This window comes from Mirounga leonina, unplaced genomic scaffold, assembly GCF_011800145.1.
Source record: "Mirounga leonina isolate KUSES-001 unplaced genomic scaffold, KU_Mleo_1.0 Mir_114, whole genome shotgun sequence".
NCBI lineage: Eukaryota > Metazoa > Chordata > Mammalia > Carnivora > Phocidae > Mirounga > Mirounga leonina.
In genome coordinates this window covers 25754744-25898922 of record NW_023270265.1, presented here as the reverse complement: position 1 = coordinate 25898922, position 144179 = coordinate 25754744, and the positions used below count along the sequence as shown (strand labels likewise).

The 144179-nt window shown below is 41.3% G+C and overlaps 4 protein-coding genes and 1 pseudogene across 12 annotated transcripts in view; 2 read left to right on the top strand and 3 right to left on the bottom strand.

Annotated features, from left to right (window-relative positions):
• DNMBP (dynamin binding protein) overlaps positions 1-4786 on the top strand; it is a 120448-nt gene extending 115662 nt beyond the window's left edge. For 5 of the 6 annotated variants that reach the window (XM_035026978.1, XM_035026970.1, XM_035026987.1 and 2 more), the window contains 2 exons: positions 459-1006; positions 2995-4637. In XM_035026978.1, the coding sequence (XP_034882869.1) occupies positions 459-1006; positions 2995-3180 (734 nt within the window). In that variant the 3' untranslated portion in view covers positions 3181-4637. Of the gene's footprint in view, positions 1-458; positions 1007-2994 lie in introns of all 6 variants that reach the window. The other variant, XM_035026996.1, reaches the window with a different exon arrangement.
• An 18236-nt stretch (positions 4787-23022) lies between these two features.
• Positions 23023-83075, bottom strand: ABCC2 (ATP binding cassette subfamily C member 2). The gene is made up of 32 exons (XM_035027134.1): positions 82929-83075; positions 81138-81311; positions 68070-68195; positions 65857-65991; positions 65536-65643; positions 65043-65098; positions 63603-63837; positions 61136-61290; positions 60135-60312; positions 56751-57005; positions 55477-55542; positions 53362-53499; positions 52666-52812; positions 50962-51049; positions 50183-50249; positions 48208-48334; positions 45988-46164; positions 44856-45023; positions 42013-42193; positions 37060-37183; positions 36635-36770; positions 35718-35937; positions 35423-35577; positions 34074-34229; positions 32419-32618; positions 30921-31047; positions 28954-29055; positions 28379-28522; positions 27332-27490; positions 26160-26326; positions 24166-24360; positions 23023-23512 (listed from the first exon to the last, which is right to left on the bottom strand). Exons 1-32 carry the CDS (start codon positions 82959-82961, stop codon positions 23383-23385), a joined length of 4629 nt encoding a protein of 1542 aa, XP_034883025.1. The 5' UTR covers positions 82962-83075; the 3' UTR covers positions 23023-23382.
• Positions 66889-68329, bottom strand: LOC118024900 (annotated as a pseudogene). Its single transcript, XR_004683222.1, has one exon. The product of XR_004683222.1 is annotated as a transmembrane protein 147-like (transcript).
• Positions 83076-99508: 16433 nt separating the features above from the next.
• CUTC (cutC copper transporter) lies at positions 99509-124823 on the bottom strand. 2 transcript variants are annotated; one of them, XM_035027101.1, is made up of 9 exons: positions 124611-124822; positions 121578-121649; positions 118859-118918; positions 114049-114258; positions 113310-113345; positions 110722-110855; positions 102757-102784; positions 100790-100895; positions 99509-100008 (listed from the first exon to the last, which is right to left on the bottom strand). In XM_035027101.1, the coding sequence occupies exons 1-9, from the start codon at positions 124669-124671 to the stop codon at positions 99894-99896; spliced, it is 822 nt and encodes a 273-aa protein (XP_034882992.1). In that variant the 5' UTR covers positions 124672-124822; the 3' UTR covers positions 99509-99893. The 2 variants fall into 2 exon arrangements, with proteins under 2 accessions (XP_034882992.1, XP_034883002.1); XM_035027111.1 differs by lacking the exons at positions 102757-102784; positions 110722-110855 and having other exon boundaries at positions 124611-124823.
• A 28-nt stretch (positions 124824-124851) lies between these two features.
• Positions 124852-138470, top strand: LOC118024866 (cytochrome c oxidase assembly protein COX15 homolog). 2 transcript variants are annotated; one of them, XM_035027070.1, is made up of 9 exons: positions 124852-125064; positions 126264-126454; positions 128128-128250; positions 128731-128917; positions 130774-130941; positions 133380-133461; positions 135229-135383; positions 136914-137027; positions 138030-138470. In XM_035027070.1, the coding sequence occupies exons 1-9, from the start codon at positions 124975-124977 to the stop codon at positions 138159-138161; spliced, it is 1242 nt and encodes a 413-aa protein (XP_034882961.1). In that variant the 5' UTR covers positions 124852-124974; the 3' UTR covers positions 138162-138470. The 2 variants fall into 2 exon arrangements, with proteins under 2 accessions (XP_034882961.1, XP_034882969.1); XM_035027078.1 differs by having other exon boundaries at positions 124856-125133.
• Positions 138471-144179: the final 5709 nt, after the last annotated feature.

Sequence of the window (144179 nt, the reverse complement as noted above, 5' to 3'; positions counted from 1 at the left end):
TTCAAGTGCTCTGGATGGCAAAAGGGCCAGCGGCCATCTCTGAGGGGCAGAATCCCTTTTTCCATCCTCAGTGTATCTGAACACATCCTTAGTTAAGTCTCTCCTAGCCTTTGTTTCCATGATGCAGATATCCTGTTAAATTTTCTTCACATGCTCATTCTCAAACCCAGGGCCATTTTTTTACTGTCCCCTTGACTCTCCGCAGGGGCTCGCGTCCCTCACGTGTTAGGCGGTCAGTTAGGCCAGGCGATTAGGTGCTGCCAGGTAGCCACAGAGTTGCGTCTGCACCCACCCACGGTGTCCCCTGGGATTGAGGGTCTCATCTTTTTTGTCCCTAGGCATCTTGTTTTGTGTCTCTCACTACTGACCTAGCTTTTCAACCATAGTTTTTTCTCTGTTGACTCCGCCCGCCATCCCTTCCATTAAAAGCCCTTCGTGTTGATTTTTCCGCCCCGTAGTCAGCACAGGCTTTGTGTACAGCTCCTTCCTGAAGCCCTACAATGCCCGCCGCAGCCAGTCCGACGCCTTCCTTGGCAGCCACTCCTCCACCGAGTCGGAGCCCGGCGGCTCCTCTCCCGGGTTCCCACAGCAGAACTGCAGCAGCACCTTGACCTTCAATCCCAGCAGCATGGCTGTGTCCTTCAGCTCAGGGTCTTGTCAGAAACAGCCTCAAGATGCCACTTCATTGAAGGAACCGGACCAAGAAACTGCCAGTGCATCCTTAAACTTGGGTTGTTCGGAGAGCAGTCCTTCCAGATGCCCCACAGACCCAGATTCCAGCTCCCAGCCCAGGTCATGGGATTTTCCGGAGGCATCCAGAGACATTCACCAGCCCGCCCCTGCCCTCAGGAGCTCCAGAAACTCGAGGCATCCAGAAACGGTTGGTCACTCCCTACCAGGGCGAAATGGGCAGGGAAAAGACCTCATGAAAGGGTGCACGAGAACGACCCAGTGTTTGGAAGACAAAAATGAAGAACCAGAAAGCAGGGAGGCAGAAGGCAACCAGGTAAGTGCTCCCTGGTCTCGAGTGTTGGGTGGTAGGTGTAGGAGTGGGGGAGTCCGAGGCACGAGTCCAGTCCCAGGGCCTGGGTGGTGATCGGGACTGAGCTCACGGACAAGTCTTAGAAAGCCCACATGGAAACTCGCTCTAAGAGTGAGCACCTCCAGGGCGCCTGGGTGGCTCAGTCGTTAAGCGTCTGCCTTCAGCTCAGGTCGTGATCCCAGCGTCCTGGGATCGAGCCCCACATCCGGCTCCCTGCTCAGCGGGAAGCCTGCTTCTCCCTCTCCTGCTCCCCCTGCTTGTGTTCCCGCTCTCGCAATCTCTCTCTCTCTGTCAAATAAATAAAAAAAATCTTAAAAAAAAAAAAGAGTGAGCACCTCCACACCTTCTGGACACTTTCTTTTTTTTTTTTTTAAAGATTATTTATTTATTTATTTATTAGAGAGTGAGCAGGAGAGAAACAGCATGAGAGGGGAGAGGGTCAGAGGGAGAAGCAGGCTCCCCGCTGAGCCGGGAGCCCGATGTGGGACTCGATCCCAGGACCCTGGGATCATGACCTGAGCTGAAGGCAGTCGCTTAACCAACTGAGCCACCCAGGCGCCCTTCTGGGCACTTTCTTTGGCTGACACCTTGCAGGCTATTTCTGGGCCCTTCTGCAGTGTCACTGGGCATTTACAAGGTGTTATATTGGCCTTTTCCACTCTGCCAGCTCATAATTCCTCATTGTATAAAGTCTGCCGTTTATCCCATCTATTTAGTTTTTTATTTATTTATTTATTTTTATTTTATATTTTTTCCCCCTGGACTTTAGAAATAACATTCTGACTCTGTTTCAGTTTTTCTATTCTTTTTATAATGGCCTATTTTTGTCTTATGAATTTGAATATAGCTTTTGTATCTTGAGCATATTAAACCTACCTATTTTAAAGTCACTTTCACATTCACGGCTCAGGAACCCTTGGTTCACCCACTTGTTCCCTTTGCTCCCTCTTGCAGCAGGGAGTTTCCATGGGTGTCTTATACCGTCTGTCTGTGAGCTCATCTCCAGCAGGGTTGCCTTTGAGAGACTCAGACATGTCCTGGGTTGTGCAGGTATTTGCCTCTGCCAAGCTCGGGATTCCAAAAGGCCAGTTTTCACACGAGCTTCTCAGCTCAGTCTCTGTGCCACATTCCTCAGAGCTACAGATGAGCATAGGGCATGCCTGTTCCTCTGGTGATTCTGTTACTACCCACTGCCCAGGACAGACATCCAAGTTCTGCTCCCATCAGTGGACACTTTTTCTAGACATGTGGAAGGAGAAGATGGCTCTTTTTTCAATTCTGATTTTGTTTAAAAAGCTCACTTCTAGCTTCATTGACTCCTCCAAGTCCTAAGAGTTTGTTTTCATCCTTGTGCCCCCATGGGCCTCATGGCTTCCCCTCCCAATCACTGAACATGACCCGTCTGCCATATTGACTGAAGGTTCCTTCTTCCACTTTTTAAGGCAACTCTGAAAAGAGTAAAAGGATATGAATTTTGGTTTTCTTTGAATCTGCCCTGTTCATTATGGTAGCCACCAACCCTATGTAGCTATTTAAGTTAGTTAAAATTAAATAAAATTTGGGGCGCCTGGGTGGCTCAGTCGTTAAGCGTCTGCCTTCGGCTCAGGTCATGATCCCAGCGTCCTGGGATCAAGCCCCGCATCGGGCTCCCTGTTCCGCGGGAAGCCTGCTTCTCGCTCTCCTACTCCCCCTGCTTGTGTTCCCTCTCTCGCTGTGTCTCTCTCTGTCAAAAAATAAATAAAATCTTAAAAAAAAATTAAATAAAAGTTAAAGTTAAGTGCCTCATTCTTCCTGGCCATACTTCAAGTGCTTGATAGCCACATGTGGCTAGAGGCTGCCATATTGGGTAGCGCAGGCATAGAACATTCCTATCACCATATAGGAAGTTCTGCTGGACAGTATTGCTCCAAGCAGTTTCCTGTTTCCCAACTCACTTTCTCTCCCTCCCACAGGTCTATTTTGCTGTCTATACCTTCAAGGCACGGAACCCAAATGAGCTGAGTGTGTTAGCCAATCAGAGACTCAAGATCCTGGAGTTTAAAGATGTTACGGGAAATACAGAGTGGTGGTTAGCCGAAGTTAATGGGAAGAAAGGCTATGTTCCATCCAATTATATCCGCAAAACTGAATATACCTGAGCCTATTCCCTCTCCCGTTTAACCTTGCTGCCTTCACTTCCTTCTGCTGAAGGGTTCTGGTGGCCCTCCAAGAGGGCACCTGCTCCTGGGACACCGGCCCCGTCTGCATTGTTTAACCAACCACGGCACGGCACAGGGCACAGGATGAGTCTTGTTTCCTGACATTGGGTTGTCAACTTTGATGCTCACTAGACTTTCTAGAATTTTAAATGGACCCTGGGGCTTGTGAATGATTCTGTGACCATGAGAAGAAAGGCAAGTCTTGGGTCAGCCTTTGGAAATGAGAAATTTCCAATGGGAAGACCAGTATCGGATATATGCTGGAAGCTGTGCTCCAGCATGAGAAGATGTTGGCGTGGGTTGTACCATACTGAGTTTGGGGCAGTCCCATGCTCCACGAAACTGACTTGGATGAAGAGAATTTTCTGGGAGCCCTTTTAGACTGCGCCTCTGCACGTGGCAAGAAGTTTGTTGAGAATGTACCAAATCTGGTGTTTTAACGCTTCAGTGTTTGGCACACATTCACACATACACACCCACCCCTAATTTCTAAAAGTCCCTAAAACACTATCATCTGTAATCTTATTTATTTCAAATACTGCATTTCCAGATCGGCTAGGCAAAATTCAATAGCGTTCTCTTTTTTAAAAGTGTTCAGGGTCTTTACTTCCCTTCAGTCTTTCTATGAATGGGTCTCTTCCCTTTGAGGTTTACAACCTTCTGCCCCTTTCTAACAGTCACCTCTGCTTTATCGAGTCCGTGTGTGATGTCTTCTGGCCCTTCACCTGCAACCCAATAACTGATAGCTTTTCCTAGGAGAACAAGATCAGAGCTCCAGCCACCCCATGGAAAGAGCTCGCCCTACAGTAAGCTGAAACCAATCTGGCCTGGTGGAAGATGGGATGCCTTTCTCCTTCATCCACACTACTGTCCACAGATGCAGAAAGCATAATGCTCGTGTATTGTGTGAGTGAGAAGCAGTCCCAGAGGTAGCTTATCCAAGACTTGGAAATCAGCATTTTCTGTTTCACCACTAACCTCCATGCTTCAGGGACCGTAGTCTAAGCCAAACAGATCCTAAAGTGCCTGCTCGTCCCTCCCTCTTGCCTCAGGAAGATCTTCGCTAATCCTTACACAAAGAATCTCCCCCTGAAAATTCTATTTAAGCAGGGCTCTTATTCTTAAGGTCTTCCCCAGATATGAAGCCTACCTTGGAATAGAAAACTATGAATTTTGCCTTAAGAAAGTGAATTAAGAACACCTTACAGCCCCTGCTCCTTCAAGTGCACCTTTGGTCTTAAAATCCGGATGAGCGGGGAGACACCTGTGGGACCCCTTAGCCCTGTGTGTCTGCGGGTTGGTCAAAAGGCAGCAACGCGAGTCTCCTGTGAACAGTGTTTATATTTAGAGATGTTTATATTTAAGTAGTTATTTTATAAATAAAGGCATTTCTAAGGGCCATGAGTATGTTTTCTTGATTTCCGTCCACGTGTTTAGCTTGAACCTTATCGGATTTCTGAGGGTACCTTTTGGACAATTCAAAAACGATGGTAAGAAAATAGGGGAGGCTAACTGAAGATATTCAAGTCAAAAATTCATTTTGTCAAATATAATTTCAACAGAATGACTGTCCCCTCAAAAGATGCCTATGCTGCAGGTGGTTGCCTGTGTATCTTCAGCTGTTTTATACTATAAAAATCCTAGCACAACGGAAGAACTGAAGGCTCTAAACTGGAGTCCCTACAAGGTAAGTACTTTGCTGGTACCACAGAGGTGGAAACTGATGCCCTAGAGGTGAAGTAACAAGGCCTGGAGTAGCTGCTGGGTGGGGGTGAGATCGGGAGGGGGAGAAGTAGCAGGAGCCCTGGCCGTTGTGGGGAGGCGGGGGGGGGGGGGGGGGACTGTGAAGCAACTGCCTGATACTGTGAAGGGGGAGAAAACATGACAGAATAGGTGGACTCTGAGGAAAAGAAATTTATCGATCAGCCAGGCCAACTCTTATTTTATGGACGAGGACAATGGGATCTAGTGACATTGTGACTTCCTCGAGCCACACATCAAGTTTTTGATGGATCCTGAATTGAAACTTGGGTCTCGGGTTTTCTGGCTGAGTCTTTCCACCTTGTTCTGGAGCCAGACTGTCTGGCTTCAGACACTTACGAGCTTTGTGACTTGGGCAACTTACCCAACCTATTCTTCAGCTTCCTCATCTAGAGGAGATAGTCGTACCACCAGCACCATGGGTTGTTGTATGGATTGAATGAGTTAGTACGTGGAGAGTGCTAGAACACTGCCTGATGCAGAGTAATAAATTGGCGAGCCTTGAGGTCCAAGTCAAGGAATTTAGATTTGATGAGTCTGGTAATAAGAAACTGGTAGGTTCTTAAATGGATTGCCTGTTTTAGGAAAGCTAAATGTTAACAGGATGATTGAGAGGAAGGACAGATCAAAGGCAGGAAAATCTAATTAGTTGGAAAAAAGTTAACTGCTTTGGGCATCAGATTGCTTGAGAGTGGAAAAAAGCATCCTATAAATACTATGAAATTGAAGAAACGGGATCACTGGCAAAAGGGAGGTCACTGGGGTGGGAGCGGGTTTATGTTTTAAACACTAGATGTCTGCTTGTCTTGCACCTGCAAGTGTGGCCTTCAGCCCAGTGGCAAAACTATAACCTGGGAGCTGCTGGAAACGCAGGCCCCTCCCAGGCATCCCAGGGCTCAAGATCCTGATATGATTTGTGTGTACATCAAAGTTTGAGAACCATCTGTCAAGGCAATTTTTTTTTTTTTTAAAGATTTTATTTACTTGCTTGAGAGAGAGAGAGACGGAGAGGGAGAAGCAGACTCCCTGCTAAGCATGGAGCCGGATGTGGGACTCGATCCCAGGACCCTGAGATCATGACCCGAGCTGAAGAGGTGAACGTAGATGCTTAACTGAGCCACCCAGGTGCCCCCAAGGCAATTTTTTAAATGGAACTTTCTACTGTCAGAATTACAAAACCCATGGAAGGAAAGGGTATCAGATGTTTCAGACACAATAGAAGGAAATGTTATTGAAGAAAATTTCTAAATCCGATTTGTCTGGTTGCTTCATCTTGTGAATTTTCTCCCTTTCCTGCCTGGAAGTAGCTGTTCAGTTGTGCTTTTATCCAAGAGTCCTAGGAGAACGGAGCAGTGGTGGGGATAGCCATCTATAAAGTCTAGATTTCTGGCTTTCATCTCAAGATTATTGTGAGAACCAAATAAGATGACACATGTAAATTTTTGTGCAGTGTGAACTCTAGGAGTACATGGTTCTAATAAGGGTTGAATTTTGTGTCACCCTGTTTTAATTAGTTGCAAAGCTAGGACTCTGCTTATGTGGGTTTTGTTTCAGGATCAGGAATACAAACCGGCCCTAGAAGAACACAGTTGTTTCACGTGGAGAACCTTAGCCCAGAGGACCAAGAAACGTCAAGATGTATACACATCATTCTAAATCCTCTCTCTAGTTGCCACAGCTGGTACAACTGGGGATTTTAAGCTCTTCTGCCTATTAAGACATTGTACTGATGGAGTTTTTACTGTTACACTGTTTACTGTTTGTTGGGTACAGCAGAGCTCTTGCTTTATCTCACATAGCCCACTGGAATCTTCTTGCAGTTGTTACTGAAGATGATTAATAGTATTTTGCCTGTATCAAGAAGGGAGTGTTCAACAACAAATTGGGGGCCTTGCAAGTTACATAGGGCTATCTATTCCTTCATACCCCTCCGAGGTGACCCTCAAAGAGAAAGGAGCCAATTTAGTGTCTTCCCAGAGGTAAGTTCTGGTAGCGTGGTGGGAGGGAGCGAATGTTCTGGATAGGGCAATGGCGGGCTGTTCATTCAGGAAACGTTGATTGGGAGCAGGGAGACGCATGGGAATGCTCTGCAGACCTAGACCATGGTATAAGGCACTGCCTGTGTAGCGCTGTGCCTAGCTGTCCCTGAGACCCCGAGGTTCAGCTCCAAACCTTTCCCCTGGCAGCCACTCCTCAGGTTAGGATCGGGGATGCTGAGAGGGACTGCCGATCCATCCACAGCCTCCTCTTGTCATTGGAATTACCATGTCTCACTTTAACAAGGGACCTTCCTACAACCTCTCAGCGGAGATCAAGAAAAGATAACCTCCCGAAAATGATGAAGCTGAGTAAGACCTTCGCAGTTTGCTAGAAGGGATGACAGGCATGAGCATTGAAACCCATTTTCAGCAGGGCTAAAAGGATGGCATAGTCCTCTACAAATTCAAACAACAGGATTTATTGAAGATCATGAATTATTAAACCAACTTCAGTTGGAGAATATTGGCAATTCTGTCAGAGCTACTTGGACTTTGGGTAGTGTATGTTTCCCACTGTTGCTACAACAAACTACTACAATCTGTGGCCTAAAACAACACAAATTTATTATCTTACAATTCTGGAGGTCAAAAGTTCAAAATCAGCCTCACGGGGCTAGAGTCACCGTGTCAGGAGGGCTGGTTCCTGCTGGAGGCTCCAGGGGAGAATCTATTTCCTTGTCCTTTCCAGCTTCTAGAAGCTGCCTACATTGGCTTATGGCCCCTTTCTCCAGCATCAAAGCCAAAAGAATAGTGTCTCCCAATGTCTCCGTCATCACATCATCTTCATTCTAACTGTGACCCTCCTGCCTCTCTCGTGGGGATCCTTTTGATGACATTGGGCCCATGTGCATAAGGTCACCTCAATATCCTTAATCACATCCGCAAAGTCCCTTCTGCTATGTAAGGTAAATAAATCCTCATGGGTTTTGAGGGTTAGGACATGCATATCTTTGGGGACCATTATTCTATCTGCTGCAGGTATAAAGCCACGTGATATTTTTGAGGCAAATGATCTTTTTGAATGGAAACATGATCCAGTTTAAGCTACACTGGTGATTCTGGAATAGGGGTCAGCAGACCTTTCCTGTAAAAGGCCAGATGGTAAATATTCTAGACTTTGCAGGCCATACAGTCTGTCACAACTCCTCAGCTCTGCCATTGTAACCCCAAAGCAGGCATAGATAATAAACAAGTGAGCACGGCTGGGTTTCAGTAAGTCTTCATTTACAAAACAGCCAGCCAGAGTTGGCCCTTGAGCCATACCCCTACTCTTAAGTCTGGCTAAAACAAAAGGATTTGCGTCAACCATTAACATTGAAGTTAAGTATGCAGGAAAATGAGACCTTTTGATGAAGGAAAATGAAAAGCTAGCAAAAGCGTAATTGGTTTACAGATTGGAACTAATGTATCAGCCAGGCAGATATTTATGGGGCTAGGAGGTGTCTTTATGATACCAGGATGTAAACCATGACAAACCAGATCACAGTTTACCCGCAGCTGGGTGCTCACAAGAGAGCCAACAGGCAACGTTGTTAGCACCAGGTTTGGGAGAGAAATCTCTGTCTAGATGTACAATCAGTGGATAACTTGACAATCTCTACAGAAGGAATCTGTTTCCCAGAGAGGAGTGAGTGGCTGTGAGCTTAAGCAGCAGTGGCCCAAAGATTGCTGCTCCTACAGAGCCCGTCATTTGCAGCGGAAGCCAAGAAGAGGGTAAGTGGACCTGAAATCCGAGACCGTGGTTGTCGGGAAGAATAGAGGCTATCACAGGACCAAGGTGACTAACCAATAGGGTGGCCAAGGCCTTGATTGAAGAAAGGAGCTCGCATATTAGTTCATTTCTAAGTTCAGTAAAAACCAAACTAGTCTTTAGTAATTTTTCTTTTCTTCCTGAAACTTTATTTTTCTGCCCATTTTACCTAAAAGAAATCCTGCCTTTACATATACCCCTTTTTTACTTTTTGCAACTTCTTTCCTAAGTGGCTGCTTTTCCACTTGCAGCTGTTAAACACTACAGCATAATGTATAACTTGCCTATGAAGTAAAAAGGAATACCACGGAAATGGACTGCTTCTTATAGCCAATTCCTTTATGCATTTTTACAGTCTTTTACTCTCATATCTTCAAGCATCATAAAGCCTTTTATTTTTTAATTTTTATTCCGGTATAGTTAACATACAGTATTATTATAGTTTCAGGCGTAAACTGTAGTGATTCAACAGTTCTGTACATTTCCTCAGTGATCATCATGGCAAGTGTGCTCTTCATCTTCGTCTATTTCACCCCCCCCCCCCATCCATCTGCCTTCTGGGAACCAACCATCAGTTGGTTTTCTTAAGAATCTGTTTCTTGGTTTGCTTTGTTAATTTGGTTATTTTTACATATAAAGATTTTTAATTGACTGCGCATGAGCACAAGCAGGGGGGAGCGGCAGGAAGAGGGAGAAGCAGGCTCCCCACTGAGCAGGGAGCCCGACGTGGGGCTCCATCCCAGGACTCTGGGATCATGACCTGAGCCGAAGGCAGATGCTCAACCTATTGAGCCACCCAGGTGCCCCTGTTCAGTTGGTTCTTAAATTCCACATAAGAGTGAAATCATATGGTATTTGTCTTTCTCCGATTGACTTATTTCACTTAACGTTATATTCTCCAGCTCCATCCATGTTGTTGCAAATAGTAAGATTTCATTCTTTTTTATGGCTGGGATAATGTTCCATTGTGTATATACACCACATCTTCTTTATCCATTCACCAGTCGATGGACATTTGGGCTGCTTCCATAATTTGGCTATTGTAAAGCTGCAATAAACATAGGGGTGCACATATCCCTCTGAATTTGTGTTTTTGTATTTTTTGGATAAATACCCAGTAGTGGAATTTCCTGGATCATATGATAATTCTATTTTTAACTTTTTGAGGAGCCTCCATACTGTTTTTCACAGTGGCCGCACCAGTTTGCATTCCCACCAACAGTGCAAGAGGATTCCTTTTTCTCCACATCCTCACCATCACTTGTTTCTTGTTTTTGATTTTAGCCCTTCTGACAGGTGTGAGGTGATCTCATTGTGGTTTTGATTTACGTTCCCCTGATGATGATATTAAATATCTTTTCATGTGTCTGTTGACCATCTGTGTGTTGTCTTTGGAGAAATGTCTGTTCATGTCTTCTGCCGTTTTTAATTGGATTATTTGGGGTTTTTTGATGTTGAGTTGTATAAGTTCTTTATATATTTTGGATACTAATCTCTTATTGGATTTGTGATATGCAAATATCTTCTCCCATTCAGTAAGTTGTCTTTCAGTTTTGTTGACTGTTTCCTTTGCTGGGCAGAAGCTTGTTCTTCTGGCATAGTCCCAATAGTTTATAGTTTGCTTTTTTTCCTCTTGCCTCAGGAGACATATCTAGAAAAATGTTGCTGCAGCTGATGCCAGAGAAATTACTGCTTGTGTTCTCTTCTAGGATTTTTATGGTTTCAGGTCTCACATTTATGTCTTTAATTCATTTTGAGTTTATTTTTGTATATGTGTGAGAAAGTGGTCCAGTTTTCTCAACACCATTTGTTGAACAGACTTTTTCCCATTGTGTATTCTTCCTTTATTCAAGATTAATTGAGCATATAATCATGGATTTATTTCTGGGTTCTCTGTTCTGTTCTGTGGATCCTGTGTCTATTTTTGTGCCTGTACCATACTGTTTTGATTACTACAGCTTTGTAGTGTATCTTTTTAAAAATAAATCTTTATTTTTTTAAAGATTTTATTTATCAGTGAGAGAGCACACAAGCAGGGGGAGCGGCAGGTAGAGGGAGAAGCAGGCTCCCCAGTGAGCAGGGAGCCCGATGTGGGGCTCGATCCCAGGACTCTGGGATCATGACCTGAGCCGAAGGCAGACACTTAACCAACTGAGACACCTAGGCTTCCCTGTAGTATATCTTGAAATCTGGGACTGTGATACCTCCAGTTTTGTTCTTTTTCAAGACTGCTTTGGCTATTCCGGGTCTTTTGTGGTTCTATACAAATTTTAGGATTGTTTTTTCTAGTTCTGTGTAAAATGCTGTTGGTATTTTGATAGGGATTACATTAAATCTGTAGATTGCTTTTGGTAGTATGGACACTTTAACAATATGAGCATGGAATATCTTTCCATTTGTTTGTGTCATCTTCAATTTCTTTCACCAGTGTTTTGTAGTTTTCAGAGTACAGGTCTTTCACTTCCTTGGTTAAGTTTATTCCTGGGTATTTTATTATTTTTGAGGCAATTGTAAATGGGATTGGGGTCTTTTTGCATTTTTTCCCTTGTTTTGTTTTTTTAATTTTTTAATTTAAATTTAATTAACAGATAGTGTATTATTAGTTTCAGAGGTAGAGTTTAGTGATTCATCAGTTGCATATAACCAGTACTCATTACATCAGGTGCCCTCCCTAATGCCCATCACCCATTCCCCCACCCACCTCCTCTCCAGCAGCCCTCAGTTTGTTTCCTATAGTTAAAGAGTCCCTTATGGTTTGTCTCCCTCTCTGATTTTGTCTTATTTTTCCCTCCCTTCCTCTGTGCTCTTCTATTTTGTTTCTTAAATTCCACATATGAGTGAGATCATATGATAATTGGCTTTCTCTGACTTATTTCACTTAGCGTAATACCTTTAGTTCCATCCATGTCATTGCAAACAGTTAAGATTTTATTTTTTGGTGGCTAATATTCCATTATATATATATGTGCCACATCTTCTTTATCCATTCATCTGTCAATGGACATCTGGGCTCTTTCCACAGTTTGGCTATTGTGGACATTGCTGCTATAAATGTTGTGGGTGCAGGTGCCCCTTCAGATCACTATGTTTTTATCTTTTGGGTAAATACCTATTAGTGCAATTGCTTGGTCATAGGGTAGCTCTATTTTTAACTTTTTGAGGAACCTCCATACTGTTTTCCAGAGTGTCTGTACCAACTTGCATTCCCACCAGCAGTGTAAGAGGGTTCCCCTTTCTCCGCATCCTCACCAACATCTGTTGTTTTCTGACTTGTTAATTTTAGCCATTCTGACCCATGTGAGGTAGTATCTCATTGTGGTTTTGATTTGTATTTCTCTGATGCTGAGTGATGTTGAATGTTTTTTTCATGTGTCTGTTGGCTATTTGGATGTCTTCTTTGGAGAAATGTCTGTTCATGTCTTCTGCACATTTCTTGACTGGATTATTTGGTTTTTGGGTGTTAGATTGGATTGTTTCTCTTTTTGCTACTTCATTATTAGTGTATAGAAATGCAACGGATTTATGTATATTGATTTTGTATCCTTCAACCTTTCTGAATTCACTTATCAGTCCTAGAAGGGTGTGTGTGTGTGTGTGTGTGTATGTGTGAAGTCTTTAGGATTTTCTATATATAGTATCATGCCATCTGCAAGTAGTGAAAGTTTTCCTTCTTCCTTACTGATTTGGATGCCTTCTGTTTCTTTTTGTGATCTGTTGTTGTGCCTAGGACTTCCAGGACTATGTTGAATAAAAGTGGTGAGTAAACATACTTGTTTTGTTCCTGACCTTATGGGAAAAGCTCTCAGTTTCTCTCCATTGAGTATGTTTGCTGTGGGTTTTTCATATATTGCCTTTATTATGTTGAAGTATGTTCCCTCTAAACCTACTTTGTTGAGGGTTTTTATCGTGAATAGATGTACTTTGCCAAATGCTTTTTCTGCATCTATTAAAATGATCCTATGGTTTTTATCCTTTCTTTTGTTGATGGGATGTATCATGTTGATTGATTTGTGAATATTGAACCACCCTTGCATCCTGGAAATAAATCCCACTTGATCGTGGTGAACGATTTTTTCAATGTATTGTTGGATTTGGTTTGCTAACATTCTGTTCAAAATTTTTGCATCTACATTCATCAGAGATATTGGCCTGTAGCTCTTTTTTGTAGTAGCTTGTCTTTATCTGGTTTTGGTATCAGGGTAAAGCTGGCCTCTTAGAATGAATTTGGAAGCTTTCTTTCCTCTTCTGTTTTTTGGAATAGTTTGAGAAGAGTAGGTATTAACTCTTCTTTAAATGTTTGGTAAAATTCACTTGTGAAACCATCCGGTCCTGGACTTTTGTTTGTTGGGAGTTTATTACTGACTCAATTTCATTGCTGGTAATGGGTCTGTTCATATTTTCTCTTTCTTTCCTTATTCAATTTTGGGAGCTCATATGTTTCTAGGAATTTATCCAGCTCTTCTAGGTTGTTAATTTGCTGACATACAATTTTTTGTAATATTCTCTTATAATCCTTTATTTCTGTGGTGTTGGCTTTTTCTCCTCTTTCATTTATGATTTTTTTTTTTATGAGTCTGGCTAAAGGTTTATCAATTTTCTTGATTTTGGGCCATTGTTCTATTTTCACTTGTCTCCATGTATTTTATTTCCTCTTTGACTTCTTGGTTGAACCATTCATTGTTTAGTAGCATGTTATTTAATTTCCATGTATTTGTGCTCTTTCCAGATTTTTTCTTGTGGTTGATTTCTAGTTTCATAGTGTTGTGGTTAGAAAAGATGCACAGTATGACGTTGATCTTTTTGAATTTGTTGAGACTTGTTTTATGGCCCAATATGTGATTGTTTTGGAGAATGATCCATGTACACAGAATGTATATTCTGATGTTTTAGGATGGAATGTTCTCAATATATCTGTGAAATCCCTCTGGTCCTATGTGTCATTCAAAGCCACTATTTCCTTGGTGGTTTTCTGTTTGGGTGATCTGTCCATCTGTGCAAGTGTGGTGTTAAAGTCATGATCAATGTGCATTTGTGATTAAATGTGTTCTCATCCTATGACCTAAATGGAACAAATTTCTTCAGAGAGTATTTCAAAAGGCACTTATACAAAACTAGCCTGCAAAAACTTGAGGTTTGATTGGTGTGTTTATTCCTCCTCTTTGTGCCAATGTATCAACGTGGAGTTACTTTTCTTTCCCTATTGCTGCACTGTTAGCACACATTTTTCCCATTGTGCTTTTTATGAAGATTTTCTGAACATTGGAAAAAATGTACTTGCTATATTCTAGCCACTAGAGATCCAAAAAATATGAAACTGTTCTTGTTTTCAAGAGGTTCACAGCTTAGTGAGGGAGACCCAAACAGAAAATTATCTGACAAAGTGATATAGTAATAATAAATTAGCTGGGGAGTATTTTTAGTTGTAAACAACAGCCCCAATTCTGGTAAACTTAAGCAGAAAGGAAGTTTTCAAATGATAGCAGGTAGCTCACTGACTCTCTGGGAGAATAAGAAAGCCCTATTTGAAGTCTTTGAACCCAGGAATGATGCTCAGTATCACACAATATCACTGGCCCCCTGGTGCTAGAAACCCCACCAATGGAGAATAGCTGTGACTGTCACAGCTATCAGCAGATGTCCCTGCCTCTGTGTCCCCAGCATCTGAATCAAAGTCTGGTTCTGGTGTATCTGATTAAAGGAAAGACTTTTATAGGCAGAAGGAAATGGGACAAGGAAGTTGTACTAGCAATAAGCAGATTGGTTGTGACAAGGTCACCTTCCTTTAGGGGACACAGGGGCCTGTCAAGCAGATTACCTCAGTAGTGTTGACCAGGGAATTCCAGATTGACTGGTTTAAGATTCCATTCCTGGGAAAGGCTGAAACTATAAAGTAGGTATTAAGTCTCAGTTTGTTGGCATGAGGCTTAGCATAAGTGACCCCATTTTGGGCTTGTTATCTCTTTCTTTAACAGGAATTAGAAGAAATGTGATTGGACCAGATGTTTGGGAGCTCTGTTATACCATACTCTGGACTGCCACTGAATGAAGGGTTTAAACAGAAGAGTAACCTGGTCAGTTTTGCATATTTGATCACTCTAATAGCCATGGATGGATATATTTAAGAAAAACAACACAAGATGCAGAGATACCTATGCCCTTAGATGTTATGAGAACCTAAATTGTAGCAAAAGGGTTGGGGGTAAAGAAATAAAACCAGAAGGGCCTGGTGGTCTATGTGATCTGAGAAGAAAAAGTTAAGAGTGATGCCCAGGGTTTTCATTTTGTAGGACTGAGTGGACAATGAGGTCATCACTGGAGGTAAGAAGTAGAGGAAAAATCTTTTGAGTGGAAGGAGTAGAAGGGTCTGTCAAAGTAGGATGAGTTGAGTGTCAGACGCCTGAAGGATATCCAGGTAAGAATATCTGCAGGCAGTTGAATATATGAATGTCATAATTGGATGAGAGGAAGGGGCTAGAAATGAGAATCAGAGAAACTGGAAGGTCAAGGACCAAAACATAGGAATATCTTAATGCTTCAAGGGCAAGTGAAAGAAGGGGACCTTCAGGAAGGAAAGTAGGAAAGAGCAATCATATTATAAGTGGCCCAGAGTGGGGATTCAGTTATGCAGGGTCTGGGCCAACAAGATTTGAAATGGGAGGAGTCATCACCAAAGTTTTAGATCCAGGCTCGTTCTGGTTTCCACCACCATCACTGGATGTCTTAGTCATCACTTCTGAGAAAAGAATGACCTTTACCTTCTCTTTATTTGCATCAGTAGGAGTAGGTAGGTCAAAACCCCTCCGCTACTGAAGGAAAAAAAAATCAGCAAATTGGTTTCCAGTCCTGGCTCTGCCAGAAACACCCATGTTTTGACTTTGGATATTCTAACCTTCCTCAGGCATGTGCTTATCTGAAAAATAAGAGGTTCTATCCACAGGTTCTATCAGTTAGTTGGGTTAGTCAGGAGACAGAAACCATTCATTATTTTAACAGAACCATATAAAGAATTAAGTAGGCACTGAAGAAAGGGCCAAAGGAAAATAAGTATCAGAGAGCTAGCACCTGCCGGAAGCAACCGCCGCCCAGAAGGCACACTGCTCGAGTCTCTGAGGAGCACGATGACCCTGGTTCCAGGAGTACAGGACAAACTGAAATCCGAGCTGCTGCCTGTATGCTCGGGTGATGCTGCTGGGAGCAGAGCAAAACAGGACAAATCCCTTCCTCATCCAGCCTCGCAGCTATTGTACTCTTCCTACAGGAACTTTTGGTCTCGGAGCATCTCAACAGCTAAAATGATGAATAAAGGAAAATATAATTTCATCACTGAAATGGAAGTAAAGAATATACTGAACCCAAAGTAATGGGACACAAAAAACCCTGGAAGATAAGAAGAGTCAAAGCTTAGGGAGACTTCTGAAGCCTGAAGACTTTGACCTTTGTTGACATACAGGATGCCAAGGCAAGAGATAAAGCCAATGCCTGTCAAGATAAAGAGTGTAACAGGAGACCCTCCGATAAACCTGGACACGGAAGCTATATAAACCTTTATCTGCAGTATATAGGTAAATGAGGAATAAACCCCACCCTGCAGAAGGAGTCAACAAGGCAATGTGTCTATCTCCAACTTGACACCAAGTCAAGGGGAGGAATCTCCCTTCAGAATTTGTAAACCACAAGTTGGTTCTTGTGCCAGATTATGGTCTGAAACCCCTAGTGGAGAATTTAATTCAAATTGGTTCTGGGTAATGCCCCCAAGGGACAGGCAAAAGCTTTCCCAGGAGAACTCAGCTTTCAAAGAATACCCACAGATAAAATGCTAAGGAGAGTGAGCAGCTTATGGTCAAATTCACAAGGCACACAAGGAAATAAAACACCTTGAATACGAACCAGTGGAAACCTCAGTAGTAACCAGGGAAACATAAATTAAAACCTCAATGAGATAGCAATTCATACTCAACAGATTGACAAAAAGTGTAGTAAATTGGCATTACCTAGTATATGCATGTGAGCATGTGCATACCCCCCATTCCTTCCTTATAACCTAAAGAAACTCTTATACATGTATCTCATGTGTAATGTCCCTAGCAGTATTGTTCATAAAGGAGAAAAATCCCTAGAAATAACCCTACTGACCAACATTAAAATGGATATACTGTGGCATATCCACACATTGCCATACTGCAGAGGAGGAGAATGAACCAACCTCACTATGTGCATCAACATGGATGAATCTCAAATAATATTGAACAAAAGCCATATAAGAATACGTCAAAGGGGATGGAAAAGATGGCGGAGGAGTAGGGGACCCTATTTCAGCTGGTCCCCGGAATTGAGCTGGATATCTACCAGACCACTCTGAGCACCCACGACACCAACCTGAGATGTAAGAAGATCTGGATCTCTACAAGCAGAATATCGCAGGCGGTTGGTTTTGAGGTACGAAGTGGGGAGCCGTGATTCCGCGGGCAGATATCGGACGGTAAACGGCAGCGGGATGCCTGGCCGTGGGGATCCTACACCACAGGTGAGCGACAGCCTCGCGTGCTGCGGAAGGGCACAGACTTGCAGACTGGTAGCATCAGGGAAAGGACTTTAGGGCAGCCCCCAGGGTGGAAACCCAGAGCAGCGGGGTTGCGCCTGCGAACTGCAGCCCCTGGGGCAGAAACCCAGAGCAGCGGGGGTGCGCACGAACTGGGAGCGGCTGGCGATTTTAGAAGCACAAAGGGCAGAGACGTGCCCCGACCTGGAGGCAGGACTGGGAGCGCTGCAGAGGGGCGCACAACCCAGGACACTGCAGTTTATAGCAGCACGGACAGAAACGGAGACGGTGTGGCCTGGAGAGCTCACTGAAGAACAGACTGCGGTCTCTCTGCTCTGAGGCAGAGGGTTGGAAACGGTCTCTTCTGCTCTGACTCATGGAAGAGACGCGGAAAGCCGCCAGGGAAAGCCGCCAGAGAACAAAAGCCCCAAACACTGATTCCCGCTGAGCCCATCCCCCGCCACAGGGGCGCAGGGCAACTCCGCCCAAACAGGGTTGCCTGAGTAACAGCGGGGCAGGCCCCACCCCCAGAAGACAGGATGGGAGAACAAGAGGTCAGCAACCCGAAGGTCCCAAGAAAACAGGTGCATCTTGCTTGGGTTCTGGTCAATAATTTGGACTCTATACATTCCCTCAAACACCCATCAACAGAATGACTAGGAGGAGGAGCCCCTGAAATAGAAAAGACTCAGAGATTATGACTTATGCTGCAGATTTACAAATGGATGCAGATATAACCAAGATGTCGGAGATGGAATTCAGGCTAGCAATTGTGAAGACAATGGCTAGAATGGAGAAATCAATTAATGGCAACATAGAGTCTCTAAGGGCAGAAATAAAAGGTGAATTGGCAGAACTTAAAAATGCTGTCAGTGAGATCCAATCCAATCTAGATAATCTAACAGCTAGGGTAACTGAGACAGAAGAGTGAATAAGCAACCTGGAAGACAATATAATAGATAAAAAGGGAAAAGAGGAGGCCAGGGAAAAACAACTCAGAATCCATGAAAATAGAATCAGAGAAATAAGTGACACCATGAAGCTTTCCAATGTCAGAATAATTGGAATCCCGGAGGGAGTGGAGAGAGAGAGAGGACTAGAAGATGTATTTGAGCAAATCGTAGCTGAGAACTTCCCTAATCTGGGGAATGAAACAAACATTCGAGTCCTAGAGGCAGAGAGGATGCCTCCTAAGATTAAGGAAAACAGGCCAACACCCTGGCATGTAATAGTAAAACTTGCAAATCTTAGAACCAAGGAAACCATCTTAAGGGCAGTTAGGGGGAAGAGATTCCTTACGTACAGAGGGAGGAACATCAGAATAACGTCAGACCTATCCACAGAGACCTGGCAAGCCGGAAAGGCCTGGCAAGACATATTCAGGGTACTAAATGAGAAGAACATGCAGCCAAGAATACTTTATCCAGCAAGGCTTTCATTTAAAATGGATGGAGAGATGCAGAGCTTCCATGACTGGCAGAAGCTGAAAGAATATGTGACCACTAAGCCGGCTCTGCAAGAAATATTAAGGGGGGTTCTATAAAAGGAGAAAGACCCCAAGAGTGATATACAACAGAAATATACAGGGACAATCTATAAAAACAACGTCTTCACAGGCAACATGATGACAATTAATTCATATCTTTCAATAATCACTCTCAACGTGAATGGCCTAAATGCTCCCATAAAACGGCACAGGGTTGCAGATTGGATACAAAGACAGGACCCATCCATATGCTGTCTACAAGAGACTCATTTTGAACCTAAAGATACATCCAGACTGAAAGTGAAGGGATGGAGATCCATCTTCCATGCCAGTGGACCTCAAAAGAAAGCTGGGGTAGCAATTCTTATATCAGACAAATTAGATCTTAAACTAAAGTCTGTAATTAGAGACACAGAAGGACACTATATCATTCTTAAAGGGTCTATCCAACAAGAAGATCTAACAATTGTAAATATCTGTGCCCCCAACATGGGAGCAGCCATCTATATAAGCTAACTGTTAACCAAAATAAAGAGTCATATTGATAACAATACGTTAATTGTAGGAGACCTCAATACTCCACTCTCAGCAATGGACAGATCATCTAAGCAGAAAATCAACAAGGAAACAAGAGCTTTGAATGATACATTGGACCAGATGGACCTCATAGATATTTACAGAACATTCCACCCTAAAACAACAGAATACTCATTCTTCTCGAGCTCACATGGAACTTTCTCCAGAATAGACCATATTCTGGGTCACAAATCAGGTCTCAACCGATACCAAAAGACTGAGATTATTCCCTGCATATTCTCAGACCACAGTGCTCTAAAACTGGAACTCAATCACAAGAAAAAATTTGGCAGAAATCCAAACACTTGGAAGCTAAAGACCACTCTGCTCAAGAATGTTTGGGTCAACCAAGAAATCAAAGAAGAACTTAAACAATTCATGGAAATCAATGAGAGCGAAAACACATCGGTCCAAAACCTATGGGATACTGCAAAGGCGGTCCTAAGGGGGAAATACATAGCCATCCAAGCCTCACTCAAAAAAATAGAAAAATCCCGAATTCACCAACTAACTCTACACCTTAAAGAACTAGAGAAAAAGCAACAAACGATGCCTAAGCCACGCATTAGAAGAGAAATAATTAAAATTAGAGCAGAAATCAATGAATTAGAAACCAGAAACACAGTAGATCAGATCAATGAAACTGGAAGTTGGTTCTTTGAAAGAATTAATAAGATTGATAAACCACTGGCCAGACTTATCCAAAAGAAAAGAGAAAGGACCCAAATTAATAAAATTATGAATGAAAGGGGACAGATCACGACTAACACCAAGGAAATAGAAACAATTATTAGAAATTATTATCAACAACTCTATGCCAATAAACTGAGCAATCTGGATGAAATGGAGGCCTTCCTGGGAACCTATAAGCTGCCAAGACTGAAACAGGAAGAAATTGACAACCTGAATAGGCCAATAACCAGTAACGAGATTGAAGCAGTGATCAAAAACCTCCCCAAAAACAAGAGTCTGGGGCCTGATGGATTCCCTGGGGAATTCTACCAAACATTCAAAGAAGAAATAATACCTATTCTACTGAAGCTGTTTCAAAAAATAGAAACAGAAGGAAAACTTCCAAACTCATTCTATGAGGCCAGCATTACCTTAATCCCCAAACCAGGCAAAGACCCCATCAAAAAGGAGAATTTCAGACCGATATCCCTGATGAATATGGATTCCAAAATCCTCAACAAAATCCTAGCTAATAGGATCCAACAATACATTAAAAGGATCATCCACCACGACCAAGTGGGATTTATCCCCGAGATGCAAGGGTGGTTCAACATTTGCAAATCAATCAATGTGATAGAACGCATTAATAAGAGGAGGGAGAAGAACCATATGGTCCTCTCAATTGATGCAGAAAAAGCATTTGACAAAATACAACATCCTTTCCTGATTAAAGCTGTCCAGAGTATAGGGATAGAGGGAACATTCCTCAAGTTCATAAAATCCGTCTATGAAAAACCCACAGCGAATATCATCCTCAATGGGGAAAAGCTGAGAGCCTTTCCCTTAAGATCAGGAACACATCAAGAGTGCCCACTCTCACCATGGTTGTTCAACATAGTACTAGAAGTCCTAGCAACAGCAATCAGACAACAAAAAGAAATAAAAGGTATTCAAGTTGGCAAAGAAGAAGTCAAACTCTCTCTTTTTGCAGACAACATGATAGTCTATGTGGAAAACCCAAAAGACTCCACCCCCAAATTACTAGAACTCATCCAGCAATTCAGTAATGTGGCAGGATACAAAATCAATGCACAGAAATCAGTTGCTTTCTTATACACTAACAACGCAACTGTAGAAAGAGAAATTAGAGAAACGGTTCCATTTACAATAGCACAAACCATAAGATACCTCGGAATAAACCTAACCAAAGAGGTAAAGGACCTGTACTCTAGGAACTACAAAACACTCATGAAAGAAATTGAAGAAGACACAAAAAGATGAAAAATATTCCATGCTCATGGATCGGAAGAATAAACATTGTTAAAATGTCTATGCTACCCAGAGCAATCTATACCTTTAATGCCATCCTGATCAAAATTCCAATGACATTTTTCAAAGTGCTGGAACAAACAATCCTAAAATTTGTATGGAATCAGAAAAGACCCCGAATCGCCAAGGAAATATTGAAAAAGAAAAACAGAGCTGGGGGCATCACGTTGCCCGATTTCAAGCTATATTACAAAGCGGTGATCACCAAGACAGCATGTTACTGGCAGAAAAACAGACATACAGACCAATGGAACAGAATAGAGAACCCAGATATGGACCCTCAACTCTATGGTCAAATAATCTTTGACAAAGCACGAAAAAACATGCAATGGAAAAAAGACAGTCTCTTCAATAAATGGTGCTGGGAAAATTGGACGGCCACATGCGGAAGAATGAAACTCGACCATTCTCTAACACCATTCACAAAGATAAACTCAAAGTGGATGAAAGACCTCAATGTGAGACAGGAATCCATCAAAATCCTAGAGGAGAACATAGGCAGTAACCTCTTTGACATCGCCCACAGCAACTTCTTTCAAGACACATCTCCAAAAGCTAGTGAAACAAAAGCAAAAATGAACTTTTGGGACTTCATCAAGATAAAATGCTTCTGCACAGCAAAGGCAACAGTCAACAAAACAAAGAGGCAACCCACAAAATGGGAGAAGATATTTGCAAATGACACTACAGATAAAGGCTGGTATCCAAAATCTATAAAGAACTTCTCAAACTCAACACCCAAAAAACAAATAATCAAGTCAAAAAGTGGGCAGAAGATATGAAAAGACACTTCTCTGAAGAAGACATACAAATGGCGAACAGACACATGAAAAAATGTTCATCATCATTAGCCATCAGGGAAATCCAAATCAAAACCACACTGAGATACCACCTTACACCGGTTAGAATGGCAAAAATGGACAGGGAAAGAAACAACAAATGTGGGAAAGGATGTGGAGAAAGGCGAACTCTCTTACACTGTTGGTGGGAATGCAAGTTGGTACAGCCACTTTGGAAAACAGTGTGGAGGCTCCTCAAAAATTTAAAAATAGAGCTATCCTATGACCCAGCAATTGCACTCCTGGGTATTTACCCCAAAGACACAGATGTAGTGAAAAGAAGGGCCATATGCACCCCAATGTTCATAGCAGCAATGTCCGCAATAGCCAAACTGTGGAAAGAGCCGAGATGCCCTTCAACAGATGAATGGATAAAGAAGATGTGGTCCATATATACAATAGAATATTACTCAGCCATCAGAAAAGATGAATACCCAACTTTTACATCAACATGGATGGGACTGGAGGAGATTATGCTAAGTGAAATAAGTCAAGCAGAGAAAGTCAATTACCATATGGTTTCACTTATTTGTGGAACATAAGGAATAACATGGAGGACATTAGGAGAAGGAAAGGAAAAATGGGGGGGGGCGTTGGAGGGAGAGATGAACCATGAGAGACTATGGACCTGATAAACAAACAGGATTTTAGAGGGGAGGGGGGAGGGGGGATTGGTTAGCCCGGTGATGGGTATTAAGGAGGGCACGTACTGCATGGAGCACTGGGTGTTATACGAAAACAATGGATCGTGGATCACTACATCAAAAACTAGTGATGTATTGTATGGTGACTAACATAACATAATAAAATTAAAAAAAAAAAAAGAATACGTCAAGTAGGAGTCAGGCCATTTACATAAATTTAAAAAAGATACAACTTGTTTAAGGGTATATACCAAGCAGTAAAACTAAAATGAAAAGCAAGAGGATATGATTATCACCAAATTCAGGATAGTAGCTATCTCTGGGAAGGTACGTAGGAAGGAGGTATAATCAAAGTGGGATCATCAAAGCAGGATTGGTGGGGGTCTACTGTAGCTGGATATAATAGGATCCTTCTTTAAATGTACATTTTACACACTTCTGTGTGATATCTCTCACAAAAAATAAGCAGTGATCCTCACAGTCCTTTCCAACCCATGGAACCTACTGTCAGAATGATGTGCTGTTCACACTTTCAATGCCAGCTTCTTTGGCCATCAAATAAAAGGGGCCTGAACTTCTCAGCAGGTCTTGAGGGCTGCCATACTCTACAATCTTCCCATTGTCTAGGACCATTATCCTGAAACAAAGGAGAAAGAAAGGTCTTAGCAGCATCTTAAATCTGGGCCTTTATAAGAACAACCAGGACTAAGTCGTGGTATATTCATTCATGAAAGGCTACAAAGCAGTGAGAACGAATGGACTGCAGCTGTCTGCATTAACATGGGTGTGTTCCATATATAATGCTGAAGAATCAAGTAGTAGAATATACACAGTATAAGTCCATTTACATAAGTTTTTTTTTTTTTTTTTAAGATATACATTGTTTAAGGGAGCCTGTGGTCTCCAAACAGTTTCCAAGATTACTGACATTACCCCCATATTTAATGTACTGGGCCAGAGTTGGGAAGAAGCAGAAAACTTCTAGTCATGGTTCTGGGGCAGCTGCTGAGACCCAGTGTAGTTGAGAGGATCTGTGGCTGGGCCTCCACCTCCCCACACTCAGTTAATAATCATATACAATTGCCCATTTTACCCTCAGGTCCGTTCCCTTAACCCTGTTGGCTTTCATTAGTTTGGTGTATAATTGTGGACAAACTACTGGAACTCTCGGTTTCCTCCTCAGTAAAATGATGGTGGCTAGACCTTCAGTTGTGGGAGATCTTACGACGAATGCTATTCCTGTCGCTCAAGGGCTCAGTGGTGTCTGTCAAGCTCCGTCGCCACACTCACTTGTCACTGTCCATGATGGTGTGCAGCCTGTGAGCGATGGTGATGGTGGTGCAGTGGGAGAACTCCTTCTGGATGGTCGTCTGGATGAGGTGATCAGTCTCTAGATCCACGGCGGCCGTGGCCTCGTCCATGACCAGAATCTTGGATTTCCGAAGCAGAGCGCGGGCCAAGCACAGCAGCTGCCTCTGCCCTATGCTGCAGCCGAGGGAACAAGCTGAGCATTAGCCCCGATGGACCAAGGCCTAACGGGGTTATGTGCACACACGCACGTGCCCTGCTCACGTTCCAGATCCGACTTTTGAAAGCCCTACTCCGAAATTCCCCCAGAATTAACACCTAACAGAAGAGGCTAAGACGAGGTTTTCCAAACGCTCTCCTACCGCAGGTGCTTCATTTTAAAATTCCTATTTCTGGGCTCTGCTCTTCTCAAGCAGAATGGGGAGGAGGCTCAGGATGTATATTTTTAATAAGCACCCCAGGCAAGTTCCATGTTTAATGAGTTTGGAAAACCCTAGCCTGGGAACGGTTCTTTGCATCACTAGGTGATATCCCAGCACATCAACAGCAATTCCAAAGTAAGATGGAAGGCCACCAAGTTCACCGCAGCAGTATTTGACCTGACACCGTTAATATAGGGTGACACTGCATCAGAATGCCCCAGTGGCACTTCTTAGTGGCCTTAGCAAACCCATTCATTATTTTAATGTGTAATTCTAGTCTCAAGGCTAATTATTTTTTCAAGGCCTTCTGCCTTGATTAGAGACGTAGCTATCTAATGAACATGATGTCTTGGTGGGAGATGCAATGTATGTGGAATTCGAATATGCTTGTAAAATGCAAATCGCTTTAATTTGCTAAAAGCCAGTAATGAAGGCTGGACCTCTTACTTATATAAAGCAGCTTTGGGAAATGATGTGGAGGAAATATTTGGGAATTCGCTAATTGCTCTTTCCTGCTGTGGCCATTAGGTAACATATTAAACAGAGGGTGGCTAAAGTTCTGTAATTCTCCGTAAGAAAATTTCTGCAGGAGATGGGAAGTCACCCAAGATGAACTTCCAGTTTTCCTCTGTAGTGTCCACACAGAGACCAGGCAAAACTGTAGTTTGGTTGTACCTCACTCCTGCCTGGCCCTGGGGGGCTTTCTAGAACAGCCTGGGGCCCAGGTGCCAGTCTGGCTTTCAGCTGCTATCTCTCTCCACGTGACCCATCTCCCATCACTCACCAGAGAAATGGAAGCTTCAACACCTCCAACCCAGGTTTGAAATCAAGGCCCTGGTCATGCCATTTAGGTGTCCCCCAGCATGGACAGAGAAAGCGGGTAGGATTTGTTGTTTTCACAAACCAGACGTGTCAAGGCCCCCGTGTCACATCCTGCCAGAGGGGCCCACACAGCCCCTCACGGCTGCGTATTCGCTACGTGACGTTATTTTGTACACAATCAATACGTATTTGTGCTAAAGGGTCTTTTCCATAGGCCTAAAGACCCACTTACATCCTGCTTGTTCCTAGATCTGTTGCTGATGGAAAACAAACAGGATGGCATTCTATACCAAGGCTACACACTGAAGTCACCTGGGCCCCTGATTCAGTGGGTCTGGGGTAGGTACTGCCTGGGCTTTGGGATTTTTATATATTTCCCCAAGTGGTTCCAGTGTGTAGCCTAGTTAAGAATCCATGCTCTAGGTAGTGCTTCTCAAGCTGTAATGTACACACAAATCGCCTGGGAATCCTGCTAACGTGGAGATTCTGATGAGCAAGTCTAGAGTTAGAGTCTGCATTTATAACAAGTTCCCAAGGGAAGCCAGAGTTACTGGGCCTCCCTTCTGTTCTGAGCTTCCTCAGCTCAGGGTCCATGCCCTGCCTACCACTCAAAAGGCACCCAGGTCTGCAGGAATTCTATGATACCACGGACTACCTAGCACCAGGAACAAAGGGGTGCTTCCCCCCACCCCCTCCCACTGCCTGTGGGGGAAGTGGGTTATGAAATGTTACCTAAGGTTGTCACCAGCCTCTGTCACTTCGTGAGACAACCCAAGTTGCAGCCCAGACACAAAGGATTTGAGGTGAGCCAGCTCCAGGGCCTTCCAAATCTCCTCATCTGAGTGGTTGTTAAAAGGGTCTAGGTTCATCCTCAGGCTTCCAGAGAACAGGATGGGATCCTGCAAGTCAAGGGAGGAGGGGGGCTATTGAGGCTCATGACAAAAAAGGGTCTAGCAGTTTTTTGTGGCCAGGAGAAGGCAGATAGGACTGGCCTGAGATGCAAAGCTGGCTAGTTGTCAAGCTTTTGCCAAGTTTCCGCACTGAAGACTAGAGGGGCAGCCACAGGATTAAGAGGAGTTCTTGGTTTTGTTTTTCATTCTGAGATTCGTTTATGGATTTCCAAGTTTGCCTCAGCATATTTTAAGAAAGTAAGAGGAATGCTCCACACCCTCAAAAGAAACTCAGGCCATGGAAGTGAAGGGATCAGGGGTGGGCAGGGGAAGGGACAGTACAGTCATGGAAGAATTTATTAGGCTTTTGAAGAAGCTGGAGAAAAGATTACATCAAACTGAGTGAACACCAGACAAACCAAAACCACCCCCAGAGACTTGGCTATAAGAATAGAGGAGGAATGGTTCTAATTAGGACCCACATACGGCACCGCCCGCCCCCCACCCAAGGAGCCTCCAAGGCAGACCTTATTTGGTAGAGTCCAAAGAGGAAGCCAAAGGGAAGCCTTTTTTGCTGATGCACTAAGCGTTCAACTTGCTGGCAAAAACCTGCCGCAAATTCCCTCCGCTATCTTTTAACCGTATCAAATGGGGAGTATAAAGCTTAATGGTTTCAAGCTTCAGCAGCAAAATTGCTAATGTTGATTGCAAAGGTCTTGCTAACCCAGGATGGGCTATAGAAATGCTAAATAATCATCTGCTCTATTGGACTTCTGTTGTGTTGCTGCCACCTAGCGGTTAGACACTGGCAGTCACACAAGCATATCCCCACAAAATGCCAAAGTTATTTTTTAAGTTCTGGAAAGGATGTGTCTTAGGGAACTGGCTTAGGTGTCCCAGGTAGCCTGCAGAAATGACACTGATAACTGAATATACATCAAGAAGAAGATACATATGTTTCCTGCAGAAAAAGCTGTCCCCTGCCGCATGTACAGAGTAAGTTCTAGAGCTCACCTGGGGGATGATGGTCAGTTTCTCTCGGAGGTCATGGAGCCCAATGGAAGCAATATCTACTCCATCAATGATGATCTGGCCACCTGCAGCCTCTAGGATTCTGAAGAGGCCATTCGTCAAGGATGACTTCCCAGCTCCTGTCCTGCCGACCACACCAATCTGTAAATACAGTTCCTTTGCACATTAGTTCACCATGTACTTCTTTGGGGGGGGGGGGGAATGTAGCCTGGGGCATTCATAATCTCAGGTGGAAAGAGGAAGTGATTGACTACTTCATCTCTAAGATGTTCAACTGATTTTGGTTTTGGTGAGAAAAGTGCCCAGATGTCAGAAAAAGATGCCTTCTCATTCTACCTTCTCAATTGTTGGTTGATCAGAACTACAATGACTGTTGGAAATGGACACATCAGCAACTGTTGTTCTAATTATGACGACATTATAGTTTTAAAAAAAAATCTTTGTTTAGAAGTGAAGAAAAGGGAAGGATCAGGCCTCACATCAGTTGAGAACCTCATCAGCAGGACCTCAGCATCTTTACCCAGACTTTTTTTTTTTTTTTTTTTACACATTTCTACATTTTTACATCAGACCAAGTCCTCGGAGAACAGGAACCCCATAAGAAGGTGCAGGACTTTGTAGACCAGAGAACTAAGTCATTCCCTGCAGGAATCACCTCCACATTGCTGTTCTCACCAGTTCCTTCACTAGGCTGGGTGTTTCCGGACTTCCCCTCTACAGGTCATGGCCCTTACAGGAAATGAGCACCCATCAGCCAGAGGGGAAGATGCTGCTGCGCCCGGTGCCAGCAGGGAGACAGGAAGGGCTGAGCAGAAAACCCTTCCAGCCCCCGTCAGTCTGATCCCTTGTCAATATTCTGCCCCCTGGTGGTGGCACTGTGTCCCTGCACCTCCCCAGGGCCGAAGACTGCCCTGACCCTCTCATTCCATCCCGATGATGAAAGCCGAGTACAGCTGCTTTCCACCCCTGTGTCCAACTGTGTTCTGATCACAAGGACTCACGTTCAGGCCTTTCTTCCGCTCCACCTACCTTCTCCATGCTCCTGATGTCACAAGTGATCCCTCTCAATACAAGATCCAGCTCCGGCCGGTACCGCACTTGGTAATTGTTAAACCGGATCTCCCCTTTGCTGGGCCAACCTGGGGGGGGTCTCTTATCAGTCACCCAGGGTGCCTGGCAAAGAGACAGAAGAGAAGTGCTTTACATGGTGGCAACTCACTGAATAGTCCCCACAGGACTCATGTCACAGACTTCTGGATAGCAGTGTCCCAACCATCTGTGGGCATCTGCATCGACTAGAATGAATTAGACGAGTACTTCCAGAAGGTTCCTACCCTATTCAATTAAAGAAACTCCATTCCACGATGCTGCTCTGCGGACTTCCAGAATGAAGACACCTTTAACTTGGTGCATTCCAAGACCCGACCTCCCCCTAAACCATTTCCTATTCTTAAGTTTCAAGAAATTGGGTTAAATTAGAGCAAGGTAAACTTTAGGAGAACCTTTATGACTCCATGTGAAATCACTAGACAGGGTAAAGATGCTCTCTTGAAGGAAACATTTTCCTTTTGCCTTGTCCCCGGGTTCTTCTAATTCCTCCTTACCTCGTTTTCCACTTTTATGTACTCATTTATTCTTTCAACAGCCACAATGTTGGTCTCTATTTCTGACGTCATCCTCACTAGCCAGTTCAGGGTCTGTGTGATCTATAGAAAAACCAGAAGACTAAAGATCATCCCAGGCTCCGAAACCAACTCAATTGGTCAAACTGTAAGGTCAGTCCAGTGCCTACTTTGTACCTAGCACTACGCCAAGCTCTTGGAGAGGGCAAGGAAAAGTGTTAGTGACAATCCTCACCTCCTAGGGGGAGGCAATGAGACCAGTGTGATCTGGAAGACAATTAAGTGCGCAACTGTGTGATGCTCACATGAAAGACAACATGAGCTTGGAGGGGCTTGGGCTAACCCGGGGTTGGAGAAGCCGGCAGGTGGTAGAGTGGGACCAGAACTCCAATCTCCTGTCTGTAAACCTAATGTTCTTTGTGGAAGGAGTAGTGGGTGGCATTCTATAAATGGGGAAAGCATAAGAAGAGGCACAGGGTAGGAAAAGCCTTCCAAAAAGCTGCTTCCACTCTCTGCTCTCAACAAGAGCCCAACCCTCAGGGTGGAGCATTCACATGGACCCTCCTTTACCCCAATAAACTCCTACCTACAAAAATACGTCTAACCAGCAGTAAGAGGTTGTCAAAAGTCTGAGCCAGTCTAGAGCCTAGGGAATCTGTGGATTACTTAGAGGCAAGCTTCTTTCACACATAGACTTAGACCAGGGAGTTTTTGTTGAGCAAATGGTGGTTAAAAAGAGGGAGAGTACAGGATGTTGGAGAGAAGAGTAACCACTTTGTGTAGGTCGAACGAAATGAAATTGTTGATATTTGAATGTTTTTGTTTTCATTCAGTCTAACAGTTGTCTTTGCCCCATCTTCCTGAGGTCAATAAGCGTAAAAATGGGGGCGGGGGATGAAGGAGCAGTGGCACGAGGAGCTGACTAACTCTGGTGAACAACAGAGTCATTTTGGGTGCCCCACCATGATTGCCTTGGGCCTTATTAACTCCTAATGAACATAGCACCATACAGAACTCACTGGTAGTTATGTAAACCAATGTATTAGTTCCAAAGGTTATCATGAAAGATGGCCAAATGCCTCATTGAGCATCATTTACTGAATATTGATTGTAGTGCCAGCCACAATTTTGGACACTAGGAAATGTCTAACACGTACTGCCTCGTCATGCTAGGGATGCATTATATAGTTTTATTGGACTCTACCTTCTTTATTAGAATTAACTCTATTCTGTGATTTAAGAAAAACAAAAATAGAAGATATTCAAAAGACTTTCTGTTACTACTATATTATGGAAAAGAACTGGGGACGCCTGGCTGGCTCAGGTGGTGAAGCATGTGACTCTTGATCTCGGGGTCGTGCGTTTGAGCCCCACGTTGGGCACGGAGTCTACTTAAACTCATTTATTCTCTTGACTAGAAACAAGCAAAGAGGCAAAGAGAACTATCAGATTAAGTCACATTGAATTGCTTTCTTTTTTTTAAGATTTATTTGAGAGAGACAGTGAGTGAGTGAGAGAGAGAGTGTGTGTGCACACGAGTGTAGGGGGAGGGGCAGAGGGAGAGGGAGAGAGGATCCCAAGCCAACTCCACACTGAGCAGCACAGAGCCCAGCGCAGAGCTCTCTCTCACAACCCTGAAATCGCAACCTGAGCCGAAACCAAGAGTTGGACACTCAACCCACTATGCCACCCAGGCACCCCTCAGATTGCTTTCTTAACTCCCAAGGGCAACAGAATTTTTGTCCATTTTTCCAGATGACACTGGTACCTACTTAGCAAGGAACATGTCCATATGTTACACAATTAGTAAGAGACAGAGCCAGAGTTTGAACCTCAGTCTTACCTAGTCCCTCTGGATCTAGAAAGGAATCGAACACAACTTCTGTGGTATACTCTAGACTCAATTTAAGAATAAATGCATTAATTTAATTCCCAACCTTCAGACTCACATTAAGTGCATTGGACAGAACAAAGCCCACAGTGTCTCCACTTAGGGTATCTCTATAAATAACCATCATCAGGGATGAAAAGAAGACAATCAGGTTCCCAATCAGCTCCAGACGAACTGCAAGCCACCTGTAGGGCAACAGAACCAGACAGAAAAGGGTCACTGATACTCACCTCCTTACCTTAACCAGCAACCTAGGTGTTCATGGAACATTTTGAGAGGGATTGAGTTGGTTGGGCTGTGTTCTCACAAGATGCCTCAATTTGACTATACCATATGTTCCTAAAGTCTTTTAAATAAATTGCATTTTAAAAGGTACTAGAGAAGTTTGCTAAACTAAGGGAATCCTATGATTCAGTGTCTCCCATACTTGCCAAATCATAAGAATCATCTGAAGTAATTGTTAAAAATACAAAATTCATGCAAGAAAATTCCTAGACTCTTCCCCAGGAGATTGATTCAGGGAGCCTAGGGTGGAGTTCAGGAATTCACTTTTTCTTTCTTTTTTTTTTTTTTAAGTAAACTCTACCCCAGCATGGGGCTCAAACTCACAACCCCAAAACTGAGTGGCATGCTCTACCGACTGAGCCAGCCAGGCACCCCAGGAATCTGCATTTTTAAACAAATGTTCTAAGTGATTTCTTTTGATTAGGCAGGGCAAATAATGCCAGAGAATCCATTTGTAAGGTTAGAAAGTAAGCACCACATGAAGGTTCAATGTACCCTGATTTCATGATTTTATTTTTTAATTTTTAATTTTTTCATTCTTGGAAACTATCTAATAAAGTATCTTTACAATCAGAGTCCTGTCCTGACCTCTCCATGTTCCAGATAATACTGAGCATCATGAGTCTGCCTTTGACACTTTAAGAAAATGTGGAAGCCACTCAGGAATTTTCACTTCCTGAAAAAGACCTTCTTCGTTCAAGGACATATCACTTCTTGCCAATGTCTCATAATGTTGCAGAAATGAAGAATGCTCACCCTACCTGGGGATTCACCTCATAGGATATGAGCTTTCCATTTATGTCATCACTGGAGTGACGACTATGGAGTCTCTTCCCTCCACCCTCAGCTTCTTTCACCACCCTACGAAGAGTGTCCTGCCTATGGAGAATCTCACATCTGCTCTCAGGGATGCCAACCACGAATGCCCAGCTCACCCACCACTTGTTCTATACTTGGGATACCAAATGCTTATAGAGGTTATTTGACTTCCACCAGAACTCTCTGATATAGGTTGTGTTCTAGTCATTGTAAAAACAAAAAATGAGATTTTTCTTAGAAGGTCAAGGCATTTTACCTATAGCTTGGTAAATAGCATAGTAGGCACAGGGACCCAGTCTCTGACTCCAAAGCCCATACTTCTACTTACGTGACAGGCATGACTGGCCACAATGAAATTCACATCACTGGCTACACCTGCCCTCCCGTAGTTAATGTCAAACATGTAGAACCCCAAAGCGCATATTTGGGTAAATACCCTGGGGTAGCCTCACCTGTTAGAGGTAATCCAGGAGAAGACACATTTCTGGTTGGTGTCAATCCCCACCTCATTGTGTTTCAGAAATCGCTGCTGGTGCTCAAAGGCACGGATGACGGACAAACCTGACATAGTCTCACTGAAGTGAGAGTAGATTGGGGACCTGGTGACAGAGTCCAGACGTTTCAGCTGGCGGGAAGTGGCCACATAAAATATCTGGACCCCAAAAGTAAAGAGTCAGTCACATAATCATGTTGCATATGCAATACCTCTTCCTGGGTGGCCCTGACCCGGTGTCCTTCACCTTGATGGGCACAGCCCATATTTGAACAGGACAGAAGCCTCCAGCCTCACCTCTGGCTAGAGGAATGATGAGAGAGGCCCAAAGGAAGAGGTTGGTGGGGAACGGAAGACGATGAAAGTGAGACTATAACCACATGAGGAATTTTGTCAGCCTAATCCATATTCTCCCAAAAATCTGCATACATTGTCCAAGTGACAGTTTTTGTAGCAGCTAGAAAAATGGTCTCCAAATGGATTTTGTAAATTGCAGCTGGGACCTAAGGGCGTGGAAAGTGGAGATGGGCAGGAAATGGCCAAAGGTATCCTGAGGTTTAGATAAAAATTGAACAGAGTCAGGTAAGTGATCAAACTGTGTTGCAATGGTGTGTGAAGGTAGAGATAGTTCTGGAAATGTGTGGAGTATTGAGAGTCTAAGAACTAGAACTAAAAGTGTGCAGATGGACTTTGAGACACAAGGGTTGAAGGATGAGGTTCAGTGGTGCTACTAGATTCTGTGAAGATTTGTTGAAACCAGGGAAGAGCTGGGCATTTGAGAGTCAGAATTCAAAATGTTATAGCTGGAAGTTTCCTTAAATATCCTGATTCTTATTTGTTGGTTTGTTATTAACAGCCAAGAGGCTGTTATTGAGATAACAAGGTACCTGAGGAACTTAACACAAATACCAGGGGGTGTCACCTTACCATAGATGACAAGGCTGCCCTTGAATGCAAGAGTTTCAGAATTGTTTTCCCAAGGTGAACAGGTCATCCCAAAGAATCCTCTCCACAGCTTGCCTCCCCTCATCAGTTTTTAATAGGGGAATGGAGTCCCTTCCTCTTGCTCCAGTGTTTTTGTGAGGCTTGGCTTTCAAGCTACCTGTTCCCTCAAGAACATATTGACATTGAACCTGTCATCCATAGACATCCCAGTGAAACTAGAACTGCCCTGAGGTGAAAAGAGATCTAGCTCCTGCTGAGAGACATCTCCCAGCAGATAAGCTTAAGCCAATCAAGGAAGCAGCCATAGCATAAACCTTCTAGAAGCAACCAATGACCTACCCATTACGGGGGATCTTACAGAACTTCAAGATCGTCCAGAGCCAACCAAAAGGTCGTCTTGGATCCAAACATAAATCTGCCTCACATAAGCTTCCGGGGGGCAGCAGCTAAGGTGAGATTTGCTGTGAACCATATACCAAGTCTATTGGTGCTGACACTTGAGCTTTAGACAGTGGCCTATGGATCCTTGGTATATCAATAGAGGACTAAATGACAAAGATGCTGGAGAGGACTGAGTGACTAGCAATAGACAAAAGAGAAGATTCTCAGGAAAGAGCCTGGGCTTTTGTAAGTAGAGAGGAGAGGAGACCTAGCTATTTCCAAACCTACCTGAACAGACGCATAAATGAGGCCAAGAGGAATGATGACGACAATGAAGATTGGAGTGGCCGTGCAGATCATGACAAGGGTGCTGATTATTCCCAGGAAGCACAATATCCAGCTGCGCAAGGATAAGGGAAGGGTATCATCCACTGTGGAAATATCCTAGGAACACATAATTAGAAGAATGGTATACTAATGGATTCCTGTGCCATTTTCCATCCTGATTCCAGCAGAGAATTTGATTCTGGGTTCCCAGTGACTCCTTCATTTAATCATTTCATGACATTCATTTGCAATATACTGTTCTGCTCCTCCCAATAACCAATCTCATTTCTGTAATTTCTTCACCTTTCTAAATCCCTCCAAACAGATATGCAGGTACCCTTCACTTTTTCAATAGACTTGGTAAAGGTTTTCGCTCTTCTCAGGGAAATTCTCATTTGTCAAATTTATTAAACAATTCATACATTGTAAGCTAATAGGGCCTTACAGGTAAATCCTCCTATAACCAAGCCAATTCAATTAATCTAAGTGTACACGGGTCCTAATTCCATTGAGTACCTAAATAGAACCTGGCACATAACTAGCATTCAATCTGTATGAACGCTCCAGCCCCGTCAGTAAGCATTCTAGTGCTCCTATCAGGTGCTCAGTAAGTGCTGTTGAATAAATGAATGCGAAGAGCTCCAGGGTCTGCAGTACATGGACACCATGTTTTAGACCCTCATTAAAATTACAGGTGGCTCTCTTCCATAGTCCAGACCCAATTTATTCTTAAAGTAGCAAAGATAGAAGCAGGAATGGAGCAGAGACCAAGCCAAGGGTTATCCTGTTTTCTCTTTTATTCACCATCCTAGCCAGTGATGGTGCTTTTACTTGTGTTTTTCCTTCTGCAGAATAATCCTCATTTTGCTTCCACCACCAACCCCCTGCTCCACCATCTCCCTGGCTAAGTAAGTTCCTTCTAGGACTTAAGTTTCATGTTTTCTGACATTTCCCACCTTGTCACCCGGCTGAGCTAGTACTGCTGTTCTCTGTCACTGTTTTGTACTCCCAGAACACCACTATATACACATCATTGTTACTGGTTTTATTGTCTTCTATCATACTCCTTTATTTCCTCGGTTGTCTCCCTCACTAGATGGTGAGTTCCTTAAAGGGCCAGAGCTTTTCATCTCTGTGTCCCCAGGATCCTTGGGACCTCACACAAGTTATGCAATAAACATTTGCATGCTAAGTGGACCAAAGAACTCTAACTGCACGGTGGTGCCTAGGGGGACAGGAGAATTCTGTCCCTGTCAGAGTGGAAAGATCCTCAGCATAAAAACACATCATACAGCGATTTAGATACTTACACCAGAAAACCTGTTCACAATCCGGCCTGTGGGTGTTGTGTCAAAAAAACTCATGGGTGCTTGAAGGATATTGGTTAGCAGTTGCCTATGAAGGATGTTTGATGCGTGAGTGGAACCATAGGCATTCCAGAGATTTGCTATGATCACAAATGCACCTAGAAATGGAACCAGTCTAGTCAGCACAATGCACAGGACTTGTACCAAGGACACAATGGCATTTTTTCCCCCTGAGTCTAGGTAAAGTACATAGACCAGACAGATTCTCTAAGAGATGGCCATCAACCATCAGACGTACCTTGTACTAATCCCAGAGCTCCATAGACGCCAATTCGCAGGTCCCTCTGAGACGCTGGATAGTTAGTGCCATTAAAGGTTTTAGAGTCATTGGTCCAAGCACTGAGCCAGAGGTTGGATCCAATATAAGCCACAGAATTGATCACATAGGCAAAGATGATGAAGAATATCGAAAACCATCCTACTGCTTGTAGGTACTTCAGGTAGATGGAGAACTTCACCTGAAAAGCCCCCACCCTCAGTGTTAGAAATCCTAATGGCTTTTCGTGAGGAATTACCTAGAATATCAATCACAAGGGGGAGTGGAGTCCCCTGGAAAAGTGGATAGCAGCTAGCCAAACTTGGTATTCTGTGGTCTATTTCTGCATTGGGCCAGGGTAATATCGGTGCTGAAATATAGTGCAGGGGAAATAACATTACATTATTAATGAGCTTCTAGATGCAGTTAAGGGAGAAAGAGATAAAAACAGTGGGACAACAACACACACACAACAGAGTGGGATGGGGGTTATACTGCAGACCTTGGAATTTGTCTTCATTAATTTGGACTTAAGTTAAAACCAGGTTTAAGGTCTTAAGTTTTATTAATTTGAATCGTGTGCTCTCAGATTGATTAGTGTTCTCTGGCTCCCAGACTTGCATCTCAAAGCAGTTTTGTTGTTCTCTCCACCTATCAGAATTGAATTACTCATGAAATGTGCTATGAGGATATTCACGGGAAACCTGTCATTCTTGGAAATATGATTTGATAGAAAGCCCAAAGCCTCTACCAACATTTCAATGACAAATTTAATGATTTGCAAGGCACACGAGACCTATCCCTCCTGTAGGTATGTATTCAAGTCATCAAACTTTAAAATGTTCAGATCCCAAGCCTTATAGATCACCACAAATGGTACTTTTTATTGTGGTGCTCACCTTTCCAGTTTGTATGAATTCCTTCTTAATTAGTTTCTGTCCTTTCACTGGTTCTTCCTCCTCCTTCAGGGTGTTCACATTCCGAGTTTTCAAAGAGTTTCTTAGGGATTTCCGATGCCTGCTATTGGACCTAGAACTGAGAAATTGAGAGGGAGGAACACATTCTTGAGTGTGCAGGCACATCCTGGGGTCTTCTTGCAAGCACATGTCACAGTCACTCTCCTTACACTGAAGTGCATTTCAGAACAGATAGCTCTGGGGAAACACGCCACCCCACCCCTCCTCTCCTCTTCATTCAAAGAAACAAAGCAAGAGCTGGGAGTGTCCCGGGGTCCCCTCCCTCAGGAAAAGCCCACAGATAAAAAGAGAATAATCAAGTGGAAATAAGGAAGTGACAAAGGCTGCCAGTTGACGAAATGACCAACTTGCGACTGAGTATTTGATGAAGACTGTTCTCTCGTTTCATGGTTAAGGAGGCCACATCCTCAGGGATTTCCTCCACACTGGGCATCAGCCCACAGTCATCTTCTTCTTCAGTGTCCTCGTTGACTAGGGAGATACATCAAAGGTTAGGGAGATGGCGACATAGAGCTGCAAAGTTCTATGAACAAGGAGAATTCTTTTCTGATCTTGCTGGCCCCTGAGCAAGAGATCCCAGATGTACACACAGGCTGGTAATTTTGCTCCAGGAATATTACTGATTAGTACATCTTCTCATTGAGAAATACCAGGATAAAGGAGAGAGGAGTTTCTAGAAGAAGAGAAAATGGTCAAAAGGAGAGAAATATTCCCAGAAGCTTCTCAGTTTCTTTGCAGCAGGAAAAGAACTTTTTAAGGGTCATAGTAGATAAGCAGAAGAGTCCCAATTCTCAGAATTGACTAAAGAGGTGAGCGTAAATGAAAAATGTTCTTGAATTTCAAATAACTTTACAAAGTTTTATGAATTTAAAACATTGTTTATTTTTATTCCTTTTCCTTTTAGAGAGGGAGAGGGAGAGACAGAGAGAGAGAGGGAGGGAGAGAATTCCAAACAAGCCCCAGGCCCAGCATGGAGCCCAACATGGGATTCGATCCCACAACCCTGAGATCATGACCTGAGCTGAAATCGAGTCAGACGCTTAACTGACTGAGCCACCCAGGCGCCCCTGAATTTAAAACATTTTAAAAACATATGCTGCAATAAGAAATAAATTTTTAAAATTAAAAATAAAATGTAAAACAGCCTGGGCATCAGTGGCAATGGTAAAGACTTCTGGAAATTGGTAACTCCATAAAAGCAATGGCAAAATATTATTAAAATCAACTTTATAACTCTGAAATTAACCAGTCTTGCAACAATCCAAGGAACATTTATTTAAGAAAAATGGCTAAATCTCAGTAAGAACAATAAGTTTTGTGATAGTTTACCCCATTCCCATCCCCTCTTCCCTTAGATCTGCTGGAGCCTAGAATATTAATAACCTTACAAACATAGTAACTACAAAAGATCAGCAGCCTCCTAACTGCTGGAGGGAACAGAATGTGTTCAAAACTGTCCCAAAAGCCTCATCCCAGAACCAAATCCAAGTCTGTCTGCCCGATAAACAGCAAAGGCAATCACTGAGATATTGAGTATTCAGCAAGGAAAGGGTTTATGCAAGAGGAGGCCAAATGAGGAGATAGGAGGACAAACCTCAAATCTGCCTCCCCAAAGGAGGAGAGTCAGGGGAATTTAAAGGCAAATGAAAAAGGTCTGGGTAAAAAGTTGCAGTTGTGGTTACCAGTCCCATTAACCCTTTGGTTACCAGTTTCAATCCCTAGAGAACTGTCATTATTTGACCTGGCTGGCAGTTCTCTAGAAAACCACATTCACAGGGCTTGTCTTTATTGGCCCGGACTTGGAACTAGCTTAAATAATCAGCAGCAACTATTTAACATCACAGCTGCCTGAGGGATGATTACAGTTGGGGCAAATAAGAAGCTAAACAAAAACTTAAAAGGAAAAGCTGGGGAAGAAGATACCCTTAGGGAGCTTTGATATTTTTAATGTATTCCTAGCAATCTAGAGTGCCATACACATGGGTAGGGCTGTGCACATGCTTAAGAAAGAAGTGAAAAGGCCCTATTCTCTTACCCCTGGCTAACTTTCAGACTCTGGGCAAGAAGGAAACAAAAAGGTGAAGTAGAATCATGAACTGCCTGCTGGAGTGTTAAGGACATGCCTTCCCTCCCACCACATGCACATGCACACAAAGCCTTTCAGAAAAAGCTGAGTGACTTATTGATTCCAGGCCCTTAAGGAAATCTCTGTCCAATCATTAACTGACCAACCAAGCGGAGACTTCCGTGGCCACATATGACAAAGAATACAGATTTCCTAAGAACTAGTTCAGGAAACTAGACAGGAGGAACAACAACAAATCCTGGCAGGGGAAGGAGGGGAGAAAAATCTTATTTCCAGAGTTGCATTATTTAGAGTGACCAGTTTTCAACAAAAAATTGTGAGACCTACAAAGCAAGAAAGCATGGGACCATATACAGGAAGAAAAAAAAAAAAAAAGCAGTCATCTGGGAAGTAAATTGGAATTACCAGAGAAAGACTTCAAATTGACTATTATAAATATATTCAAAGAACAAAAGGAAACCATGTCAAAGATCTAGAGTATGAGTTCTCATCAAATAGAGAACATCAATAAAGAGATCAAATTTAAAAAAGAAAATAGAAATTCTAGAAAAGTACAATAACGAAAATGAAAAATCCACCAGAAAGGCTCAAGGGCAGATTTACTAAGGAGATTGAGCCTGTGACTTAATTCGATCGACCGTCTTGGCAGACATGCTGCTGGCTTGGATTGGAGGGGACAGAGACAGGACTAAATGAAGGGACCCTGCCAGACTTCTAGGATTCTACAGGCAGAAAATGCACCAATAGAGCTACCCAATTGTGAACATGGGCTATCCTCCAAGAAAAGGGAAACATGACCCCAGGGTTGGCTCCTCCTCAGTTCCAGAGGGTGGGCCCACTGCCCAGGGCTGGAGGGTGTGAAACCACTAGCCCAGGTTGAGCCTGAACAACAGACAGCATCGGCCAAACAAGATCATTATCAAACCTTAAAATCTGGTGGAATTTGCCCTGTGAGATTTTAGATTTGCTTGGGATTCATGACCCCTTTTTTCCTACTGATCTTTCCCTTTGGAATGGGAATGTCTATCCTAATGCTTGCGGGTCTTACTACTGAAGCAGTTATCTGATTTTGCAGCTTGACAGATGGAGAAGAACTCTGCCCCAAGACTCCAAGTCTAACTCACAACTGATTTGCGTGAGTTAGATGATGAAATGTGGGACCTTGAATTGACATTCAGATAAGATTCTGGACTTAGAGTTGATACTGGAATGATTAAGACATTGAGGATGTCGGGATGGTACGAATGTATTTTGTACATGAGAAAGATATGAATTTGGGTATGTCAGAGGACTGGTGTGATAGACTGAATTGTGTCCACCACCAAATTCATATGTTGAAATCCTAACCTCCATTTCCTCAGAATGTGACCTTATTTGGAAATAGCCTCATTGTAGATGTAATTAGTTAAGAGGAGGTCAGACTAGAGTAGGATGGGCCCCTAATGCATTATGTCTGATGTCCTTATACAAAGGGGAAATTTGGATGTAGATGCACACATGCAAACCACATGAAGATGAAGGCAGAGAACAATGTGATGTGTCTACAAGCCAAAAATGCCAAAGATTGCCAACAAAGCCCCAGAATCTAGGAGAGAAGCCTGGAACATGTCCTTCCCCATTACCTTCAGAAAGAACGAATCCTGCCAACACCGTGATTTTGGACTTCTAGCGTCCAGAACGGTGAGAAAATAAATGTCTATTGTTTAAGCCACTCAGTTTGTAGTGCTTTGCTATGGCAGCTAATTAAGAAACTAATACGGCAAACCAGTATTGATACAGGTCACCTTGCCCTCCTGTCCTTCCCTTCATTCTGCCATGTCATGGCCTATACCTTGAGTCCCAGAACCAACAACAGGAGCATGCCAGGCATTGCTCAGAAATAGATAATCAGTGTTTACCAGAACAAAGGCTGGATGAGCTGTTTTGCAAACTGACCTTTGTACATAAAGGACAGGATTCTTCAAAGGAGACATCCACCCATGGGGGTTTATAACAGAATCCAGAAATTCAGATCATGGCCAAAGGCGGCAGGGGTGGGGGTGGAGGGAAGGCTAGACTTAGCATAAGGAAACTGTTGGAGCAGGTCTTGGTGATGTGGTTGACTGAGCAATGACTCAGGGGAATTAAGCATCAGACACTGCCCTTTGGCTTGGGACATTTGGTCCCAAAGCAGGTGGCTTTTAGTTTTCTCCAGGCCAGTGCCTAGAGTACATAAGGACTGATGGAAAATTCTGGCCTCTTTCTTTCTGCTGGTTCATGGTGCCCCTGCCCCCGTTTCCTGGGATGGCTGCCAGTCACCCATAGCATCCTGTTCTTTGCTCCTGCCGTATCCCCAACACTTACAGACTTTCTGGTTTAGACTTCTCTTTCCATCTCTTGTGCTCCCCAGGGTGGTTTTGAACACATTTCCTGACTTCAACACCTGCATGAGTCCCCACTTGCAGGCTCTGTAGCTACTCCTTCTCCCAACTGACTTTTGGGATGCACCCTCCAGATCTTGCTTTCTCAGGCTTGATCTCCTGCTGGTGACTGCTACCCGAAGCAGATACCTAGAACTATGTACAGGACTACTGTTGGCAGATTCTTGGGAAGGTCCTCAGGGATCAGGGCCATTGCTGACTAGAACTAATTGATGACGCCAGTGATGGTGGTATTAGGGTCTGTTCCTGTGGTATACTGTGAGACCATGCAACTGCCATGATCTTTCCTGCTTTGAAACACCCAGTGGTTTTTGGTATATTGGTCAAGATGCCTTTGTTAGGGCTTATCAAGAATTTTGCAGTACCCTATCAGTACCAGCCTATAAAGCTGTCCAGGAAGTGGTTTTAGTGGATTCAGTGTAGGTGGGGTGGGATGTGTCATTTGAATCAATAGAAGCACAGCACCCCTAAAAAGGGGCCCCTGATGCCACTAGTGTTTTTTCCACAAGGGCTAATCACCCTAAATCTTTAGTCATGCCTTTCTAGTGTCCATCAACTGCATGTCAGAGACCATATGAGCAAGATGAGCCCCCAGTTTGGCTCAGACACAGAGTTTCTATGTCTGTGTTTCTTTACAGAGACATAATACAGAAAGAACAGATTTTGGATCTCTGGATAATTCACTTCCAAATCTAATCTACTGGATACTTAATAGTTCAGGAAGTAAATAGCAGTTTATCACTCCTACCCTTTCCATACCCAAGCTTTATTTTGTTCCAATCTTCCTTACATACCTGTGGCCTCTTCCACAGGACCAGTCTGTTTTGTGAATGTCTTCAGAATCTTAGCAAACGATCCTTTCTTGGCCAGCAGAGTGCTGTAGGATCCCTTCTCCAAGATGGTGCCATTCCCCAGAACCACGATCTCGTCCACTTGGGGAAGAAAGTGAATGCTATGCGTCACCAAGAGTCGAGTCTGAAAAAACAACAGTAAGTTGTACCACTGCCTTCCCACTGTGAGATTCTCTGTCCACAACCATCCTTGGCTCGCTCTTGAAAAGGAAAGGAAGTAACCTCCTTGGGTTAGCTAACTTCTCCTATGGGTAGCTAACTTCCAATTACCCAGAATGTCTACCACTTTCCTTGGCTTGCTCTTAAAAAAAAAGAGAGAAAAAGAAAAACAGTCATCTTAATTCACTGTAGAGCTGAATGTAGCCCTGACCATTTGACCTCTTTTACTTCCTCTTTCCTTCCCAGTACCTCATCCTAACACCAGACCCTGTGTGTAAGATGAGACTCCTTCCCTTGTGGATCTATTCAGTTATTTTCCTGTAGTGACATCGAGGTTTGTCCTACACACATTCTTCCAGCTTCCTGGGAGCTTAGGAATGTCACTTGAGATCAAAGCCTATCAATATAACCGATGCATACAAACCTAATAACTAGCTAACTAACTTCCCCTTCAAATAACCAGCTAACCAACTGAACTAACAAGAGCTGCTCAGATTCTTTCAGCACATTAGAGAAACTGTAGGGGCATCAAACTTTGTCTTCAGCTCAGGCCCTCCCTGGTGTGGGAGACTTGGCATCCCTTGTATTCCTGTGTATTTTTTAACCACACCAACCAATGAAGAAGGGACTCCAGTCGGAGAAAGACAAAGGCTCATGGATCAGAAATGCGGTTCAGACAAGGGTCATGGGGTTGAAAGGGCCTCTGGAGAGATAACCCAAGCCACCGCCTCTGCTCTCTACTTCATAGCCCCACAGAGAGTAGATCCCTCTTATCTGGAAGACCCAGGAAATGCTTACCCTCCCAGTCTCTGCTCAAAGCCAACTCTTCTGAGAGCCTTTCCTGAGTCCCCAGGTAAGACTTGGGTATCCCTCTGAAGCTTCTATTGTAGTTTGTATAGACTGCCATTAAAATAATTCTTGTATTACAATATTATTGTTTGCTTTTCTGTATATCTTCCCATTAGATTGTATGTTTACTTGAGGGCAGGGACCAGACCTTTTCATCTGTGCACGCCCAGGCTTTGCAACAAATCAGGCACAGAGTGGTATACAGTTCATGAATGAATGGAGCCAAGAGGGCTTACGGACAGGAGCCAGAACCAGGACTAGCAGGGAAGGTGAGTTCCTGTTGACTCACTGATCCAAGAGAGGCAAAGGCCCTCAGAAGGACAGCAGCCCACCTATCCTTTAACTGGTAGCGAGCAAAAAATCTTGAAAGAAACAGGCCAAACACAGATGGAGTTTTAATGACCAGTGCTGAGGGAGATGTTCTTGACAGCCCTCATCCTACACTTGCTGTTGGTGAGCAACACATTCAAACGCTCAAGGGGCTCTGTCAGCCCACTGTGTCTGGACAAATGTGCTAACCGGCCCTTGGTAAGGAAAGCTTAGTCTTCACCTACCACCGGCTCTTGTGACTTGTTCTGCCTGCCTTATCTGTGCTGTCTCTCAGGAGCATTGTGAGAACCAACGAGGCAACGCAATCAAAGTGCTCAGCACCGGCCTGGGACATAATGAATACTCAAGAAATGTTAGCTTTTTTTTTTTTTTTATGTTCAAGTTGAGTCATCCCTTCCAGGCATAAGCATTCCTACGTCCTGCAAGGGATCCAGGGAAGTGCCTTCTTAGAGCGTAGCTCTAATACCTGCAGGATGACCTCTGTCCCACCAGTGAGGTGAGTTGTTGGGCCCTCTCGGAGGTTTTTGGACACCAACCAGGTGTCCAACAATTCAATTCAATTCTGACACTGACTTCCTGGAATTAGCACAAACCCCACAGCTTACGGGCTCAGTCCCATGAGACTGACCGGACTTCAGATGCCAGTTGTAAGTCTTGGGCCACCCATACTTCTGACCAACTAGCTATAAAGCCCCTTCCTCGTGAACAATTACTTGCTAGAATGGCTCATAAGATCTCCAGAACACACTTGACTTATGTTTGTTGGCTTGCCGTAAAGGATACAACTCAAGAAGAGTCAAATGGAAGAAATGCACAGGGCAACGTATGGGGGGTATGGGCTGCACCTGTGGGGCTTCCCTGCTCTCACCACCTGTGCCATCCTCTTAGCACCTTCACGCCGTCACCAATCCAGAAGCCCTCTGAATCTCATTGTTCACAAATTTTTATAACCCTGTCTTCAGCCCCTCTCTCCCTCCCCAGAGGTCTGTAGGTGGGCTGAAAGTTCTAACCTGCCCATCACCTGAGCTTTCTCTCCAACAGCCCTGTACTGAGGCTATCAAGGGGCCACATCCTAAGTCACTCTTTAGGCTTATGAACAAAAACCACTCCTACTGTTACTCAGGAAATTCCAAGGGTTAGGAGGTCTGTACCAGGAACCAGGGACAAAGACCAAATATAGGTCTTATTACACCACAGGTCTCAAAGTGCCTTTTATCACAATTGATCATCCTAAGAGGCTCAATGTCAGAGCCACAGAATAAGGCTTAAATTAGCCAGTTCCAGCACAAGCCATGACCTCAAGATGGGAGGTTTCATGGGTCCTCTCCTGGGAGACCACGCCTCAGCAGCCTAGGAGGCAGGTAAATAAGGAAATTTGCTTCAGGATAGCAGCAGTCCTAGGAGATGTGTCTCCCCACCCCAAGGTCTTCTTTGCTTTAGTTTCTCACCTTGCCTTTCAATAGGCCCTTGGGACCTAAGATCTTATTGAAAATATGTTTTCCCACATGAGCATCCACGGCTGACAGGGGGTCATCCAGAACATAGATGTCTGAATTCTGATAGATAGCTCTGGCCAGGCTAATCCGTTGCTTCTGACCCCCACTGAGATTTATACCCTGAAGAAGAAAATAATTTCTATTAAGCACTACTCCATAGTTCAGCCTTCACAGAGACTATTTATTAAGGAGGGGAAAGGAAGAGATTTGCCTCAATAAGGTATCAAGGACTTTAAACTCTTACAAGTTCCTCTATATAAATAAATAACTTTGATTCAAATAAATTACTTCAGGCCCAATTATTAAATATATGTCCAAATTACCATTTTCTATTATATGATTTACTTATGATTTTTGTTTCCTGCCCCGTAGGAATATAGAGCTAGACCAGGGCAGATTTTCTCTATTTTACTCATGGATGTAACTCCAGCACTTAAAATAGTATGTGGCACATAGTAGGTCCTCAGTAAATGTATGTTGAATTAATGAACAAAATCATTCTAGAGCCGTATCTTCATTAGTCTGCTAATATCTGAAGATCCATGTCCCCCAGAGACTGCTCTATTCATTGTTAGTGATAGGGAAGAAAGTTGAAAACACCCTAAATATGTTACCAGTTACGCTGTGACCACATAATGGATACAGTAGAGTCATTAAAAATCTATTTGTAAGAGAGGCATTCAATAACCTGAGAAAATCATTCACACTAAATTTCTAAGTGTGTGAAGGAGATTATCGGGACCATTCTCTGGGCTTCACTCATATCCAGAGGTAGAGTCAGGACACCTAAGTTCTGGTCCTGCCTCTCTGCTCCTCCCCCTGTGAGGTCAGCCTTGGGCCAGGCACTGGTTAGTTAACCTCTCAGACCCTCATCAGCTTTCTTTTAGAGGACACAATTCTAGTAGTTGCTTCCAGCTACAAAATTTTAAGTTTCAAATATTGTGTAAACTCGTGTTTTCTGGTATTTGTTCCAACCCGACTACCCAAACTGGTAAGCTCTTCTACTCCCATCCTCTTCACCATCCTCACTTTTTTGTCTTCGCTATTTCTTCACCCTTTCAAGGTCCCTTGGGGTTCCAAGTACCTTCTCTCCAATCTCAGCCAGGTCTCCTCCAGGCAGCACTTCCAAGTCTTGGAGAAGGGCACAGGCTTCCAGAATCTGCTGGTATCTCTTTTCATCCAGCTCTGATCCAAAAAGGATGTTGTCCCTTATGGTGCCGTTCTGGATCCAGGATTGCTGCGGGACATAGGCTATGGTGCCCTAGATGGGAAGGATCAGAGCACATGACAGTTGTATCTCCAGAAAGGCAGGGTTGAAGGAGGCAATGGCAGGATGGGGAGGAAAAAACAGAACTTAGATTTGAAAAAATGAATGCTAGGCTAACTGAGCATCTGATATTTATAAATGTGCTTGTATTTATTGCACCAAACAGGGAGAAAGATTCGATATCCTATTCATCACTTAACCCCCCCCTTTTTTTATTTTTACTATCACTTTCTAGCCATGATCCTAAAAACTGGGGGATGAACGCACAAGTTGCTTCTAGAACAAGGTTTTAGTCAGACCCCAGTGAGTTTCCTAAGACCAACAGAGGGCTAACACTGACAGGGGAGATGACATAGATGACATTTTTAGGAAGAACCAAGAGATTTGAATTAGGGTGCCAGGCTGATGCGTGAAGCAGATCATATCCAAAGAGAGATGGAGCCTGACAAAGGCCTGTGTTTGAGAATGAGCTTACTTATGAGGTAGCAAGAAAAAGCTTCCTAATATACCTGAAACTACTGTAACATGGTGTGTCAACTATACTCAAACATTTTTTTGAAAAAGCTTCCCAAAAGAAGTTAGGAAACATGGGGCACCTGGTGGCTCAGTCGGTTAAACATCCGACTCGATTTCAGCTCAGGTCTTGATCTCAGGGTCATGAAATCAAGCCCTCCCCCACTTGCTCACATGCACTTTCTGTCAAATAAATAAATAAATCTTAAAAAAAAAAAGGAGTTAGGAAATAGATTTTAATCTGTAGAGTCTGTTCTGCTATACTGCATGTTTATTTAATGTAAACTAGCTCATAAGGGATTGGTAATCAGGGAATAATGTCAGTATAGTGTGGAAGAAGCATTAGTTCTTAATTTTCTAAGCATGTCAGTGTCAAGCAGAGGGGCAAGCTTTCTCATAATTAAGAAGAAATGCTTAGCAATATACGAAGTTCTTAAGGAAAAAAGCTAAAAAATCTATTGACATGCCCTTTTTTTTTTTTTTTTGATGCAAGTAGTGTCTGGTTAAATGATTCCAAGTACTTATAATTTCCCCTAAATTTAACTCTCTAGGGAAGCAGAGAGTGCTAATAAAGATACTATGAAAAGATTTATTCTCTGTTAAAAAAAAATCGATGAAGATGTCTACACCCTCTATCAAATTTCTGTATTGGAATCAAGTGCCCTCAAAGACCAAGCTCTCAAAGGAGGAGGAAGGTGGCCCAGGACTAACTGTGATGCTGAGTGTGATTTACAGTGCGGCTGTTTTAATTGCTGTTATTGTTATTGGTTTTGTTGGTACCTAGGTTACAAAATTATGGTTTTTTTAAAAGATTTTATTTATTTAGGAGAGAGAGCACATGAGCAGAGGGAGGAGCAGTGGGAGGAGCAGTGGGAGGAGCAGACTCCCTACTGAGCAGGGAGCCCAACTTGGGGCTTGATCCTGGGACTCTGGGACCATGACCTGAGCTGAAGGCAGACACTTACCCGACTGTGCCACCCAGGCACCCTGAAAGTTATGTAAGTTTTTAATGACACTTTAGAAACATAGATAAAGAATTGCCTAAGATTATTTATTTGACAGAGAGAGAGAGAGCACAAGCAGGGGGAGCTGCAGGCAGAGGCAGAGGGAGAAGCAGGCTTCCCGCCGAGCAGGGAGCCGGTCGTGGGGCTTGATCCCAGGACCCCAGGATCAGGACCTGAGCCGAAGGCAGACGCTTAACCAACTGAGCCACCCAGGCGCCTCTACTTTGAAGGAAGAGAGCTCTATATAAGTTTTCAAACTGAAGTATACATATGGGAATCACCTGTGAACCTCATTAAAAATGCAGATTTTTAGAATCTACCCCAGAGTCTGAGTCTACGTGTGGAGTGGGGCAAGAATCTACAGTTTACAAGTCTAACAAATGTCTCTAAGACTGCACCTACAGCAAAACAACAACAGTGGTTATCAGATTCTCCTCCTCAGAGCATTTTCCCAAACAAGAAAGCAGCACTAAGTGGCCCACATTTGAATGTCAGAACTCTTCTTGGCATCCTCTCTCACCTTGATGGTGATGTGCCCATGGACATTTTCCATTTCTCCCAGCATGGCTGACATCAAGGAGGACTTCCCAGAGCCCACAGTGCCTACCACAGCCACCAACTGGCCTGGCATAATGTCCAGGTTCACACTGAAAAAGAAGAGTATTTGAAGGAGATGAGGAGAGTTATTCAAGGGTAGTTCAGGCCACTTCTCAGACTATCCATGGGGAGTCTGGTATTAGGAAATTTTCCCTCAAGATTGGAAAATTTGTCTTGTATATAGAAGACTCTGAAGTGTTTAATACTTTTTTTTTTTAAGCTCTAAAGTGCTAGAGAGTAAATCCTAACTTACCCAACTATATAAGCTGTTTGTACCATTGTAGCTTTCAACTGGAAAAATTCTCTTAGCACCAACATGGTATCATTGAACAAGACCTTAATGGGAGTCTGGAGACCTGGGTTCGAGTCTCAACTCTGCTACTGCTAAGCTGTATGATCTTGGAAAGTCACTTCCTCTGGACTCTCATTTATGAGCTAATGGGGTTGGAATAGATCCGTGTTTCCCAAACTTGGCTATTCAATGAGAATAGCCATTCAGTGGGACACCTGCTGAAGGCACAGATTCCCTGCCCCGTCCCCTGGAGACCTGGCTGTGTCTGGCTGGGGAAGGGCACACACTGGGCGGGACTCCTAGAAACTCTGTGCCCACCCTATTTTTGAGTCCCTAGAATATTTGGAACATCAGGAACTTCTTCACGATCTTTCTGAACCTGCCCATTGCTAGTATAAGTCTAAAAGAAGTTCAGCTCAAAGTGGGAGCTCTGTCCAGTCTTCTCTCTGCAAAGGGAGGCTTTCAGGTTGGGAGGGTTCAGAGGAGGGGCTCCCGGCCTGATGCCTCCTGGGGCAGGTTCCAGAATCCATATCAAAGCCTGTAGGAGGAATAAGAGAGAAGTGTGGCAAGTCCTAAGTGTAACAGGGAGAAGATAAGGTATGCTGATCTTTTGGGTTGGGAAGAAAGATATGGCCTGCACAAGCTTCCTGGGGTATCATGTGTGCTTTGTTCAGTGGAGTTGGGTGTATGCTATGTATCTCACCCTGTATATACTATGTTTTCTCCTATCCAGACATCCCTATGATAAAGTTAAATTTATAAATTAGGCCCAGTAAGAGATTAACAATAACTAATAAGATGGAACAATTGGAACAATATACTGTCATAAAAGGTACGTGAATGTGGTCTTACTCTCTTGTGGTATTGCACTCACCCTTCTGATGATGATGCAAGAGGAGACAATGTCTATGTGAAGAGCTGAAGGGAGGTGAATGACGTAGGCATTGTGACCTAGCGTTAGGCTACTACTGACCTTCTGACTGTTGGTCAGGAGGAGGATCACCTCCTTCCAGACCAAGGTTGACTGCAAGTAACCGAAACCACGGAGAACAAAAGTGTGGATAAGGGAACTCCTGGGCAAGGAGCAGCATGGTAAGAAAGGGCTGGCTTAGGGCAAAGGAGGTGGGATGTGGAAATGGGTTATTTAGATGTCAAACCCCAGATCTCAAGTTGAATCTTAGAGGCAACTCCCATTGTTCATTTTGGGGAAAGAAGCCATATTCTTGATTACTATTCTTGAACGAATGAATAAACTGAAGTGGGTTTCAGATTCTTGTGTGTATCCTTTACCACACCAGAGCCCCAGGCCACTTGCCAGCGCTGCGCTCCCTCCATCCACAATCCAGAGCACGAAAGCTTCGTGGGCTCTTTTGCTGGAGGTGCACAGTCCCACAGGAAGATGGCTGGTGGCAGAGGCCGTGATGGGGAAAGAGGCTCCGGAGTTTTGCCGTCAGCTCGTTCCTCCAGGGGTTTAGCCTGCACTGATCTCTAACTGAACGTGGGCACATGGCCCATTTCCCATGTGCCCTATTATGTGGACTTCCCCAAGAACAGGACTGGCAAGAAGAATCCTGAAGAACAGCAGGATAGAAAGGAGGCAACTCACTCTCGGATGGTGGCTTCTGAGTCCTGGTCCCAGGTAAAGGAGGCCTCTGAGAATTGCACTGCTTTGTCTGTGGGGAAGAAGGCCCTCTCTTTTAGTCAGACAGACGTCCCCATGTGTCTGTCTGCCCCTTCTCAGCTCTCATGTGTCCCTCCTCACTTCCTTCCGCGGCTCCTGAGATCAGCTATCAGGTGCTGGCCCCTCCATTAACAGGAGGCAAAGGAAAGCTCCCAGGGTGAGACCAAAAGTGGCCTGCCAACAAAGGCCCTTTTGCTCAGATGTCCAAGCCTGTTAGGAACCCAGATTCCTGAGTTGCAGACACTCTGGGTCCACTCCCGGGTGCTCTGTTGCCTAGTGTCCTAGTAAAAATCCCACCTCCAGATAGAAATCTGGCCACTCCCTGGACTCCAGACACACAGCTCAGTCCAGTTTGTGGCTGCCCCCAGTCCTCAGATCTTCAGAACCTGCGTATGTTCTTCCCTCCAGCCTACCTTCCCCAATTCACATGCTTGGCTCCATCCTGACTTTTGCTTTCTAGATCTTTTGTAGGACTTCCTGCTTATCCCCAGGGTAGCTGGCCCAGCTTTGTTTAGCAATCTGGCTGAGCATGCTGTTCTAAATGAAAACATCATTTAAGTAAAAACAGTAAGCTTATTATGCAAATGTCGGTTCAAGGTAAACCCTCTAGCTCTCCCTGTCAATCAGTTGGCTGCCACTAAGCCCCTGAATAGCAAAGTGCCAGCGCTGTGAAGAAGCTTGGGGAGCAACTTCAGAACTCTTACCAAAATTGCAGTCAAGGCGGCAAATGGCGGAGGGGTCCAAGTCATCCCCTCCCAGGTACTGTTCTAGCCGGTCTCTGGAAACGCTGGCCTAGAGCGGGACGCAAAGGAGCCGAAGAGTAAAATATCCATCGGCAAACACAAGCAGGGAGAGGATTTTGACTTTGTCATCGGCCCTGGATGTGGAAGCCGAGCGTCAACTTGCCGGGCTGCCTGCAGCTGATTCACCATATACCACAGCCAGCACCTCTGGACGCCCACCAACGACTCAGCCACCCCGCAGCCTCGGGGGACAGAGGGCCATTAAGATGTTCTGTGTCAGCCCTTTAGAAAACTCGGGGCTCAACTCTGTTGCCATCTCTCCAGTCTTTGGACCCAGTTCCAGAAACTGTCTTCTGCCTTCTTCTAAGACAAAAGCCTAACTTCTGTCTGGTTTTGATAACTGGGCCCCTGGGGTGCTCTTCTGTAAATGACTGAGTCCATGCCTTGGGCTCATCCGGGGTCCTAACCGAGCCACGACTGGGACCCTTTATAGAGGAATTGGCCATGGCACCACAGTGACCTTACAAATGTCCACACGGGCCAGGTTTAAACTGCAGCTGACCTAAGCATTGGCAGAACACCCTGTGGTCTCCTGAAACAGGAGAACTTGGGAGGATTCCCGGGAGGACATTTCTCACTTGCCTCCCTATCCCCAGGGAGCCTGCCAGGAGACGGTTTCTCATTGCCACCTGGGTTCTAGTGAAGTCGCGGACTCTCTGCCCTGCCGCCTCCTCTGAGCACAGCTGCTGCGTGGGTCAGCGCCTCAGACAGGAGCGCCCCACTGCCCGTGGTGCGTGGTCAGCTGGCCCCTTTCGTGTCAGGGTCAAACTGTGAGACAGGGAATGCGGGGAGCGGACACCTCTGCTGATCTTGCTTTTGCGATCTACGTGAGAAACTATCTGAATCTAAAATGAGCCTGCTGTTTCTTCATCAGCCAAACTGGTAGGCCTTTCTTAACACCCTCCAGGACAGGGAGGTCTTAAACTCATCATTCTTATGGCCTGAGCGGTCTGAAGGCAGCCAGCCCTGGGGTCGATGCACATCGCCACACTCCATCTTCCTGGCCCCCTCACTCTGGTCTGCCACCTGCCCCGTGAACATCCTCCTGAGGTCTGGTACCTGGTCCATCTCACTGACTGTGCTCATTTTTCAGGACCCCAACACTCCCTCTGGCCCATCCGAGGCCTCCTGAACTCCAAACTCAGTTTCTGACAGCTCGAAGCTCAAGAACTGCATTCGGTTTTACCACCACATGGCTTCATGCAGAGAGAATATTTTCTTCCCCTTCGTGCCATATTTCCTGAATGCTGTATAAATACCCCAAAGCCTTGGATAAATGTGGGGGAAACTGGGCTGGGAAAACGGCTTAGGAATGTTCCAGGTATCAGGGCTTGTCATCATCCTCTCACTAAATGCTTTCACAACTGTTGTCTCCCTGTGAGGTAGAGGAGATTGGTATGATTATCCCCATTTTATACTCAGATAAACTAGGGCTCAGACAGCTTGTGATTTTAATAAGATCAAACTTGGTCTCCAGAGACCAAACATCTCTCTAATTGAAAGTTCACCCACAGAAGCTAGAAGTGAGCTATGATAGGCCAGTCATTTTGGAATGCAAGGCTTTTAACCAGAGATAATCAGTTAGCAGTGAGAGATCCTACCCACCTGGAGAATGGAGGAGATTACCATGGGAAGCATGCTCAGGGGAAAGCGCAGGATATTGAAGAGGGTGATGGAGGTGAAGGCCTTTTCTGCATCCAAAACATTATTGCTATCCACCAGAGCGTAAACTGAAAATGTGATCACAGACACCTGGAAAAGCAAGGTTATGAGGAATTCGTTCCTAAACAGGTCCAAGCAGCCTTATGCTTTCTCAGGAACAAAGTATATCAGAGTTGAAGGAGCCTTAGGGACGATTATCCCAACCTTCTTGTGTTACAGATGAGAAAACTGAGCCCAGAGAAGAGAAAATATCTTGCCTGGGGTCACAAGGTCGATTAACAGTATTGCTGGGACCATAGTTCGGGTCTCCCAGCTCCTATTTTGGTGTTCCTGCCCGCTCTAGACCCACACAGCCTCCTCAAGAAGAGAAGATACTCTCCTCTGCAAACCTTTGCTGGATACCACATTCATGTGGACTATCCTGGAGACTTGCTCTGGGCTGCCAGGCCACCAAACTGTACACCAGGGTGAAACTAGAGCTGGGGGCATAAGGTAGGAATAGCAGCTTCAGGAAGTTGAGGAGGGGGCAGAGCTCCCTGGATCTCAGGGTTAGGCCTACAGGCACTGGGCGGTCGGTCTATCAAGAACAGACCCTCCTCTTCAGGAAGCCCACCCAACCCATTGATTCCTGTTACTCACCAGGACTGGAGTTAAGTATAAGAGAAACACGATTACAGACTGCATCTGCCCAAAAGCCAGCAGGTTCTTGAGTTCTTTCTTCCGAAGTTCGTGAACTTGGTTTTTGAATGAAGGTTCCCAAGCAAAATATTTCAGGATCTAATAGGATAGAAAACAGCACAGCTCACACTGTTGTCCCACAAGGACACCAGGGAGGTCTCATCCACCCAGATTTTAGGCTATGTTCTCCAAACTGGGGGACGGAGGGTAGAAATCCAGATTATAAAGTATGATTATAGAAAGGTAGGTTGCATTTGTTGACAACCTGCTATGTACACAAACGATTTATACACATTATCTTACTCAATCCTTGTAACAACCTTAGTGTGATCAATTGTCCCAGTTTGCATGGGTCTAAGGGGTTGCTCAGGACATGGGGCTCTCAGAGTGCTAAGCCCAGAAAGTTCTGGGCAAACCAGGGAGAGTCCCCTACTTTTGTAGAATTATTGTATCAATTTTAGTGATAAGGAAACAGGCTGAAGAAGTTAGTTAACTTGCTCGAAGTTACCAAGCTAGCAAGTGTTAGAGCTGAGACTCCAAGCCAGGGCTAGCTTTTCATTTTACTACATTTAGCGGAAAGGCATATCAGAGAAAGATCAGGGAGTTAAAAGAGGCCTCTGCATCACAACACGTGTGGGGATGAGCACTGGGTATTATATGCAACAATGGACGGTTGAAGACTACATCAAAAACTAATGATGTATTGTATGTCAAACATAATAATAAAAAAGAGGCCTCTGTTTCATTTTCCAAAAGTTTAGGGTAATGCTTAAATCCTTAAATTCAAAACAACACAAATATTAAAAAGTAACTTCTTGGTGACCTTTGCAGGAGGAAATGCACTATTTTGAAAGCTGGCCAGTGGCGGGAAAGGAGTCAGCGTTTATGCTGCCGATCCTGTACAGACCTTATTTTAGGGCAACCAACTAGGTGACTGAGATACTTCTTCATTATAGAATTCCAGCTAATCAATGCCAAAGGAATAATAGAATTAAAATTTCACTCTTTTGCAACTCCTAGTAACAGATCAAGGCAACCAACTTTTTCATGACCGTTTTCAACCTTGGCTGCATATTAGAATCTCTTGGGGAGCTTTAGAAATATATATATGCCTAAGCCTCAACCCCAGAGAGTCTAATTTAAATGGTTTGAATTAGGGCTCAAGCCTCAGTGGGTTTTACAAACTTCCCAGGGGGTCAAAATGTGCTGCCCAGGGCCATAAATGACCGCTCTAGGTGAGAAAGAATGGCAGGAAGCCTAATAAGGGGTCAATCAGGCTGACCACACCTGGACCCCCTGCAGAGTACCACCTGAAAGTATCCTTCCTCCCGAGCCCCACTGAACAAACAAAACCAACAAAAAACTTATCTAATCAAGCCTCTAGATCTGATCACTAATTTGTAAGAAATACAGGAAATAAGACAACCTTGTTTCTCCAATAGGACAAAAAAAGATTAAAATTAAAAAAAAAACATCAACAAAGGGAGTCTATTATAGATTAAAAGCACTATCATATGCCATGTGTGGACATTTTTTGGATCCTTATTCCAATGAACTCATAGCAAACAAATGACATAGGAGGCAATTAGGAAAATTTAATGGTACCAAAAAATGACTATTTTTTTTTTTTAGGTGTGAAAATGGTATTGTGGTTATTTTAAAAAATAAAGTCTTTTAGAAACACATACAATGCATTTATGAATGAAATGACAAGATATCTGGGATCTGCTCTAAGTATCACCTAGCAGAGCATGAAGAGGGTACACAGATGAAACAAGTTAGATCATGCTGATAATTGTTAGACATGGGTGAGAAGTCCGTGGGGTTAATCAGATCATTCTCTCTACTTCTGTGTGCGTTTGACAGTTTCTACAGTAAAACATAAAAACAAAACAAACCATTGAAGGTAAATAATACAGAAATCAAGATTCGAAAGAGGGCCTGAAACAGCTAGGAGGAGAAGCCGGAGACCTGGATACTTGTGGGCAGATGAGTGAGGGGGGGGAGGTCCTGCAACGCGAACCCACTGCTGCTGCCATTTTACACGGAGGGCCATCCTCCCGCCGGGCTTCTCACCTTTATCCCACTGAGAATTTCATTCATGATCTTTAACCGTTTGTCTTTGTTCTTCATATTTTTTACCTGCCAGGACAAAGTAAAACAAAACACACTTCCTCGTGAGAGGGTCCAGATTTGGCACAAATGCTAGGTCGTGCTGGCGGCACTGTGGATGTCACTTGGTAGGAACTTGAGGTGCCGAGTGATGGGATGCGTCTCTCCCCCACCCTCCTCTTTGCCCAGGCTGCTCCTGTCAACCCCGTCTTCGTTCTGATCCTTAAAACGTGCCAAGTTCATTTCCACCCCCACAGGCTTGGCCTGGCTTGGCCTCTTCCCAGGGTGTACTTCCCGAGGCTCGCTCCTTCATAGTCTGGCTCCTGCTCTCGGAGTTGAGCTCAAAGGTACCCTCCTCACAAGGCTTCCCTGACCCTGTAATCTAAAACCACCACCCACTCACGTGCTGTCCTGTCACCCTATTTCATTTTCTTCATAGTACTTATCATGACCCGATAGTTTTCTTGTGTACTTCTGTTGACGGCTTGACTCCCCACCCCACGGAGAATGTAAGCTCCACAAGAGCAAAAGCATCCTCTAATTTGCTGCCATATTCCCAGAATAATATGTACAATAAATCTTTTAAAAAGAATTATTTGTAACTAAAGGAATGCAAAGTGAATGAGTGACTATATCACGTACACCATCAAGTCCTCCCACCCAACCTATGATTTCTGGCAGATCAAAGGACTGTCCACAGGGAGCCCTGCCCCCTGTAGTAGCAGGGCTGATTGCCAGGATTTAGGCTTAAAGTTTGGGTAACTCATGCATCTGCTCTGTATGATTGGTTTGTACTGCTATGATGGCGAAACAGGGCCAATCACCAGAACTCTAAGAACAGCCCTGGGGTACCCAGCTGCCTCAGTCAGTGAAGTGTGCAACTCTTGAACTCAGGGTTGTGGGTTTGAGCCCCACGTTGGGTGTAGACATTCCTTAATTTTTTTTTTTTTTTTAAAGACGCCCAGCAGAGCAGGGTAGAAGAGTTATGTGCAGGGTCCCTGGGTAGTTCTCCCCTCTCTAATTAGGCTCTGCCCTCTCATATGAATAAAGATGGAGTATATAAACCTGAAGAGTGGCCAAAAGATGAAAAGGGAAGATGGAGTAGGCCATGTTCATGTGGGATAGTGGAACATCTTCCATCAGCTTTGCCTGCCCAAACGCCCAAGAATTAGAGTAAGCCAAAGACTTTAGACTTTGAAGAAGGTGTGTATATCCCCAGGGTGACTCGGTTTCTTTACCTGAATAGCTCTACTCTTGGCAGCAAGTATCGCATTAACTGGAATTAGGAGTACCATCACCCCAACACCTGCCAAGATGGAGGGTCCCAGCTCTGCCCATAGGAAGTAGATAGATAAAGTAATCTGCAGAACATCTGACCACAGCAGATGAAAGTAGCTAGTCACATCCATGAGCTTCTGGGCATCCACAGACATCAGGTTCACTGTTTCTCCAATGGTATACTGCTTCCTGGCCTGGTTGGATAGGGTCAGCGCCTATAGATAAAGATTGGAATTGGGATTTATGGACAAGGCCAACGAAAATGGGGAATAAAAAGGAAACTCGGGAAGTGAGAACACAATAGAAGGATGGTCTCCATATGGACACAACTTTTCCCAGGGGCTCTGCCTTCTTGCCTCCAAATCTTACACACAGCATTCTCTCGTTCTTGACTACTTTTTCAGGTTATTCCCACTTCCTTGAACCCCTTGCCACCACCTCTCCAACACACACATTTCTTTGCTCAGAAAATTCCTATTTTTTTTTTTTAAGATTTTATTTATTTGACAGAGACACAGAGAGAGAGGGAACACAAGCAGGGGGAGTGGGAGAGGGAGAAGCAGGCTTCCCGCTGAGCAGGGAGCCCGACGCGGGGCTCGATCCCAGGACCCTGGGATCATGACCTGAGCCGAAGGCAGATGCTTAACGACTGAGCCACCCAGGCACCCCCAGAAAATTCCTATTCTTTAGTGTCAGTTTAGATGGAATTTATTCAAAGACTTCCCCAGACTCCCAAGTTTGGGTTAGATGCCAGGACCTCCTGTGTACTCCCAGAACATTCTGGGCTTACCTTGGTCATTGCATTCATCACACTGAACTGTAATTGTTTCATTTTTCTACTCCACCAGATGTAAACTCTGTGGGGACAAGGGCTACATCTGTTCATTTCACTACTGTATCACATGGCACACAGTAGGGCATCAGATACTGAAGGATGACAGGAAGGGAGAAATCACGTATTGATTCTGGCCCTTCAGACTTTGGGTATGGCAGTGTTATTTGGAGTCATGTTCTTATGAGGAAGCTGCAACCATTTCCAAGAAGGACAGAGGTCTCAGAATGAAGAGGAGAACTGCAGGTTCACACATTTGAAGCAAAACAATTTGTTTATTGTCAGGAATTTGCAGGCAATATCTAAATGCTGAATCATATAGCATGGGCTCCTGCTTTCATGTTAGATCAAAAGACTGATCTCCACAGGTCTGTCACTTACAACAATGCCTTGCACAAATGCACCCAGCCAAGGGACTTAGGGCCGGGGCACTGAAACCAGTTCACACCATGCTCACCAAACCACCACCTGGCATGGGCTACATCTTCCTGGAAGAAGGAGAGCCTTCTAATTCCCACAAAAGATAGTGTGCGGACTAGGGTTGGTCCTAGGGATCCACCTCCATCCTCTTCCTAGAAGCTCTACTGTCATCTTAATCCACCAAGACATGCTTCTTTGGAACATAACAGGATTCTTGGTTATACGGTAAAATGAGGGAAATTCCCCGAAATGTTAGGCCACTAAGGTTTTAGAGACATCAGTCCACTGCTATGTCTCCCTTTTGGTATGGGAGAGCAAAAACACCCCCTTCCCCAAAACAAACCAAAAAGCCAAAAAAATTACCCTTCAAGGTCATCATTTTTCTATTCTCAATAAAAATCTCAATACAGTAGAAAGGACATTAATTTAGTGCCAGGAGCCCTTATCTGAGGGCAAGACCTGGTTATGTGATTGTAGGTATTGAAATGACCTAAGCCTTACTTCTCTGTAAAATAGGGAGAATGCAGTTACTTCACAGGGCCATGAATTGATAATCGATATAAAAAAATGTTTCATAACATTTCATAAATGAAGCATTGTCTAAACATAGGAAATCAATTTTCAATTCTTGGTAGCGATATTTATTTGAATGAAAGTCTAATAGGGTTCCATTTTACAAATTCTTTATGGATTGTAACAGTTGTAAAACTTGGCATATATTAAGAATCAAAAATAGTGGGAATGAATCACCACAACTGTAAAAGTGTACATTCACAGAAATGGCTGATATAGCCTAGTTAGGGACCCTGTATCCTGCAAACAAGTAGAAATCCAGTATCTCCAAAAGAAATAAGGGGATTAAAAACCAGCCGCGGGGGGGGGGGGGGGCGGTGGTGGGGAGAGACAAATTCCAGTGTGAGGCTACTCAGGAGTTCAAAAGACTGGACCAGACTTCTGATCTAAAGACATTTTGGACTACCTGTCTGGGTCTCTGGACGAGTCAACATCTGCTCAGGGAAGACAATGACACATTAGTTTTAACAGACAAATGCAAAGGAGAAAACCAGGAACCATCATAGAGAAATCACTATGATGGAACACTCTAATGGTCCAAGAAAGGGAGGAAGAAAACGCAATTGGTGTTTAATGTTCTATTCTATAAAAAGTCCTAGCTCCTCGTGTATGAATTTTTTCCTCAGGCTTGTAGTCACTGACGGTAACTCCTCTATTCTCATTTCTTTTTATTTATTTTTTATTGAGATAGGATTGATTCTATTTTCAAGGGACAAAATGATATTTCACCTTGAATCTAGGACATAAGGAAAATACAGTGGCTCTGAGAAAGTTAAATGTTAAAAGCAAACATCAGAGGGAAGATTAGCAAAATCATCATATAGAAATGGGAAAGTTCCCAAGTCTGCAGAACTCAGTAACCAGAGAGCATGTGTTTACAAAGTGAAAAAATGAGTCAGGCAGTCAGGCAGAGAAGGGGTGGGCAGATGCTAAAGATCAGAAAAAGCAGTCTCTAGGCAAAAGTGGGTCTGGGGAGATGGAGCCCTGGCCCACAGAGCATTCTAGTCTATGGCAAAATTGTCACCGAGATGGATGCACGAAGTCTTACGAACCCAGTTTCATGTAGTATCCAGTTTAAATGTTGGTGGTTTTAAGAGTTTGCCATGGGTCAGCTTCGTTTCTGATCTTGCATTCTTTCCAATTTTAGTACATGTGCTGCCAAAGGGAGCACTCTAATCTTAGATTCTTTTCCAACGTGTTCTCACTTTGTCAAGAGAGGCAAGAAGAGAGGGACAGGTATGCAAGCCTTCAAGGCTGAAAGGCAGATCCAGGGCGGAGACCAGCTTGCCGGGTTTCCTCTGGAGTACATCCTCCCCTGCGTCCCTGAACACACACATGCCCTAGGCCTGTGAATCCACTTTTCCACAGTTTGCAAAGAAAAATCCAAAGGAGGCTATCTGGTTCGTCAGAATCAAGTGTTAAGATCAGTTATCACTTCCATCAAATCTTTCTCGGGCTTGGAATAAATGCTCGCATTTAAGGGGATTTTCTTCAGTGAGGTCTGACGCAAGCCACTCACCTTCCTATATATGGACGCCATGACGGTTGTCCGTACGGAGACACCCAGCCTGAAGCACATTTGAAAGTAGCACTGAAGGCAAAGAGACTGGATGAGGGCCACAACAAAGAAGAGGACTGAATAGAGATATGCGGTCCACACGTGTGCGTCTCGGTCATTTGTGAAGGAGATCAGCAATCTGCCCAAACAAAACCAAGTCATTGCTGCCCGTCAGGTCTCCAAGGACTCTTCACACTCTCCATGCACAGCCGGCTACCCTACCCCTGCCCTGTAGTTAACAAAAGTGACCAGAATTGTCCAAAGCTGTTGGAAGACCTGAACTCCACAGTTGTGTCAGTGCTCTTGCTTTTGCTTACAGGGCTGGCAGCAAGCAGCAAAAGGTTCGAGTTGATGACCCATGGCTGTGAGCCGGATAATGAATGAAATGCTCCCCACACATGCTGCTGCAGGGCTTTGGCCCTGCCTTCCCCCGCCCCCTGGTGAAAGAAGTTGTGTGGGAGAAGTGGATATGTTCTTGGACAAATCAAGCCTGAAAAGTAATTAAGACATGTATCCAATGCAAGTTAGAACTTCCCATAGAGGACAATTCATCCCAGAGATTCCAGCAGACTGTGAAGTCTTGTTATGATTAAGCTGAACCTCCCACCGAAGGCTGCGGCTGTAGAGATGGGGTTACAGACACCAGGTACGAGGCTCTCTTGCGTTGTGCTGCCCGCCTCTTGGGCATGGCTCCTCCCTTATCAGTTCTGTTTAACAAGAGCTCCTAACAAGTATCTGGCTTCCTGGGAGGGAAGGGATGTAGAAACGAGGGAAGACCTAGCATTTTAGATGCTGAAAATTGCCTTGTGCTTTTCATGAACACACGATAAGGTGGAAGAATATTATCAGCATTTTAAACAATGGGAATTGAATAATAAGCTCCTGCCTGCATATCCAAGGGGCCAGCAAGGAGGAGAGTGGCAGAGGAGGCCCTGAAGGGAGAGCCAAGGCCCAGGACTCACTTCAGCAGCTGAGGACTCAGAAACATGAGGAGGTCATGCACCAGCTTCAGGAGGAATGATTTCAAGAGCATGATGTAGAAAGTCTTGAAGAGAGTCTTGACCAACCAGGACTTGGGAAAGTCTTCTGTGGTCCCAGACTTCTTTTTAACTTCTTCCTAGGTATAAAACCAAACACCAACAGAGCTTACAGAGCCATGTGGTGTAAAACTTTGTCTTGCACTGCTCGGCTCCAGAGTGTTAAGCCCCCGAGTCCTGTTGCTTTCTTTGTACAGAGTTTGGTCTTCTCACTGCCTGGTCACCACCCACCCTTTCAGCTGCCATCACTGGTTCCTTTCCCCCACCCTGATACTCCTAATCTATTTTGGGTGAGAAAACCAGACCACTAAGCTGGTGAGAATACCACATCAAAACAAAACAAAACAAAGAATAGACCCTAAGTAGGGGGCCTGCAGGGTAATCCCAGAGACTGAAAGGCATGGACATGAGGATACGTATTTTTGATACTCAGAGCCTTTTTGTTTGTTTCTGCTTGTGGTTGTTGTGGGATGTTATGGGTTGAATTATGTGCCCCCAAAAGATGCTGAAACCCTTACCCCCAGTACCTCAGAATGTGCCTTTATTTGGAAATATGGTCTCTGCAGATGTAATCAAGCTGAGGCCCTTAGGGTGGGCCCTAGTCCAATAGGACTGGTGTCTTTATAAGAGAAGAGCCTCAGAGCCAGAGAGAAGATGGCCAGAGATTGGAGCGATGCCTCCACAAGCCAAAGAACAGCCCAACTAGAAGGCAAGAGAAGCAAGGAAGGTTTCTGCCCTCCGGGTTTTGGAAGGAGCGTGGCCCTGCTGATACTTTGATTTGGGGCTTCTGGCTTCCTACCTGTGAAACAGCACATTTGTTTCAAGCCCTGCCGCTAGCGGTCCTTTGTGAGGGCACAACTTCCACTGTCCCATCTGAGCATCCAGTACTGGGGCATTCCTGCTCCCTCACCAGCCTCTTCCTCTTCCTGTGATCTGGCCTCTTCATTACGTTCTCCAGGGGCCCATCAGGCCTCCAATTCAGCTTCTCAGCCTTAGTTTCCAGATTTTTCTACCAGTGACATCCTCTGGTAACTTTGTCACTGAGACCCCATCTGATCAGTCTCTCTTGCCCGGGCAACTGCCCCAGCCTGCCCCCCAGCTTCTACTCTTGCACCCCAACCATCTGTCCTCCTGGCGGCAGCCCAAACATGCTTTTAAAAGTACAAATCTGATCCCATTACTCTTCTGTTCAAAACCTTCCACTGGCTTCCCATCCTTCGTAAAATAAAACCCAGACTCCTTACCATGGTCCACAAGGGTCTACACAGCACGGTCCCTATCCACTGCCCTGAGCACCCCCTACTCAGCCTCTCTGTCCATGCCCCAGGACCTTCTTGCAGTTCTCTGAACAAACTGTGTTCCCTTAGCCTCACACCACTGCTCCCTTGGACGGGATTACACTGCCTTCTTTTTTTTTTTTAAGATTTTATTTATTTATTTGACAGAGAGAGAGAGATAGCGAGAGCAGGAACACAAGCAGGGGGAGTGGGAGAGGGAAAAGCAAGCTTCCCGTGGAGCAGGGAGCCAACGCAGGGCTCGATCCCAGGACCCTGGGATCATGAGCTGAGCCGAAGGCAGACGCTTAACAACTGAGCCACCCAGGCGCCCCTACACTGCCTTCTGATGGTCCCCCAGGTGGGCTCTTCTCAGAGTTTGGGTCTCTGCTCAAGTGACACCTCCTCTGAGTGACACCACTCTGAGTCTCTCCTATGACCCTAAAGGCACTTCACTGCAAAGACATTAACATGTTTTATACATTCTTAATAACATGTATTACTCTTAGAGAGTAACCTGTATTGGTTTATTATTTCCCAGCTCTCTAAAGAGGACTCTTTCAGGCTATTCCTTGTACCCAGTGCCCAGAATAGTCTGACACTTGGTACTTAATACTTTTGAGTGAATAAATAAGTAAATTAGCTGCTAGTGCTAAAGCCCACCAAAGTGCAACTTCTGGTAATGCTAAGGTACTATTTTTCTTTTTTTTTTTTTTCAGATTATTTGACAGAGAGAGAAAGAGAGGCAGAGGAAGAGGGAGAAGCAGGCTCCCCGCTGAGCAGGGAGCCCGATGCGGGACTCGATCCCAGGACCCTGGGATCATGACCTGAGCCGAAGGCAGATGCTGAATGGACTGAGCCACCCAGGTGCCCCCTATTTTTCTATTTTTAAAGATATGGAAAATTTCAAATATACCCCAAAAGAGAGAGAATAGCACATTCTACCCAAATGTATCCATCACTAAGGTATTATTAGTATTATAGCTACTACAAATAACATAAAATGCACTGCAGTGTATACAGGGCTATCAAAATATAAGGACAGAATCACTAGGACACGGATATCCTCATGCCTGAAACCTAGAGCACATTCACACAGACACTGATGGAAATGTTACCAGGACAATGATATCTTGGCTTTGACTCTGATTCTTGTTCAAGCCACGCAGCCCATCTCCAGAGGCCCTCCAGGCCTTCCTCCGCTGCCGTCCCTGGAGCGCCTTCCTGGCCTTCTGCAGCTCTCCTACCATATGTTTTTCAAACGTGCTGACCAGTGCCTTGGTTTTAATCTCTTCATCAACATCCCAGACATCTTCAAGTGTCAGAGGTTGCTTGTAGCCTTTCATAATGATGCTGGAACCAGAGCGATCAACAGGCTGAGACCCTACAGGCTGGGTCAGGGGCAGTCCCCTTGCTGCTTCTGTCAAAACCTGCCCCCCCGCCCCCCGCCTCAGTTCAGAGATGGAGGGACAAAGGATGGGAGGAGGCCCATTGCTCCATCTCCTGGCCCTTTACACTTGACAGAGGCGTGGGGAGGGCGGAAAACCGATGGGAGAGGTGATGGAATGTGGAATAAGACGAGAAGGGCAAGAGGAGCAGTGCGACTGAATTAAAAGCCAAAAGAGCATCACGTCCTCCTGCCCCTTCCTCCTCGAACACTGGCTGCCTCTCTGCATCGGCATCTCCCTGAGGGGCCTTCACGATGCCTTTAAGGAACTGAGCAGCCCTGGAGGCCTCCTCTATGCTCTCTCTCTAGATCAGGGCCCACCAACCTGGTGTTTGAGAACGTGGATACAAAATAAATTACATCTTTATTTTCACCAGCTTCTAACTGAAATCTAGCCTTTCCTTAGAACATGAATGGAGGCAACCAGACAGCTGGAAACAGGACTGCACGTTCCTCTGACACCAGGGGACACCACAGTGTTTTCATGGTACATGTACACTCAGGGCTACTTTGAGATTGTGGTCATTATTAGCCCTATCGCTCCTTCACTAGATCTCGTCATTTAACGTGTGTAAAGAAGCGCTTGGGTTACATCACAAATTTGTTTCTGTTTTTTTTTTTATTTAAGTGATTTTATTTCAATATATTTGGTTTCCTTTGTAACCTGTGTCTTTTTCTTTATGTGCTGAAATCATTATCTGAGAAGGGGTTCACAGGCAGTACCAGCTGCCAAGGGATCCATAGAACTGCAAAGGCCAAGAGAGCTTGCTGCAGATCCTTTGGTAGCCCAGGCCAGCTGGTGCATCTCTTACCCTTCGAATTGTGACACACTGCCTACCCCCAAACGTCCCTCTTCTTATCCTTCTGCCTTTTTCCTAACATCCTTCCTTTTCCCCATGGAACCCCCAGGCCACCAAGAGCAAAGCCCCCTCCACCCTCTCCTCCACATCTCAGTCTGAAATAAATAGATCTATTAAGTCAACATTCTCAGACTCCAAGTAGAGGAGAAATGGAGGCCTTGGGAAGCATTTTTTAAAATTAATAATTCCATCACTTTCAGAAGAATGAGGGGGTAGGGATAGGGACAACCCACACTCCAGGCATTTCTTACCTGTCATACCAACTAAATGTAATGCTACTCAGAAATGAGGCTGTGAATGATGGATTCTGCAAGACACACACACACACACACAAAATCAAAAAGTAAATCAGCTTGAAACAGGAACTTTGTGGGACTCTAAAATTGGAAACTGACTTTTTCTAGGTATGCTTTGCTAAAAAGTAGACATAAGACTGAAGTAGACTGAATGACATAGGTTTATCTGGAGACCCTAAAGTCACCAGGAAAAATAAGATTTTCTGGCATAGATAGGTGAATGAATTGTCCAGGCTGAAGATTGGCAGGTCAATGTAAAAGTATTTCCATACTCATAAAAGAGTATTTCTGTACGCTAGCCACTTTGGTTTCCTTAAGCCATAAATGGTCCACACGGCTATATTCTGGGCTAGTGGGACCCCCATGAGGCCTAGGCATCTCAAAGTTACATGTGTCAAAATACCATCCAATGAAATAATACATGAGATGGGCATATTTAGAATCTCACAGTTGATGAGGCATCTTTTTCTGAAAATGCTGAAAGGATCAGGATCAGGATCTGCAGTGCATAGCAGATGAAGAACAGGCAGGAATAGGCCAGGTTAGAACTGCTGCCCTATGGGGAGGAAAAACAACAACAAAAAACAAAGAAAATGAGCCTTTTTCCAAATTAAGTCTAAATGGCCCACATAGGTCAATGCTTGTGATTGAAGCCTATCATCAAATCCCCTAAACAAGTTCTATCCCAGAGTTCAACTGACTCTATGCCATTCACTCTTAGAAGTTGATCACCACTACCTTCTCAAGTCACCCTCTCTTTCCTCCTTACCTTTAAGAGTGTCCGGATCAGAGTCTGTAATTGGAAAATGCCACAGAGTATTGAGAGAATCCAGAATAGGGACAGGAACCAAGAATCCTTCTGCATGCACCATCGCCTGCTATGTTGGATCAACAAAACCAGGAGCTGGAGAGAAATTCACAAGTTCTGAAAAATACTGTCACCAAGGATGAGAGGCAAGAAAGAGGCCAGAGAGACAGGGAAAGAATGGTGGGTTAGAGGAGGAGATTGTTAGAACTAATCTGGCCAAGCAGAAAGCACACAAATGCCAAGTTGTAGACTTCCTCCCTGATACAATCCAACCTCTTCTTTTAGGGCATCCGTGCTCTTTCTGGGAATCCCTTCCCCACCCCATCTCCCCATCACACTTGGGTGGGGAGTTAGCCAAGGAGACAGAGGGTCACATTCTGCATTTAATGGAGTTACTTTGGGAGACAGAAAAGTCTTTTCAAGACCCAAGGAAGTTCATTTCAGGTGCTGCAGTAGTCCACCTGGGAGGCAGTTTCTGCTGGACAGGTGCAACTTGTCTATGTGATTTTCTAATAATATCAAACTAAGCAATAAAAAAAAAAGCTTGCCTTGTAACATCTCACTTAAATATAGTAAGTGTTCATTTCCTAGACTCAGTGCTGAGTTTGTAAACTACCATTCTGAAACAAAGCCATGATTAGTAGCATTTGTTCATTTCTGTGCTATAGATATTACTACCGTGGTAGATTTCAAGCCCCAACACACTGTCACTAAACACAGCATTGGGAAGAGATGCACACACAATGGCTGACCATTGCCCTATGGGGATATAGGCCCATAGATACCAGGCATTCTGATTTTTCAAGAAAGTTTAGATAATCCAAATAGTTATGTGGCACCTTCCTCTTTTAAAACGGTAGTAACTAATTCAGTTGTTTTTATTTATTTATTTATTTTTAATTCAGTTGTTTTTAAAACACTGTGCAGGCCTCCCCAAAAACCAAGCCTGCAGGAGAGATAGCAGCTTCTGTTATCGAGTTTATACAAACAACTCTAGACTCAGGGATCCATTGATGAGTCATTAGTCAATTTAAGAATAATATTTACGCATTTAGAAAATTCTTTTACATCAAGAAACTTGGCTTTCATGTGTGTATATGTATATTTACTTATTTATTTTTTACTTTCCAAATACTGTTTACTTCACTGAAGCCTGGAGGCAGGGAAAGGGTGTGTGAATGTTTGGGACACCAAGTCTAGGACTGCATGTTGACAACGGTGACATACAGGGCCATAGAGTGCTGTCCAGCTGCCCAGGGAACAGAGATGGACAAAGGTCTCCATGACAAAGGCCTCACAGATGCTAAGGAGCATCAGTAGGAGTACCGATGGCTGAAAAGTGAGGTATGGGTGGTAGCGTGTTATCATCCAGACCTGGGCAGATGAGATGATGTAATGGACCAGACTGATGTTGGAGTCCATGGTCTTCTGGATGTCCTTCCAGTCAAACTCCATGCCCTGGGCTCCAACTCAGATGGGATGCAGTGGGACATAATGAGCATGGCCATGGCCCAGCCTAGGGCAGTAACATGATCTTGTATTCCCCCTTGCATACATTCCAGGACATGACAAGGTTTAGGCCTAACAGGCCTGCCACATCCACGTTGACCTTCATGACACCCCAAAGAAGTCAGGGATGCCACCTTCCCAGGTGGGGAAAAACAAGGCCAGGAATAGCATCTTGCACAGCTGCATGAAGAGGTAGGTGACCCTGGCCTGCACGCACTTCCAGAAGGCATTGCACTCAGGCCACAGTGCTTGTAGGTGATGAAGTAGAGGAAGTAGGCCAGGGTGAACCATTCCAGAAGTGGCACAGGGTCATGGCACTGACCTCCTGGGCCTGCCAGAGCGTGGATCTCTGCCTTGGCTGGCCTGCCACTCACTCATGTATAATTATTAGGTGGAAAGATAGGAGGGCATAAGATACATATCTTAGGCATCAAAGTTAGTATTTACACTAGGGAGAAGGATCTATAAGTTAGTGCTCAAAAGAATATACAAAACTAAAATTTGATTCAACACCATTACAGCCAAGTTTTGCCTCATCATAGGCCCCTCAAAAAAGGTAGATGAAATTGACTTAATTTTATTCCAAAAGAGTACATTTCAACTAGATAACTATGAATAGGAAGAGGGAAGAGGATAAATAGGGCAGGAGTGGGGGTAGGACTTACCCATGTGCCCAGGTAAAGGCTTGGATTGGTGTATCTAATGGCAGGGACCGTGGCTTGTCCAGAGTCTTCTGTGAGTACAAGGGCCAGCTCTATGGCTGCTAGAATAAGAAGAAACCCAACAAGCACCTGAGAAGGAAAAAGACCACTGTTAAGAGGATATTATGCTTTAGAATAGAATGGTTCCTGATAACAGATGAAGTTCAATGTATGCTAGGATAGGTTTTTGAGGAATGTTGAGTGTGATGGTTTTAAACTGTGTTCACAAATTCTTTGATATTCCTCCCCTCAAAAAGTAGATCTTGGTACCCCTCCCCTTGAGTGCGAGCATTAACTTAGTGATTCAATTCTAAAGAATAGAATATGGTAGAGGGTCATAAAAAACAAGATGCCTGCCCCATTCTCTTTCTCAGATCACTCACTTCAGGAAAAGCTATCAGTGCCATCGTGAGGACACTCCAGTAGCTCTATGGAGAGATCCACTTGGTAAGTAACTGAGACCTCTTGCCAACAGCCATGTGAGTGAGTCATCTTAGAATTAGATGCTCTAGCTCCAGTCAAGCCTTCAGATGACCTTAGTCTCTGCTAGCATATCAGCTGCAAGGCCATGAGAAACCCTGAAGCAGAACCCAGGGAAGCAGCTCCCAAATTTCTGATCCATGGAAAATGTACGAAATGTGGTTTTTTTAATTGCTAAGTTTTGGAGTAATTTGTTATACAACAATAGGTAACTAATAAAAATAGATTGAAAAAGGGAGCCCCCTTACCCCAATTGGGATTTCCAGTTTCCTTGGTCATATTCCCATTTCCTTGGTTATTCCCAGACTCTTCCCCAGACAACGTTTGAAGTTAATGTTGCAAACAATTGTGACTATGTCACCCTAGGAGGACTCCAAGCCAATCAATATTTGTCCTATGAGTTCATAAGACATGCTACACATTGTATTATTCTAAAGCATCACCTCCACCCATCAGGATAAAAAATTACTACTTCCAGTGAGGAGGTCCACCAGAATCTTAGGCCTCAAAATGAGGATCTTTAGGACCATCTCCCTTACCCCCATCTCTTCAACTCCCATCCATCTATCCCTACTCATTCCCATGTCTCATTCATCCAGAATGGTTCAGGCAGAAATACTGGGCTGCTTGTAATGAAAACCAACCAGTGAGGGAGATGAATGCATCTGTAGTAGGACTAGTGTGGTTATTTAGCAAGGCATAAAGTCAAAGACATGTTGATAAAGAGAATGCGTTTCTCAAGCACACAATATACTATATTGTGCTTTCTTACATGACACTGAGGTTTTTTCTGGAAAAAAAATAACAGCTTTTGAAGTGGTAAGATATGTTTGCCTTTAGGTAAATTGGGCATAAAATAGAGCAAGGTGGAGCTAAAGCACCCAGTCAAGGAGGACTTGAGGAGAACAGGTGAAGAGACTACTAACCAGCTCCCTAGGCCAAGGAAAAAGAATAGGCCTTACCACAGGCTTCCATATATTAAGCTCTTACATATTGATTAGAAATATACTGAGCAATCCATATCAAAAAGAACAATTTACATTATAAGGAATTCCTACAAAGCATTTCAAGATGAAAACAAACAGGGCACCTGGGTGGCTCAGTCAGTTAAGCGACTGCCTTCAGCTCAGGTCGTGATCCCAGGGTCCTGGGATCAAGTCCCACGTCGGGCTCCCTGCTCTGCGGGGAGCCTGCTTCTCCCTCTCCCCCTCCCCCTGCTTGTGTTCCCTCTCTCGCTGTGTCTCTCTCTGTCAAATAAAGAAATAAAATCTTTAAAAAATAAAAAAAAGATGAAAACAAACAATCCAGTGCAAAAGGCATAGGATGGAAAATTTAAAGGAAAAAAACCCATGGCTTTTAAACATAGGAACAGATGCTTAACCTGATAATTAGTGCATTTTCAAATTATAATGATATACTATTTTTCACTTAACTGCTTAGCAAATACCAAAAAGTTTGATAAAAAGTTGGTGAGACTGAGGAAAAAACTCTATGGAGAATAATTTTCACCATTTACAAAAGTTTAATATACTCTTCACCATAACTTCGTTTGTAGGAATTTATGCTTGCCGACACAGGTAAAAAATTTGTTTACTGCGGCATTACCTATGATGACAGAAGGTTAAAACCACCTAAATTTGTTACGTAGGGCACATAAGTTATGGTACATCCAAATAACTGCATCACGAGTAGTCATTAGAAAGCAGATTTTTAGGTGCTAAAATGGAGGGATCTTCAAGACTTGGACACTAACGTAGGACTCTAAATTTGTGTAAAGAAAAGGAGGCATTTTTATAAACGTAGATTATCTCTGGAAGTATATACAAGGAACTAGTGTCAGTGGTTGCTAATTCAGATAAGAATGAGTGACTAGAATACCATGTACCTTTTGTACATTTTGAGTTGTAATCCTGATTTATTCAAAAGATTAAAGTTAACTATAGTGGAATACTACTCAGCCATCAAAAAAAAAAATAAAATCTTGCCATTTGCAATGATGTGGATGGAACTGGAGGGTATTATGCTAAGTGAAATAAGTCAATCAGAGAAAGGCAATTATCATATGATCTCACTCATATGTGGAATTTAAGAAACAAAACAGAGGATCATATGGGAAGAGAGGAAAAAAATAAAACCAGAGAGGGAGAAAAACCATAAGAAACTCTTAATCATAGGAAACAAACTGAGGGTTGCTGGAGGGGAGGGAGGTGGAGGGATGGGGTAACTGGATGATAGATCTTAAGGAGGGCGCTTGATGTAATGAGCACTCAGTATTATATAAGATTGATGAATCACTGACCTCTACCTCTGAAACTAATAATACATTATATGTCAATTAATTGAATTTAAATTTTAAAAAAGTATATTTGAAAAAAATGTTAAATACAGTAACATGCCCATTTTAAAAAATAAGCAAGTGATGTGGACAATTCATAAATATGCTCAACCAATTAAACATCAATTGCATTAGTACTTCTAGAAATGCAAAGTGAAACAATAGGATGCCGTTTTTACATATAAAAGAAAAACAGGTTAGACCCAGTGCTGGCAAGGGTGCAGAGACAAACTTTAACACACTTTTAGTGAGAATATAAATTGGCAAAAAGCTTCCTAAATTATAAATATTTTCTAATTTTTCAAAAGCCTAAACTGCTCACATTCTTTGATATAGTCATTCTACTCCTAGGAAGCCATTCTAAGGAAATACTCTGAATTTCAGGCAAATACTTATGCACTGAATGTTAACCAGAGTCTTAGTTTTAGTAGTAAAGTATTTATAAAACCTAAAATAACCCAAAACAGTGGTGGAGAGGTTTGTTGGGAGGAATTAATGCTGCAAAAGTTGTTAAAATAAGTTATGGTATTCTCATGTGATGATTATGTAGCTATTAGAAGGTGGAGGAGGGTCGGTAATGTATCCTCCAGACTGAGAAGGTGCTTTCATATGGAAAAACGATGCAAGCCACTCTATACCATTTACACAGTATTATTCAGTTAATTTACCGACAGGGGTAATCAGGTAGGTGGATGGATGTACAACAAAGGGCACTATGCAGCTATTTTCCACCCCAAATTCCCCCCGCTCATTTTCGCCAGCCACCCAGTCCTTAATCTCCAGCTTTCATAGAGCGAGGGGCATGCTGGTGAGGTCACAGGGTAGTTATCTAAAGTGGTACTACCTCTGCACCCAATGGCTCTCTACTGGTTATCTACAGTAGCCAGAGGGGAGAACAAATGGAGGGCCAAAGATGAGTCAGTGTTGTCTACACTCCTACATTCCATCCCCAACATCTTTATGGCCCACACAATACCTGCACAGCATACTTCACTATGACCCTAGAGCCAGATTGCAGGAGATGACTTGCATTCCTAGGTCACAGCAGCAATACAAACAGCAATGCAAGATCCCCCAGGCCCGCTAAACGGGTCCTTTCCTCAGACCCAACAGCTGAAGCGACTGTGAATTTCAACCCAAGAGGTAGCCCATGACAGGAAGCTATTTCCTGATGCAACAGGAGGGAACATCAGCAATGCTAAGCTCAAGAGACAAATGCTCTGTGGGCAATAGACATGGAAAATCTTATTTCAGCAATAACCTGGTAGATGTTTTGGCCCCATGAGCCAATACCACCCCTGCTTTTCATCATTCCTCATTCTGGAGAGATGGGGTGACAACCACCCTATCTTCTTCTTGCTGAAAATGGGTATAGATCAGAATTTGAAGAATGAAACAGCCTTGCATCCAATTAAAGATATTCCTTAGTAGTGAGTTGAACCCCCACCTTTCATAGAGCCATTATTTTGGAACTTTCATGGGTGGTTGTAGCATCTTATTCTGTATTTCACATCAGGGTCGATTAGGTCAGTTCAATTAAACAGTGAATGGGGTCATTTCAGGAGGCGGTCCTGCAGGTGGGCTTTCAAAGGCAGGTCCATAGTATGCAAGCAATCTGATAGATAAGTAGCCAGATATACAAGGAAACCAGAAGAATTCAGAATCCAGGCTAGTTTTATAGGTAAACAATAAACATTCAAGACAGTCAGAACTAGAATCTAATAGCCATAAAGATATGTTACTGAAACATTTTTTTTCCTCTCTAAAAATCACCCTCAAAGGCAGCCAAGTTAAGACTAAGTTGTTTATAAACCAAGCCCAGTTTTAACTTGGCCTATTTACGTAAGTGCAGCAAGAATAGTGACTGGCCATTTGAGTTCTTTTAAATTTGGTTTGTGGGAACTTTTTTTTTTTTTCCCCAAGATTTTATTTATTCATTTGAGAGAGAGAGAGAGGAAGGAAGGGAAAGGGAAAGAGAATCTGAAGCAGACTCCTCACTGAGTGCAGAGCCCAACAGGGGGCTTGATCCACAACGGCGAGAACATGACCTGAGCCAAAACCAAGAGTCAGACCTTTAAACTGACTGAGCCACCCAGGTGCCCCTGCTAGAACTTTTCATAAGGGATTTCAGATTGTGCCTTAAACAGCCTTTTGAGGCCAAGAGCCAAGCCAAATACTTGCTATTAACTCCCCTGCAATGCTTATAGATTTGGGTTACTTCCTCTCTTCCCCAAAATCTTGTGAACTTGCCAGGAATTGACCTTCCTTACTTATCTGGTAAGGCTCCCAGGAACCCTATATGGAAGGTACCAGGCTGATTTTTTTTTTTTTTTCTCCAACGGTCATTCATTGGCTCCATCAAGTCAACCTTAGTTCCTTCAAGCTGTCTGGTCACATCTGAGTCTATGCAGGTCTCTCTCAAATAGGACACTCCAGTCAAGGCCTTGGTAATACAACCAGTCATTCCAACAGTGTCGTGTTACAAGGAAAACATTCTTATTGAACTTCTACAAATAAGTATAATTGATTTCCCTTCAGACAGATTGTCCTGGTTTCACTTAAGTCAGCCACCAGAGCACCTACTGTAGCATTGGGTTGATTGATCATCGGGGCAAGGACAGATCCTAAGGTCCTGCATGATGCCCCAGGGGTCCTTTAGTCTCCCGGTATCCCACGGTCCTAACACCCAAGCTACCACCCCCTCTCGGCCCTTTTGCTTAAAGTGGCTCTTCAGCTCCACTAATTTAGTTGCAGAATATTCCCTCAGTCGCTGACTAGTGGGAATTTCCTCTCAGTCATCTCCGGTACATTGTATTGTTTTTTGAATGACTACAGTATGGACAATTTGGAAAAAACAAAAACCCCTTTGAAATGGTGGAAACGAAAACTGGTAACTCAGTGAAGTGGATGAATAGTCTTGCATTTTAAAAGCTTATGGAGGGGCGCCTGGGTGGCTCAGTCGTTAAGCGTCTGCCTTCAGCTCAGGTCACAATCCCAGGGTCCTGGGATTGAGCCCCGCATCGGCTCCCTGCTCCGTGGGGAATCTGCTTCTCAGTCTCTCTGTGCCCCTCCCCCCACTTGTGCTCCCTCTCTCATAAATAAAAATCTAAGAAAAAAAAAAAAAGAGATGAGGAAAGCTTGAAAACATTTTGCTATGTTAAATAAGTCAGGTGCTAAAGGCTACATAGTATATAATTCCATTATATGAAATGTTCTGAATAGGCAAACCCATAGACAGAAAGTAGATTAGCAGTTGCTCAGGATTAAGGGAGAAGGATGACAGGGGAGGGAATGGGTTGTTACTGCGTGATAGGTACTGAGTTTCTTTTTGGAGTAATGAAGCTATTCTGGAATTAGAGGTTATGGTCACACATTTTTGTGAGTCTACTAAAAACCACTGAAATGTACACTTTAAACAGGTGTGTTTTATGGTATGTAGACTATGTATCAGTAGAGCTATTTTTTTAAGTGGTATATAGGAGTGTCTGCTATCTTTATCTGCCTCTGGACAGACGTGAGGGTGTGATACCTGGAGCTGCTGCAGCCATCCTGCAATCATGTGTTAGCTTAATAACTGGCTTGACAGGCTGAGCCAATCAGAAAAAAGATGAAAATAATCAGCTATCTGCTGAGGTTGTTGAGCTTCTAAAGTAATAAGTTCTGGGGCTGCACTGCTTCTGGTCTTCTTGTTATGTAAGAGAATCAATTCTTTATTGTCTCACAGGTATGACTTGCAGGTGAGATCTTGCACTGACAGAAATCTATTCTTTGTGGTCAGCCCCAGCTGCGAGTAAGACTGGAAAAAAAGGACCGAAATCAGAGTCTTAATTGAAGTTCAGAGTAAACTCGTCTTCATTCAGCAGGCATGCAGTAAGGGTGGAGAAGTCCCGAAGCTCTTGGGAGAAGCCAGAAGCTCCCACAGTTGTCCAGGACTCAGAGCTCAAAGGCAGTCCTCCCCGCAAGAAGAGGCCAGCTTGGGGGGAGCTGACTTACAGAATGGCAGAGGGGTCTACTCCAGTCACATATATTCATTAACTTAGTCCTTTGCTTATAAATGCAAAAAGAACACTAATAACATAAGAAAGTTGAGAAAAACCAATACCAACAAAGAAGATAGCCAAGATAATTAAACAGAACAACTGATTCTGGGATAAAACAAATTATTAAATGAACAGAAGATACTTTTAAATTATTTTAAAATTAATGTCCTAAGAGAGGTCTGAAAAGACATTGCATCCATTAATAGGTTGATGTTTTAAAAAAGGTATATTCCAAAATTAAGGATAATTCTTAGAAATCAAGCCCATGATTGCAAAAATAAAGGCTCTTTAGGATGACTGAAAGAAAAGAAATTGGGGAATATTGCAGAACATAGGTGAAAATGAAAAAGAAATTTAAAAAAGAGAGAAGTTGAGAAGGAAAATCAATTCAGTGTCCAAAATCCACCTAAAAGAAGTTCTAAAGAGATGGAATTTCAAAATTGGAGGTAAGAAAGTAAACGAAGTAATACATGAAAATTTCTCAGAGATAAGAAAGACACGAGTCTTTAGGTTGAAAGTGTTGAACCCATTGCATGAGAAAAGACCCATCTAAACACTCTCATGAAATTTCAGGACGTCAAGAATAAAGAGGATAAAACCTTCTACAGAAGATAACTCAGTAGCACAGGATGTTGGGGAGCAATATAGCAACATTTTCAGAGTTAAAAAAATGTTTTTGAAGCTAGCATTCCATATCCAGATGAATATTTTCAGAAAGCAAGGACTTTGAGATTTATTTATTGTTGCTCTCTCTGAAAATTTTATATGAGGATCTTCTTCAGATCCAAGAAATGTGGGGGCACTAATTCTCTTATTTTACACAAAGAGGTATCAAGATGTAGAATCTAAAATTGATGGCAGATTATTTTTAGGAATAAGGGTAACCAACAGAAGAACTGAAAACAATCATACAAAATTAAAAGACTGAGAGAAAGAGGAGAAGAAGAAAAGAAAGGTGAGGGTAGGGCCAATGAACTGAATTCCTTGTCTTTCACAGAGGGCAGAAATAGATCTTTTTTAAAGGTGTTAGATCAAGAAATACAGGTACGAACACATTATTTGCAGATACAGAGGTAACCATCAAAATAATTTTAAATGAAGGCTGTGGAGAATGGTACTGGGAGATAGAAGGGTGAGAAAGAGACTTTTACTTTTCATTTTCTGTTTCTTTGTTCAGTTTTTTTTTTTTTTAAGAGTGGCAGGAAACATACCAAAATGTTAATAGGAGTATACAGAGTGATAACAATGATCAATGGATTTAATTGGCTTCCTATTTCTAGAGTTTCCAAACTTTCTACAATAACCATGCATTATTTTTTTTAAGATTTTATTTATTTGTTTTACAGAGAGAGCGAGCGAGCGAGCGAGAGCACGAGCAGGGGGAGCGGCAGGCAGAGGCAGAGGGAGAAGCAAACTCCCTGTGGGGAAGGAAGCCTGATGGTGGGGCCCGATCCCAGGACACTGCGATCATGATCTGAGCCAAAGGCAGACACTTAACCAACTGAGCCACCCAGGTGCTCAACCATGAATTATTTTTATAATCAGAAACATGCACACACTTTTATTAAATAGGATCAGGGAAATATTATGGTTGTCCTTAAATAGTCCTTGTCTTTGATCTCTGATTTATTGGAGGGGCTTCAAGCATGCATGGAATTTACTAAACTTCTTAAGGAAACACAATCTCACTGGTATTAAAAGAGAAAGGAGAGTGGTTTGGCCATATTTAATATCTCTCCATCTCTGCAAGGTCCTCCTTTTCCCAGAGTTTTATGAATGATAGGCACTCTGGTTGAATCTTCTCTCCATTGCAGAGTGTCTATTTCTACCACTTCCCTGGCATATAAGCGTCTAACTTCAGCATCAATATTTTCAGGGAATATGACCCCCAGCAGTCTATTTTATTTTCAAAAAGTCAGTATTATTAGAAAGTCCTTCAATATATTTAGCCAAAGTGGGCTTCCCTGGAATAATCTCCACCCACTTAATCTTGGTCCTGCTCTCTGAAACTTTTCAGAACACGCCCTGTAATCCTCTGTTATATTCTGCAATATTCTGCAATCACTTAAAGATGATTTCCACATTTCGCTGGCTCAACACCAAGTCTATTTTTGTTGCACATCTTCCTTGCTCTGACCTCAGCACTTCCACAACCTCCAGAACCAAATTCCTCTTTCATTTCCCTGGGATTAAGCTCATTCATTCATTTATTTTGTAATTCAATTCATTCAATTACCTACTGTGCATCAGGTCCTTTCAGTAAGAATGTACCTTTAACCAAACAAACTTGTAGAATCTCTCACCTTGGTCAAGCAAACTGACTTAGTTCAGACAAGTATAGACAGTTCAGGAAAGTCAGAGAGAAACAGCCCAAAAGCAGGTAGAAGAGGAAATGGAGAAATAAAATCAAGTTGAGGAATGAGCCAAGAAGTTTCTCATAGAAGAAGTAAAGTTTTATTGTATGAGGAGTTATACTTCAGTCTGTTTTAGAGAAGAGACCAATTATTTTGAAATTTTTAAGAGGTAGCTAATTTGTGCTTGTTACTCTCAGCGTAGAGAACAAAAAAGTAGAGTATAAATTACGAATGGAGCTCCTGAGACTATGAGCAAGGATGAGTGGATTATTAGCTACAGGAAAAAAAAAATAACCAATACATTGATTTTCTTTTTCTCTATAGAGATTTGTATTTATAAAGGTTAGACAAAATGGGTTATATCCATATAATATAATATAATTCAGCCATAAAATGGGAATGAAGTACTGACACATGCTACAATATGGATGTACCTTGAAAATCTTATGCTAAATGAAAGAAGCCAACCATAAAAGACCATATATTATTATAAGATTCCATTTATATGAAATGTCTGAAATAGGGAAACCATAGAGATAGCAAGTAGGTTAGTGGTTGCTTAGGACTAAGGAGGATGGGGAGATAGGAGGTTTCTTTCTGTTCTAAAATTGATTATGGTGATGGTTGTACATATCAATATGCTAAAAAAACAATTGTATTTAAATGGGTGAATTGAGTCTCCAAAGGCAAGGGAAACTAAAGCAAAAATGAACTATTGGACTTTATCAAGATAAAAAGCTTTTGCACAGCAAAGGAAATAGTCAACAAAACCAAAAGACAACCTAAAGAATGGGAGAAGATATTTGCAAATGTCTCATCAGAATAAGAGCTAGTGTCCGAAATCTGTAAAGAACTCAACAAACTCAACACCCAAAGAACAAAGAATCCAGTCAAGAAATGGGCAGAAGACATGAACAGACATTTCTCCAAAGAAGACATCCAAATGGCGAACAGACACATGAAAAAATGCTCAACATCACTCAGCATCAGGGAAATATAGATCAAAACCACAATGAAATTCCACCTCACACCAGTCAGAATGGCTAAAATTAACAAGTCAGGAAATGACAGATGTTGGTGGGGATGCAGAGAAAGGGGAACCCTCTTACACTGTTGGTGGGAATACAAGCTGGTGCAGCCACTCTGGAAAACAGTATGGAGGTTCCTCAAAAAGTCAAAAATAGAGCCACTTATTATACTACTAGGTATTTACCCAAAAAATACAAATGTAGTGATCTGAAGGGGCACCTACACCCCAATGTTTATAGCAGCAATGTCCACAATAGCCAAACTATGGAAAGAGTCCAGATGTCCATCAACAGATGAATGGATAAAGATGTGGTATACACACACACACACACACACACACTGGAATATTATTCAGCCATGAAAAAATGAAATCTTACCATTTGCAATGATGTAGATGGAACTAGAGGAAATTATGCTAAGTGAAATAAGTCAATCAGAGAAAGCCAATTATCATATGATTTCACTCATATGTGGAATTTAAGAAACAAAACAGAGGATCATAGGGGAAGGGAGGGAAAAATAAAATAAGACAAGTAGAGAGAGAGAGAGAAAAAGCATAAGAGACTCCTAACTATAGGAAACAAACTGAGGGTTGCTGGAGGGGGGGTGGGGGGATTAGGTAACTGGGTGATAGGCATAAGGAGGGCATGTAATGTAATGAGCATTGGGTGTTATATATAACTGATGAATCACTGAACTCTAATTCTGAAACTAATAATATACTATATGTTAATTAATTGAATTTAAATTAAATTAAATTAGGGCGCCTGGGTGGCTCAGTTGGTTAAGCGACTGCCTTCAGCTCAGGTCATGATCCTGGAGTCCCAGGATCGAATCCCGCATCGGGCTCCCTGCTCGGCAGGGAGTCTGCTTCTCCCTCTGACCCTCCCCCCTCTCATGCTCTCTCTATCTCATTCTCTCTCTCAAATAAATAAATAAAATCTTTAAAAAAAATAAAATAAAATAAATTAAATTAAATTAAAAAATAAATGGGTGAATTGTATGATATGTGAATTATATCTCAATAAAGCTGTTTTTTTAAAAGTTAAAAGTTCTTTTTTTAAAGATTTTATTTATTTATTTGACAGAGAGAGAGCAAGAACAGGAACACAAGTAGGGTGAGTGGGAGAGGGAGAAGCAGGTTTCCCACTGAGCAGGGAGCCCGATGTAGGGCTTGATCCCAGGACCCTGGGATCATGACCTGAGCCGAAGGCAAATGCTTAATGACTGAGCCACCCAGGGGCCCCTAAAAGTTAAAAGTTCTTATAGTTAATAATTATAAGTAGGATAGGATACTGATTTATTCATTACCCAGCCTTTTCCTGGAAGTCTCTAACTCATTCCCAAGGGTATTAAAGCATATTGTTCAATATTCAGAATCTAACACATTCTTGACTCAACCTCTACTTCTAGAGACATTTAATATTAGCATTTAACAAATTCATACTGAGTGTTAAGCCCTGTGCTTGGCACTTGGATCAACAAAGAAGACAATGACCCTGCACCTACTCTTAGGGACTTCATTCTTTCCTATCCAGAGTCCAACAAAACTCACCACCAGCCCCTGCCTTGGAGTGTCAATGAAAATCACATTTCATTTGGCCAATTTCCTTCCTTCCATTTAGATTGCAGATAACCTAAGGTCATTGGTATGTGTGCTCATAGAACATCAAATCTAATTAGCATTTTTAATTAAACCCTGTTTAAAGATCAGGACGGATAGGGAAAAACAAACCACCACCACCACCAAAAAAAACTAGTGCAAAAAGCAGATGGTGGAGTTTATGAGGTGGCTTTTCAAACTCAATTGAATGTCTTGGTTCCCACAAGACCCTTTCTGCATTAATCAGTGCACGTGGCTGACAGTCTCCTCCCCTAGTTCCTCTTGGGCTCTCTCCTGCAGCTCCTGTCCTTTCCATATTTCCTTACTCAGGCATGTCACTGTGAGCACTCACCCTACCTCACTCTACTGTGAGTGACTGTCCAGACTCATGGAAGACTTTGAGAAAATGGAAGCCTTATTTCAGACCTAAGTTATGGGAGATGAGTGATGGCTGGATTACCTGAATGGTACAGAGAAAATGGTGCATTTTATTTTCACCTCCTTGTAGGTGCCAACCGAATTACAGTCCCCTGATTTATTAAAATAGTTTCAAGACAGGTCATCCAGTATTTGCTTCTCAAATATTAAAAAGACAATAACTATTTGATTGTTTACTCATCATCGGTGTTTAAAGAGTCTGATATCAATAAGATTTTCCTTTTACTTTTTTAAAAAAATTTTTATTGTTATGTTAATCACCATACATTACATCATTAGTTTTTGATGTAGTGTTCCATGATTCATTGTTTGTGCATAACACCCAGTGCTCCATGCAGAACGTGCCCTCTTTAATACCCATCACCAGGCTAACCCATCCTCCCACCCCTATCCTTTTACTTTTTAAGATTTTATTCATTCATTTGAGAGAGAGAGCACGAATCAGGGGTAGAGGCAGAGGGAGAGGGAGAAGCAGACTCCCTGCTGAGCAGGGAGCCCAAGACAGGGCTGGATCCCAGGACCTCAAGATCATGATCTGAGCCGAAGGCAGACACTATCAACTGAGCCCCCCAGGCGCCCAAGAGTCACTATCCTTATGCAAAAATTAAAGTTACCTTAACTAAGAAATATGACAAAAGGCCAGTGAGCACCTGTCTCAGGAAAGCTGATTAAAGATAGGGAAAAGACACTTTAACCACCAAAAAATCTCTCTATCCTGTACCAAGTAATTAGAAAATAGTGGAGTTCCCATACCTGCTTAGCAAGGTAGAGTTTGGTTATAGGAGATCTTTTGATCTTGGATCTATACACATGAAGAAGCTGCCAAGGGGCCAGGAACCAAAGGAAACCCAAGGGAATCCACACCAGAACAGTTTGCTCAAAACAAAGTGGCAGGTCCGCTTCTGGACTATCCAAGAATGAAGAATTCTGGGGGACCAAAACAGAAAGATTGTTGAATATACTCATTTTTTGAAGACAGAAAACAAGCGTGAGCACATCCTCCACTTTCCCAAACAATTTTAACTCTGTTCTCTATCCATATCCAACCTGACCCTTTACCTAGATGCATTTTCCTATTTATCTCCATTGATATAAAGTCAACATTTAATGACAGTGACTTTTCTGGTCAATCCAACCTTTAAAAACCTTTCGTTCACCAGCTATTCTAAGTAAACCTCACCACTGCATTTGCGAAGTTGTGGGAAGAAGAGGAATGGACTGTTCTTCAAATAGTTCCCTAGGATACAGAAACTTGTTCTTATTTTTGTTTCTAGCACTAATTAAACTCCCTGACAGATGTTCAAACATGCAGGCAGCAGGATGCTTTAGTCATACTATGGCATTTCGCCTCCTTTGGGCCAGAGGGCTTACAGTGATTTGAACCTGAGAGGACCTTGGGCCCAGGAGCTGTAAAGGCACTAGTGGATGGAAGGCTCATCCCCAGCAAGTCTGTACTAGTCTTTACATTCTGTAATAGAAGTATCTTGTGAAGGGAGGGTGGGGAGCACCAGTTCTTATTTCTTGAGTCTTGTGAGGGTAGATTTTTCTCTCCTCATAAAATTTTTTTAGTTGTTTTTGTATAGTCGTTCACACAGACTCTTTAAAGCAAACATTGCAGTGCTCTGACCAAGATAATCTGTCAGATATTCTCAGAGAAAATTTCCAAAGGATGGCCTGGTAAGATCCTGGGGCCTATTAAGACCCACCTTCCTATGGTATACATGTCCCAGCCTTGAGGCCCTTGGGGCTCAGGTTCTTTCTGAGATGTGAAGTGTTAACCACCTGCTCTGATATCTCATTCCCACTCTTCTTATCTCTCCATAAAGTTATCTAACTTTACAATTCAGAAAAATTACCTAAGATAGTTAGACTATTTTAACAAGCCTTCCATGTGATTCTGATGCTGTGCTAGGCATTTGCAGACCACACTTTCACAGAATCACTAAATCCTAGGTTCCTTCTCATTTTCGATTCCACTAAGCCATTTGGTACTGTTGCTCACTCTGACCTGAAATTCTCTGCTCTAATGGTTCAGAAATTGTCTCAGTGCTCATGGTGCCCATCCCTTACCTCAGTTTCCACTCCATACCACTCATTGCCAGTCCCTCTAAGAAGATATCACTATAATTTCAACATCAGCAAGATTCAACCTTGGGTCTTCTCTTCTTCCTCCCACCCCACAAACTACACAACAACAACTTTCCCTCCTAACATTGTTGAAATTGGAAGCCTTTTCCCTATTTCTCTTTAGAGAAGACAATTTTACAGCTAGCTAGTCTGAGAAAAGAATCTGGATACAATAAATATACGTTAGAGAATACATACGTTACCTCTTCCACATAGAATATCCTCTGGAGATACTATGACTTATCTTTTCTTAAGCGCCCCCCCAAAAAAACCTTAAAAAACCCCCCAAACCAAAAAACTCTGAGTTTTAGACCAACTGCACATCTAACTTTTCTGGTTCTTATTGGTAACCACCGAGGCTAATCTGTTAGTTCTGTCTGAGAAGAGTCAACAGTGAAAATAAGTATTACTTCTCACCCAAAATGTAGAGTTGCAGAACTTCTCCAACATGATTCCTGGAGCACTTGTGGAATGAAGACTCTTCTGTGACTCTCATTTATTTACTCTTTTCCTCATAGAAGGTGGACTGCAAGTAGCAAGGCGTTATCTCCCATTCTGATGTTCTGATGTTCCTAATAAAAGCAAGTCTCCTGACCTTTCATCCTAACAGTTTACTCATTAACCTTCCTCAGATGTTTATTTACATTATCCCGGTGGATAGACAGTGACTGAGGATTGAGGAGCCCCAGGGGCAGGTAGACTCACCATTTCCCAAGTACCAGAAGCCTCTGTAGGTATGGTCATATCTAAAAGGAACCACTGAAAAATGTTAGCAGAGCTGGCGGACAACTCAGGAGTTGAGGAGCCTTTCCTTCTCCTGAAGGCATATGACCTAAAAAGAGAAGCATCAATGGAGGGGCAAGTACCCTTAAACATGCAGTTTCACTTCCATTTTAAGGCCTTAGAATTTATAGGAATGTGAAATATCCTACTCCTTTGGATTTTAAATTAAGACCATAAAATTTAAGGGGCGCCAGGGTGGTGCAGTTTTGTGAGGTCAGATTAGGCACCTGACTTTTGGTTTTGGCTCAGGTCGTGATCTCAGGGTCGTGGGATTGAGCCCTTCATCAGGTTCCATGCTCAGCATGGAGTCTGCTTGAGATTTTTTCTTTCTTTCCCTCTGCCCTTCCTGCTCGTGCTCTCTCTCTCTCTAAAATAAACAAACAAATCTTAAAAAAAGACCGCAGAACTTAAAATATACTTAAAAGTAGTATAAATTTTATTTCAAAAAGCCAGGTTATAAAATAGCATATCTAGTGTGAACCTATATATACATATATATAATTTATGCAACAAAGTGTTAGCCTTAGCTGTTAGGATTGTGGGTGGATTTCCTTTTTGTTTGTCTGTATTTTCTGATTTTTCCGTAATTATTAGGTATTATGTAGTAATATTTTAAGGTCATTTTTTGGTATTGTGGTAAAAAATGCATGACATAAATTTTACCATTTCTAAATGTATACAATTCAGTAGTGTTAAGTATATTCACAGAGTTGTGCAACCAATCTCCAGAACTTTTTCATCTTGCCCACCTGAAACTCTATACCCATTAATCAACAGCTCCCCATTACTCTCTCCCCTAGTAAAGCAAATGCTCTTTTAAAATCGGGTCACCCTAAATTAACAGCAGCCATACATACTTGCCAACACATTAAAGTGCAAATGTCATCATTTGGGGGTTCGTGTGAAACCATTTTGGTCACTAACGTAAAAAAACACTTCTTTGTTCTATGTTATATACAGACTATACTTACAGGGAGTAATTAACAAGAGCGTAATGTACACTTTAATGTATACATACATACATACATATTTCGTGTATACTTTAATGCCTGGCCTGAAGTTAACTATACCTTTGGTTACCTTAAACTCACAAATGATAGTAACATTTACTACTAGTTACCAGCGGATATGTTGTGAATTATTAACATCTGAAAGATGTATAACTTTTATTAGGACAGTCATTCAGTTCTCTTCTTATGATAAGATAACCATAAGATGAACGTCCACACTTTTCTATGTGTCTTTAACAGTGTTAAAATGATTTAGGTCTTAGGGTGTCCAAATATATTTGGATGGATATTTGCTACTGTTTACCACAAACAACATTTTCTAGTTCCTCAATATGCACACACTAAATTATTCTTATGTAATCAGATGGCATCACCATACTTACCACATAAGTGTATAAATGCATAAATAAAACCTGGATAAAAACATGGTGCCAAATATTTCTTATGGATTTGCAATTATCCTCATACTTGTTGCCTGCTTACACTGTTGAATATCAGAATGATTAAATGTTATATTTATATATTTTCCCCAGTTGACATCCAACTGATATTGTCTCAAAAAAAAAAGAATGAAATCCTCATGGTTGAATCTGTTCCTTGAGGAGTTACTTTGACCAAAGGGGGGAAATGAGAAATTCTGATGAGAGAAGCAAATAGTACAAACCTGGCTTACCTAAAGTGGTGATGCTAATTGTACACGGGCAGATATTAAACAACTGGTCACACATGCCCCATGGCCAAACTCTAAGGGCTTTTCAGAAAAGTCATAAATATCTGAAATTGTTTTGTCTGTGAGCTGGCCTGCTCAACATCAGGCTTTTCATACTGGCCTCTTTGATCCCCTCCAGCTAATTAGCTTAATCAAGAATAAACCCTTACTCTCCCCAAACTGTGTGTTTTCCTCCTTTCCTGTCTCTTTTTTATAAGTCCTGGCTTTGCCTTTGTTTGTTGACAGTAGTGTAATGACAGTTTCCCTCAAGTATGAAAAAACTAGCATACAAACATCTAACGAAATGTCTGAGTTACTCCTTGACAACCATCTCAATCCTCTCTTTCTAGCAGATGGAGGATCTATTGACTGCACTTGTCTAGCAAGTAGTTGTGAAAGCAAATTAGCTATGATTGGAAATGTTCGTTGAGACCGAAGAGAGGACCTAATGAGTGGTATGGTGTGAGTGGAATTATTTTCTCTAGATAAAATGTAATCCCTCCTGTGATATCTATTGCCAATAAGAGGAACAAAATGACTGATAGAAATTATAATTATGTTTTAAAATGAGCAGAATTTGTATTTGTTTGTACTTAAAACATTTTGAGTAGCCAAAAAAAAGAGACGGGAGAGGATCTAAATATTCACCAAAACAAATGCTGAGATTATTGGATATATACTGACATGGATGGAATAAACATATGATGTATTATTAAATGAAAAAAGAAGTGGGTGGGTCTGGTAATGAGCTTGGCAGTTACCATTCCATCCTAACAAGTAAAATGCTGAGCAAACTGAAAAATCAACAATAACAGAAGTGAGGTCACACAGCAAAATGCTGCCCCCCAAATTGAAAAGACAGACAAGCAAATGCAGAGCATCACAATTTAATAGAATAAAATCCCATGAACTAAAACCTCTACAGGATCCAGTGCCGGGGTAGGGAATACTGAACTATAATTGACCAACTGATAGAGTCTTAGTGTATGAGAGTCATGGAGTCACTGAGAGGTTGTTTTTTGGTTTTTTTTTTTTTTTAACTACCATGAAATATTTATTAAGGGCTTTGCCAACAAAAGTACAACACAAATAGACAAAGTCCTCCTGAAATATAATTAGTGTACACATCATCCAGTTGATAATTTGTAGTAGAAAATGCAGGAATATGACCTGTGACTGGCTTCCCACATCTGAACTTGGGTAAGTGCATGGGGGAAGATTCTGCTCTAGGAGCCACAATGTGCAACTGTTCTGCCATTGTCTCTGCCAAGTCTGTTTGGCAAGCTCAAAAGTACAAGCAGGACTTACTCTATATAAACAACCACCCCGAGGCAGGGAGTACGCAGTTGACCCCATCAAATCTTTGTGCATTTTCCACAGCCGTGAGAAATTCTTCTCATAAATCTTCCAAGGTTTCATATGGAGTTAAGTCAAGGCAGTTAAAGCATGTGTGAACTCTGGGCAGTTTTTCAGAACTCCACTATTGCTCTATTGTGAACCGCTGAAAACCACTGGGACAAAAGAGTGAGGCAAATTCATAGGTACTTGGGATGTCCCTGTGACAAACTGTAGTAACCGGAGACACTTCTCGGCAAGCATCAGCAGCACAGCCTTTCAGAACCACGGAATGACAGGAGGGTTTGGGCGTTAGCCTTTCCTGTAAATAGAATGTTGTCCCCAGTCATTCACGTCCACACTGCCAAGGTTGCACATCAACAACTCCAGCTCGTTTTCATCAAATATTTTAATCAAATCAATAGGCAGCAGTTCTGTGACTCGCTCCAAGGTGTTCATTTGCTGCTGGACCCTGTTCATGAATCTGCGCTGGATGACTCAGCCTTTGCCTTAAGTCCAACTGAAGTCTCAGTCAAGTCTGAAAGATAAAAAAAAATCCAGGGGGACTCAGTTATAGGGGAGCTCCACCCCACAAACACTTTTGTGAGTTTTACCTTCAGGAGCTTTAGGAGGTTCAGACAGTGAATATTGGAGAAAAATCTCCTTCTTCTGGCAGGGAGAGAACAAAAGCCACTTGAAATATACCAGCACATTCTGTTCTTCTTAACAACGGTCTGCTCTCAGAAGTTCTTTAACCAGAACTTAGCCTGTTGGGGTTTCATCAGAGCCTGACCAACCTGGGGGAAGAGAAAGACCCAAATCCAGCCTATTCTAGCCTTCTTGTTCCATCTAAGGGAGGGGGCTGGGAAGCACGTGTCGAGTTCATAGTCCAGAGGCATAGGCTCACTAAAAGACTGAGGCTTAGAACACCTCACCACCACTCCACTAAAGGCCTATTTTCAGAGGTTCCTTTTACCCAGTACATCAAGTCCACCTATCAAGAAAAGATTACGAGGCATACTAAAAGGCAAGAAACAGTTTGGAGAGACAGAGCAAGCATCAGAACCAGACTCCAATATGGCAGAGAGGTTGGAATGATCAGACTAGGAATTTAAAACAACTATGATTCATATACTAAAGGCTCTAATGGATGAAATAGGCAACATGCAAGAGCAAATGGGCAATGTAAGCAAAGAGATAGAAATTCTAAGAAAGAATTGAAATACTGGAGATAAAAAGCACTGTAACAGAAAGGAAGAGTGCCTTTAATGGGCTTACTGGTAGACTGGACATAGCTCAGGAAAGAATCTCTGAGCTTGAGGAGATCTCAATAGAGAATTTTAAAACTGGAAAGCAGTGAGAAATTAGACTGAAAACAGAATAGCTGAGAACTGTAGGACAACTACAAAAGGTGTAGTTCGAAGAGATGAACAGAATGATGTAACCTGGGGGAGAGCTTTACTGGCATGCCAAGAGGACCCTCTTGCAGTCACTCCGGCACCTTAAACATCTGTATCAATGGCTTACAGGCATTAAGATAACTCTCACTTAATGGATCTCTATTATACATCAACCTCACATAGGTTTCTTAAATAATGAATACATTTCTATGTTAGACACTAACAATTTTGTCTTCCTTAATCCTCATAATAATGCTATGAGATAGGTACTTTTATTACAATTTCACCTATTAGGAAACTGAGATTCGGAAGGTTTAAGAAAATAGTTCTACATCCCACAATTTCTAAAGAATAATGTTCCATATCTGCATAGTAGAAACATTGTCAGATGTCCTTCTACCCTTTCATGAGGCAGGGAATACTGGACAAAAGATATATGCTCTGGGGAGAAGGTCTGACTAGAAGATTTCCAAGATTTTATGATTTAATGTATATGCAATTTACCATAAAAGACAAAAATAGTGTAATGATTCCCTTTACCTGAGGATACACTGTAGGATTTCTTTAAGTCAAGCTGTGCTAGTGCCCTGAAGATGTGATCTGAATGTGTCAAATACAAGCAAGTTTGCAGGAATGCTCCTATTCTAGCAGATGAGGTGTTCTCTGAATTCTCTCCTTTCGTGTTATCATTAATGTGTGAAGACTGTACTAAGAACGATTGCAAGATGGAAAGCAGTCAGGAAACCTGGATCCTGGCCTTCCCTCTGCTGGTCTTATGTAAAATAATCTCTCCTAAATCTCTTCCTAATGGTCTCCAAAGATCTCTTTTTAATGGTTCAAGTTGTGTACACTAAATGTGTTACATAGAGATAATTCAGTTGGAGAGAATGTTTGATCAGAATGACCTGGCAAAAAATACGCTGTATCATTTTTATTTAGTAAGCAAATGTTGATTAATAAATGATTACATTAAATAACTTTGAAAAATCTGCAAAAGTTCAATGTTCAAGATAACCAAAGAGTTATATACTTTCAGTTAATGATTACAGATAAACTTAAGAAAGGTTTTCTTGGGCGCCTGGGTGGCTCAGTCGTTAATCGTCTGCCTTCGGCTCGGGTCATGGTCCCAGGGTCCTGGGATCGAGTCCCACATCGGGCTCCCAGCTCTGCGGGAAGCCTGCTTCTCCCTCTCCCACTCCCCCTGCTTGTGTTCCTGCTCTCGCTATGTCTCTCTCTGTCAAAAAAAAAAAAAAAAAAGAAAGGTTTTCTTTCTTGTGCAATACCTTAAAATAGATATCGGGATTTAAGTGGTAACAGTAAAAAGATTGCTTTTTCTTCATATTTTAAAATGTGGCCTAGCAATTTATGTTCCTACAGCAAAAACTAAAAACTATAATTATAAAGTAATAAGATAATTACTCCCCAATTCTCCCACCAAAGATAATCTGTATGTTTTTGTACTGCTAAAACAAAAAAATCTTTTTAGAATAACCAGAGACCAAATAGGATGTACAGATGATTAAATTAGCACTAATTTTTAAAATATCGTCATTTATTATAGGCCTATACTCCTTTTAATTATTAAAACCTGAAATATAGTGAAACTCTTCTGGAAGAATAAACAAATTGCAAATAGATTTAAATAATGAATGAACTCATTGAATTAGACTTAAAGCCTCCCCAGAAAAGAGTCAACTACTAAAAACTTTCATATAGTTTAAAAAAAGAGTATATACTTAAAAAATAGTAAAAGTTATTGATGATACAGAATAATGTAAACTCAAAGGATAATCTTTTAACTTTTGACAAACTGAAGAGAAATAGGATGAATTGTTTAATGTTTTTTGGACAGCAGCATATTAGTATAGAAAAGAAGTAATTAATTTAGGTCTTTATTTCATATCATCTCATAACATATATATTTTTTCTTTTTTCTTTTTTTAATTTAAATTCAATTAGCCCACATATAGTACATCATTAGTTTTTGGTGTAGTGTTCAATGATTCATTAGTTGTCATAACATATATTCTTGATAGGTCATAAGACAACAGGAAAAAGTGGACTAGCATAAAAAGATAGACAGTAGAGAGAAAAATACTCTTCTGAGTCCTGGGGGGAAAAAAAACTGATACCGAACATAGAGAAATGTTTATAACACTTTTTTTTTAATTTTCAAGGGAATTTTATAAAACAAATATTAATATGAAAGCAACCAAACAGGAAATACATCTGACAAAAATAACATGGGGGCAACATAAATAGTAATTATCACACAGAAAAGCACATAGCTTTACCAGCAATTAAATACAAGTAAATTATAAAAATTTCTCAAGTATACACAAGAAATTGTTAATAGTTGTTGATTTCAGGGGAACTTGAGGAAGGGAGGAAACAAGTGAAAATATGTGTAAGATGTTGAATTCTGTAGAACACTGGCTCCCCGAAAATAGCACAAAAGCAATTTGTTGATCAAAACAAACTGTGCACGTATTGCAATGAGCATTGGGTGCTATACGACAACAATGAAATCATGGAACACTACATCAAAAACAAATGATGTACTGTATGGTGACTAACATAACATAGTAAAAAGAAACTGTTGATAAGGGCGCCTGGATGGCTCAGTCGATTAAGCGACTGTCTTCGGCTCAGGTCATGATCCTGGAGTCCCGGGATCGAGTCCCGCATTGGGCTCCCCGCTCAGCGGGGAGTCTGCTTCTCCCTCTGACCCTCCCCCTTCTCATGCTCTATCTCATTCCCTCTCTCAAATAAATAAATAAAATCTTAAAAAAAAAAAAAAAGAGGGCGCCTGGGTGGCTCAGTTGGTTAAGCAACTGCCTTCGGCTCAGGTCATGATCCTGGAGTCCCGGGATCGAGTCCCGCATCGGGCTCCCTGCTCGCAGGGAGTCTGCTTCTCCCTCTGACCCTACCCCCTCTCATGTACTCTCTCTCGTTCTCACTCTCTCAAATGAATAAATAAATCTTTAAAAAAAAAAAAAGAAACTGTTGATAAGAGAAATCTGAATTTATTTTTATCAAGTAAGAGAAAGTACTGCCTTCACATATGTTGGCCTTTTTAATATGAAGTTATTTATTTTTTTTAAAGATTTTATTTATTTATTTGACAGAGAGAGACACAGCGAGAGAGGGAACACAAGCAGGGGGAGTGGGGAAGGGAGAAGCAGGCTCCCCGCAGAGCAGGGAGCCCGATGCAGGACTGGATCCCAGGACCCTGGGACCATGACCCAAGCCGAAGGCAGTCGTTTAACCGACTGAGCCACCCAGGTGCCCCATACCAAATGCATTCTTATAATTTATGGTTGGACTATTATTATTGCCAGTTTTGTGAATTGAGAGCATAAAGATGGCCAAATTAGTGGGCCCAAGAAAATTTGCTGGATAAATACCTTTAATGTACGACTGTAAAATGCATTTCTCTCTGTTTACATATGTCCACACGTGCATGTAGCAATTTTGGGAGAATGCTTTTATTTGCACTTGGCTTTTTAACTTATTGTTTGGGGACATATTTGAGAGGACCTACCAAGTGGTTTTTGCAAAAAGAGTTTGAAGAGGCTCATATTTTATTTAATTTAAAATGTAAAATTTCAATCATATAATGTCAACTTCAAATTCTTGTACTGTGGAGGCTGCATGTATAGAGCAGGAGTTACAGTGCCGGGCATATGGATAGAGGCTAAATAAATAAAATGTGCTATTCCCATAAACAGTTGACATGAGAGACAACTGTTTCCCTTTGATCTATAAAAACGGAAGGGCTATATCTTTGGCATCATGTGAGCGGACACTTGTGAGTGGGTTAAAAAATCTCCAAATAGGATGACTTTATAAATGCCCTATCTTCACAGAAACACTAACGGACTTCTTCAAGGTATGTAAACACAGAGAGAAATGATATACATAAAATATAACAAGATAAAATACGAGTAAAGAAGAATAGAGAAAGATGAAACAAAGGACAAGCCCATTGCACAAAATTCATTTAATATTATCTTGTCCATTTGCTACAGGTGGGATGCAAATTTAATTCTGAGGCTCCTACATGTCAATTAAAGGAGAAAAATGTACTCAGTAACTGTATTAACTACAACTCTTTTGTTTACAAGTGATAGATCCAAATCAAACTGGTATTTTTTTAAAAAGGACATGTATTTGCTCATTTAATAGAAAAGACCATGAATGGAACTATCTTTAGGCACAGATGGTCCAGAGAGTCAACGTCCATAGGACATTTACCTCTGTGTTAGTTTCATTCTCTAGTAGGCTCTTTTTACTTGCTGGCAAAGATGACTACAAAAGCTCTAGGCTTACAGGGTTGTTATGGCCAGTAATCCTAAAGTAAGGAGAGCATCTCTTTTCTGAGAGCTCCAGAAAAAAATCCTTGGTAGGATTCTGAATGGTACTCTTTGTGTTATGTTCTCTCTGGATCAATCATGTGGACAAAAGAATGAGGCATTCTAACTGGCTAGCCTGGGTCATGTGCCTTCTCCCACGGGCAGGGGAAGTGAAACTATATGATTGACAATCCCACCAGGAAAGCATCATCTTTCCAGGGCAGCTTCAGAAAGGAGGAGTTAGGCAGACAAGAAAATAATGGCTTGATAGTGACATGATTCCATATAAAATATAAATTATTTGTTTAGAAGCCCAGCTACTTTTCGGAATAACACTTAAGGGAAAAAAAGTCTCCTCTAGGGCCTCAATAACACACCTCTATAAATATTTTATACAACTGTTTTCTATTACATCTCCAATATAGACCAGTGGCATAATGCCAACATGGTTTGATTAAAAAAAAAAAATTCTATGAGGGATCAGAGCAATGCAATCCAAATATACAATTTTTGTACTTTTATCCAAGGATGAAACTTAGCATCTATACAGGAAGATGGAATGTGTATTCCTCAGGTGTCTTAGCCACAACTTTTGGTGGCAAGGTACAGGAATCCATTCAAACTAGTGTAGCCAGTTTATCAAGATGCAAACGAAACAGAAAACAAATAAGAAACAGTATTTTGCTTCCACTGTTGTCCTCAACCATGCTGTATAAAACCTCCTTCCCTGCCCTTGACCACATCTCAGGCAAATCCTATAGCTTTTTGGTCTTCCTCAGGCACTAAAAGGTTTAAACTAATCTAATTTAAAACTCATTTTTTTAAAAAACAGCTTTATTGAGGGCGCCTGGGTGGCTCAGTTGGTTAAGCGACTGCCTTCGGCTCAGGTCATGATCCTGGAGTCCTGGGATCGAGTCCCGCATTGGGCTCCCTGCTTGGCAGGGAGTCTGCTTCTCCCTCTGACCCTCCTCCCTCTCGTGCTCTCTGTCTCTCATTCTCTCTCACAAATAAATAAATAAAATCTTTAAAAAAAAAAAAACAGCTTTATTGAGTTATAAATTACATGTAATTCACCCACTTAAAGTGTACAATTCAATGGTTTTTGGCATATTCACAGAGTTGTGCAAACCTCACTGTAATCAATTTTGGAACATTATTATCACCCACAAAACAATCTCACATTCATTTTACTTTTATTTTATTTTTTTAGGAATAATTGTTTTCGTTTTAATATATTTGAAGAACAAATCAGAGGAAATAATTCAGTGTCTCACATTCATTTTAAAGGCACTCTCTTTTCTTGGCTCAATGACTTCAGTGACTGTCAGGGAGAGAAGTGTCATTCCTTTTATCATTTTTCCTTGTTATTCAATTCCTTGCCATCTAATTTCCAGGATTGGGGCCGGGATGTGAGGACTGAAGAAAAGAGGCAAAGGTTATTTTATTGACTGGTAGAGTGACTGAACTTTCCCAGTTTCCTTGGCACTGAGGAGTTTCCCAGGCTCTGGGACTTTTCAATGCTAAAGTTGGAAAATTCCAAGCCACCCTATGAGCTGCTGCTGTAGTTCACTCTTGCTTAATCAACGGCTAACCATCGCACTTTGTTACAGCTGCTTTCCAGGTAGTCCAGCTCTTCCTTGAGGCACCCTGGAGACCTCCAAACTGCAATTCCTAACAGAGGTTGTGCACTCTGGGTGACCTCTTCCCCTCTCAAATTCTGTCTTTCAGTAGTATACTCTCCCACTGCTAGTAATATTGTTTGTCCACTGGATTAAGTTGATAACCACCAGATAGCTCGATTATAACATTAAGTTCCTACTTTGACGAGTAGCAAATAATCTATAGGATATTCAGCTCCTACTCAACCTTTTACCTGAAGGTTTTAGTATTGGTGGTCTTGAACCGATTTGTCATTAAGGATTGTAAAATGGTTATTCTCTAATTCTAGAAGATGAATGATGGTGCTAATGAACATTTGGATACAGATTTTTGTGTGAACATGTTTTCAATTCTCTTGGGCATATACCTATGCATAGAATTGCTGTGACATATGGAAACTCTATGTTTAACATTTCGAGAAACCCCCAGACTATTTTACAAAGCAGCTTCACCATTTTGCATTCCCACCAGCAGTATGTGAAAGTTCTAGTTGCTTCACATACTTGCCAACACTTGGTATGGTCAGTCTTTTCCATTATAGTCATTCTAGTGGGTGTAAAATGGTACCTCATTGGGGTTTTGATTTGCATTTCCCTAATGACTAATGACGTTGAGCATCTTGTCATGTACTTGTTGGTCAACTGTATACCTTCTTTGGTGAAATGTCTATACAAATCCTTTGCCCATTTTAAAATTGAGTTGTCTTATTGTTGAACTATAAGTATTTTTTTATATTCTGGAGGTAAGCCCTCTATCAGATATGATTTGCAAACATTTTCTCCCATTCTGTGGGTCATCATTTCAATTTCTTGATGTTATCCTTTGAGCCTAAGTTTCCAATTTTGATAAAGTCTAATTTACCCATTTTTTTTATGTCATTTGTGCTTTTGAGGTCATATCTAAAGCTTTGCCTAACCCAAGGTCACAAAGATTTACTCTTGTTTCTTTCTCAGAGTTTTATGTTTTAGTTCTTTTATTTGGGTCTATGATCCATTTGAGTTAATTTTGGTACTTGATGTGAAGTAAGGTCCAACTTCATTCTTTTGCATGTGGATATCCAGTTGTCCTAGCACCATTTGTTAAAAAGACCTTTCTTTCCCCAGTGAATTGTTTTGGCACCCTTGTCAAGAATCAATTGACTCTTATTTCTGGACTCTCAATTCTATTGCATTGAGTTATATATTCATCTTTATGCCTGTACCACATTATCTTAATTACTGTAGCTTTGCAGTAAGTTTTAAAATGTAGGTCTTCCAACTTTGTTCTTCTTTTACAAGATTGATTACTCTGGGTCTCTTGTATTTCCAGATAAATTTTAGGGTCAGCTTGTTATCTTCTGAAAACAAAACAAAACAAAACACAATTGGGGTTTTGAGAGATTGCACTGAATTATCGACTAATTGGAGAGTATTGCTATCTTAACAATATTGTCTTCCAATTTTTTTTTTTAAAGATTTTATTTATTTGACAGAGAGAGACACAGTGAGAGAGGGAATACAAGCAGGGGGAGTGGGAGAGGGAGAAGCAGGCTTCCTGCCGAGCAGGGAGCCCGATGCAGGGCTCGATCCCAGGACCCTGGGATCATGACCTGAGCCGAAGGCAGACGCTTAACGACTGAGCCACCCAGGCGCCCCTAACACTTTTTTTTTTTAAAGATTTTATTTATTTATTTTATTTATTTATTTATTTATTAAAGATTTTATTTATTTATTTGACAGAGAGAGGTAGAGGCACAGCGAGAGAGGGAACACAAGCAGGGGGAGTAGGAAAGAGAGAAGCAGGCTTCCCACCGAGCAGGGAGCCCAATGCAGGGCTTGATCCCAGGACCCTGGGATCATGACCAGAGCTGAAGGCAGTCGCTTAACCAACTGAGCCACCCAGGCGCCCCTTTATTTATTTATTTTTAAAGATTTTATTTATTTATTTGAGAGAGAGAGAATGAGAGACAGAGAGCACGAGAGGGAAGAGGGCAGAGGGAGAAGCAGATCCCCTGCTGAGCAGGGAGCCCGATGCGGGACTCGATCCAGGGACTCCAGGATCATGACCTGAGCCGAAGGCAGTCGCTTAACCGACTGAGCCACCCAGGCGCCCCAAGATTATATTTATTTATTTGACAGAGAGAGACATAGTGAGAGCAGGAACACATGCAGGGGGAGTGGGAGAGGGAGAAGCAGGCTTCCCACTGAGCAGGGAGCCCGATGCGGAGCTCGATCCCAGGACCCTGGGATCATGACCTGAGCCGAAGGCTGACGCTTAACGACTGAGCCACCCAGGCGCCCCTTGTCTTCCAATTTTTAATATAGGATGTCTTTTTTTTTTTTTTTAAGATAGGGAGAGGGGGAGGAAGGGGAAGAGGGAGAGGGAGAGAGAGAATCTTAAGCAGGCTCCACACCCAGCACAAAGACCATCTTGGGACTTGATCTTACAACTCTGAGATCCTAACCTGAGCTGAAATCAAGAGTTAGACACTTGGGCGCCTGGGTGGCTCAGTTGGTTAAGCGACTGCCTTCGGCTCAGATCATGATCCCAGAGTCCCGGGATCGAGTCCCGCATCGGGCTCCCTGCTGGGCGGGAAGCCTGCTTCTCCCTCTCCCGCTCCCCCCTCTTGTGCGTGCTCTCTCTCATACAAATAAATAAAATAAAAAAAAAAAGAGTTGGACACTTAATTGACTGAGCCACCCAGGCGCCCTGGGATGTCTTTTATTTATGTTAGGTCTGTTTAAATTTCTTTCAACAATGCTTTGTAGTTTTTAGTGTACAGTCTAACACTTCTTTAAATTTATTCCTAAGCATTTTATTTTTTGATAATACTATTATAAATGAAATTGTTTTCTTAATTACATTTTAAGATTGTTAATTGCTGGTGAATAGCAATACATCTGATTTTGTATATTTACTTTATATCCTGCAAACTTGCTGAACTCATTTAACTTTTGTGTTTGTATTCCTTAGAATTGTCTATATACAAGATCATGTCACTAAAAATAGAAAGTGTTTTCTCTTCCTGTCCAATCTGGATGCTTTTCATTTCTTTTTCTTGCCTAATAGCCCTCACTAGAACCTTTAGCACAATGTTGAATAGGAATGGTGAAAGTGGACATCTTGTATTATTTCTTAAGTAAAATATTAAGTATGATGTTAGTTGTGTGTTTTTGTTTTGTTACAGATACTCTTTATCAGGGTGAGGAATTTTCCTCTATTCCAAGTTTGTTGAGTGTTTTTATTATGAAAGGATGTAGGATTTTGTCAAATGCTTTTTCTGTGTTGGGTAGATTGTGTGACTTTTATGGCTTATTCTATCAATATGGTGTTTGACTTTTGGATGTTAAATGAGCAATTGTATTCCTTAGTGTAAGTCCTACTTGTTCATAGTGTATAATGAATGACTTTTATGTTGCTGGATTCAGTTTACAGAACAAAGCGAAGAATGGATCTGGAGGGGTAAACCAAAAATACCCAGCATAGTTACCAAAGGTAGTATAGTCAGGACTGACAATCCAGCACTCTTATTCCACTAGCAAGGTAATCAATACTATGAGTATACAATTTGATGTGTGCAATGAGAAATATATAAAAATATAAAGACATGGTCCCTTAGCCTCAAAATACTTATAATACTGTTGAGAAGAAACTTATACATATGAAATAATCAGTAAATATTTAAAAACAGGACTAAAGTGTAGAAAAATAAAATCAAGGTAGGAATTACCTTATGCTTCTTTTATATTCACATAGTAGAAGGCAAAGTGTTAGCTTCAGTACTCAATGCCTAGCTTCCCCCGGAAGGGCTTTTAAAGTATCAAAGACTGATACTAGAAAGCTAAATTAAAAGAAAAGAACTAACACTTAATGGGTACTCACTATGTATTTGGTGTTTGAATATATCGTTTAACCAGGAACCATGGTTTAGTTATTATTCCTGACTTACAAATGAGGGGATTAAAGTTGAAAAAATTAAGTCAACTTTCTCATGCTTAAGCTGGAACTTGGATATCCCAGGTGTGTCTTATTTGCCCAGGAGTATTGCTCTCTGTACCACATCCATATGCCAGAAACATCTTAAAGCAGAAGACCTGAAGGTTAGTAGCCTAGCATTCAAGTCTCATAAACAACATTAATTTTGTTAAAGTTTGAGCAATTCATACTACCTCTCACATCTCTAGTTAATTTGTATTTTAAAAAGAAATGATAAGATGGCTTGCTGTTGTCTTTGGAAGATCATACAGTGAAGTCCAAGCATGGGGTAGGGTTGGGCCAAAACACTAAATATGATTATATGTGTGTATGTATGTGATACTTACATTTCTGTATCTATATTTCAAGTCAATAATGAAAACTATTTTTTGAAATATTTATTATCGTTACTAATAGTCTGAACAAGCAAGAAAAGAAACAACTGAGATTACTGTTAGTTTTTAAATTTTTCATAAATTCCTCAGCAAATATTCTACACTAACTTTCTTTCTTTTTTTTTTTTTTAAGATTTTATTTATTTATTTGACAGAGAGAGACACAGCGAGATCAGGAACATAAGCAGGGGGAGTGGAAGAGGGGGAAGCAGGCTTTCCGCGGAGCAGGAAGCCCAGTGCGGGACTCGATCCCAGGACCCTGGGATCATGACCTGAGCCGAAGGCAGACGCTTAACAACTGAGCCACCCAGGCACCGCTCTACACTAACTTTCTAAGTTGGCAAGCTCTTTATATTATGCTTCAATTACTCTCTTAAAATAGAAACAACAGTTCTATTACCAGTGTGTTATTAATATAAAATGAGATTATAAATATGAAAATGATAGATAAAGCTAGTGATTAACTTCACAATTTGGGACCTGCTCACAGGAAAAGCATCTTTTATCACTAGAATCCATTCTCCCTATCTGTGGCCTCAGTTGAAAGAAACAGTTATTTTGCTAACATCTATAACCTCTCCAATTTTTACTATAGGTCTTTGTAAATTATTATATGAACCTTCTGGCTAAGTCATTTCTCTATCTGGGAATAGAGGTAGAAGTAATCTGGTAAACACTAGAGATCACTTCTGCCTTTATAAGTCTGAAAACTTTTATATCCTGCTTCCCACATCTGGAAATTTTTATGCTGTACCATTTTACTCTGTATCCTTAGTGTCTTGCCCATCTAATGAGTACATAATAAAAAGAAAAAATGAAAGAAAAAAAATTTTCCCTTTTATATTTGGCTATAGACCGTATTCAGCAATGTCCACAATAGCCAAAATATGGAAAGAGCCCAGATGTCCATTGACAGATGGATAAAGATGTGTTTTATACACACACACACACACACACACACACAAATGGAATATTATTCAGCCATCAAAAAGAAGGAAATCTTGCCATTTGCAATGACGTGGATGGAACTAGAGGGTATTATGCTAAGTGAAATAAATCTGTCAGAGAAAGACAAATATCATTTGATTTCACTCATATGTGGAATTTAAGAAACAAACAGATGAACATAAGGGAAGGGAAGAAAAATAAAATAAGACAAGAACAAAGAGGGAGACAAACCATAAGAGACTCTTAACTACAGGAAACAAACTGAGGGTTGCTGGAGGGGAGGGCGGTGGGAGGATGGAGTAACTGGGTGTTGGGCATTAAGGAGGGCACGTGATGGAATGAGCACTGCCCGCTATATGCAACTGATGAATCACTAAATTCTATACTCTGATACTAATAATACACTACATGTTAATTAAATTGAATTTAAATTTAAAAAAAGACTACCATAACAGAATGGAAATTTTTATTTTACAAATGAAAAAGCAAAATACGGTTATTAAATTGACCCTGAAGTCACACTCTAAATTCATACCTTACAGTTCAGTTTTCCGAGTTCATCAGTTAATTCCACAAAACAGACTAAACCTCTGTCTGTGGAAGAAGCACAGACCATATTTAACCATGATAACAGAGATGGCTGGCAAGATTAAGCAAAGGAAGTGATTGTAGCTCCTGCTTGAATTCTTTGTCTTCTTGAAAACATTCTCCATGGCCATGTGAGACTTAAACTGTGACTGTCCTGGCCAGAGAAGAAGGTTAAAGCTGTGTCATAATTACAGACTACTCTTCTACCTTCATCTTGTGATATCCATGTCTCTCAGAGAGGTCTGGCTAAACCAGAATATTCTTTGCAATAGCATTCAAAGTCCTTACTTGTGCCACATCTGTTACCTTTTGAGAATATTCTGAGCTAGAAAGAGAGGCTCCCATGGCAACAGAGAAATTTCTGCAACAGAAATAATAAAAAGACAGATTGTTATATAAGTTGTTAAATGAGCCCTCCTATTGGCCCTTCATTTTATACGCTATTTAATGGTTCAAGAACACAGGTAGGTAAAGGACCCTGGATTCCCATATTTCATAATTTTTATTAATTACTTGAAACATCTAGTAGCCAAATATACCTGACAATATACTTGATTTTATATCTAGAAATGTAGTTCTAAGGATCTTGCTTCTTTTACATCTCATTTTTCCCAATTCTAAATTGAAATAATAAACTACTAACTATTAAATTATAGGATTCTTCTAAAGTATAATAAACACTCAATAGTTTCAATTTCTTAACGGTGGTATAATTTCAAAATAACTAAAAATAGCAAAGGTGAGAGAAGACTAAGTATTAAAGGTAGGAGGGATAAAAATGACTATAACTCTTCCATCCTTATACCATAATTATTAACTGTGCTAAAGGAAATCAGAGTTGAATGGGCATACATACATATCTGACTCATTTGAAGCTTAGCTGCTGAATTAGGGTTTATTATTAAGCGGTCTAAGTTCAGCAATGACTTAAAAATATAAAGTTCACCTATATTCAGAAAAGCCTGCTTATGTGAGGCAGGATAAAACCATTTTGCAGTTGAAAAACTACAAAAATGACTGCAGTACTTACATATTAATCACAACATTCCATTCATTAATCAGCCATCAACTAAGGTTTTCCTCTAACAGGATGTAAAGATTAATCTGTCCCTTCTTGTATGAATCAAAGAATACATTTTTACCGAAATTTCATTCCTGAATCTCTAGCAGACCGAGCAGAACAGTGAAATTCTGTAGCACCAGAACCCTCAAGGATCCTTTGTAGATTTCTGTCTGTTATGCCACCCCCTGTTGGAAGAATAAGTAATACATTAAGTAGAATAGAATTTTGTATAAAATTTAATGAATACTAGTGACTACTTGCTCTACCTGAAATTCCCATACCAAAATTTCTCATTGACCCAAGAGTTACTCTCTCCCTACTAAGCTAGAATGAGATTAGAAAGAATGATAAAAGACATAGGCTACAGGCTCTGGAGAACAACTAATAAGGTCATAGAACCCGTATGATGGAATCTTATACATCCATTGGTTTATATAACAATACCATATGATACTGACTTTAAAAAGATTGCTCTAGGGCAAGGAAAAACCACTGAGTGCTCTATCCCTGCTCCCCCTCAATTTAAGCAAAATCAAATTAAAACAAAAAGTAAGGATATGTTGAGCACAGCCTGAGAGATGTTGTCTGAAAAACACAAGTACTCTCTCTAACCCAGGATTCAAAGAGCACACTGACTTCACTGGAAATGGGAGTAATGCAAGGCATTACACAGTTTATTCATTACAATAGCAACTTTGCTTTTCACAGAAGAATCTGATTCTACTTTAGTAAAACTGCACAATCAAGTACTTTGTAATGACTCGTTTTGTTGAACAATCTCTTAATTAAATATTTGTATATAAACAATCATATTCTGAACTGATACCAGATTAAAAATATAAAATTACTCTTTATATCTTTCCTTATAGGATGTATTCAATAAAGATTTTTTAATGACTGATAAAATATATAGTTGGTATTTCAAACTATTCAAGTTGCTGAAGTAACTTGACTTTACAAACTCTTTTGAACTCATTAACTTGTTTGTTTTCTTTTTTCGTAGTGGTACAGTAATATCACTGAGCCCTAAGAAGCTGAAAGAACACAGACTTTTTTTTAGATGTGTGTAATGATAAAATGTCATGATGCTTTTCACTTTAAAATACCTAGGGTAAAAATGATAACAAATGTGGCAAAATGTTAAATCTAGGGAATGAATATATGAGTATTCATTATGCTATCTCCTACTTTCTTATATGTTTGAGAAAATTAATATGAAAAAATTAAGATTGTCTTTATATTTGTCTCACTCTGATTCTAGATACCCTTATTAATTCTTTAAAAATTGTTCATCTCGGGGCAGCTGGGTGGCTCAGTCGGTTAAGCGTCTGCCTTCGGCTCAGGTCATGATCCCAGAGTCCTGGGATCGAGCCCCGCATCGGGTTCTCTGCTCAGCGGGAAGCCTGCTTCTCCCTTTCCCACTCCCCCTGCTTGTTTCTGCTCTTGCTAACTCTCTCTCTCTGTCAAATAAATAAATAAAATCTTTAAAAAAAAAAAAAAAAAGAAAAATTGTTCATCTCTAGTGAGCCAGTATGTACTGAGTGGATCTTAGGTTATCATCAGGAGCATATGCTCCAATTGTTCTGGCTATAAGGAAGAATTAGGTGATCAGAGATTTTGAAGAACCAAGAGAATATTATATTTGTCCATAGATATTGCCTAAACATTTGCTTATACCTTGTTAAGAGCTAGGACATTTGGCCCTAACTCAGTATAGCAGTATCAAACTTGGTGTGCCTCACCAGAGATGACCATCCATATTCACAAAATTCTATACTATGGGGGAGCAAACATGGAGAAACCCCAATCCCAATCAATCTACTTCCCTATTTGCTACCCTCTGAGCTAATTCCTGCTAGAATGTTCTCCTTATCTGAAGTTTTAAAATTCCAGCACAGATCTCCCAGTCTTAAATTTTTAATCAAATTACACATTTTTCTCTCTAATACCATGTATTCATATTTTCTCCCATATTGTCCTGCCTCCTTTGTTCTTCCTCCACTGCACCTCAGTGTTATACTAACAAATGGACAGATAATTAAATACCTGGCATTACCACAATCCTCCCTTTTGCCTGAAAAAAGAAAAAAAACAAATTTTAATATCTTTCTCTCAAATGCGGTAATAAGGCAGTGAGAACAGAAGCATTAGTGAAAGTATATTAAAATTTTAAAACTAGTAGTAGTGTCTAACTTTCAATAGTCATCTCTATTTCTTTGGGATCTTGGGTAAGAAAGATGTTTAGCATAGTAACTCTTTCTATACAGAAAGGTTCTTTTATTGTATTGCTTTGAAGACTTGTACTGTGATGAACTCAAAGAATAGGGGACTACACTATAAATACTGAACAATCGCATCACCTTAAGAAAAGCCATTACTGAAAAATAACACTAATTTTGAGTTCTTGGTATGCAGTGGAATGGAAGTAGTTGAACAAGATTTAAACTAGATTTCAGCAGAGAAAAAAAAGAGCACAGCATAATAGTAAATTACTAGGAAAAAAACAACTTACTCAAATCTTGTATCCTCAACTAAATTCCCTAGCTTATTATATTAGTTAAACAAAGCCACAAGTCCATTTAACTGGATTTTAAGTAATAAAACTAGACTATATGATTAATTTCTGATAATTCTGGATGATAGGTATTGACATTTCCTTACTTGTATTAAAATGTTCATTACATTTCCTAAATAAATTTTGGGCATATACTCAGTATCACTGAAAGTCAAAAGGATATCACCCAAATGCAAATTTAGTGGAACTACTAGTAGCAGGTAGGTAGTGATGACAGAATAAAAACTACACATTATGCACCAGCATTTTTCACAGAGCTAGAACAACCAATCCTAAAACTTGTGTGGAACCACAAAAGACCCTGAATAGCCAAAGCAACTCCAGAAAAGGGAAAAACTGGAGGCATCACGATTCCAGACTTCAAGCTACATTACAAAGCTGTAGTCATCGACATGATATGGTACTGGCACAAAAACAGACAGATCAGTGGAACAGAACAGAGAGCCCAGAAATGGACCCTCAACTATACGGTCAACTAATCTTTGACAAAGCAGGAGAGAATATCTAGTGGAAAAAAGACAGTCTCTTCTTCAACAAATGGTGTTGAGAAAACTGGTCAGCCACATGCAGAAGAATGAAACTGGACCACTTTCTTACACCATACACAAAAAGAAATTCAAAACAGAAGAAAGACCTAAATTTGAGATGGGAAACCATCAAAATTAACCTCTTCAACCTTGGCCGTAGGAACTTCTTACTAGACACGTCACTGTAGGCAAGGGAAACAAAAGCAAAAATAAACTATTGGGAGTTCATCAAGATAAAAAGCTTCTGCACAGCAAAGGAAATAATCAACAAAACTAAAAGGCAGCCTATGGAATAGGAGAAAATATTCGAAACAACATATCTGATGAAGGGTTAGTGTCCAAAATCTATAAAGAACTTATCAAACTCAACACCCCAAAAACAAGTAATCCATTTAAGAAATGGGCAGAGAAGACATGAATAAACACTTTTCCAAAGACATCCAGATGGCTACCAGACACATGAAAAGATGCTCAACATCACTCATCATCAGGGAAATATAAATCAAAACCACGATGAGATACTGCCTCATACATGTCAGAATGGCTAAAATTAAGAACACAAGAAACAACAGGTGTTGGTGAGGATGTGGAGAAAGGGGAACCCTCTTGCACTGTTGGTGGGAATGCAAACTGGTGTGGCCACTCTGGAGAACAGTCTGGAGGTTCCTCAAAAAGTTAAAAATAGAGGGCGCCTGGGTGGCTCAGTTGGTTAAGCGACTGCCTTCGGCTCAGGTCATGATCCTGGAGTCCCGGGATCGAGTCCCATATCAGGCTCCCTGCTCGGCAGGGAGTCTGCTTCTCCCTCTGCCCTCTTCCCTCTCGTGCTCTCTGCCTCTCATTCTCTCTCTCTCAAATAAATAAATAAAATCTTTAAAAAAAAAAAAAGTTAAAAATAGAATTACCCTATGATCCAGCAATTACACTACTAGGTATTTACCCAAAGGATACAAAAATACAGATTTAGAGGAGTACATGCACCCCAATTTTTATAGCAGCATTATCAACAACAGCCAAATTGGAGAGAGCCCAATTGTCCATCATCTGATGAATGGATAAAGAAGTTGTAGTTTATATATACAATGTAATATTACTTAGCTGTCAAAAAAAGAAATCTTGCCATTTGCAATGACATGGATGGAGCTAGAGTATATAATGCTAAGTGAAATGAATCAGTCAGAGAAGGACAAATACCATATAATCTCACTTATATGTGAAATTTAAGAAAGAAAACAGATGAACATATGGGAAGGGGGAAAAGAAAAAAAGGAGAGAGGGAAACAAGGCATAAGGGACTCTTAATGATAGAGAACAAACTGAGGGCTGATGGAGGGAGGGAGGTGGGAGAGGGCTAGATGGGTGATGGGTATTAAAGAGGGCACTTGTGATGAGCACTGGGTATTGTATGTAAGCGATGAATCACTGAATTCTACTCCAGAAACCAATATTGCACTGTATGTTCACTGATTAAAATTTAAATTTAAAAAAATTACATATTACGTCAAGCTCACTAATTTTTAGAATGAAACCATTGAAATTGTATGGAAATTGGATTTTTTCATGTGTGATTCTTGAGATGAGTCTTTAACACCAGATCAGCCAATTCTACCCCTTAACACAATTCCAAGTCATCTGCCTCAACTATGCAGCTTATGCTCTCAGGGTTGGGTACATAATCTTTCTTCTACTGGGTGCTACTGAAGTATAAAAAAATTCAATAAAGAACCACATACAGCTTAGTTTCTTTTTCCATAGAAAAAATGAAACAACTGACTAATATATTCAATAAATACAATTCATGTTGAAAGTACTTAGTTCTATATCATGACCAGTTAGGACAAATAAAAAAAACAAAAAGATTGGCTTAGTGAGGGGAAAATGGGGAGAAGAGAAAAAGAGGTAGCATGTCTAATGTGAGAAGAGGGGCAGAAAAGGAAAGGAAAAAGAGGCTATGAGAGGACAGAAGAGAACAGAAACCAAAAGAATGGAGTAAAGTAAAAATTAGCTTAACACCAGGAATAACAAATGCAAAGAAGGCAAGAGAAGCAGAAACTCTCAAAAGCAATGATAGCATAAAGACAGTAAAAAAGGAAAGGTAATAAAAGTAGGGAAGATAGAGATGATTCTGAGTAGAGGGAGAAATAGCCTTTCCCATACTTTTCAGATGAGCTCTAAGTAACTAGCAGTGTAAAGTTAAGCATTCATTATGATTTTTGAGGATCTTTACGTAATAGCAACATACTCCAAAGATATAAAAGTTATCTTGTGAAAAGCATTCCAAATTTTTTCAGTTAAGAAATGATATGCTGGTACAAAAAAGAAAACAGACTGATAAATTAGTTGCATATTACAATACCTTAAGGTGGAAAAAAAAAAAATCTCTTTTGCAGACCTGAGGCAACAACTCATACTCTATAATGAGGAAATTAGAACCCCCAGACTAGTATTTAAGTAACAGGGACTCAGTAAAATAATCAAAAGTGACCTCAAAGTCCAACTTCTGACACATCTGTCAGTGAAAAAGCACATAATTTTTCATGATGACTGAATTATATGTCATTTTGGAAAGGTAGCTCCAAAGTTACCAAAAAAGATTAGTTTCTTTTTCCAAAGGAAAAAATCGGTAGACTGCCATTTTGTAGATTTTTCAGAGAACTTCCTTCTGATCATTTTTTTAAACCCCGATCAAATTGCTCTATCATGAAAGTGTTTATCAGTGTCACTTTACTCACTCATCTACCCATCCAACAAATATTTACTAAGTGCCTACCACGTTATCAAGCACTGTTCTAGGTATAGATAATATTGTGGCTGAAAGGACCCAGAATATGCCACTGTGTCATAAAAATTATTTTGAGCTGAAAGCATTTGAGTTCCTGAAATTCCTAAAAGCAGAGCCTCCCAAAAGAACTCAGAAAGAACTCAATTGTCAAAAATCCTCTCTCCGGGAGCACCACATCCAAACAGACATTGTCATAAAACTATCCTAACTTCCACTTATTCTCATTAGGGTCCATCTATTTATCTTTCCAAAGTTTTTCCCCACCATGCCATAAATGCTCTGTCTTCTTCCTCTTCTAAATTCCTAAGTGCCCTTCTCCCCACTCCTCTTCACCTATTAAGATGGTATATAAGACCCAAATTCTAGGCACCTCTGAGTCACATTTCTTTGTGAACTCCAATACATATACATACTTGATTAAAATCTGTTTTTCCTCTCACTAATCTGTATTTCGTCAGTTTACTTCAGAGGCCCTCAAACATAAAACCTAAGAAGGCAGAGAAATAGTCCTTCCTCCCTGACATGGTAAACAAGAGAATATTCCTACTGTCATGGAGCTTACATGTTCATGGAAGGTAGACAACAGATAGGTATATTTATATAATAAAATTTTAGGTAGCAGAATGCACAATAAAAAAACAATAAAGCAAGATAATGAAATTAGAGAGTAAAAAAGGGAAGGAGCTATCTCATAGAATTTAATAATTGTTCAGAGAAATAAGAACAAGACCGTTTAGAATTCTCAAATGTGCTAAAGCAAAGCATCCATAATACAAAATATAACTATCTGGAATGCTGAAATGATTTTAGGAGAAAAAAAAAAGTCACATTTAACTCTTTCTTCCAAGTGAAAGCTTTCCGAAACATGGACAAAATTAAACTAATTCTACCATTTTGGGGAGGGGGCTGGTTTCCATAAAGATTATTGAGAACTATATGCTTACCTAAGCTGTCAAAGTGATTCAACAATATAAAGCACTTCCTAAGTATCAGACTTTGTGCTATTATCTGAGGTAATCTACAACTGTTCTAGGAGGTAGGTGCTATTAATATGCTAACTTTGTAGATGAAGAAACTGAAGTTTAGAATGGTTAGGTAATTTGCCCAGAGTTACTGTTAATAAGTGGCAAAGCCAGGATTTAAACACACCTTTCTAATCCCAAAATCTATGCTTTAACCAGTATATTACACTGCTAGGTAATTGCTTCAAAAAGTAAAGTTGGCATGATCTCACTTATATGTGGAATCTAAAAAAGTCAAATACATAGAAACAGAGACTAGAACACTGCTATCAGGGGTGAGGAGGTGGGGAATATGGGTAGATACTGGTCAAAGGATACAAAGTTGCAATTATGCAGGATGAATAAATCTTCTGATCTAATATACAACATAACTCTAGTTAATAATACTGCAGTGAATACTGAAAATTTGCTAAGATAAACACACAATGAACAATAACTATATGAGGAGATGGATATGTTAATTAGCCTGACTGTAACCATTTCACTATGTATATTAATATCAAAATATCCTGTACACCCTAAATACATGCAATTTTTATTTTATAAAAAAGAAGTAAAGTTAGTATATGAGAATATTTAACCCAGTGCTTCCTGCCAACCAATGATTAAACTTCAAATCACATAAGCAACAGTGATTATGAAATGCAAGACATGACTATCGCATTATATCTACCTTATTGTCTCCTCCATAGTGAGTAACAGTTTTAAAATGAAAACCTGATTCATCAACTCTTCTATATTTAAACACTTCAGACTTCCCCACTGCCCCAAGGATAAAATCCAAACTCTTCAACAGTTTTCAAGGCTCTGGACAGCATTCTTCTCTTTTTATCCAACATTCTGGTTTCTTCAGTATCTTAGTAAGTTATGCTTACTTTTGTTTCCAGGCCTTTGTATATACTATTTCTTCTGCATGAAGCATTCACCTACTCTCCCTACCAGCTTTTACATAGATAACTTTTTTTTTATTAATATATAATGTACTATTTGTTTCAGGGGTCCAGGTTTGTGGTTCATCAGTCTTACACAATTCACAGCGCTCACCATAGCACATACCCTCCCCAACATCCATCACCCAGCCACCCCATCCCTCCCACCCCCCTCCACTCCAGCAACCCTCAGTTTGTTTCCTGAGATTAAGAGTCTCTTATGGTTTGTCTCCCTCTCTGGTTTCGTCTTGTTTCATTTTTCCCTCTCTTCCCCTATGATCCTCTGTCTTGTTTCTCAAATTCCATATATCAGTGAGATCATATGATAATTGTCTTTCTCTGATTGACTTATTTCGCTTAGCATCATACCCTCTAGTTCCACCCACATCATTGTAAATGGCAAGATTTCATTTTTTGATGGCTGCATAATATTCCATTGTGTGTGTGTATATGTGTGTGTGTGTGTGTGTGTAAATATATATATAAATAACCCACATCTTCTTTATCCATTCATCTTTTGATAGACATCTGGGCTCTTTCTATAGTTTGGCTATTGTGGACACTGCTGCTATAAACATTGGGGTGCACATGCCTCTTCGGATCATTACATTTGTATCTTTGGGGTAAATACCCAGTAGTGCAATTGCTGGGTCATAGGATAGCTCTATTTTCAACTTTTTGAGGCACCTCCATATTGTTTTCCAGAGTGGCTACACCAGCTTGCATTCCCACCAGAAGTGTAGGAGGGTTCCCCTTTCTCCGCATCCTTGCCAACATACATAGATAACTCTTAATCATCACTCAAATGAATAAGAGTTATCAGTGTGTGTGAGGTTTCTTCTGGAGAGCCAACTACTGCTAACCCCATGCCCAAATCTGGGGTTAATTCCTCTCAAATGTGCCCCCTTAGTACCTTTACATTTTTTTTTTTTATTAAGTAAACTCTACCCCCAATGTGGACTTGAACTCACAACCCTGGGATCAAGAGTCACATGCTCTACCGACTCAGCCAAGCCAGGCACCACTTAGTACTTTTTTTTATAGCACTCTATTAGAATTGCCTATTCTATTAAAAGTGCCTGTTGTACACCAAACTGTAAGGGCAGTGACTAAACACACACACACACACACACACATACACACACGGTGGTCATCACCATAGTACAAATGCCCTGTAGCTAATATATACTTAATAAATATTTACAAAATCAGTAAGTTCCAGACTAGCAAAGTCACATCAGATACTTAGATGAAATTTCTGAAAATTATTTTCACGGCTATAGAAAAGTAAACATATCAGATTTCTACATAGGAACACTAAAAAATATTAGTAACAGCAGTAGTAATAATGATGTAGTAAGATCTGTTATACGTCAAGCACTGTGCTAAGGCTCTTACATATCAGAATTCTCTCAAGGTCCATACTCACTAATTTAGAATGGTTCTGGACTAGTGTCAAAACAACAGATATACCACAATTACAAAGTCACCTTTATAATGCTCTACAAATGATGTTAACTCATCTTGGAAATTCATACAAGAGAAAAATATATTTCCTCCTATCTTGATAGATAGGGAAAGATGAAAGAAGAATATAATTTTGTTTTAGAATTCACTTCCAAATGATATTTCAAATTTTATATGGGATCCCCTGAGTATACATAGGCTGACAATGAGATGATGTGGCTTAAAACTATGAAATGCTGATGGCAGAGAAAAGGTAAAATTTGCTATGGTTATCCAAGTTAGATTAAATCCTTAAGCACTGTCTATAATTTGACCTCAAGAACCTTAACCATTAAAAACACTTATGTGAAAGAGGGGCGCTTCGGTGGCACAGTAGGTTAAGTGTCTGATTCTTGGTTTTGGTTCAGGTTGTGATCTCAGGGTCTTGAGATCAAGCCCTGTGTTTGGCTCTGTGCTGAGTGCAGAGTCTGCTTAAGACTTTCTTTCCCTCTCCCTCTGCCCCTCCCCCCCTCAAATAAATAAATAAATCATTAAAAAATAATTTTAACACTTATGTGAAAGAAATAAGAATTATATAAATATATTACTACCTGCTTGCTTTTCTGTATAGGGAACTATTAAGTCAGTAATATTTAGTTTCCTAACCTAGCTGAACAACAGAATATCAGGAGCAACCACAGAGTTAGAAAGAAAGGAAAGAAATTATGTATACCTGATCTATGAGTCGCTTTATTAAGGGTAGCCCTTCTAGTGCTGAACTGTCACAGCCACTGGTCAATACTCGTTCAAATCCCAAGGTTAAGAGGGTCTCTAGAGCTGCCACTGGATCATGAACCATGTCAAAGGCTGAAATAAGTAAAATTGATTTGAATTTTGTACAGATATCCTCTAATAGAGTGCTTTCCAAAATGTAGTATACACACAGTGGTGTGCTGGACTTAGCTCATACTGGTGAGCCAAAGCCAATTGTTAAATATTCAGGAGTTTTGCAAGCATCATTTTTAATCCATCAACAGCTTGAAATCAGTCAAGGTGGGAGAATTTAAACCACAGAAATCAACAAATACTATATATTAGAGCTCTTTTTGTCTAAGAACTAGTTCACCAGCATACCACAGTCTGCATACCATGGCGGTATGCAGAAACATTTTAGATGCTACCCATTTGAATAGATGTATTTACTTAAACACAGATTTGAAATGAAATGTTTCCATTTTTCACAAGTTATAAAAGTTTCTCTTTAAAAGAAATTCACTTAAGATTTTATTTAAAGAAAATTACTAAATAAATTTACACAGGTAGCACTCAGATACGGTAAAACTGTAAATGTGAAAGGCAAGTGACTCAAATTTGGAAAATTCTGTTCTAAGGCTTCAGACAAACTGGACTAACTGGAACTCAGACAAACATGACACTCACTGGTTCTAAAAAAGGTCTTGGTTCATATTCTCATTATTGACTAATATTCTATGCTATTCCATTTACCCCAAATACTTAAGGCTCATAGTATAAGGACAGTTGTTTACAATAGGCTATCTAGACTTACAATTCCATTCTATTTTCTAAGAGACTTTTCTCCTCCTCAGAGAAGAAAGTGGCACTAGGAACCTCAAAAAGAAAAACTACTTCTGCTTTGGTTCTCAGCACTGCTACATAATTTGGAAGTTCTAATCTATGGTGGATTAGGTGCTTGACCCTTTTACTTTACCCGTTAGTGTAGGCAGACAGCTAAATGTACCACAGAGGCTTTTCCTTTTTTGTAGCAGTGCCTCACCAGTGATTAAACTATCACTATCTGATTAAATACACAAGTGAAAAAAAATGCAGAACCCAGGACAACGCAAAATTTTGAAAACATGAAAATATTTTTGTTAAATGTATTGAAGGAAAAGAAATTTGAAGCGATTTTCTTAAAGAACAAAGAAAAATACATTCTACATGACATCTTTATTTTTTAAATTATTTTGCATGCCAAACTTTACTTTTATTCTTTTATTCTTTTTTTTATTATGTTATGTTAGTGTTATATGCAAACAATGAATCATGGAACACTACATCAAAAACTAATGATGTACTGTATGGTGACTAACAAACTTCATCTATTTTTCAGATAAATGTTTACTAATTTAAATTACTTTTCATTATTTAAAAATTGCTTTTTGGCCACTCTCAAGGTGCTGAATTTTAAACACTCTAACATCTTTTAGTTATTGCTATGTTTATGAGAAGCATTGCTAAACAGCAAGTCAAGAGAACAGTTTTCTGGTGGTATTATTCATTTCAAAAAGAAACAAGAATAACAAATGTTTTATCTCTATCTTCTATAAATAGATGCAAATGCCAATGCCCACTAATCTTTGAATGCTTATTCAAAAGGCCAGAAAAACATCCAACAATTTCTCAAGCATATATCATCAAGTTAAAAAAAATGACTTAAGACTTCTTTCTTTTCATGTATAAGAGAGTGCCCTCTTCGGGCAAAACTGACACTTGTTCCTACATTTTACCAACCAAGGTTTGACAAAAGTGTACAGAAATTAGAACTACCTGATTTATAGGTAAGAGGTATTTTTTACATGAAATTATCAGATACTTTTTAGAAATCATTCTGATGTAGACAATCAATATAGTTTTGTGCACAACAGTGAACATCTCTTCATTGACTATCTCCATCTATTCCTTCTTTCCTCCTTCCAAATAGTATCTGATTCTTATGTAGATATCCACCCCTCTCTCTGCCCAAGAATCTGAGAAAGCTGGCTGCACCACTAGCTCCTAGGATGGTCTTGTCTGGCTTAAGCCAGGCAGTACATTTCATTTCACTGGCCACAGTGGTTTTTGGTGGTTAATATGGTCTAAGGCCATCTAATAAAAATGAATCTCAGGGAGCACCTGGCGGGTTCCATCAGAAGAGCATGTGACTCTTGATCTTGGGGTTGTGAGTTCAAGCCCCACACTGGGTGTAGAGATTACGTAAACATAAACAATCTTAAAAAAAAAAAAGAATCTCAAAATTCTTGCTTGGACAAGTGCATACACGTAGGCAATTCCTAATCTCTCCCTCTATTATATCCCACCACCACCACCACCACTTACTTTTAACAAATTTTCATAACAAAGCTTCAAATTGTGCATCTCTAAATTTACAACAGTTAGTATAAAGAAAACAGGTCAGTATAAAGAAAACAGCTGGTGACACTGTAACACTCTAGTATTGTGTTCCATAAAAAGGTTATGGCATTTGGTGAAATAAGAAAACTGACACTGTTCAATAGAACTTCTAAAATGGAAATGACTCACCTCGGTGGAAAGTGACTGGTAGAGGACGGCATATAGCTATAAAAAGAAAGCCAAATAACAATATAAATGAAGAGATCATCACTGATTACTATACACAGAATTTTCCATGTTAGATGGGATTTTTCTATACTTTCCTCTCCTAAGAAGTAAAGACAGTGAACTAAAATAATAAAATCATAGCCTTCCAAATTCAGAATTCCTATGTTTCCATTAATCTCTGATTTTCATACCAAAAAAATGGTCGTCCACTCCTTAGCTAGACCAAATAAAAATTATGTGATCTGATTACTATAAACGCAGCATTATATCTACTACTTTAACCCCTCTGAGTATCTTCAAGAAATACTTTGGCCTAGTAATATAAGTAGTATGCTTCTGTCCTCTCCACGCCTCCCCATCCTCACCAACTACAATAGCTTTTGAAGTTTTTCAAATCCAGGTAAACCTCCCTTAAACCTTCCGGGAACAGTAACAGAACTTGATCTACAGCAACTTCAACTTAGGAGTCAATAGGACTAGAACACATATACCCTCTGCCCCAAACATCTAGAGAACTACTGCTTAATATAGGTTAGTTTAAGTGCCTGCAGGTGTGACTGAAAAGCAATCAGAAAAACTTGCATTCTTCTTTCGTTTTTTAAAATTTGAGGTGACACACAATGTTATGTTAGTTTCAATATCAGGAGTATTAAATGCAATCATCATCAGAGGCTTTTTGGTCTCAGATACAAATTCTTACCCACAAGGGACATGCACAACTCTTTGTCAATGTTTCCATCTTCAGTCAATGCTCCAAATACCAAACCATCAGCACCATAAAGCTTGGCAAGACGAATGTCAGCCTTCATCACCTCAACTTCACGATCTGAATATAAAAAGTCACCTCCACGTGGACGAATCATCACAAAAACTGGGATCTGGACACATTGCTTCACTACTTGAAGGACACCTAAAAGAATAGAGAACAGACTAATTAAAATTCAAATGTGATGGGCACCTGGGTGGCTTAGTCGGTTAAATGTCTGCCTTCAGCTCAGGTCATGAACTCAGGGTCCTGGGCTCCAGCCCTGTATCAGGCTCCCCGCTTAGCAGGGAGCACGCTTTTCCTCTCCCTCTGCAGCTCCCCCAGCTTGTGCTCTCTCTCTCTCACATACTCTCCCTCTCAAATAAATAAATAAAATCTTTTAAAAAAATAAAATAAAATTCAAATGTGAACAGCTCAAGGAAGTCAATAAAATTTATTGGCCTTTTACATTTGCTCTTGTGTATTACTTCTACAAGAAAAGGAAACATTGACTGAGGAAACCAGAGAAATCTGGTTCTAAAGGGAATGACAACATTAATTAAAAAATGTGCATATAGGGGCGCCTGGGTGGCTCAGTTGTTAAGCGTCTGCCTTCGGCTCAGGTCATGATCCCAGGGTATTAAATGCAGAACTTGATCTACAGCAACTTCAACTTAGGAGTCAATAGGACTAGATTGAGCCCCGCATCAGGCTCCATGCTTGGCAGGAAGCCTGCTTCTCCCTCTTCCACTCCCCCTGCTTGTGTTCCCTCTCTTGCTGTGTCTCTATCAAATAAATAAATAAAATCTTAAAAAAAAAATGTGCATATAATGGAAGTTAAGTAATAAGAGAATCATGGGTAAAAAAGTAAAGAGAAGGCATTTACTGCATTTTTAAAAGCACTTGTCGTGTACTGCATGGAGCACTGGGTGTTATATGAAAACAATGAATCATGGATCATCACATCAAAAACTAATGATGTATTGTATGGTGACTAACGTAACATAATAAAATTAAAAAAAATAAAAAATAAAAAATAATAAAATGCAAAAAAAGAAAGCACTTGTCAGTTGACTAAAGAAAATCCTTTTGCTGGTATATGACGTTTGAAAGTATAATAACTAACAGGCTCAATATTCTGCCACTGTATTCCATAAGATCTGATTTTTCCTTTCTGATTGATTATAGCTCTATTTAGAACTTACTACAGAGATGTTTACATAGTTCTACAGTTTATGACCCTTTAATGAACAAAGAAACTTATCAAAACCTTTTTTGAAAGAGTTATATAAAAAAGAGCAAAGTTCTACTTGTTTGTGATTTTATGTAGAGATCTATAAATAAAAATACCTAAATGGCACAATTCATCGCTAGCTCAGAAACCCTCAATAGTAAAGATCTTCCATGACTTACACTGTAATTACATCTCAATAAACCCATCTTAAGCTGAAAAAATCCTAAGTCAAAATGCCTTTAATATACCTAACCTACTGAACATTACAGCTTAGCCTAGCCTACCATAAATATGCTCAGAACATTTACATTAGTCTACAGTTGGGCAAAATCATCTAATGGAAAGCCTATTATTTTATAACACAGTATTGATTATCTCATGTAATTTATTGAATACAGTACTGAAAGTGAAAAACAGAATGGTTATATGGGTACAGAATGGTTGCAAGTTTATCAATTGTTTACTCCTGTGATCACATGGCTAACTGGGAGCTGTGGCTGCCCTGCATCATGAGAGTATCATACTACAAATGGCTAGCCCAGGAAAAGATCAGAATTCAAAATTCAAAGTACAACTTCTACTGAATGCATATTACTTTAGCACCATCATAAACTCAAAAAATCATAAGCCAAACCATCATGTATCAGGAACCATCTGTATAAGGTCTGTGAGAAGCACAATGGATTTATTTCTTTTTCCTTGCTAAAAGAACCCCAATTTTCTATGGGATAGCAATATGCCCAATACCAAGCAATGAATCATGATTGCTGTTACAAAAAACAGATTGCACTCAAATTTAGCTATGTTCTAGAGATTTCACAGAATGGCCAGGGAATGCCTTCCTTTAGTGAGAAGATTCCAAAGAGCTATTGCATATATAAACCCTTTATACTAAATAATGCTATCATCAACCTTAGAATAACATGGAAGAGTCAAAAATTCATACAGAGACTTCTGCTTTTGACCAAGACAAGAGTAACAGGGACGGGATTTGCCCTCCCACCAAAAATAACCAAAAAACACACATGAATATGAAAAATATATGAAACAATGGTTTGCAAGAGATTGTGTGTCAAGCAACAAAAAACAATGATGCCTGAAAGAAGGGAAACAAATGAAGTCAGCTCTATAACTGACCGAAATTACTACCTTGAGGGTTTTCTAGGCTGCAGCAAAGAAAGGGGGAACCGAGGTAGAGGCCAGAGAATTTTGAGTTGAAGAGACAAAGCTGAGAGTCCAGGGAGATCAAGTGACTAGAGTTCCTAGGAAAGAGCACCAGGGAGGAGAGAAAGAGAATTTTGGACATTTGCAGATAATCTCCCTCCAATATTCAGCTCAGTACTAATGAATGCATATATGCAAGGAAACCATACAAAGCCAGAGAAAAATCCACTGAAAAGAATTAGAAAGAAACAATGCCTTTCATTCACACCTGTCAGACCAAAAATAATGCCTATTCCCAACAGGCAGATAGGAAAATTTGAAGATTCATGGGGCAGTGGGTAGAGTACACAGAAGGGTCTTGCTTCAGTAATAGGAATAATTAACTCCAGACTGACCACTGTTCCAGGCCTGCTTAACAAATTTTAAAGGCAATAACCAAAAGGAACAAACTGTTTCCAAATAACCCAACTGCTTGAGAATGTTTATAGGAATACAAACATATCTAGGGCCCAAAAAAGCAAAATTCATGTCTGGCAACCAGTAAGAAATTATCAGGCAGGAAAATAAGATGCATCATGAGGTGATAAATCAATCAAATGAAACCAACCTAGAACTGACATAGATGTTAGAATTAGCAGCCAAGTCATTAAAACAGCTATTATAACTTTATTCCAAATCTTCAAAACAGTTCAGAAACAATATATTAGATATAACAGACTCAAATTAAACTCCTAAAGATGAAAAGTACAATGTGTGAGATGAAAAATATACTAGGTGGGTTTAACACCTAGTATATTTAGATTAGACATTGCAGAGAAAAGATTAGTAAACTTGAAAACAAACCAATAGAATCTATGCAAAATGAAACACAGAGAAAAAGGAGATTAATATAAAAAGAGGGGCGCCTGGGTGGCTCAGCTGGTTAAGTGTCCAACTCTTGATCTCAGTTCAGGTCTCGATCCCGCAGTCCTGAGTTTAAGCCCCAAGTTGGGCTCCACACTGGGCATGGAGGCTACTTAAAAAAAAAAAAAAAAGAGTAGTTCATCAGTGAGCTCTGGGACAACTTCAAGCAGCCTAAAACAAGTATAACTGACGTCCCTGAAGGAGGGGGTGGAGTACACTGAATGATGAAAATTTTCCAAATGTGATGAAACTATAAACGCACAGGTCCAAGAAACATGAAGAAAACTATAATCAGGTATATTGTTATCACATTGCTCAAAGCCAGGAGTAAAGAAAAGAATTTTAAAGCAACTACAAAAAAGAGACATTACATAGAAAAAACAAAAAAAACAAAGGTATGGATGATATTTCATATGAGAAATAACATCAGCAAGAAGACAGTGGAGAAACATCTTTAAGGTATTGGAAGAAGAAAAAAAACCTATCAACCTAGAATTCCACACCCAGCAAAAATAGCTTTCAAAAAATGGAGAAAGATGTTTTGAGACATACAAAAGCTAAAATAATTCATCCCCAGCATACTTGTACTACAAGAAAAATGTTAAAAGAACTACTTCAGACAGAAGGAAAATGAAATCAGATGGAAATACGGACCTACACAAGGGAATGAAGAACATCAGAAATAGTAACTATACATAGGTAAATACATGATTGTTTTCTTATTATTTTAATCTCTTTAAGAGATAACAGATTCTTCTTTTTTGGAAGATTTATTTATTTGAGAGAGAGAGAGTGTGAGAGAGCACTACTGGGGGGGAGGGGCAGAGGGAGAGGGAAAGAACCTCAAGCCGACTCCCCTCTGAGTGAGGAGCCCAACACGGGGCTCAATCTCACGACCTTAAGATCATGACCTGAGCCAAAATCAAGAGTCGGGATGCTCAACCAACTGAGCCACCCAGGTGTCCCTAATTGACTCTTTAAACAAAAATAACACTGGGTGTTATATGCAAATAATGAATCCTGGAACACTACACCAAAAACTAATGAAGTACTGTATGATGACTAACATAATAAAGACTAATGTAGTGTGGAGTGTATGTATTTTTAACACATACAGAAGTAAAATGTATGACAACAGCACAAAGACCAGGATGGGAGAAATGAAGACTAAAGTCAATATGCTGAAGATGCCAGGATGGAAAGATAAAAACCTGACTGTTGATACTACTGCAGAGCAACCGAACCAACGTTAACAGTAACTCTATCTATCTCTCAACTTGTTGATGTATAAGGATCTCATCTTTGATAGACAGGCTTATTTACAACCATAAGCACCTCTAACTAATTCAATATCCACAGCATTGTTAATATATCAGTAACATTAGTAAAGGATCTCAATGAAACATATTTTCCATTGTCTCCAGGCTCTATAAACTCCAACCAGAAAATAGGGAAAACACTTACCCATGCTGGGTGTGGTTCCTCCTTCCAATAAGCCAGAACATAATTCAATCCGGCCAGCACCTATGTGAAAAAAAAAAAAGCATTGCTCAGTACAATAAACTTTTAAAAATTAAGAAAAATTTTAAGAAGCATTTCTCAAAAATTATCGTCCAAAATAAACATTTATGAAACAGTGAACATTTTTTTCAAACATAGAGCAAAGAGTCTTAGAAACTGAGAGATTATAAAACTAGAGTAAAACTCTATTGTTAATCCCAACTATATTCTGCAACCCACATTGTGTTACTGATAGTCAAATTTAAGAGTTAATTCAAGTTAAGCTAGGTCTCTTGAAATTTTGTATTACAGGGTTGCCTCTCCATGTACAAGGATGTGACTCAGAATAAATATGGTCTGCGTTGACCATAGTGGAACACTGACTCTTCATTGATAACAATCTTTTCCAAGACTTATTATTATTCTAAGATTTACAAAACTACAAGGTAATTTTAAGTAGCTTAAATCAAGGTAATTTCAAGAATAAGAGAATACTGAAAGCAGATTAACTATCAGACTATAGGGTCATGTCAAAAGAGTCTCAGGATCCAGGCTGAAGAGGCCAGTACCAGCCAAACATGGGACACTTTGAGAATCAGTAAGAAGAAAAACTATAGTGGAGTAAAACACATCAAATATGTCTAAATCTAGATTCATAATGATAAAACAATTCACCGGGGGACAGAGAATAAACTCATTATCCTAAAATCAGTAAACAGAGGAAAAGGAGCAAGCATTTATCCTGCCTCTTATAGTAACTGAACCTCAATATAAACAAACAGTTGATGAGGGAAAGTTCTTTATAGAAGAAGCATACTGATAGTAAGTGAAAAGTAAATGTTCAACGTAATATAGTATGATATTTCAAACCCTACTAAAAGATGCACTGCTAAAATAATTAGGTAAAAAGATGAAAGAAAAGCTTATAAAGGATGGATCAGGCTGACAATATGACCTATTAATTAAAAATGTTTGTGTTTGTTTTAAAAAAAAATAAAAATCTGTATTGATATATAATTCACATACCATACAATTCACCCATTTAAAGTGTATAATTCAATATTTTTTAGTATACTTAGAGTTTTGCAGCCATCACCACAATTAATTTTAGAACATTTTCCTCACCCCAAAAAGAAACCTTATACCCTTTAGCAGTCATCTCCCGTTCTCCCATGCCCTTCAACTCTAGGCAACCACTAATCTACTTTCTGTCTCTAAAATTTGCCTAATGTGGACATTTTATATAGGTGGAATCATATAGCATGTGGTATTTTGTGACTGTTTTCTTCCACTTAGAATAAATTTCAAGATTCATCTATGTTGTAACATGTATCAGCACTTCACTCTTTTTTATTGCCAAATTAAGAACTGTTTTTACATTTTCAGAGGGTCATTTTAAAAATACAAAGACTATTCCATGAAGACCAAATGTTGCCAGTAAAACTGAAAATATATACCACGTGGCTCTTTTTTTTTTTTTTTAAGATTTATTTATTTATTTATTTATTTAAGAGAGCACAAGCACGCATGCATGAGAGCAGGGGATGGAGCAGAGGGACAGGGAGAAAATCTCAAGCAGACTCCTTGATCCCCCCACCTTGAGATCATGACCTGAGCTGAAATCAAGAGCCAGATGCTTAACCAACTGAGCCACCCAGGCACCCCTATTATATGTTGCTCCTTATAAAAAGTGTCCTGACTCCCTGATATCGTGGAAATATTGGCCATGTGCTGAAACTAGTAGACACTGAGTGATGGGTACGTGGGGATTCATTATACTATTCTACTTTTATATATGTTTGAAATTTCCCATAATAAAAAGTTTTTAAAAATTTCTGATCCTGAGATGATGGGAATTTCTATGCTTCCCCATTAAAGCAGGTTCAGAATGCAAAACAAACCTTGAGGTAAAAATAGATAATGCTAAAAAAAAAAAAAAAAGATAATGGGGGTATCTGGTTGGCTCAGTCGGTTAAGTGTCTGCCTTCAGCTCAGGTCATGATTTCAGAGTCCTAGGATAGAGCCCCATGTCTGGTTCCCTGCTCAGCAGGGAGCCTGCTTCTCCCTCTACCTCTGCCCCTCCACCCACTTGTGCTCTCTTTTGCTCTCTCTCAAATAAAATATTTTTTAAAAGAAACATAATTATAAAAGTCTTGATGATGAAAATGGCAGCAAAACTCTTAAATCATCTTTAAGTCAACAGTTTAAAAAAATGAAGTCTTTGCTAAGTTCAATTTAAAAAAAAATGAAGTTGGTAGGTAAGCACTATTGTGGACACTTGACTCAAAATGTGATCTATTGGAGGAGTAAGATTAGAAGATGATAAAGATGATAATTTTCCAGTACGTTTTCCAGTTAGTTGGCTGTTTTCAAAAAGATTACTAGGATCCTTACTAGGATCACAAGGGCTCCCAAGATCAGTTCATAGGATTCCTTTTCAGACTTTTTTTTTAGAGAGAGAGAGAGAAGGGCGGAGGGAGGGGCAGAGGGAGAGGGAGAGAGAATCCCAAGCAGGCTCCACACCCAGCGCTGAGTCCGACCTGGGGCTCAGTTTTACAACCCTGAGATCATGACCTGAGCTGAAATCAAGAGTTGGATGCTTAACCAACTGAGCCACCCAGGAACCCTCATTTTCAGACTTTTAGAAGGACTGCCAACTGTTATTCATTCTCTTTTGTCTTACCTCCTCGTTCTGCATTTACAGCTGACTCTACTGAATCAACACACACTTCCATGAGAAATCCATTTGTCGTTCCTAAAATACATGGAAAACAGTGCAATTTCATGATGATACTATCCATCCAGACCAATCTACCACCATTTTATTTTGCTGCCCAAAACCAATGTCCAATAATAGGCAAGTAGGTAAATATACCATGAATGCAATAAAATACCATACTGATTATTAAATTGATGTCTTTGAACTATGAAATAAGTATACAAACATATGTATAAGAAATTATACTGAAGGAAATATACACTGAATGCCAAATTAATCTTTCTAAAACACAGCCCTCATTATAAAATTCTAAGTCAGATTTTTTTCAATGTTTCTCAATGTTTTCAGAATATGTTTAAATGTCTTTATAAAGATCATATGTTTAAGAACAAGGATGGGCTTCAAATCTTGGCCCCACTACTTATTTGTGTGATCCTAGACAAGTTACTTAGCCTTAGTTTTCTTTTTCTTTTTTTTTAAAGATTTTATTTATTTATTTGAGAGAGAGAGAATGAGAGACAGAGAGCATGAGAGGGAGGAGGGTCAGAGGGAGAAGCAGACTCCCTGCCGAGCAGGGAGCCCGATGCGGGACTCGATCCCGGGGCTCCAGGATCATGACCTGAGCCGAAGGCAGTCGTTTAACCAACTGAGCCACCCAGGCGCCCTAGCCTTAGTTTTCTATAAAACAGAGTAGGCTTTAGTACCTACCTCAGAGTAGTGAGGACTAAATAATTCATGTAAAGTGAAGGGTACCCACCATATGTACAAAAAGTTATCATTAATAAACTACATATTATTTCTTCTATACATCTCCAGCTCCACTCAATTCTCATCTCTGCTCTTGCTTATGCCATCCTCCTCAACCCACAAAGTCCTGCCAGCTCCATCTTTGAACAGTAAAATCTTCCAAGGCTAACATTAAATCACATTTCCATATCTCTCCTCTCCCAAAGTAGGATCTCCCTCTTTGGAACTCATGTAACTCTTCATAAATTATATGTTCCTCTTTAAAACACTAATTGATATCTTTTAAAAATACTAATTACTTTCTACCTCTTATTATTATGTATGTAGATAGATGTCTGTTCACTTTTACTTGACCTGAAGTTCCTAAGTAAGGTCTTTATGTGAGAAACCTTTATCATCACCCACAGCAAGCACAGGGTCTACCTTGGTACACAATAGTCATGCAAAGACTTTCTAAAGGCTGAATAATTACAAGTTCATAAATTTCATTCATGTATTTACACTAAAAGTGTGATGAAAATAAGTTTTGAGTTTTTCTGTAAGTTAAGCACATAAGGTGGTTGTTTTTTTGTTTTTTGTTTTTTTACAATTAATAAGAGTATTAAATGTATACTTCATGCAATACTTGAAAGAATCACCACGTGCTGATAATGCTGACTACTGGGTGGTAAGATTTGGAATTACTTTTACTTTCCTCTTTTTACCTTTTTTTTTTAAGTAGGCTCCACTTAAAAAAGCCCAGTGTGGAGCCCAGTGTGGAGCCCAACCGCCAGGCTGACATTAAGACCTGAGCTGAGATCAAGAGTCCAATGCTTAAGGGACTAAGCCGCCTTGTGGCTCCTCCCCTTTTTACTTTTCTATGTTGCTTTTTTCCTACCCAATATTGTTATCATTTTTTAAAAGGCTATTTTTAATTTGAAAAACAAACATCATCTGCTTACATCAAATTGCAACTGCCTCACTTATTTAAAAGAAGACTGTCAGTCTCAAACTGTTTAAGAGTTAAGTGCCACTCTATGTTCTTAACCAACAGCACTGCATTCATTCCAAGAGTTTCCGGAGAGCCACCCACACCAGCTGTCACATCAGTCTAACTGGACAGTGCTGCTGAGGTGTGTGACACACAGAAGGCTGTGTGACAGAAGGCAGACGAAGCTAGTTGTCCAGGAAGCGAAGTTATTTGTAGGAATCAGAGACATTTGTTTGGAGCAGTAGTTCTCAAAGTGTGGTAGCCCAGTTAGCTCCGGGGGCCTTTAAGACCCTCTCAGAGTCTGTGCAGTGAAAAGTATTTTCATAGTAATACCAAGACTTTATTTGCCTTGTTCACTCTCTTTCTCTCCCAAGTGGAGTGAATTTTCAAGCGGCTCCCTGACAGGTCAGACTGAACGCAGAAGCAGATCTAACAGTTCCATTAATCCAGATCTTAAAGAGATCTGCAAAAAATATAAAACACTGGCATTCTATTTGTTTGTTTAGGTAGACAGTTACTTTTCAAACACACACAAATGTTATTTAATATTTCTAATTAATGTTTTAAAATTTGTTTTAACTTCGAATACCGTCAACACCAATAGACTTAGCTTATGTAAGTAAAAGGTCTCTGAGGTTCTCAATAACTTTTAGGAGGGAAAAGGAGTCCTGAGATCAGAAAGCTTGAGAACCTCGGGTCCGGAGGAACCAAGAGTTCGCGGGGTTGGGGGCGGGGGGAGGGGGTCGGCCAAACTCCCCAGCACCTGCCACGCCTGGCGCAGCAGCAAGCACTCGGCACGGGGCGGCCACAAGCGCTGGCGGCGGCCGCTGTGCAGCTTTGGGGACAGTCCTCACCCCCGCCGCAGCAGCGAAAGGTTACCAAGCAGTCACCAGGGGTAGGCACTGAGCTCAGCGCTGGGCATCTAATTGTCCCAGCGATGCCACGGGGTGGGGACTGGTAGCCTCGCGTGGCGAGGGGAACTTGAGGCTGGAAGAAGTTAACCAACTTGAACACGCTCGCCGCACACTAGACGTGATGGCGCCGGGATTCGAACCCACACATCTGGTTCCAGAGCCCGGTCACTCTCGCTACAGGCCCCTTCTCAGGCCCTCAGCTTCCACACGTTTAAAGCCAGAATGACAGAACGGGCCGCGCGGGCAGCCGTGAGGACGTGGGCAAAGTACTCTGACAGAAATCGCGACACCGCGGGCCGGAACTCCCGCAGGCCCGCCCGGGACAGTCAAGTCGGACGGCCGCCCCCTCCCCGCCCCCTTCCGCACCGGCTTTCCCGGACGGTTTGCGCGCCCGTTTCCGCTCCGAGGAGGCCCCCTGCCTCTTCATGTTCGACGCGTTCCCCCCTCGTGCGTCTTCGGTTTCCTCGGAGTCTGGCGCGCGCGACCAAGGAAGCGCGCCTCAGGGCTGCGCGCACCCCCGCGCGTCCCCGACACCAAGACCCAGCAGCCCCCGCGAAAGCCGAGTCGTTGGCGCAGTCGCAGTCGCAGTCGCAGTCACCACTAGCCCTTGCCTTCTGAGAAGGAGGGGGCTCACGCTGCATGACCCGGAAGTGTTTCTCTGTTCGGTGGGGGAGAAAGGAGACCACAGAGAGCTGGGGTGTAGAGGTGGTTTCTTTGCACTGTCTTCAGTATGCAGCGATTACTCTTTCCGCCCCTGAAGACCTTGATGGGGAGCCCGTGTCTCCGACTCCTGGTTCCTAGGGCCGCGCCTAGAACACAGGTACTGCACCGCAGAGGACTCGGTCGCGGAATCGGACAGGGGTCGAAAGAGCCAGGAGAAAGATAATAGGTAACCCCACATCAACGTTGCCGTAGTTCCTTAGAATTCACAACACATTTCTTTGTGCCCAGAGCCCCTGAGGTAGGATCCGGACCTGCCACTTACTGGCTGTATGATACTAGCCAAGTTCAGTAACCTTTCTGTGCCTTATTTCTTCATCTGTAAAATGGGAATAGCAATACCTACTTCATAAAGTTGTGGTGAGGATGAATTAATTTCATATACAGCAAGGGTTTAGTACATAGTAAAAGCTCAGTAATTTTTACCTATATATTTGATTTTTGCTAAAAAGTCCCCAGGTAGTCAGGTAAGGAACTATAACTCCATTCTACAGAGAAGGAAATTGAGGGTTAATTTGTTTAAAGTTAGGAAACAGAACACGAATCTTTAGACTCAGGGACAGAGTCAGAAGAGGACGTGCATTCGGTCAACAAGTAATTATTGAGTGATTATTATGTGTTGGGAACTGGGAAGCAAAAGATAAATACCAAAAGGCTCCTGCCCTGGAGGAAAGCACAGTTAATTCATTTGTCAAATCTTTATTAAGGTCTTGTTATGTAAGGGAACTGTGTTAGAAACAAAAGCAGCAGGAGAGAAAGAGCCAGACTGACCAGACACCGCAGTCTGGCAACTCATAGCTTAGTGGGAGATGGAGACAAATGAACCTGAAGTACATTATCATGTGTTAAGGGCTGGGATAGGGAAGGTACAGTACGCTGTGGGAATGACCTGTTGCAGACCCAGGAGAATCTAGGGACATTTCCCAGAGGAGGTGACATCTCAACTGAGATCTATAGTAGGTATTCTCGATCAGGGAAGAAGGAGCATCCCAGTCAGTGAGAAAGAAAATAATCCATGTCTGGGTGTAGAGTTAAGTCTGGGGGAAGTATGCAGAGACCAGAAGGTTCATGTGTTGTGGGGATGGACTGGAGTGAGGCAAAACTAGAGGCAGGAAAACCAGTTGTGGGATGGATGCAGTAATCCAGATAGGAGATGATGATTTACTAGGGCAAAAGCAGTGGAGATGTGGCCATACAGGGTACTCCACTCTAGACAGAGTGGGATTGTGTGTGAGAGCAGTGGATTGAGGCCTTTCCCTCAGTCTCCAGTTGTAATTTGTCTGTCTTGTTGATCCTTAGTGTGGTTGCAGCTGTGGGATCAGGCGCCCCTTGAGGCCGGGGCAATACAGCACCATCTCTGAAGTATCTTTGCAGTCTGGAAGGGGTACAGTGTCCCTTCCCGCAAAAGCTGCTGAGCGGGTGGTGGGCCGATGGCTCCTGGTCTGCAGTGGAACAGTGGCTGGAGCAGTTATTCTTGGTGGAGTGACTAGGTGAGTAATTCGCTTGTAGGGAGTCAGCTCTTTGGGTCATCAGTAGGAGCACAGGATGACCAAGGGGGAAGAGACCTTAGGAATCATCTAGTCTCGCTCCCTCATTTTATATGTGTAGAAACTGAGGCCTAAAGAGGGACACGCCTGAGGGCTTGCCTGCTGTAGAACAGTTTAGAGTTTTATTATTGGGAGCCCTTCATAAAGTCTGGTTCAGGTCTTGCCTGTTTGCTGTGCATTATCTGTATATATTTTCCCTCTGCAAACAGTTTTCAAATTTGTCTCAAAGTTTTTTGTACAGTTTGTTTGAATTAAATCTTCATAAATAGATCACAATTGGTTTGTATGCCTCTTAGGTCCCTTTAAATCTATAAAGAGATTTTATAGATTTAGATTCTTCTCCCGCTCTCCCCATTCCATGTAGTTTTTTTGCTATTAAAGAAACGTAACTGATTGGTCCTATGGAGTTTCCCGGTCTGGATTTTGCTAACTGCATACTTGTCGTGGTGTTGAACATGTCCCATTATCCCCAATATTTCCTGTAAACCAGTTTTTGCTTGATAAGATTCAGGTTGGGAGCGGGGGATAAAATACTTCACAGGTGATTACAACATTCATAAATATCTGGTGTCCATTAGAGATGCCAACAGCCATTGATGATCATTGCCTAGATCCATGATTTCATTACATTTGCAAAATTGTAATATTTTATTAGCTCAACTCTAAAGAAAAACTTGCCCTCATCAACAATTTGGTTATCATAAGGTACAGTTTGTATAAGAAAGGCAGGATAAGTACTTGAAGCTTTCTCTTTATTTACCAGTTTTGAAAATAATAAGTTGGTTCCCAAGCATCCTCCAAAGGTGATCAATAAAGGGTTTGGGTTTTTAAGTATTATAAGCTCATAGGTTTAAATGTATTTGATGTTTCAGTCCATTGCACTGATGATTTGCTCAAATTGTTTCATCTTTAGTCAATGGGAGCCTCTTCAGATTGCCTCCTGGGTCTTTTTGACAGGATCCTAGTAACCTAGTAATTAAATTCTTTGCTTTCTGGTTAAGATGTTCCAGGTTCATCTTCATTTCCTGCCTCTGACCTAAAATCAGCCTTTCACTTTAGAAACCCTCACTCCTTTTGGTGAAAATACCTTCTGGTATTAATACAATATATGTTCCTCAGATTCTCTCCACATTCCCTGTGCTCTTATTTAAAATACCATATGTTATATAGACTGTTATGGGAAACTGCAACAAATTTAAGTTTTATTAGCTTTAAATTCACTCAAGAATCTAAACTGTTTTATATCTGTAACAAATCTCTTTTCCCTCTGTAAATAATGTCACTTACTCATTGAGGGCATGTTTCTTTGCTCTAAGGGTTGATTTTACCTGTTAAGGAATGCTAGTGAAAGAAAGTAAAGAGAGCTGAATGAAAGGATCGAGAGAACAAGGAATAAAGAAATTTGTACCTGATGGCAGCTGTTTCTGGTGAAATTTTAAGCAGTAAGAAGAAAGCAAGGTGTCAAAAAAGGATACACTGAAATGAAGTGTTTACTTTTAGAGGGGTTAAGTTCAGATCCATTTGTTTCTGAAAACCATTTACGAGAAATCCAGCATTGTGTGTGCATGTGTGTTTGCGCACGTACGTACACACACACACTTTTTACCTATCTTAAGGTTGACAGAGTCTGGTCTCTCAATGGTAGACTGGCATTTGATAAAGGAGATGAAACCACCTACCAGTCAAGAGGAATGGAAGACAGAATTCCAAAAATATCAGCAATTTCCGGAATTTAAAATGTAAGTATAGGGGCACCTGGGTGGCTCAGTCGGTTATGCATATGCCTTCGGCTCAAGTCATGATCCTGAGGTCCTGGGATTGAGCCCCGTGTCAGGTCCCCTGCTCAGCAGGGCAGTCTGCTTCTCCCTCTCCCCACTCGTGCTCTCTCTCTTTCTCGCTCACTCTCTCAAATAAGTAAAATCTTTTTTAAAAAAGTAAGTATAATAGAAAATCAGGTAAAACTCCCACTAGGCCCTTTTAATCTTTTGCTTAAACATTTCAGAATGGCTAGATTCCATTATTGCTCAATATTTGCTTCAGTTATGTTTAGTGAGCTCCCTACTCTAAACCTCCAGTTCCAGAGTGATCCTGAGGTCACTGATGAGGAAGAAGGCAGACCTTTCATTTCAAGTTTCAAAACTGAGAATGCTCTTGCATTCTGTCTGGAAATAAAAATCAAGATGTTTCTTCTTTCTTTTTTGACTTCCCTTTTCACCCAGCTTGAATCATGATATGACACTGGCCGAATTCAAGTTCATTTGGTACATGGAGTACTCACACCGAATGTGGGGTCGCCTTGTGGGCCTTGCATACATCCTGCCTGCTGCCTACTTTTGGAGAAAGGGCTGGCTCAGCCGTGGCATGAAAGGACGTGTTCTTGCCCTGTGTGGGTTAGTCTGCTTCCAGGTAAGATTTATTCAAGTTTGGGAAACCAGAGATGCTTCCAGGAGCTTCCTCGTTGGGATTGTTTGTAAAGAAGGAATCTGAGTCTATATAACAGAGTGGGAAAGAGGATGAATTTTAGTGTTACAGGCCTGCCCCAACCCTGCCACTTAGTAGGGCCAGTTGTCTACCTTCTGTAGGCCCCTTTCCTTACCCGTAAATAGGGATAATAAGAGTGCCTACTGTTTAGGTTGTGTGACTTAAATGAGAGAGATCATGCATATAAAGTACTTAGTTTAGTGCCTGGAATTAGTAAGCGCTCAGTAAATACATTTTTGTGTCACAAGAGGTTCTTTCCTCTCATGGCTTTCTTCCTGGGTTCTTGTCTCCTCCCCTTTTCTGACTTGTGTGCTAGTTGGGGAATGGGATCCCTGTGTTCTAGCTAAAGAAGCGAATTTGAAGACTCCCACAGTTAAGGGGTTCGCTGAGACTGAGAGCCAAGAAAAGGAATATGAGAGAAGGTACATAGGAGTATTTGGTCACGATTATAGACCCTCAAAAAGAGTCACAGAGCATCAAAGAAACATCACAGTTTGATCAGGAATAAGCTAATTGGTTAATTAGACTCAGAAGTAGTAAGAATAAGAACCCATTAGAAGGAATTGAAGAGGGAGATGGAGGAGACAAAATAGAGGCAACAGAAACAGATAAAGAGACATTAATAAAAGTCTAATAACAACTAGGGGAGGGTTGGTGAAACAAAGTGAGAGTTTATTTTGGAATGAAAAAATAAAAAACACCCCGAAGACAGACTCCCAGGAAGGCAGCAATTTGAAGATGGCAGATAGGATTATGGGAAGAAGAAAGCAGGGCTGGCAAATCACACTGTATACTCCTTTGTCTTCCAGTGTCCTGTGGAGATGAAATCAAGATAAGTAGAACATCCAGGATAATCACTAAGGGGGCAAGACATGCCCCAAAAGATTTCCTGAGGAGATCTATTAGAAGAGGTGGGAGAATCCCACCTCTCTGACATGCTTCTATTGACTCGGGAGGGTGGAAGCGGGGTTCCATGGTGTAATGGTTAGCACTCTGGACTCTGACTTGGGAGGGTGGAGTTGAAAGGGCTGTATCTTATCTCATAGAAGTGAAACTCAACAGTTGTTTGGTTAATTGAAAAAAATTAAAGCAGGGTATCAGAGTAATGCATCCCTTGAACTTTTATGCTTAAACTTGTACTTTGATTACTTTTTTTTTTTAATGAAGAACTAAGGCCTGTTTTTTGAGTTCTCTGATTGGAGTTTAACTTTAGATCTCTTGCATCCCCATAAACTATCATTTCATTTCATTTTCCTTAAAGAGCAGCGGGAACTAAGCCATTTGCAAAGCCATCTGCCAGCAAAGCCTTACAGATTTTTATGATTCCCCTCCACCCAGGACTTTTATAATTGTCTGTTCCTACTAACTTGACAATAATTGTTTTTAAGCAGTTATCTTTATCAAAGCTTTTCCAAAACAATCTAGTTTTTATAGAAAAAACTCTCTTATTCTTATATTTCACTTATATTTCATTTTACATAATGTTAAATTATATCAAGTATTTTTAAGGCTTGCCTGTTGATAAGCTTCTGTGCACTTTTCTACATTTGGCTTATACTTTAATAAAATGTTAATCTAAACAGCAGTTAAGCATTTATGGTGCTATATTTGAAAATGTGGGTAGGGTATGACTCCTGGGATACTGGGGATATGGGAAGGTATGGAAAGGAGAGGCCCGGTGGGGAGTACTCCTGATAACTGACACCTCACTTTCTCACATAGTACAGTTGAATGGACAGATCCAACCTTGTTTTATCTGCCTCTTCTGTTTTTGGTTCCAGGGTCTGTTGGGATGGTATATGGTGAAAAGTGGATTAGAAGAAAAACCAGACTCCCATGACATCCCTCGGGTCAGTCAGTACCGCCTCGCTGCCCACCTGGGATCAGCCCTTGTTCTTTATTGTGCCAGCATGTGGACTTCACTCTCACTGCTGCTCCCTCAGCACAAGGTAGAAGTCAGTCTGTATTGTTAGTATATCTGCACGGATGCTGACAGGGTCAAAGGAACAGAAATTCTGTTTCTAATGGGAAATTATAAATCAAAATGCACACACATTCCCTTAGTTACACCTACCAATTTACCAGAAATTAGATAAAACCAAAGATGACAGAAACATTGAACTTTGAGACTCTGGAAAGCTTTGGAACTGCAAAGTAAAATGTGCCATTATTCTTTTGAGCTGGAACAACTCATTCAAAGGAAAATTAGTACAGGAGCCAAATATTCTATCAGCATTGCCTATTGGGAAAAGTGAAAACACAAATTTCGGGAATGGTGGGAAGGGGTTGCAGCAAGAGCAATCCCAACCCTTTCTGACTCCCAGAGGGGATGGTGGATGGCGAGGTGAGGAAGGCCAGAATGAGAGCTGTTGCTGGACCTTTGATGGTAAACAAGAGCCATGAGAGTTGTTTGTTCTTTAGATGGGGACCTACCATCGTCAAGTCTGACAAGTCTGATCTTGTGATCTTAGTGATCTTGCCTGAAAGTATTTCCCTTTATGCTGATTAAAGGAAAATATTAGTTTTTCTAAAAATGAGTATTATTTTAGGTATTAAAGTCATGGTTGACTTGGGTAACCTGTTGATGGAATGAAGTTTGAGATGGCAGTAGGACTTTTAAGTAGAATTATCCGATAGGTACTTGGAATCAGTAGCCTCAATTCCAATAAGGAAAGGAGTTGTGGACTTGGCAGTCATCCCCACAGGGAAGCCAGATGGGGTCGAAACATTGGTATAGTAGACAATCTACATCGGAATAATTCTTGTTCTCTGAATTGCCTACAGCTGTAACTGTACTTGCTGATAACCACTCTTTCTTTTTAATTTTTGTCATCTGGCCCTCCCACCCATCCACCTCTGTACATACACACCCAAGCGTTCACCCACATGCCTGCACAAATACCCACACACTCCTAAACACTCTCTACGGGAAATGGTGCTCTGAAAGGTTGCCGATGACTTTTTAATTATCAACGGTTTTTCTCTTTTTATTTATTTATATTCCACCAATTGCAGAAAGGATTTGAGATGATAGTCAAACATGTAGTGCTATTCTGTCCAACACAGTATCTACTAGTCACATGTGGCTATTTATTTATTTATTATTATTATTATTTTTTAAAGATTTTATTTATTTATTTGACAGAGAGACAGCAAGAGCAGGAACACAAGCAGGGGGAGTGGGAGAAGGAGAAGCAGGCTTCCTGCCGAGCAGGGAACCTGATGTGGGACTCGATCCCAGGACCCTGGGATCATGACCTGAACCGAAGGCAGACGCTTAACGACTGAGCCACCCAGGCGCCCCACATGTGGCTATTTAAATTTTAATTAAAATTAAATAAAATTAAGCGTATTTTTAAAAAGCTGTTTACTTAAAGTTTAAATAAAATTAAGTTTTTATTTAGTTTTCAGGTGCTATGGCCTCATTTCAGGTCCTCATTAGCCACGTATTGGCCAGTGCAGATAATAGAACATTTCCATCATCACAGAAAGTTCTGTTGGACAGCACTGATATACAGTCCTATGATATCTTAGTGATGATACCTCACTCTTCATATACTAGATTATAGACCATTTAAGGGCAGCACTGTGATTAACTCCTTTGTATCTTTATGGTAATCTGTTTATAAAATTCTTAATAAATATTTGTTGATTCACTGATTAGTATCAGAAGTTGGCTATAGTAAAAATAAAATTTTTATCTTACCAAAACACTAAATGCAAGAATCCCTACCTTAGTGATTTTTTAAGATTTATTTATTTGAGAGAGAGAGAGTATGCACAGTGGGGAAGGGCGGAGGGAGACAGAGCGCCTCAAGCAGGCTCTGGGCTGAGCATGGAGCCCAACGCAGGGCTTGATCTCACGACCTGAGATTACTACCTGAGCCAAAACCAAGAGTTGGACGCTTAACCGACTGTGCCAACCAGGCGCCCCTCTACTTTAGGGATTTTATACAGTTTTGATTCTGACTATATTTGCTAAACACGAAATATCACAAACGACATGAAAATCTAGTCCTGCATCTTAAGCCACATCCTTTCAACCATGGTGAAGCATTTTTCCCTTGAATGATGCAAATCATTATTGAACAGATATGTGTTGAGTACTTACATACTAAGCACTGGGCTAGGATTACTTCACTAAGCAAGACAGATGGCAGTTCCTGCCTTCACAAGACTTACAGGAAAGCAGGGAAGACAGACAGTAAATATATAAATGTTGTAAAATGTGATGCATGTTAGACCAGAATATCTGCTGGGAGTGCTTAACCCATTTAGAGGGTCAGAAAAGATCTGCTTGTTACTTGGGTTTGGCCTTGGAGATCTTTGCTGCCTCCCTTAGTTCCTGCAGTACAATGTATCTGAATGGTTTTCTTTTCTTCTTTAGTTGCCTGAAACTCGTCAGCTCCTGTGGTTGAGACGATGTGCTCACGGAACAGCAGGCCTTGTGTTCCTTACTGCTCTCTCAGGTAGGACTCTTCTCATCTAGCATGTTTAGTTTTGTTCCACCCTCAGGGGGGGGGGGGGGGGGTTTCTTGCCAAACACTTTGTCCTTTCCTCCTGCACCTTCATATTTCCCTATCACATCTGCCTCTCTCATACCCACTGTCTTCATTCTCTGTTTTCTATTCCTTCCTCCCTTCCAAAAACTCTGCTTTCCAGTCGTTTGAACACAATTATTGAACATTTATCGGGATCCAGACTGCCTAGGTTCAAATCCTGGCTTTACCACCTATGAACTCTCTGACCTTGGGCAAGCTGTATAACCTCCTGGGCCTCAGTGACCTCATTTGTAAAATGGGGATGATGGTAATAGTATGAGTGATACATGTGAAGTGCTTAGAACAGTACCTGGCACGTAGCAAGGCTAGGTGCAAATCAGAGAAAAGTCCTTTCCTCAAAGATGGTCTAAGATGAGCTCACTGGGGCAAAGGGACTGACACAGGACTTTTTCATTCTTTAAATCACACCTCTACCCTACCTCTCTCACTCGAGAACTGTACCATGCAATACATTAATCACTAGCCTCATGTGAATATTTAAGCTTAATTAAAATTAAATAAGATTTAAAATTTAGTTCCTCAGTCACACTAGCCACATTTCAAGTACTCAGTAGCCACATGTGGCTAGCAGCTATCGTGTTGGCTGGCAGACAGAGAACATTTCCATCAGCACGGAAAGTCTTGTTGAGTAGCACTGCTCTAAAGAAAATCATCAAACCAGTGATTCACCTCCCCCCCCTTTTTGGTGGAAGAACATGAATTTTGACTTTATAAATGCTATTTATATAAACAAGGAATGTGATCTAAACATCCCTGAGTCGTATTTGCTCATAAATAATGGATCAGTCATCCATTAACTCGTGGATACTTTATGTGTTTATCCAGGATTTAGTTTATAAATTTTTTCACTTCTGTGTTCACTCAACAAACATTTTTTTGAGCACTTGGGGAAGACAGATAATAAACAATGAAAACATACGGCAGATGGTGTTCAGTGCTGTGGAAAAAATAAAGCAGGATAAGGGGATAGAGGTGGGTTTGGGGAAGTGCTGTCTTACACAGGACCATTGGGGAGATCTCTTTGATAAGGTGACATTGAGTGGAGACCTGAGGAAATGAAGGAGTAAATTATGCAGATATCTGGGGGAAGAACATTTCCAGAATAGATCAAGTTCATAGTGGGATAAGGAGGGCATCAAAATCACTAAGGGAATGTTTCCATCCAATGTGCCTTGTTCTAGAGCTTCCAGTTCACTCCTTTATGGGAGAAATGCCAGAATCTTGGGGTGGGAGAAGGTGAGGATGCACTTGTGTTGTGGTGGGGTTTTTTTTTTTTTTTTAGTTCCCATGGTGATGATGATGATGTATATTCTCTGTTTGAGAACCCCTCCTGTAGATCTTTTTATTCTCTGACTATTCCTTTTGTCTAACTCTGGGATAATAGACTTTTTCTATGTCAGAACTAGTATTTGAGGGACGCCTGGGTGGCTCAGTCCGTGGAGCGTCTGCTTTCGGCTCAGGTCATGATCCTTGGGGTCCTGGGATCGAGCCCCGCGTCAGGATCCCTGCTCAGCGGGGAGCCTGCTTCTCCCTCTCACTCTGACTGCAGCTCTGCCTACTTGTGTGCTCTCTATCTCTCTGTCAAGTGGATGGATAAAATCTTAAAAAAAAAAAACTAGTATTTGAGCTCTTTTCTACCTCATTTTAATAAATACCATTTTCCTTGGACTATAGGGGCTTTTGTGGCAGGACTGGATGCTGGGCTTGTTTACAACTCTTTCCCAAAGATGGGAGAATCTTGGATCCCAGAGGATCTCTTTACCTTCTCCCCCATCCTGAGGAATGTTTTTGAGAATCCCACCATGGTGCAGTTTGATCACCGGATTCTGGTAAGTCTGGCTGGTGGTTACCGGCTGCTGAGCACAGAGAGACTCTCACAGGCTTTGGGGCATCTGAAGCACTGATGGCAGCACCGAGAGAGGGTAGAGCAGAGTGGGCACTAGATTTCCTTTGCTTTTTCAAAGAAATTTAGCACCAGTTCTCTGATGAGATGTTTTTGTCCTAATCACCCACACCCGTTCCAGCCAAATTCTGGCTTTCGGGATACTGCTGTCTTCTTGAAGTTCAAATGTGCCTTTTGCCATCTGGCAAAGGATAACTTCCCTCAATCCTGCACACACATAGGAGAGTCATTTTAGTGGAAATGAGGCTGAGTACAGAAGAGGGGGCACGGACAGTGGGTGCTGAACACATAATTGTCAGAGCTGACCCAAAACCCCAGGGAGCTAAGAGCATCATAACTCAATTATGATTTATATGACCAGTCAGTATTTCTCATCTTATTTAAGCTGATGTTTATTAAGGACCCGCCGGGGTCATGTTACGATTGGCTTGGTAGCCTGGGCATGATGCAGTGGAGCAGGGAGAGACAGCGAGGAGGCCAGCAGGAAGCAGAGGGGCCCCTGAGTAATGCAGGTGAGAGCGGTGGGGCTCTAGGCTGCATGGAGGAGCAGGACTTGAAGAGAATGGTGGGTCCCAGAGAGGCCCTAGGAGTAGAAGGTTGCCTATAGGAATGAAGGTGAAGGAGATCCCAAAGTTTGTTCTGTGGCAGGCTTAAGACACACCGGATATGGGACTGTTGAAATGAGTGTTGGGCTGGAGACGGGGGATGTCGTCAGACCGAGGTGTGTTGGGTGTGAGATGATTGGAGTACACCCAAGCCTGGTCCATCCAGAGGCCTCAGATCCCCAAAGGCAACACGGGCGCTTGGGCCAGTTACCTCGTGGGGGCTTGGGCCCCTCCACCAACCACATTTTGTAACAAGTGAAGTCTGGTTGAAATTGTCTCATGGACAGCTCTGAAAAGGAAAAGTGAAATAGAGGCAGAAAATGATAGAAAAACAGTCTCCTTGACATCATGGAAGTGGGGCGAGGAGATCCTATTGCCAGTGGGGGGGAATGGGAATTAGACTTTAGGTTGTTCTCAGCACTAGCTGCCGGCACCACTACCTCCTCTACTGACAGCCCAGGAAAATAATAACCCTCACGTGCTGGGGTCAGCCCTGCTTTAGAGCTACAGGATTAGAGAGGAGGTAAAATGAGGCATTAGGATGCAAAGAGTGATTTAAAACGGGAGGGCCGCACCTGGCGGGGGTGGTGCACCCGCGTGAGAAGAGCCAGCAGTAGGTGCAGAAACCGCAGGTAGAGCCCCGGGGGACACAAGCATTTAAGTGGCAAGCAGAGGAGCTGGAGGAGGCTGGGGGGTAATCATAGAGGAGCCACAGACGGCTCTCCGTGTCTGGGACAAGAAGCCTTCGTGGTTACTCACAGGTTCTAGAGGAGAGAGGTATCAGATGAGCAGAAACCAGGAGGGTGGAACACTTCTTCCTGGCACTCGAGGAGATGCCTTCCTCCCTGCAGGGAATCGCTTCAGTTACAGCTGTGACAGTGCTCTACTTCCTCTCCCGGAGAATGCCCCTTCCTCGAAGGACCAAGATGGCTGCAGCGACTCTGCTAGCTTTGGCATATACACAGGTAGAAACCGCTTCTCTTTGGTCTGAGGGTGTCCCCAAAACGAAGTTAAAAAAGAAAGGTGACAGGCTAGGAGAAAATATTTTCAATATTTGTAATATTGATTATATCTTTATATATCCTAATAAATTTTATGTATTATTAATTTTATTTAAGATTTTATCTTAATGAAGAATAATCAGAAAATAAAATGAGGATATCAGTATACACAAGTTCTCACAAGAGGAACAGTGAATGGCCAATAAATATGAAAAGCTCTTTAGCCTCACTCATTATCAGAGGAGCAAATTAAAACAGTGCATGCCATTTTGTGCCTGTCAGATTGGGGGGAACATTTTTTTAAAAGATAATCAGGTATTGGCATGGGCTTAGGAAAATGGATACCTTCATATATTCTTGGTGAGAGCATGAGTGGGTATAATTTTTTTCAGAGGGCAGTTTGGCAGTAGCTTTTAAAATGTTAAATATATAATCCTTTGATCCAACAAACTGACTTCTTAGTGCCTGCCCTAGAAATATTCTAAGGCACACTGTGTACAAAGTAATTCATGATACAATTGCTGTGATAGTAAAAAAAAATGGAAACAACCTGAATAAACAACTATGGTACACATGTACTGTGTAATACTGTGTAGCAGTTAAAAATAATATCTCAAGATATATATTAAGTGAAAAAAAAAAGTGACAGAACAATCCCATTTTTAAAAGCACAAAAGTATGTTTCTCTATAAACATAGATACAAAAGTACAAGTGTATAGAAACTGTCTTTGCGGAGGGTAGTTGGGCTAGGATGAAGGATAATTAAAGAGAATTTTAGGTTTATCTATTTTGTTTGAATTTCCTCTGCTGCGAGTGTATTTACTTGTGAAAATTTTAAAATACATATTTTTAATGCTTTGATGGGAGAATGTGGAGGTTTATGTATCTGGTTATCCATGCCCAGTCATTTCAGTTCTGAATTTGTGGTTCCTGCTTTTTTGACTGCATTCTTTCCTCTGTAACAGGTGGGCTTAGGCATTAGCACTCTGCTGATGTACGTTCCAACTGCTTTGGCTGCCACTCACCAGTCGGGCTCCCTGGCTCTGCTCAGTGTTGCCCTTTGGCTCATGAGTGAACTCCGAAGAGTCCCAAAATAATTCTCAGAGGATCAGCTTCCTAGGAGTGAAAGTGCTTTTGAGAGCTCATCAGAGAGCACAAGAACTAGGGAGTCTTCTAAAAGGATGACCTTGGCATACCAAGTGGTTTCCAAATTGGTCAAGTTATTTAAAATTCTTTGTCTGTTTTTGACAAAGTCACTGGATCAGGAGTGTCATTAAGTATGTTTAACTAAAGAATCCTTTTTTAAATATTTGTACATTTGGTTCTCTCATTGAAAATCATGTTTAATGTAGAGAAAGAAATGTCTGCATTTGTTGCTTCTTAATAAACTGTCTCAGATTTCTTAATGTTGGCAAGCTCTTGATTCTACATGCATCATCTCTTGTTTCCTTGACCTCCTGAGTCCTAAATTCTGCCTAAGTAGAAATTCTTTATGATCTCACCTTCACTTACATCAGGTGAAGATTCAAAGGGAAGGACTGGCTCACACCCTAAAGTAGCCAGAGAGCCTTCAGCAGGAAGTAGTGTCTTCTGGCGTCCTGATTTTCACAATGGGGAAAGGGCATAACGACAAGCTTACTGTCTGCATGTAGCAAGATGGCTTGTGAGTACTTAGAAAAGGAGAAAATCACTGGTAACCCACTTTGACTCATCAAGCACTAACCTAGTTCTTCTTTTGATTGTGCTGTTACGTCGCTAGGTCAGGTGAATGGTATAGATAGATAATCCGTTCCTGCAAGGGTTTCCCAACAGCCTCATGGATAATTAAAGTACGCCTTGACAGTATAGGTAGTACATGGACACCTATTCAGATACGTAAACAAATTTTTGTTTAATGAATTGTTGTAATTTTGGTCTTACTCAACTTTATTTTTTAAATTGGGGATTTGGATGAAGGCATCACAAAGATCAGATTTGAGAATGGAACAACCCAACACTAATATAATATAGATGACAGTCACAACTCAAAACAGTTCCAGAGTGGCACCCGCAAGATGAAATTAAACATTATAAATGTAACATCTTCATTTTAATTAAATAGGTTGTATAAGTTTGAGGTGGAGAAACCTGGCATATCATTTCATATAAAAAAAGACAGGGATTTCAGTTGGCCACAGGCTCAACATGCACCAATAATGTGATAACACTGATAAGTAAAAAATTAGTGGTGTTTCCAATTTCATCAATGGAAGTATCACAGCCACACTCAGAATACCTCAGTGCAAGTGCTGTGTTTCGTCATTGGTACCACATTTAAGGAGGACATTGACCACTAAGTATGTATCCAGAGGAAGGGACCAGGATGGTGAGGAGTCCAGAACCCTATACCCCACAGGGAATACTTGAAGGAACTAGGGGTATTTAGCTGGAGGGGAACATTTGGAGAGAGCAAGATTCCTGCCCTTCAGAAGTTGAAGTCCTCTTATGCAGAAGGAGCTTCCTTATGCTGCAGAGCTGGGAGCAATGGGTAAAAAGAAATGCAGAAACCCATCCCCTTACCCCCTTCCCCTCTGAAAACCTCAGTTTTTGTTTCTCAGAGTTGATAGTCTCTCATGGTTCATCTCTCCCTCTGATGTCTGCCGCCTTCATTTTTCCCTTCCTTCTCCCAATGTCCTCCATGCTATTCCTTATGTTCCACAAATAAGTGAAACCATATGATAATTGACTTTCTCTGCTTGGCTTAGACTGGGTGTTATACGAAAACAATGAATCGTGGATCACCACATCAAAAACTAATGATGTGACTACCATATTAAAAAAAAAAAAAAGAAATGCAGAAAGCTGGTTTTTCGTTTTGTAGAAGGCAAGAGTTGGATCAAAACAAACACCCACTAGGCTGTGGTGAAGACAGTGGCAAAGTGGAGAGCAGGTGTCCCAGCTAAGGGGTTAAACCATTGCTGAACTCTGGCCTGTTGCAGCTGTATAGTTCCAGAGTTGTCTGATCCGATTTTTTAAAGAAACAAAACATCTAGATTTTTATGTGAAAGCTCTCAAGGGTTGGCAACTAATTTCAGGTTTTTTAGAACATGACGCAGGCTGAACACATCTGAGAGCCATAAATGGCCTAAGGTTTGCCCATTTACAATCTCAATTAGATGATCTCAGTTCCCTTTCAACTCCAATATTCTGTGAGTTTCGTTGTGACCTATAGTTACTATGCTCAAGTGGTTCTTAGCAAAACAGAAGTAGTTTGATTTTTTTTTAAAAATCCCAGACCCCGGGGCTTATGCTATTGTTAGAAGTAGCTTCTAACTTTTTTCACATTAACATTTTTGAAAATCTTAAAACCCAAGCCTCACCCAAGACCAATTAAATCATGATGTCTGGAAGCAGTAATAGACGTATTTTAAGTTCCCCAGGTCATTTCAGTGTGCAGGCAATTGGGCACCACTGGCCTAGGCCTTTACAACCTAGCCACCTTAGAAAGTTTTGACCAGCTTATTGCCATCCCCTCCAAATTTCTACCCACCCCCATCTCATTTAATCTGATCCTATTAGTGTGCTCATGGTTATCACCTCTTCTAGATAGAATTCTTTAAAGAAAGGAAACTGGTCACTGGGGCAGGTTCCTATCCATCATCTCATGATCCCCAAACTGAGGTTGTCCTTAGTTAATAATTGAGTCAGCAGAGAGCAGTCTGACCCAACCCCAAAAGCCATATGCTAGTGCTTCTACAGTTCCCTCCAACAAAGTGGCAAAGAACAAGTTCAAGTTCCAGATGTTTTACTTCATTTTTCTTTTATTACAGATGAGTAAGTTTGGAAAAACAGATACTGGTTGCATTTAGCTATATAACTGTATTGTGCCTATCTATGAGCTCTTGGTGAACGGAGATTATCTGAATTATTTTTATGTTTGCATTATTCCCAGCTTAGACATATACCAAATACTGCATGAATGAATGGAAAATGGACAGTTACAGATTGAGGTCCCAGACACTTCCTTCAAAATAAGTCATCATATCCCTAGAAGATTAAATGAATTTCCCTTAATATTTTCAAAAGTCTTGTCAATAACTCTGTCAGTTGTTTTTAAAACATCAAAGGAAATTAAAACACCTGGCTTTCTTATCAGTCCAGAATTTTTTGTCTTTAACTTGCACTAACAAATGTTGTCCATTGTAGAAGAGGTATTGATTAGCTACTGCCTAAAGTGATGATCATGACATTTGGATGACCAGTTGCTCTGCAGCATTCCTTCCAGTTCTGGAACGATTGGTGGGTTATGTATCAGCCTATGTAACACATATGCCGTGTCCCTGCATAAGGGACAATGCATCTCTCTCTAATATGCATTGCACTTTTGTTCAACACTGATTTAACAGTACTTAACAGAACTTTGACAACTGTTGAGCAAAATTATTTAATGTGAAGCATTAGAAAAACATACAGTCTTAGCAACCCCCCGAAGTGATGCAATATAGGCAGCCTTTGGTTTTTTAAAGCAAGAAGGGAGTGTCTGGCTGTGGGTCATGATAGGTGCCTCTCAACACTGTGGAATTCATTGTTGAAGGCTGAAGTAATGGAGGAGACAAGGCATACACTTCAGGGCTCCCACAAAAGAGGAATTGTGGAGTGAGAATTTCAAACACAACATAATGACGGCAATACCAAAAATCAGAGTATTTGTCTGGGATCCTTATGCAGGGAAAGATTTGTGAAGCTAATACGGTACAGAGCCTTCACCACTAGCAATTTTAACAGGCCAAACTCGGGCACGTCCTCTGCAGGACGGGCTCCTCAGGAAGCATCAGGGCTACCTAAATACTGGAGAAGCAGAGTGGTAGGCCACCAGGGGGGGCTGTGAGCAGCACTACTTCAAAGGAGAGGCTCAGGAGCAGATGTGTCCTCAGGCTTGCCTGAAACCATACATGCATGGCTATAAACATCCTTGACTTAGAAAGGTTTTTCAATTTTGGGTTTTCTAAAAATGGCAGGCCACGACTGAATACACTTTAAAAAGCCCTTAAAGTATGAGTAATGACTCAATTTTACAAATAAAAGGATTTTCTTAGAGCTCAGACTTCCAGAGAAACAAAATGGTCAACAGATGTTGACCTTCTCTGTCCCTCTAATAATGGCACTGACAAACTGGAAATAATGAATTAGAGTAAAAGGAAAACACTTACGTAATAATACAAGGGAAGTCTATTAGTATATAATAAAGGAGTCCTTGTTTTTTGACAAGTATTTTTTGTTACCACCAACCAAATCCTTGCAAGTCTGATCGAGCATGTGGCCCTAGTGGCCGGACCCTGAAACTAAGTATGACCTAAGAGGCTAATCTGGGAGAATCTGAAGTATCTGTGGCTACTTCTACCTTAATTCTTGATCCCAAATGAAGTGACATCACATACCACAGCACACAGGGAAAATAGATACTGAATGAGTATGAAAAGAAGTTTAAAGACAGCAAAAAGAAACAGCATTTTATTTCTGTAAGGGAGTCTGAGAACTGCCCAAGAATTACAGCCAAGTTCATGAATGAGGTAGATCTAACAGGCATTTACACCTTAAATAATTTCAGTTATAACCATCAAATGAATTGCTTAGATGCTGTGGTTAAGAAAATTGTACAAAATTAAGCAAATTGTTTAAAGAAACATCTAAAGTTTAAAAGTATTAAAACAAATATAGCAGGTAGAATTGATGTAGTAACAACTTGGTGCTATTTCTAACAAAGTATTTCTTTCATATTTTATTCCTAAATGTGAGCAAAGCGATCACAAATGAAGATCAGAAGCAGTTATAAAGATTGGGCATGGTTACTTGCAGTCAGCTCTATTATAAAGAATAGATTCTGTTGAAATACACATCTTGCAGCAAGATTCTGTCAATGAGAATTTCATTGCAGCTGTCAAAGGTATGTATCTGTAGTACAGAGAACAGAGAAAACTGAATCCAGGAGGCCACTCACTGTGACTTTGCACATATTACCACAGCTCTCGGCCTCAATTTCATCATCCATAAAACCCAAGGGGGTTAACAGAAGACAGACCTCTAAAATCCCAGCTGTAAAAATCTCATCTTCTGAAATTTACATAGAACGATTGCTGTTGGAAACTCCATTCCCATCAACCTTAATGTCATAATGTCAGGGACAATGGATAAAGTAGGAGATTACCCCTGGCTCCCCTAGGCAACCTGGCCTTTTAAACCAAAGACCAAAATCCACTTCCTGAAACTCTATCACTTCCCTCCATTCTCCCTCACCTTTAGTTCCTTAGGCCAATGGTTAGTCCTTTAGTCCCTTTGGAACTAGCCTCAGAGCATCTGGTCTATAGATTTATAGTTTTATGATGAGAAATGAACCAGAGAGGGCAAGTGACTTGCCTGGAATACCAGAGCTAGTCAATGATAAAGCCAGGACACGAATCCAACTCAGCTGTTCCTGACACCAGTGTTCTTTCCCTTAAATCATACCACCCACCTGTCTTTCACTCCTGACAAAAAGCAAAACAAAAGCATGGGAATAGGGGTGGGGAGAGCATCTGTTTAGATAATACCAGTGAGAAGTAGAAGTTATTTTATTTCAAAAATGTAAATATGGATGTGAAGGTATCATGCTCCTGATTTCAAACTATATTACAAAGCTATAGTAATCAAAACAGTATGGTACTGGCATAAAAACAGACACACAGATCAATGGAACAGAATAAAGAGCCCAGAAATAAACCCTTGCATTTATGATCAATTAATTTACAACAAAGGAGGCAAGAATACACAGTGGGGAAAGGACAGTGTCTTCAATGAATGGTGTTGGGAAAACTGAAGAGCCATATGGGAAAGAATGAAACTGGACCACTATCTTACACCATACACAAAAATTAACTCAAAATGGATTAAAGACTTGGATATAAGACCAGAAGCCATAAAACTCCTAGAAGAAAACATAGGCAATAAGTTTCTTGACATCACTCTTGGCTATATTTTCTTAGATCTGACTCCAATATCAATGGCAATAAAAACCAAAATAAACAAATGAAACTATATCAAACTAAAAAGCTTCTGTACAGCAAAGGAAACCATCAACAAAATAAAAAGGCAACCTACTG

What these genes read in the sequence shown, in the direction of transcription:
- LOC118024866 (XM_035027070.1), top strand. Translation starts at nt 124,975, where the DNA reads ATGCAGCGATTACTCTTTCCGCCCCTGAAGACCTTGATGGGGAGCCCG. An exon ending in GGGCCGCGCCTAGAACACAG is followed by an intron (nt 125,065 to 126,263) that starts GTACTGCACCGC and finishes GTTGATCCTTAG; the next exon opens with TGTGGTTGCAGCTGTGGGAT. An exon ending in TAGCTTTGGCATATACACAG is followed by an intron (nt 137,028 to 138,029) that starts GTAGAAACCGCT and finishes CCTCTGTAACAG; the next exon opens with GTGGGCTTAGGCATTAGCAC.
- CUTC (XM_035027101.1), bottom strand. Translation starts at nt 124,671, where the DNA reads ATGAAGAGGCAGGGGGCCTCCTCGGAGCGGAAACGGGCGCGCAAACCG. An exon ending in GTTGTGCATGTCCCTTGTGG is followed by an intron (nt 113,346 to 114,048) that starts GTAAGAATTTGT and finishes TTCTTTTTATAG; the next exon opens with CTATATGCCGTCCTCTACCA. An exon ending in ACCAGTCACTTTCCACCGAG is followed by an intron (nt 110,856 to 113,309) that starts GTGAGTCATTTC and finishes TACTTATTTCAG; the next exon opens with CCTTTGACATGGTTCATGAT.
- ABCC2 (XM_035027134.1), bottom strand. Translation starts at nt 82,961, where the DNA reads ATGTTGGAGAAGTTCTGCAACTCTACATTTTGG. An exon ending in TTCTGTCCAATGCACTTAAT is followed by an intron (nt 29,056 to 30,920) that starts GTGAGTCTGAAG and finishes GTTTTTCTATAG; the next exon opens with ATCACACAGACCCTGAACTG. An exon ending in GAGGCTGGTGACAACCTTAG is followed by an intron (nt 24,361 to 26,159) that starts GTAACATTTCAT and finishes CCTCGGCTGCAG; the next exon opens with CATAGGGCAGAGGCAGCTGC.